This window comes from Vespula pensylvanica, chromosome 6 (assembly GCF_014466175.1).
Source record: "Vespula pensylvanica isolate Volc-1 chromosome 6, ASM1446617v1, whole genome shotgun sequence".
NCBI lineage: Eukaryota > Metazoa > Arthropoda > Insecta > Hymenoptera > Vespidae > Vespula > Vespula pensylvanica.
This window is the reverse complement of record NC_057690.1, coordinates 8,648,111-8,792,289: the sequence shown is the minus strand read 5'-3', so window position 1 is coordinate 8,792,289 and position 144,179 is coordinate 8,648,111. Positions and strand designations below refer to the sequence as shown.

At 28.2% G+C, this 144,179-nt stretch overlaps 16 protein-coding genes and 2 long non-coding RNA genes across 30 annotated transcripts in view; 8 read left to right on the top strand and 10 right to left on the bottom strand.

Annotated features, from left to right (window-relative positions):
- LOC122630118 (heterogeneous nuclear ribonucleoprotein K-like) overlaps positions 1-995 on the bottom strand; it is a 108,105-nt gene extending 107,110 nt beyond the window's left edge. Inside the window, exon 1 of the mRNA XM_043814254.1 lies at positions 971-995. Within this exon, the coding sequence (XP_043670189.1) occupies positions 971-980 (10 nt within the window). The 5' untranslated portion in view covers positions 981-995. The remainder of the gene's footprint in view (positions 1-970) is intronic.
- Positions 996-39,264: 38,269 nt separating this feature from the next.
- Positions 39,265-44,607, bottom strand: LOC122630115. 2 transcript variants are annotated; one of them, XM_043814250.1, is made up of 3 exons: positions 44,283-44,607; positions 40,235-40,450; positions 39,265-40,149 (listed from the first exon to the last, which is right to left on the bottom strand). In XM_043814250.1, the coding sequence occupies exons 1-3, from the start codon at positions 44,396-44,398 to the stop codon at positions 39,882-39,884; spliced, it is 600 nt and encodes a 199-aa protein (XP_043670185.1). In that variant the 5' UTR covers positions 44,399-44,607; the 3' UTR covers positions 39,265-39,881. The 2 variants fall into 2 exon arrangements, with proteins under 2 accessions (XP_043670185.1, XP_043670186.1); XM_043814251.1 differs by lacking the exon at positions 44,283-44,607 and adding an exon at positions 40,607-40,668.
- Positions 44,608-51,742: 7,135 nt separating this feature from the next.
- Positions 51,743-55,068, top strand: LOC122629989 (pupal cuticle protein 20-like). 2 transcript variants are annotated; one of them, XM_043813962.1, is made up of 5 exons: positions 51,743-51,959; positions 52,734-52,938; positions 53,435-53,617; positions 54,086-54,334; positions 54,682-55,068. In XM_043813962.1, the coding sequence occupies exons 1-5, from the start codon at positions 51,951-51,953 to the stop codon at positions 54,792-54,794; spliced, it is 759 nt and encodes a 252-aa protein (XP_043669897.1). In that variant the 5' UTR covers positions 51,743-51,950; the 3' UTR covers positions 54,795-55,068. The 2 variants fall into 2 exon arrangements, with proteins under 2 accessions (XP_043669897.1, XP_043669896.1); XM_043813961.1 differs by having other exon boundaries at positions 51,750-51,959; positions 52,731-52,938; positions 54,682-55,064.
- On the bottom strand, positions 53,655-54,140 carry LOC122629990. Its single transcript, XR_006327388.1, has 2 exons — positions 54,047-54,140; positions 53,655-53,875 (listed from the first exon to the last, which is right to left on the bottom strand). It is a non-coding gene; the product is annotated as an uncharacterized LOC122629990 (long non-coding RNA).
- A 420-nt stretch (positions 55,069-55,488) lies between the features above and the next one.
- Positions 55,489-63,863, bottom strand: LOC122630245 (ATP-binding cassette sub-family A member 2-like). Of its 4 annotated transcripts, none has more exons than XM_043814553.1 (26): positions 63,792-63,863; positions 62,785-62,925; positions 62,312-62,716; positions 61,948-62,231; positions 61,708-61,866; positions 61,388-61,628; positions 61,141-61,308; positions 60,880-61,070; positions 60,611-60,775; positions 60,420-60,528; positions 60,152-60,306; positions 59,853-60,014; positions 59,702-59,773; positions 59,491-59,629; positions 59,165-59,399; positions 58,890-59,046; positions 58,588-58,801; positions 57,995-58,510; positions 57,795-57,920; positions 57,452-57,673; positions 57,094-57,363; positions 56,727-57,019; positions 56,502-56,649; positions 56,197-56,407; positions 55,904-56,117; positions 55,489-55,818 (listed from the first exon to the last, which is right to left on the bottom strand). In XM_043814553.1, the coding sequence occupies exons 3-26, from the start codon at positions 62,619-62,621 to the stop codon at positions 55,603-55,605; spliced, it is 4,977 nt and encodes a 1,658-aa protein (XP_043670488.1). In that variant the 5' UTR covers positions 62,622-62,716; positions 62,785-62,925; positions 63,792-63,863; the 3' UTR covers positions 55,489-55,602. The 4 variants fall into 4 exon arrangements, with proteins under 4 accessions (XP_043670488.1, XP_043670489.1, XP_043670487.1 ...); XM_043814554.1 differs by lacking the exon at positions 63,792-63,863 and adding an exon at positions 63,566-63,697; XM_043814552.1 differs by lacking the exon at positions 63,792-63,863 and adding an exon at positions 63,531-63,686.
- A 180-nt stretch (positions 63,864-64,043) lies between these two features.
- LOC122630247 lies at positions 64,044-66,661 on the top strand. 2 transcript variants are annotated; one of them, XM_043814558.1, is made up of 6 exons: positions 64,044-64,272; positions 64,531-65,045; positions 65,179-65,273; positions 65,358-65,633; positions 65,716-66,238; positions 66,312-66,661. In XM_043814558.1, the coding sequence occupies exons 2-6, from the start codon at positions 64,539-64,541 to the stop codon at positions 66,534-66,536; spliced, it is 1,626 nt and encodes a 541-aa protein (XP_043670493.1). In that variant the 5' UTR covers positions 64,044-64,272; positions 64,531-64,538; the 3' UTR covers positions 66,537-66,661. The 2 variants fall into 2 exon arrangements, with proteins under 2 accessions (XP_043670493.1, XP_043670492.1); XM_043814557.1 differs by having other exon boundaries at positions 64,350-65,045.
- A 387-nt stretch (positions 66,662-67,048) lies between these two features.
- On the bottom strand, positions 67,049-77,820 carry LOC122630246 (putative uncharacterized protein DDB_G0282133). Its single transcript, XM_043814556.1, has 6 exons — positions 77,392-77,820; positions 68,974-70,657; positions 68,684-68,886; positions 68,351-68,580; positions 67,947-68,258; positions 67,049-67,842 (listed from the first exon to the last, which is right to left on the bottom strand). Exons 1-6 carry the CDS (start codon positions 77,536-77,538, stop codon positions 67,647-67,649), a joined length of 2,772 nt encoding a protein of 923 aa, XP_043670491.1. The 5' UTR covers positions 77,539-77,820; the 3' UTR covers positions 67,049-67,646.
- A 1,049-nt stretch (positions 77,821-78,869) lies between these two features.
- LOC122630248 (G1/S-specific cyclin-E1) lies at positions 78,870-82,991 on the bottom strand. Its single transcript, XM_043814559.1, has 3 exons — positions 81,813-82,991; positions 80,784-81,399; positions 78,870-80,693 (listed from the first exon to the last, which is right to left on the bottom strand). Exons 1-3 carry the CDS (start codon positions 81,824-81,826, stop codon positions 79,944-79,946), a joined length of 1,380 nt encoding a protein of 459 aa, XP_043670494.1. The 5' UTR covers positions 81,827-82,991; the 3' UTR covers positions 78,870-79,943.
- Positions 82,992-84,103: 1,112 nt separating this feature from the next.
- Positions 84,104-87,643, top strand: LOC122630250 (protein limb expression 1 homolog). Of its 2 annotated transcripts, XM_043814560.1 has the most exons (6): positions 84,104-84,256; positions 84,757-84,953; positions 85,027-85,152; positions 85,379-85,564; positions 85,691-86,037; positions 86,169-87,643. In XM_043814560.1, exons 4-6 carry the CDS (start codon positions 85,408-85,410, stop codon positions 86,571-86,573), a joined length of 909 nt encoding a protein of 302 aa, XP_043670495.1. In that variant the 5' UTR covers positions 84,104-84,256; positions 84,757-84,953; positions 85,027-85,152; positions 85,379-85,407; the 3' UTR covers positions 86,574-87,643. The 2 variants fall into 2 exon arrangements, with proteins under 2 accessions (XP_043670495.1, XP_043670496.1); XM_043814561.1 differs by lacking the exon at positions 85,027-85,152.
- On the bottom strand, positions 87,140-88,683 carry LOC122630252 (ATP-dependent Clp protease proteolytic subunit). Its single transcript, XM_043814564.1, has 6 exons — positions 88,567-88,683; positions 88,362-88,432; positions 88,141-88,275; positions 87,648-88,038; positions 87,399-87,580; positions 87,140-87,239 (listed from the first exon to the last, which is right to left on the bottom strand). Exons 2-5 carry the CDS (start codon positions 88,395-88,397, stop codon positions 87,423-87,425), a joined length of 720 nt encoding a protein of 239 aa, XP_043670499.1. The 5' UTR covers positions 88,398-88,432; positions 88,567-88,683; the 3' UTR covers positions 87,140-87,239; positions 87,399-87,422.
- Positions 88,684-89,039: 356 nt separating this feature from the next.
- Positions 89,040-90,205, top strand: LOC122630253 (transmembrane protein 223). Its single transcript, XM_043814565.1, has 4 exons — positions 89,040-89,312; positions 89,393-89,685; positions 89,780-89,922; positions 90,020-90,205. The coding sequence occupies exons 1-4, from the start codon at positions 89,179-89,181 to the stop codon at positions 90,164-90,166; spliced, it is 717 nt and encodes a 238-aa protein (XP_043670500.1). The 5' UTR covers positions 89,040-89,178; the 3' UTR covers positions 90,167-90,205.
- Positions 90,206-90,664: 459 nt separating this feature from the next.
- On the bottom strand, positions 90,665-92,365 carry LOC122630251. The gene is made up of 5 exons (XM_043814562.1): positions 92,342-92,365; positions 92,024-92,271; positions 91,747-91,961; positions 91,375-91,650; positions 90,665-91,303 (listed from the first exon to the last, which is right to left on the bottom strand). Exons 2-5 carry the CDS (start codon positions 92,159-92,161, stop codon positions 91,045-91,047), a joined length of 888 nt encoding a protein of 295 aa, XP_043670497.1. The 5' UTR covers positions 92,162-92,271; positions 92,342-92,365; the 3' UTR covers positions 90,665-91,044.
- A 2,223-nt stretch (positions 92,366-94,588) lies between these two features.
- On the top strand, positions 94,589-95,916 carry LOC122629769 (Sjoegren syndrome nuclear autoantigen 1 homolog). 2 transcript variants are annotated; one of them, XM_043813536.1, is made up of 4 exons: positions 94,589-94,760; positions 95,086-95,145; positions 95,327-95,526; positions 95,648-95,916. In XM_043813536.1, exons 2-4 carry the CDS (start codon positions 95,094-95,096, stop codon positions 95,753-95,755), a joined length of 360 nt encoding a protein of 119 aa, XP_043669471.1. In that variant the 5' UTR covers positions 94,589-94,760; positions 95,086-95,093; the 3' UTR covers positions 95,756-95,916. The 2 variants fall into 2 exon arrangements, with proteins under 2 accessions (XP_043669471.1, XP_043669472.1); XM_043813537.1 differs by having other exon boundaries at positions 94,919-95,145.
- Positions 95,917-96,417: 501 nt separating this feature from the next.
- Positions 96,418-99,133, bottom strand: LOC122629979 (beta-1,3-galactosyltransferase brn). 2 transcript variants are annotated; one of them, XM_043813942.1, is made up of 3 exons: positions 99,020-99,133; positions 98,213-98,313; positions 96,418-98,136 (listed from the first exon to the last, which is right to left on the bottom strand). In XM_043813942.1, the coding sequence occupies exon 3, from the start codon at positions 98,045-98,047 to the stop codon at positions 96,566-96,568; it is 1,482 nt and encodes a 493-aa protein (XP_043669877.1). In that variant the 5' UTR covers positions 98,048-98,136; positions 98,213-98,313; positions 99,020-99,133; the 3' UTR covers positions 96,418-96,565. The 2 variants fall into 2 exon arrangements, with proteins under 2 accessions (XP_043669877.1, XP_043669879.1); XM_043813944.1 differs by lacking the exon at positions 99,020-99,133 and adding an exon at positions 98,512-98,721.
- Positions 98,781-99,501, top strand: LOC122630168. Its single transcript, XM_043814353.1, has 2 exons — positions 98,781-99,361; positions 99,449-99,501. Exons 1-2 carry the CDS (start codon positions 98,956-98,958, stop codon positions 99,499-99,501), a joined length of 459 nt encoding a protein of 152 aa, XP_043670288.1. The 5' UTR covers positions 98,781-98,955.
- A 947-nt stretch (positions 99,502-100,448) lies between these two features.
- On the bottom strand, positions 100,449-110,890 carry LOC122629797 (maternal protein tudor). Of its 2 annotated transcripts, XM_043813584.1 has the most exons (11): positions 110,710-110,890; positions 109,707-110,327; positions 108,598-109,587; positions 108,108-108,521; positions 107,918-107,989; positions 105,887-107,420; positions 105,384-105,798; positions 105,129-105,310; positions 104,869-105,005; positions 101,291-104,794; positions 100,449-101,205 (listed from the first exon to the last, which is right to left on the bottom strand). In XM_043813584.1, the coding sequence occupies exons 2-10, from the start codon at positions 110,312-110,314 to the stop codon at positions 101,341-101,343; spliced, it is 7,806 nt and encodes a 2,601-aa protein (XP_043669519.1). In that variant the 5' UTR covers positions 110,315-110,327; positions 110,710-110,890; the 3' UTR covers positions 100,449-101,205; positions 101,291-101,340. The 2 variants fall into 2 exon arrangements, with proteins under 2 accessions (XP_043669519.1, XP_043669520.1); XM_043813585.1 differs by lacking the exon at positions 107,918-107,989 and having other exon boundaries at positions 100,450-101,205.
- Positions 110,891-111,321: 431 nt separating this feature from the next.
- Positions 111,322-114,407, top strand: LOC122629965 (E3 ubiquitin-protein ligase RNF146). 2 transcript variants are annotated; one of them, XM_043813920.1, is made up of 5 exons: positions 111,322-111,663; positions 111,778-112,029; positions 112,418-112,474; positions 113,122-113,409; positions 113,474-114,407. In XM_043813920.1, the coding sequence occupies exons 1-5, from the start codon at positions 111,579-111,581 to the stop codon at positions 113,755-113,757; spliced, it is 966 nt and encodes a 321-aa protein (XP_043669855.1). In that variant the 5' UTR covers positions 111,322-111,578; the 3' UTR covers positions 113,758-114,407. The 2 variants fall into 2 exon arrangements, with proteins under 2 accessions (XP_043669855.1, XP_043669853.1); XM_043813918.1 differs by lacking the exon at positions 112,418-112,474 and having other exon boundaries at positions 111,325-111,663.
- A 24,830-nt stretch (positions 114,408-139,237) lies between these two features.
- The window catches only part of LOC122629964, a 72,849-nt gene continuing 67,907 nt past the window's right edge, over positions 139,238-144,179 (top strand). The window contains exons 1-3 of one of the 2 annotated variants that reach the window (XR_006327381.1): positions 139,238-139,267; positions 140,018-140,123; positions 141,188-141,324. This is a non-coding gene — a long non-coding RNA (uncharacterized LOC122629964). The other variant, XR_006327380.1, reaches the window with a different exon arrangement.

The window sequence follows — 144,179 nt, the reverse complement described above, 5'->3', positions numbered from 1 at the left end:
ATAAGTAAAGCAAAATTTAATTGACGACAGATATTGAAAGATAAACGGTAGATAAATATTTAAAGGAAATAACTTTGAATTAAAAAAAAAAAGAAAAAAATGAAGAAAAGTAAAATATATATATTTTTATTTAAATATATATTTATATTATTTTATAAAAGTAAAATACATATAAATAAAAATCTATATAAATAAGAATAATAATAAACGTTGATCTTTCTCGCGATGCACTCGATAAATGCAACCGAAACTTTCATAATTCTCTCTCTCTTTCTCATCTCTTGCAACGACACCGCGAAATACCAACACAATTTCCTGTTGCCGGCAGCACTTTTTCTAACTCTTATCTTGCTTTATATCGTCATTCTTCTATGAGAAGCGACCAACGAGTTTTCAACAATTTATGTTTTCTAATACTCTTTCTAACACCTTTCTAAAATACTTCTTATGTTTTTTAATTCAGAAAAATTAAATAAACAAAAAATAAAAAAAGGAAAAGTCTAAATTATTCAAATTACAATATTGCTTATATTTAAATTTATTCTCTAATATTCTCTAATTATTAACATCGATATTTTCTAATTCTTTTTTTCTAATTATTATTCACATTTTCCATTAACTTTTCATAACTTATCGATATTTCAACGATTGATTTGCTCTCCTTTTCTAACAATTTCCTAACACCTTTTATTTTTCAATTTGGAAAAATTTTATTAGAAAAATTTATGTTAAAAGAGATTTAGAAAAAATGTACCCAAATATCCTCTAACTATTAATATCGATATCTTTATATATTTTCCCGAATTATTTTCCAAATCTGTCGTGTAAACATTTCATGATTTATATGATATAAAATAGAAAATATTAAAAGGAAAAAAAAGGGAAAAAAAAGAGATGAAAGAAGAAGAAATCGAAGAGATAATAAAATAATGAAATTTTGATCGTGCCAAAGACAATTGTGTCAACTTACACGTTATCATTTTCTACCACGAAATTATAAATTATTTTCCAGGAAGAAATTATTATTATTATTGCTACTACTACTACTATTATTATTACAAGTATTATTATTATGTCATAAAAACACGTCGCGTACGCACGTCGATTAATAATGTAACACCAAATTACATTCTATTATAAGAGATACGACTTGGTTACAAACTAACACAAACGCACGCAACAAACACACGCACACTTTACTACTCCTACTGCTGCTACGCATTAAACAATTCAATAAGGAAAATGATTCGTTCTAATTCGATTTCAGCGTATAACTATAACCGTAATGTTTCTAAACGTTTCTAATTACTAAACTCGATTTGTCGTTTGTTCGATTTGCTAACAATGCAGTATCTTCGACAAAATGATGATAAAGATTACGAAGAAATAATGGTTATCTAGAGATAAATAGATATCGTTGTTGGATTAGAAGAAAAAAAAGTTCTATTTCATTCAATTTTCTTTTGTTTTCCTTTTTTGTTTTATTTGAGATATCTCAAAAGAAAAAGTTCTTTTTTCTTTTTAATCTCACAATTTTACTATTTCCATTAATAATAATCGAAAACTCACGAATAATCCTATAAAATACCGATAAAATTCTCTGACCAATTTAACTTGAAACAAATGTGTAATATACAGAGTGTCTCTGAATATACTTAGATCACTGAAATAACTATATTCATTTACTAGGATGTTAGAAGAAAAAAAAGAATTCTATATCGCCATAAGGATATGTGTATGTGGCACATATTTATGTATTCAAAAAGAAATAATAATAAGAATCGATATTTTGAATTTTATACAATTTATAAATTTTCTATTTAAATATAAAAACTATATATCACTGACGATGAACGTAGTACGTCAATGAGAACGTACTTGAGATGTTAAAAATCATGATGAATAAGAGAAAATATTAAAAAACAAGTTTCGAATTAAAATTTCATAAAATTCCATTAAAAAGATTTCAACACGCGGACAAAGTTATTCGTAAATTATTATCAAAACGAAATATCTTGGAACTGAATATCTGTGCAAGATGACAATAGATAAATGGACGATCCAAGAAATTCTGGATGGGTTAAAGAAGAAGGAAAATAATCGAATTAATTCAAGAAACGTTTGAAAAGAAATTTGCAACCGAACATTTTCAAATAAATTAAAACGTTACTAATGATTGCAGTTAATGAAAATAATATTATCGCTTCGAACTCTTTAAAAACAGCTATGGTCACCATGTGAAGATATATATTTATTTATACACACACACAAATTCTATTAATTTTTTTGCTTTATTACCACTATCCTTCGAAATAAATATATCTTTATCACATATTTAAAATCTGATTTTTTTTTCATAATTCCTATTATTTTTCAAAACATACAGAGTTTTGAGACACCCTATATGTAAGCGTATAAGAAGACAATTCCACCTTCCCTCCCACCCAATGATTCATTGGCCAGTCCCAGAATAACTTTTACGTTATATTTTACAGTCTGCTACAGTCTACTAACAATGCTAGTGAATTTCGAATCATAGATTTGTCTCCTTAGAAAAATATTATTTCATAGATATCATCTTTATCCTACAAAAAACGATATATATATATATATATAAAGTGCAAAGTCTAATTATAAAGATTAGAAGAATAACATGGTGCTGATGGCAATGATGTGTTGCTGGTGCTGGTACTGATGCTGATGCCGCATATCGGTGCTCGCTCGTTTCCGATACGTGTGCAATAAAAATGATATTCGTGTGCTTTATAATAGTGGTGCTCGATTTAACAAGATATAAATATATAAATATATATATATATATATATATATATATATATGTATATATATGTATATATAAATCTTGTATTATTAAAAAAAATAAAAAGGCTTACGGTATAAACTCAGCGATCCTTGATTCCCCGTGGAGATGCATACGCGAAACCAGAGAACGGAATCCTAATCCAAAAGAAAGGTTGAAGTCAAAGGAGAAATAAAATGACGAGAGTTATAGGACGTTTTAGAAATAAGATATTAGAATGAGGAATAGAAGGATTAATAAGAAGTTCAATGTTAGGAATATTAGAAGAACTGACGATCAGATTTTACAATATGTGGATATGTTTTATATGATAAAGATGAAGATAGAGATAGATAGATAAATAGATAGATAGATAGATAAATAGATAGACAGATAGACAGATAGAGAGAAAATAAGAGAAAGAGAAAAGAGAGAAAAAGAGAAAGAGAAAATAGAGAGAGAGACCGTTCTCCACTTGATGTGTTCACGTCCGTTTGTGGGTTTCGGTGGCCTCGAACTGGTCTCTTATCCCTGATATCGCCCAATCAAAAAACCGGCAGCATACCATATACCCGATTGGTCGAGTATGGCCACCGCGAGGATCGCAATTGGTCGATCGGCTTGAGTTATCCATGGTTACCATTCGCATCAACAACATATCCAACGGTCGATATTTCTACGTTGCTACCTTGCAGTACACACCGATCTACCCCCACCCTCTTCTCTTTCTCTCTTTCTCTTCTGTATATATCTCACCCCCTCTCTTTCTCTATTTCTCTTACTCTCTCACTCTCTCATTTTTAGACTCTCCATGGGTGCTTTCTCTCACCACCATGCACGATTAACGACGATAACTTAAGGGGTACAATTCTAGAGGGCAAAAGCTCTACACCCCCCACCGTATTGTGTGGTACTACTTCTACCCCCACCCTACTCCTAAGTCCTCGCTCTTGCGATTGCTTTTTCTCTCTTTCTTCTCCTTTGTTACTCTCTCTCTCTCTCCCTCTCCCACTCTGTTTCCTTCTTTGTCTCTTTCTCTTTTTTGGTGGACCGGTCAAAGTCAAAGGTTATGCCGAATTATTTGAAAATACACTATTTTTTATACATACTACGTCGCAAAAATGTTTGAAGAAATTTCTTACGACAAATTTTATAATAATATTCTATATACAAGATACAAACGATCCTACGTTAATGTTGAGTTATTTATGATTCTATAGTTCTCCAACAAGTGTTAACGACGATTGTTTAAAATACTAATTAATCCCTTAAAAAATGTCCAATTACTCTCAATTTTAATGATTGTTTGTCTTTTTTTTCTGGGTAATTGTAATGATTAAAAATATCTTTCGCGATTTGTCGTTAGATTAAGATAACACAGTACTAAAAAATAAAAAATAAAATAAAATGGAAAGAAAAGAAGAGAAAAAGGAAAAAAGAAAAAGAAAAGAAAATTCGAGTTGTCGAAATCCTAACATGCAAAACAGGTTTGATATTAAAACCTATTTAGAAAACACATTAGTTTTGATTCAATTCTCTATTCACGAGTTTGGTAGGTTCGTGTCTCTTCATAGAAGAAAAGAGGGTCACGAACGTCCTTCGCTGTTCGATTGTTCAATACATCGACTATTTACGAGCTTGCTCTAAATCTTAACAAAAAAATTTACATATCGAAACACGAACAATGATTTCTAATTTAATCGATATAAATAAACTCGACATATTCAACAAAAAAATCACATATCGAGAAACACTAAAAAGAAAAGAGGAAAAATGATTTTTACTATTTTGTAATTTGCTATTTACGCAGTCACACACACACACACACACACACACACACATTTTCTTAACTCTTTTATTCAAAAAATTAGTTACCTCATAACTTCGTAAGAAGTAATTATTTCTTGTCTTTTATAACTTTTTATAACTTGTACTAGTTGATAATTATATCATATCAAGTATAGATAATGATACATTTATACTATAAGAAATAAAATAAATATAATATTGTAAAATAATAGTATAGTTATACTAATATACTTATATATTACTATAATAATTACTTATAATAGTATACTAAGTATAAATGATAATATAACTATATTATAATAAAGTAATAATATAAGTATAATATAGCAAAATAAAATAGTTTAATCCCTTTACTAAATACTTATAATATTATATATTTCATCTATTAAAAAAAAAAAAAATGGACGATCTCGAAAGCTATAATCATCACACAATCATAATATATGCATATACATAAACACTTTATTCATTATTTGATCGATTGGCCTTGATTCGAGTTAAACATCACACAACGCAAACTCGCGTGTTCACGATTAACCAAACGATTATTTTATCTGGCACCTTTAACGTACCAGAAGAACGTACCTCATGGTCACTAGGATGGATGATAAAAGAGAAAAGAAATCGTTAAAATCTTACAAAAATTACTGATCTTTTTCTAAACACGATAAAGTTATTGTAAACTTCGATATGTCTGAACGTAAAGAGCGAAGTATTTATATGACGAAATAATAGGAACACTTTATCTACATTATTTTGTCCAACTCGTGTATATGCGTTTGTTACGTTTGTAAATAACGTACATGGAATAATCACGGTTGACAGTCTTTTTCTTAAATTAAATTTTAATAGATGAAAATATAATCGTTTGGCAATAATCGGTTTCGTCTGCTTATGACGTAACTGTTTTATAATACGGTTTTCTCTGAACACGACAGATTTATAGGGGTTGGACAAAATAATGAAAACACTGTGTCTCCATTATTTTGTCTAACCCCTGTAGAAGGTAAAACAAATTCATCGTTAATGCATACCTCAAGAGTTTCAAATTTTGTGAATATAAATTATACTCTTTTATATACGGTTATAATATGATTATATTATGATATAAAAAATTATATAATTTCTGAAAATTATAGTACTATTTATATTGCAGTAATATATGTTTACGTTTATATATCTACTGCATTTAGTACTTATCATAATATTTGGATAAAATAATATAATATTTACACACACGCGCGCACGCACTCAAAACATAAATTAGTATAAACACATTGATTGTTCGTACTATAATAGAAATGGGCCAGAAATTTCTAGTTGATTTTAAACATGAATTATTCTTTTTCGTGACTGTTTAGACGAATTTATTTTCCAATTGTGAAACTATAAACCCAGAAAATTTTTGCCTAATCTGTATTAATTACACCATAATTTTAACATTATATATTTCTTATTAATTCATATTGTAACTAATTTTTGTATATATAATATATCGATATATACAGCAAACAGCAGTCGAAGAAAGATACTCCGATAAATAAATAATTCAGAAATTAGATAATATCGTGTATATACTACGCGAGTCGTTCCATGAAAACTAATTCGATTGGATCGGCTTCTTTTTAAATGGAAACCGTATTACTCGGCACGCTAACCTCCTTGTCGTTTAATATCACGAGAACGTGATCGCCAATTCCGTTGGCTGATTAAATCCGCGATCGGTCACCACTTCGATTTTTTTTCTCTTTTTCTTTTTTTTACCTTCTTTTTTATTGTTTTTTTTTGTTTATCAATTTTGAGGCACATTGTTCGATCAACTAATCAAACAATAGTACGATACTATCTCTTTTTTCTCTTCGTTTTTGTTTCTTTATTTTTTTCATTCTTTTTTTTTAAAAAAGATCTGAATATTCTTTTTTAATTGTAATAGAAACACACAAAAATTTCATCAATTTGTATTATCGATCATTTATTATAGTCGATATTTCTTATATTTACTGATTTTCTTTTTTATATATGTACATATATTATTGTTTATTCCGATTATCCTTTTCCGATTCTTGTTTTTTTTAATATTATACTTGGAGAAAATTTTGGAATAAATTTGTTACAAAATGTTCAAAACAAAGGATAAACAGAATTTGCTAATATTTTGTTTCTCTCTTAATTGTCTTGGTTGTTTTTTTCAAATGATTATTAATTATTAATTTTCTTTTTTTGAAAAACACAAATTTTCACAGAATCTATCAGAGAATTTGGAAAAAAGGGAAAAGAAAGAAAAGAAAGAAAGAAAATCTGAAATTACCTGATATTGCGTTTCTCTCTTAATTGTTAATACTCTTTATCAAATAATAAGAGAGAGAGAGAGGGGGGAGGTAAAAAGATTAATTTTTAAAGATCGATTTACACACACACACATTCCCACTACATTTGTCTTCAAAAAAGAAAAAAAATAATAATGAAAAAGAAAAAAAAAGAAACAGCAAGAACGAAAAATTGAATATCAAAACAAATCAAAATCAAAACAGAATTCTCTAATCACATCTTTCATATCTCCCCCCTATTTTTCATTCCCATGTTCTTCTTCCTTCGTTAACAAAATTCCAAGAAGCGTATAGTGGAGTAGTCGACAAAGATTAAAAAACCAGACCAAATCCAGACGACCAAACCTAGCAACCCAAAACGAATTCGAACGACTCCAATCTATCAGTATCATAATTAATATTTGATCCCAGTGACGTGTTTAAAGCAAAGATAATACGTAGTGTAAACGATAGTTGCGTGACTCCCTTGAAATTTTCATTCATCAATGTTTGATAATCTTCGAGAAAGTTACTTTTAATGCGAACAAAGCTTTATTTGATTAAATCTATTTCATTGGTTACATAAACCAGTGAATTTACATATTTTAGCTCGTATATTTTTTTATAATCGCCATAATACAATAAGTAAGTCTTTAAATATTAACTTAGGTACGGGTTTATATATTTCCTTGAATCTAATGATCACCGGTGACTGGTCAACAGAGATAACATATGTATAACCTAAGAGTTAAGAAGCTGGAGAGAAATATAAAGGCGTCTAAGATGAAGAAAAAGAATGAGTAGGGAGAGAGTCCCGGAAGTCGATCGGAAGGAAAACAATAATGCTCTCGTCGAACGGAGTGTTCGGTCGTCGTAGTCGTCGAAGAAAAGAGTAAGACGAAAGATGAGGCCAGGACGAGAGAAAGAGAGAGAGAAAGGGTGATGACCGGAAAGGGTGAACGTACGGAAATCACGAGTAACTTCGGAGAGAAAGAGAGAGTAAGTGAGAGAGGGAGAGAGAGAGAGAGAGACCAGGCCGGTAGATTGTATCTCCCCTCTTCTTCTGTATTAGAGATTGAAGAAGGAAGAATAAGAAGAGGAAAAGGAAGAAAGAGAGAGGGAATGGATAGAGGTAGAGGAAGGGAGAAAGGGAGATAGGGCTAGATCATAGAAAGAGAATTTATTGCAGTTACATAAAATGTTTTCTTTCGTAGGCGTTAAGAGTTCGTGGAAAAGGAAAAAGGACAAAGAAAAAAAGATGAAAAGAAACAATTAGTTGGACGCAAATTTGAAAGAAAATTAAGGTAAAAATGAAGAGGGACAATTCTCTTTAATTTTGCTCCCTAATCGAGATCATTGACATATTTTAGAGCAAGAAGAATAATTGCTTAAGATGATTTGCTTGAAATTTTGATTTTACTGATGAGTTAAAATTTTTAATAAATTTCAAGATATTCATAATAATAACAACAACAACAATAACTATAAGAATAACGGAAACAATAACGATAATAATAATAGTAATAGTAATAAACAAGCCTCATAATATAATAATAATAATACATGTAATATTTTTACATGTCACATGTTCTAATAAGAGAAACATTGTTTATCTGATCAATAATATGACATTATCAATATTTTTATTATACCATATGTTCAAATCAAATTCTATATATAAATTTAAATGTACATTGTACACATCACATAAATGTGTATAACGTATATATACATTCGTATACATATATTTAAAAAAAAGAAAAGATAAAAGATAAAAAGAAAGAAAGAAGGAAAGAAACGAAAACAGGAAAATATATTAAAACTTTATAGAAAGAAGTTAATGTTATGACTACCGATACAACTCGGATTAATCGGTCAATTGAATATTTAAATGACAAAGGAGAAAGAGAGAGAAAGAAATAAAGAGTCAAAGAGTTAAAGAGAGAGAATAAAAATAAGGAAGTACTGAGTTAGTAAATCCTTGCTCTCTCTCTCTCTCCCCCTCCCTCCTTCTCTCTCTCTTTCTCTCTCCCATCTATTTATTTATTTATTTATTTCTCGTTTTCTCAGTTAAAAGTCGTTTGCGGTTATAGAATAGCCTAAGGCCGTGAGAAAGATTCCTCGAACTGTTTTCATCTAACCACCAACAGCATAGGCCAGCTAGAGAAACGATAACCACTATACCCCCACTCTTTCTACCACTATCTCTATCTCTTTCTATATTATGGCTACCTCGTTTGCTACTCCACCCTTCTATCCTGTACCGCGATTTTTTTCGACTTTCCAAACCGGCTCGAGAAGCCACGAAGAGGACAATGGACTCTACTCTACACTACTCTATTCTTCTTCTTCTTTCTTCATCCGTACTACACTGTGGCAACTATATTTCGCGATACCTTGCAATAGTTAATTTTTTTATTTTTGGAAATGTTAAGTTTGTTGACGTATTTGAATTTTGAGAAGTAATAATATTTCATTTTCATGATCTATATATATATATATATATATATATATATATATATATTGAAATAATTATAATTATTAATGATTTCATCCTTTATTGCTTTATTTCTTTATTTTAATTCTTTATTGATTTATTTGCTTATTTTTGTATTATTAAGAATTTTTAAGAAAAAGATATTTTTATATTTCTTATAATTTTGTTGCATGATATGTTCGAATTTGAAGAATTAGATGGCGATTATTAATTTTTATAATCTTGAATATATAGTGTGTAATTTTTTTTCTTTACAAGATCAAAACTTTAACTTAATATAATGTACGATACATTTATCTTTTTTTGTTTATTACGAATTTTTAAACAGAAAATATTTGTATAGTATTTCTTATAATTTGTTGTTTCATGTGGTTGTTGTGTAATGTGATCTAATTTAGAGGATTAATGTTTATTAATATAATTGTAATAGTTTTAATATATAAAGCTTTTTTATGATAGCAAATTTTTAATCTTTTAATGCATGATTTATTTATATATTCATTTATTTATTGTTTCATTTGGAAATTTATCAGAAAAGGTATTTATATAATGTATATCTTCTTAATATCTTCTTTTTTTCTTTAAAAATTTATAAGAGAAAAATATAATAATATTTATAGTTTTTCAATATTAACGCGCGCGCACGTGTATGTACCTTTCATTTTTAATATCTTCTCCTTATTAACGAATGATTTATTTATTAACTTTCCTTAGAAATTTTTAAGAAAAAAATTATCACAAGAATATTTATATATTTCTAACATCATGCTTTTAATAATCGTTTACTACGAATAAACGAAATCAAAAATAATCCTTATTATTATATTTATTATTTATTCCAAAGGAACAAACAATCATTATTTTTATAAACAAGATATAGAACAAATAAATATTATTTAAATAAATGGCGATTTTACGAAAGAAACAGTTGACATCGATGTGTTAAAAAAAATGAAAACGTCACGTGATAAATACGAAGCAGTAGATTCACGTAGAATAAAAAAAACAATCTTAAGAACAAAAAAAAAGTTAACAGCTATATATGTGTGTGTGTCCGCAGATCCTTTCGAGTTCATGTCAGGAGTTTCTTGCTTTTCGGACGTCGTCGTAAAATAAATCATCACGAACCGAAAGAAAATGCTTGCTATCGTCCCAGACTAACGTAAATCAACGAAGAAATTCTACGAAGTTTTATATACACGAATACACACACAAAAAGTGTTTATAAATTTATACACGTGCGTACGCGCGTTTGTGTCAGTGTGTGTACAGAGTGGTATCAAAAGTTCCTTTTAAAAATCTATATATTTTAAATAGTATATATATTTTAAGAATCAATTATTCTTTTCTGAAACCATTTAGTTTATTTTTTCATAGTATAAAAGAAATCTTCTAGACTTTTAATGTTACAATTGAAAAAAAAAAAGAAAAAAGAAAAAAGAAACCATTCTAAAGTCTCGAAAAAAATAACTCGTTTTTTAAAAATCGTCTAATAACTTTTGGCCCTCGTAATAATGAAATTTTGACCCATCATGTATATGTATATGCGTATATATATGTATTACATATGTATATATACATTCGACACATGCGTTTAAATCGTTTTATCGCTTACGGCAAATAGATCACAGCGGATATTTCCAAGAGAAAAAGGAAACAATATATCGACGAATTGAATTTCGCTGACTTCTTCGACGTCCTCTAGCAAGCTCATATTTTTCCAACAAAGTGCACGCCTTCTCGGATATATCTTCGATTTCCTCTTATATGAATAATGTCTTTCCTTTCCTTTACTTTTATTTTATTTTGTTTTGTTTATTATTATTTTATCTCTTTCATAACTCTTCGATCAAATAAAATGATAAAATAAGAAGAAAAAATAAAATTATATACGTATGTATATACGTATGTAGAAGAAAGAATATTTGAAAAATATTTAAGATACATCATATATCATACCATATAACGTAATATAATGTAATAATAATATAATATAATATAATATAATAAATATATATGTATATATATTGATCTTATAATTTTGATTATTTTCTTAGTAATTTTATATAATTACTTTTTATAATAATATTTATTATTATTTAATTATACTATATTAAATATTTAATATATACTATATACATATATATGCATATATGTAGATACCTTCCTTTATATATATATATATAGGATAAAATTGAAAATGAACAGATTTAGCCTCGAATTCGTATAGAAAAGAAATCGTGAAGAATAAATAAAAAAAAAATAAATAAAAAGGAAGTATAAAATGATATGTTCTATTTATCAAAGTATTTGTGTTGCGACATTCTACGAACGTTTTCCATCCATAGGACGGCTCTTGTACGAGAGAATCGTGAAAGTGAAGGCACGGCTCGATATATCTGAGAAAATGCGGGAACCCATATAGTGTTTCGCTTTCCTCAAGAGTTTCTCCAACTTCAAAGAAGGAAAGTGTGAAAACACATAAAGTTAGATCTATCGAGCCGAATCTTACGTTTTCTTGGCCTCATTCTTATACGTATGTATGTATCTGTATGTCTATGTGCGTGTGTATATATATATATATAAAAAAGTGAATAAAAATCTAATATAAATATAAAAATCTAAATATAAATTCGAAAATTAAAAAGAAAAAGATATATCATATCATATAAAACTTGTTATACATAGAATATCATATAAATCATATAAACTTATTATATTCATTTCTTTTTTTCTTTAAATATATGTATATATACGTACACACACACACACACACACACACACACACACACACACACACACAAACGCGAATTAATATTAATAAAAATGGTATTGGTATCCAAGTCATATATTTTCTATGAAATATTATTTCTTTCTTTTTTAAATATATCTCAATTAAAAATACAAAATAAAAAAAAAATTCACAAACATACACACGTACACATTGTAACTAAACTAAATTTGTTCGTACACTATTTTCATAACTTACAACACACGCAAATGCATAAAAAGAAATCTAAAGAAAAAAGAAAAAATAATTCTCTTGAAAAACAGAAACCTTTTGAAACAAATGCATACACAATAACGTTATAAAATAATGAAATATTCAAGACGAATATCGTATGATACTACCATATGTTCAACGATCCACGAAGTACGAATATCGATAAAACTTATAACTTGGGAAAAAAAAAAGAAATATTCTAACTCCTACATAAGTTCGTGAAAAGAGGAAAAGAAAGAGAAAGAGAATATAGAATTTTTTCGTTAGAGTACCAGAAAAGAAAGGTAGCAATATGACGGAGTATTCGATCATGAACAATTTTAGTCAATTTTCCTACCATATTTTTTCTTTCTTTTTTTTTTTCTTCTTCTTTTTCTTTGTACTTTATCGAGTTCTATAGTTCCATACCGTAGGCTATGGCAATCAAAAGTATTCGAAACGTAGGTCTCTTGCTCACATATACATACAAACATACATACACATAGCACTCACATAATCGAAAAGTAGAGGGTGGATAACATAGAACGCTTTATGCTAGTGGAAACTGTTCTTGGTATCAATATTTTACGGGGGCACGTTCGTCCATCGATCGAAGCTTTTCTGCATAATTAATCGAACTTCTCTCTTTCTCGTTCTCTCTCTCTTTCTTACTTTCTATGTGTCTGTCTTCCTCTCCATTTCCCCTCCCCCCTTTCTCTCTCTCTTCCTGGTATTATCAACCTGAAGCAACGTTTCATTTTCTCTAACAAACATTAAGAAAATTTTATATATATGAAGATACGACGAATATGGAATTAATATAAGAGTAAAACCTTTTTTTTTGTCTTTATATTTTAATTAATTAATTAATTAATTAATTAATTAATTATATATAAATGTATATGTACTACTTTTTGTTTTGTTTTTTATTAACATACGTTGGGAAAATTCTGTATATAAATATACGACAAATATTGAATTTATGTAGACAGAAAACTGTTTCTGTTTTTATTATTTAATTGACTTAAAAAAAAATGTTAATCATGTCTATGATATCATATAACTGTAAAGTCACGTACTAATATTCTGTAAAGATATAAACAGATAGAAAAAATATTATTAATAGTGAATTTAGAAAGAGATTCTTTTACTATTTATATTTTTTAATCAATTATGTAATCAAAAAAAGAAAAGATCGTTAATCTTCTATGACTTTATGTAACTTTAAAGTCATACGCTCGTATATATCTTTATTTCGTAAATCTTATTTCATTTTCTTTTTGTCATAAAATTAATATTTCTCATTAAAATATACATATTCGAAATTTCTAATATTTTTTAAATATAAGTTATAGTTCGTTTCGAGGAGGAAAAGAAAGGGAGGAAATATACGTAGCTATAATTTTAGTGTTATATAAGTTTTGTTCAAACATAAAAAACGATAACAAGAAATAGGAGAAATTTTTGAACAGATATTAGATAATGTTTTGAATAGAAATCGAAGAATTTTTAGAATAAAAATTACAAAATTCATCGAATAAGAAACGTTTAAATATAAATTAGAAAACTTTTATAATAGAAATCAAAGAATTTCTAAATTAAGAAATTCTTTCAAAAAATATAATTTATAATAAACAACATATACATATGTATTTTTTAAATTTATTATAATAAATATAAATATAATAATTATAAAGTAGAAATTAAAGAATTCTTAAAATCGAAATTAGAAAAATTGTATTTTACATTCGTACGATCGATTCGTTATTTGTTTCTATCTTAGAAACGATCAACATTATATTCTTTCCAAAAACGATTAAATATCATATTAAATTTATATTTATGAGAGGGATCATATGAAAGCACGTTTCACTTGCTCGAAAATGATATAAACGAAGATGATTGCGAGACGACACGTCTGAAGAATATAATAACGAGACGGTAAACAGTTTAAACGGCACGCACAGTATTTATTTATGTTCATTAAACATGTGCCACGTATACTCTGAACATAATCTTGTGTGTGTGTGTACACACATATACATACATTATTTAAAAAATATTTTAAAATAAATATAAAAAACGAGATAAAAGAGTAAAGTGACAAAAGGCTCAAAAAATTCACATGATTGATAATTATATCAAATTTTAGAAATGAGCATACAAAAAAAAAAGAAAAAAAGAAGAAAGGCAATAGATAACGAATAAACTGGCATTCAAAGGTAAGAAGAAGAGGAAGAAGAAGAAGAAATTGAATAATAAAATTCGAAAAATAAACGAGAGAGAGAGAGAGAGAGAGAGAGAGAGAGAGAGAGAGAGAGAGAGAGAGAGAGAGAGAGAGAAGAGAGGAAAAATCATGAAAGAAAGAAAGAAAGATAGAGGGAAAGGGAGAGAATATGTAGAAGTTCAGAGGAAGTTGAATAAAAGAGGGGTTGAGAGGAGAACAGCAAAAGAGAGAGAGAAAGAAACCGAGAGAGAAACCGTCCGAGTAAGAATGGCAAACTACTGTGGGACGACGCATCTGTCCAAGCATATTTGATATCCACCGACTTTCCCCAGCCACCCTCAACCACCCTCAACCACCCTCAACCGCCTCCGCATGCAGTCACCAAGAAAAGTACAACCGTTATGTATTTCTCTTTTTCTTCATTCCTCTCTCTCTCTCTCTCCTCTCTCTCGTTCGCTCTCTTGCAAAACTGCTATTAGAATAGCAGCAGCACACCTTCAACTACGAGTTGGCCGTTGCAAACTTGTCTTCTCCACCTACTCGAGCGTTCTCTGCCCTTCGAAACTGTGCCCCTTACTCCTTTACCCCCTTTACCCACAATATACTGTCGCCCCCTCTTCACCCTTTATAGTATACCTCACAAGCCCCTTCACCATCTTTCTACCACGTCCACGATTTCCACGACGCGGCGGTGGCTTTAATTTCGTGTCGCGGCACGAACGATCGGTCACCTTCCCCTCTCGTGCTTCATACCCCCCTCAGTCTACCCATTTTTTCCCAACCCCTTTCGTCTTTTCACGACAAAAGGAGGATACAGTCTTTCGTACGTCGTTCAACTGTAATTTCCATCGACGTGGGTTTAACGTAAAGAGATTGTGTGTGTGTGTGTGTGGAAAAGAGCAAGGTAGATTGGAAGGTGTGTGTGTGTGTGTGTGTGTGTGTGTGTGTAAAGTGGTATGTGTTAGAGTTGTGTGTGTATGTGTGATACAAGCTGCGTCACGACGACAACGATGACGATGACGAACGAACGCGAAGGGAAAAGACAAGGGACATATGGAACGTAGCTATAATACAAAGAGGGAGGAAGGGGAGAGCGGAGGAGAAATGATATAATTGGCATTCGCGAAGGGATGGGTAATATCGAGGCGCGGGTAAATGCTTTTCTGACTGACTATTACCGGCTATCAGTCGCGTGTCCGTACTTATATATATGTACGTATATATATATATATATACACACGCGCGCGCGCGCGCGCCTGCATATGTAAATAATACATAATTTATTTATATTCATTATGAGTAAAAAGTTCCTAAATGATTTTAAAAATCATGTACTCCTCTCCGAGATTTTGTAGCATTATAATTGTTTGTAATTTTACGATCAGATAAAAGAAAAATGAATAAATAAATATCTAAAAGTCTTGACAAAGAGCAATTGTTTTTAAAATCATCTAATAGGAACTTTTGGTGCCTATCTTGTATACAGGTATATAATATGTATATGTATATATAATTGGATACATGTTACGACTATATCGATTCATTTCAAATAGTATTATTTCTACTTGATTGTAATCTGTTTTGTGAGAATATAAAAAAACTATGATTCATTGAAAAACGTTATATCTGATTATACATATATATCTGAAAAAACATAAATCTGATTATAATACTGTGACTATTCTCAATAGAAAATATAACTCAAGAATCTTATCCAATGAAACATACTTATTTCTGGAAATTGTGCGCGTGCGTATACTTGTACACACACGCACAGAAAAAAAGAGAGAAATAGAAAATGAATATAAATTCAATGTTACATATGTAAATATATATAAAACTAAAGTAAATTAATTGGACAAAAAAGAATTATCTAATTTATACTTATGCATATATTATATATATTAATACTTATATTACTCACACACTCATTTACTCGTTAAAAAATAATATGTGTGTGTGTGTGTATATATATATATATAGGTATTATTTTTATATATAAATTTCATATATAAATTGTGTATGTGTATTTGATGCACACATACATTGATCTTTGAAGTACATAAATTAATTTTATAAAAAGAATGATTTAACTAATTTATACTTATATATATTATATACACGCGTGCGCATATACCAACTTAAGTATACTAAAAATAATTTTGAATTCATTTTTTAGTTTAGTTTTATTGGATATACTTAAAACACGTATATATCTACTAGTATCCTATACAAAAAATATCGAAAGTAATGGTAAAAGACCTTGCGTTTTCTTCACATTTAATAATCCAAATGTAAATGAGAAACAAAAAGAAAGAGAGGAGAGAGACGGAAAAATCTGTTTACGTATGAGTAACCTTGGAAGTAATTTACTTACAACTAAAGGACGAAGCAATGGCAAGTGTATAAGTTGTTGGTGATGATAGTGGTAGTGGTGATAATAGTATATAAGATAACAAGGATCCAGGCCGTTTTTAAAAATGTACGAACCGAGATTTCACGTAAGCGTGGGTAAGTTACCGACTGGAGAAAGAAAAAAAAAAGAAAGAAAAAAAAACAAATGAGTAAAACAAAGATAGAAAGAAAGAAAGAAAGAAAAAATGGGATCGTCGATCTAGTTAATGTTCGACGTGTCCGCGTAGAAATGGACGCCTACCGTGACCTCGCAAACTATTTTATACTATTCGCATAGACAATTCATAAAAGAAAACTAACTTGTAACGTCATATTCTATGCGAGTCGTGCTGAGAGAGAGAAAGAGAGAGAGGGGGGGGAGAGAGAAAGAGAGAACAAATCAAATTAGCACAACTTTGAACTTGTCTTAATTAAATTCGGGAGATAAAGAAAATTAATTGAAATTATACGAAAAAAATAATAATTAAATCCAAATCTCTGAAGAAAATTTCTAAATAAACGAAAATTATTTGGTGGATATTTATAATTAAATAAATAGATACATACATACACATACGCATACATCGATTTATAATTCATCAATTTTTTAGAAAATCGCTTAGAAAATTATATAGAATTTTTTTGTTATTACCGAATCTAATTATTACCGAAAATATTCTCTCCTAAACTATAAATGCTCCTTACATTAATTATAAATACTCCTTAAACTTGCAAAATATATAAAAAGAAATAAATGAAAAAATAAAAATTTATACAAGTGAAAAATAGTATACTATGCTAGAGGATATAATGCTCCAATATATACACATTACAAATATTATATATATTAATATGATGAAATATAATTTATATACATGACACACACACACACCAAATTTTCTTACTAACAAAAATTATATTATATATAATATTATATATACATATATACGTATTATATCAAGAATTTTAGTTAATGCTTTATGCCTGAAGTGTAAGCGAATCGCGTGTATAAGAATATCATTTCTCGTATTGGTCCACTTAGGAATTTTCCGAGACTATTTCAGTATGGATGATTGTATATGCGCGTATAAGTATGCACAAGAGTGAACCTTGGATCCTCGAAAGAAAAAAAACAAGAATGAAGGCGAACGTGACGATCGACACAAGAAAGTTCCAAAACAGATGCGACTTACGACTCTATATTTTTCTGTATTATTTTGATAATTTTCTTCAATAAATCTTTAATAAAATAGATTTATATATATATATATATATATATATATAAAAGATACGAGTATAATATATAAAATTTACTACTCTACATTGATGCATAATTTTGTATTGTATGATATTATTATATTAGTAATATTATATATAGAAAAATGTATGTCAAATTACCAACCAAGAATTTAAAAAAAAAAATAGAGAAAAAAAGAAAGAAAGAAGAAAGTACCATTAAAGTGAGTATTCAATCCCCTCTCGACTTGTCGAGTATTTAACCTATTTAGAGAGTTCAACGATGATCCCGATTACTGACCCTATGACTGCCCTGTTAACCCTTCGTGTCCGTATTTCGCACATTCGCCACAAAAAGTACCCGCATTCCGCAACTCCTCTTCTACCACCCACTTCAACCACATACTAATACATAGATATACATACATATGTGACGCGAACATTGAAACCCCTTGTGTATATGTATATATATATATATATATGTACGTATATATGAGGCCAACCGATCGATCGATATGCCAAAGAGATACGCTAGAGTAGCCTAATTACTCGCAAGCGTGAACGTAAAGGGCATCGAGCATAATGTATGATCCATTATGATATAAAGATATGTTCGGTGAGATAGAAAAAAAGAAAGGAAAAAAAAGAAGGGAAAGGGATGAAAAAAATTATAGTCAATATGATGTATAGGTATAGTGATGGTCCTTAAAGCTGACAATAATAGAGAAAAAGAGGGAAAAATAAATAAATGATAAATATGTCGCGTGACTGAATCGATTTGTATCATCGATCGATATATTTATGTGTTTTTATACTTGTTTTTAATCGCATTTGTATAATTAAGAAATTTTAATAATAAAAATTATAATAAATAAGTAAATAAGTAATAGGGAAATATATAAAATTATTTTTTTAAAAGAAGATAAAAGGTTTATATAACGAAAATTGTAAAAATAAAAAATTATATATAATTGTTAATATTTTGGAAAATTATTTTTCACTGAAGTAAATAAATGGAACATCAAGTATGTATATAATATATATTTTTTTTTAATACATAATAGTACGTAGGTATAAATGTATTTATGTACTCGTAACTTATGTATAAAAATAACTAATAATATTTTGAATCTACTCGATTATGAATATATGTTCTTTACGTTATATTGTATTATTTGTAATTTATATTTAATTTAAACAGCAAATGATCAATTACTAGTTCGTCGAAGTTTCCTTCTTTATTTTAATCTTTATTTTAATCATATTTAATATATATTAATAATATAATCAATTATTATGATAATATAAATATATATTAGGTTTTAAATACCTAAGATATATTTACATTACCACAACACTATACAAACTCGTATTTAATAATAAAAATATCAAATTCTCGAATGTCCTGCCATTATTTGCTCTATCTATTTTAAGGTATCTCCATATAAAAATCGTAATGACAAGTACGATATTTCTTTTCGTAATTCATTTTTTAGCTGTAATTGTGAAAATAACAAATTACAACTGAAATTAATAAGCATATTTAAATTTCGATGAAATCAAATATAAATGATGAACAAATTTTATTGAAAATATTTTCATAATTCACGGTATTTCGTTAAAAAAAGAACAAGAAAAAAGGAAAGAAAAAAAAAACAAGTTACACAATGAAAAAGATTTTAACAAATGTTCACAATAAATAATTATTAATAATTGAAGGATATTTTCGACGTCATAAAAAGTCGAGAGTCATCGTCGAGGGCAGATCGATTGCTACTAAAAAGAGAATTCGCTGAGTAAGGACATCGTATGCAGAATACGTACATAACATACGTATGCGTATATATCTATATATCTATATATGTGTATATGTACGCAAACACATACACACAAAATGTATGTACACCGGAATGCGGGTCACAAACCTAGCGATTTGTAACGATAACGATCGATCGACCATTCGCTAGTCTGCTCGTACCTCGATGAACAGTAAAAATGATCGTGCGAAAATGTGCATGACGTGTATAAATTCGTTGTTAAATTTATTTTAGAATAACATGCCATACGTATAAATATGTATAAAAATATATACATATATATACACACATATATACATATATAATATATATAATGTATTATATATATATAATGTGTATATATATATACATATATAAAAAAATTATTTAAATCTTAAAAATGATAGTGTATTTAATGTTTGTTCTAAATCTTTGTATCCAATTAATAAGTCGAATAAAAACAAAAAAATTGTTTAATTTAAACAGGTAGAAATTTATTTATTTTATTAAGATTTGTCTATCTATTTCATAAAATACTCATAATAACTTATTAGTTAAAATAAAAAACTTAAATTAGTGGAAAATTTTAATTAGACAAATTTATGCACGTAAGGTAATATATAATAATATTATTATAAAGCGACTAACTAATTAATTTCCCGTCTAAAATAGGACACTAATTGAATTATCATGCAACTCGATCAAGATCCATTCACCGTTGGATATCTTCGAAACGAAATTTCGTCATAATGATAATTCGATTACTTCGTCATTTTTTTTCATAATATATTATAAATATTTAACAAGTTAACAAATGCTCGTTTAATTATTCAAATATGACATTAACATGATACAAAAATGATTTAAAAATGGAACAATTTATCAAAAAACAAAAAAAAATAGATCCTAAAAATTACTTTTATCCAGAAGAATTAATACTATTTATCCAGAAGAAAATAAGTATAATTTAAAAATTGCATAATTCTTCAAGAAAATAAATCCTTGAAACAATTGCTTAATTTTTGCTGAATAACATAATCTAAACATTACATAATTTTTTTTAAAAAGAAAATTGATTCTTGAAAGTGCATAATTTTTCGGAAAAAAAAATCTAATTTAGAAATCACATAACTTTTGAAAAAAATATTACAACCTGAAAATTGTAATAATTTTTCAAGAAGAAGATATAACCTTAAAAAAATTGCCTATATTCTACAAAAAAAAAGAATATAACCTAAAAATTACATAATTTTTCGAGAAGAAAATCTAATCTAAAAATCGCATAATTTTTCAAGATAAGAATAGATTCTAAAATTTACAGTTTTTGAAAAAAGAACAACGATAAAAGAAAGAATAGATCTTAAAAAGAGCAAAATATTTCGAAAAGAAAATATGATTTAAAACAGGCATAATTTTTTCAAAAGAATAAAATGACGAAATCGTTAATAATTTTCCGAGATAAATTATATTCATCTTTTTATTTTTCTTTCAATATTTTTCCTTACTTCTAAGTACTTTTAACGTTTCTCTCGAAGGAGATTTCATGACAGTCTGCCTGAAATCCACTTGAGTAGCGAGGTCAACGTCTTTTGCTGAGACAAAAAAGAAAAAAGAAAAAAGAAAAAAGAGAGAGAGAGAGAGAGAGAGAGAGAGAGAGAGAGAGACTAATCTCCGTTAATGTCGTCGAAAATATGCAAATCACGAGTGCCATCCCGAATACTTGCTGGTTGGCTTTTAGAAACGTAGTCTAAAGATTCTCATCGTGCATTTCTCCGTTAACTCAATGTGACTTCATCCGCTTTAAGAAGTTAAAGACAAACTTTGAAAGTGATCTTCAAACTTATTCTTCTCTAAAATTTTAATTACACGTAGGCAAGTAATTATTATCATATACACAGGATGGAAGCCAAAAGTTCCTAGATGATTTTCAAAATCAATTACTTTCCTTTTCTTTTTTTCCGAGACTTTCTAGACTTCCAGTTGGATTTACAATACGATAAAAGAAAATGAGCCTAAAAAGTCTCGAAAAGAATTAATTGATTTTTAAGATCGCTTTTAAACTTTTCGACTACACCCTATATAATACAGTTAGATAATCTTTTTTTGAATATACGTATTATTAAAAGAAATGCAAAAAAAAATCGAAAAAAATATCAATAACAAAACGAAAATATTTTTGTTTTTAAATTTAATTAGTAAAATCAAAAAAAGTTAAAATATGGAAGATTAATATTTGCATTTGGATTATTCTTAGAAGAGAGAAAAGAAAATATTAATACGTTCATTGGCAGTCATTTCAATAAAAATTGCTTATATTTTTTGCGACATGAAAATAAACAATAAATAACAAAATTAAGATTAGTTATATCAACAGAAAAAAATAATAAAAAATTAAAAATAAAATACTAATGATATTACATAACCCTCGTTATAGCAATCGTGAGAACATTTCAATTGCTGTTATAAAGGACAAGATTCGCGTGCTAAGCTCTAAGACTATCGTTACGCACGCGTCGATAAGTTACCCACGCTTTCTCTCTATTTTTCAATTCTTCTTCTGCCTATTTTCCAAAAAAAAAAAAAAAAAGAAAGAAAAGGAAAGGAAAAAAGATTGACGCATTAAGAAACGGGACAATAGAAAATAAAATAAAAAAAAAATTACAATAATTACCCGTAATTACCGACAGGTCAGGTCAAATAGCTATGAAAGGGCAAACAAAATTAATTTACAAGCTATGAATTATTTCTGCTTAGAAGGAAAATTAGAATGACCTCATTCTCATCGATCAGAATGTTCTAGAATTAGAGTATATACAGGTGTGTGTGTGTGTATGTGTGTAAAAAGTATATTATATTAGCCGAGTCATTTAAATTTGAAAATAGATGAAAATTTGTCGTCAAAATAGTCGGATAATCTTTATGAATAAAAACGATTTAAAAAACACACACACTTACGTGCGCACATACACACATATACGATTCAATAATTTTTAGATAGGCCAAAAATCCTTAAATAATTTTAGAAATAAATTACTCATTTTTGAGACTTTTCAGCCTCTATATTTAGGCTCGTAGTTTTACAAGCATGCTTTGTAATTTTACAATCCGGAAAAAAAAGAAAGAAAATAAAACTAAAATATCTCGAAAAACAGAAATTGATTTTTAAAAACCTCTAATAACTTTTAGCCCACTTAACGTGAATTCGAAGTTACATGATTATTAAATTATATATTTATTACAACATATAATTATATACAACATATAATTATTATAATTAATACACACTTAGGCAACCATTAGATGTCCTTTCAATACGATTAAAATTACGAATGAAAGAGATAATGTGACTAAATGATTCCAATGGTCTCCCCCCCCCTCTCTCTCTTGCTCTCACACTTTCACTATCGCGATCTCGTGCGTGGATTAAGCACGACACGTGGGCAGAAATGCGACGCAAAGTGAAAGCAAAAGTTTCGTACTCGTAAAAGAGAGAAAGGTGGAGAAGGAAGAGGAGGGGTGAGGGTGGGGTTAGAGAGGGTGGGTGAAGGAGGATGCGCCCCTGGCAAGGTCGAGCAATGCCAGGTTCAAGGCCATCTCTAACGCGTCCACTCCTTACACTCTCCTAAGTATTTCTAATCTCTCACGTAAATGTACCTGTAAATATTTTCAATATTTTTCAAGAACCTATCTTTTTAAAATTTTCTATAGTCTATTAATAAAAAATAAATAAATAAATAAATAGATTAAAATTAAAGATTAATTATTATTAAAAAATTTATATAAAGTAATTAAAAGATTAAATTTGATTCAACGATAAATTAAATAAATTAATAAATAGTCCAAATGTGTGAATACATATATATATATAAAACTTTTTCAAATTATTGATTTGATATAATATTGAATAGTTCGTAAATATGTAATCATTTGTACGTGTCTGTGTGTGCGCGCGCACATATCTTTTTTCATTCATTGAACAAGTTCAATCTTCTATTTATGTAAATTTATTTACATAAGATTTTCGTAAATCCTAAAAAAAAATCTATGAAATCAAATAAAACAAAATGACAATTAAATAAATAAGTAAATAAAAAACTATTCAATCTGAAAATATATTACAAAAATACAGGGATGGACCAAAAGTTCTTCAACTGTTTTAAAAAATCAATTTGATACTTTTTAGATTAATCATTTTCTCAAATCGTAAAACTACAAGTTTAACTGTAAAGGTAAAACTGCAAACGTAATTACAAGCCTAAAAAGTCTCGAAATAAAGTGAACGATTTTGAAATAAAATAAAAGCATCTAAAAACTTTTGGCCAGTCCTGTATCTATGATAAACCAAAACAAAAAGAAAAAATATATGCAAAACTTGCACGCGTCCAATCGATATAAAAATTTCTTATGAAAAATCGATGAAAATCAATTTACGTAATATTCTTCATGAATTCTTTCAAATTATGAGATCATATATATTTCGATCATCACCGATGACGAATACGAGAAGAACACGGGAAATTTAAAAAAAGAATAAATGTCCATATCTATATATCGTGCATCATTTGTCTTAAGTATTGAAAAATGAAGAGAGAGAGAGAGAGAGAGAGAGAGAGAGAGAGAGAGAGAGAGAGAGAGAGAGAGAGAGAACGCATTTGGCCCCAATTATTCAAGGTTGATCTCTCAGTATGATACATTAATCCAGCATCATGTGTGCTTCATAGCGATTACGAATATGGCTCTCTTGACTCGAATCTTGTGGGAATTCATTGCGAAGATTTTAATTGGAGTACAATGAGATAAGAAAGAAGAAATTTTTTCGATTCGATTCGAAATGCTCATTCCATTATCCTTGACACGAAGAAAAACTATTGGTATTAACCTCTTCAAATTGGCATGATCGAAATGGTCAGATTTAAAATGTGAATTACGTCCAGTCCAATGCAATGCAATGCAATGCAATGCAATGCAATGCAATGCAATGCAATTATAACACACGCATAAACATAAATTAATTAATTAATTAATTGTTTCTGATACTATTTTTTATTTAATAGAAATATTAAAAATAGGATTAAGTATATAAAAAAGGATTAAGAAAAATATAATCTTAAAAACAATTCTCTAAAATTTTGTTCAATGTTGTAACTTTATTACACTGTTGTAAACAATTTATTGTATCAACAAAGTTTGATTAAAATCCACTGAAAATTATCGAAAATTTTAATGATTAATTTTATATAAATTCCATTTTGCAAATGTTAAATTAAAAAATTCTTACTGAAATGAAAAATATTGTGTGTGTGTGTGTGTGTGTTCATCCATAGAAAATTATAAAAAATTGAAATTAACGCACAATTATGTATAAATTTTTTTTGTAAATATAAGATTAACATTTTTTTCTGAAATAAAAAATTGTATTCCAAAAAGGAAACATTTATTCATTAATTTTATTAATACAAATATCAGAATAAGAATTTCTCATAAATGAATATGAAAATATAGTGGTCGTAGTCTATGCATCGTCGACAATCCCATAAACGTTTTACGTAAGAATACCACGAGTAAAACACCGACACGCATCAAGTATATACCGTTCACCAAACGAAAAGTCTACCTCCTGTCATCGTCAGCTGTGTAATACATACGTACATACATACATACATACACGGAATCGTGGTCCTTTGCTTTTATGCACATTTATCGCACTCTTGAATACCTAACAGGACTTCTAAGGTAAACATTTGACTTATATGACTAGCAGGTGGACAACTTCTATGGTAAAAGAAATCGTTATGTAAGTTTAAAGAGATGAAAACGTTGCTTTGTTGCTGATGCAGGACATGATTTCTCAATCTTTCGATTCACTCGTCTCTTTTTTTTTCAAATAAATAACAATAAATTGATAAATAATGATAAATAAAAATTGTTGAAATAAAAGGGCATTAAAAATTAGATAAAATTAAAATACAACAATTCAAGGACTTCTTTCTGATGATGACGTTGATGATAATGACGGATAAAAATTTGTAAAGAAAAAGAAGAAGAACATAATAAAAATTAAACGTGAAATATAAAAATACAGAAGTGGGCCAAAAGTCGTTAGACAAGTTTAAAAACCAATTACTCTTTTCTGAAACATTTTTTGAATTTTATTTACAGATTGTAAAACTACAAATTCAGCTTGGAAAATTTCTTTGCTTAATTATGAGTCTAGAAGGTCTTGGAAGAGAGTAACTGATTTTTAATATAACGAAAGAACTTTTGGATAAGAACCTTTAGCCATCCTATAGAAAAAAAAAAGATAAGTAAAAGAATTAAAATACATAAAATTAAAACCGAAAATCGATACTCAAAATTCTAAAAAGAGAATTATGTCTAAATTTGAAGACAAATTATGACGAAGAGATAAACGAAAAAAAAAAAAAAAGAGAGAGAAAGAGAAAAAGAAGAAAGGGAAAAAATGCAATTTGTTATCATGTTCCACAAAATGACGGCTCCGAAAACAAAAACGATAAGATAAAATGAAAAGCGTAGGCATAGCGACAGGTGTATTTATAAGTCTATACATACGTATTTACATACGTACGTATACGTATACAGGATAGACCAAAAGTTCTTAAATGAGCTTAAAAGTCAATTACTCCTTTTCGAAACTTTGTAAACACGTAATTCATAGTTTTACAATCTAAAGAAAAAATAAAACAAACAACAAAATAATCTAAAATAATATCAAAACGAAATAAACGAATTTTTAATACCACTTAGATACTTTTAGTACTTTTAGCTTAAGGACTTTTGGTATATCCTGTAGATACATATACAGGTAACAAGTGTTGAAATGACAGATTAGTAATGGCAATAAAAGATATTATCATGTGAACGTACGAAGATCGAATGGCTATCTATTGAATAATGCAGGCATGCACGATCAAACGAACGAACGAACGAACGAACGAACGAACGAACGTATTTCTCACTTTGAGAGCAAAGATAGGCAACGATCCGCAAGCTTTACGCATTTCACAACGTATTTAATGGAGTCAGTCCGTCGGTGACACGAATCGCGATGTCTTTTGAAACGAATGATTGTGAAATAATGTAGTAAAAAAAAAAAAAGAGAGAAAAAAAGAGAAATAATTTATTACTATGGATTTTTTTTACAAAAAACTATTACTTCAGAGATAAAAAAAAAGATAAACAGAAAAATAAATTATACATGATAGTATGAAAATAATTATTAAAAAAAAAAGAAAGAAAGAAGATAAATGAATGAAAAATAAAAATATAGAGTACTACTGTGTGATTATAGAATTAACGGCAATAAAAATGGATTAGAATAAAGGATATACATGTATATAATTGTAATTACGTAGATAATTTTTACTTATGCATGTATGTATCTATGTACGTATGTATGTATAGAATAGACGATTCCATAGATGAAAATTATTATATACAAAAAAAAGTGACTACATATAATAATATATAAAATATTATAATTATAAAATAATTATATTAAAGGAAATAAACATATATTTAGTCACTTTTTTAAAATAATTATATATTTATAAATAATTATATCAACAAAATAATTATATATCAAAATGTTTATACATAAAAATAAATATAACGAAACAAATATAGCTAAAAAAAAAATGAGGGATTTTTCTCGTTCGTTCTTTTATGTATGCAACTTTTAAATCTTACAAACAAAAATTTGTTGAAATCCTTTTTTGATTTCGAGAAAGCCTAATTTAAAATCCAGCAATAGGGAATAGTTCAGCATAAGAAGTTTGAAAAAATTTACATTTCTATTCGAAAAAATAAACGAATCCTTTTTCTCTCGTATATCGTTGCTCTAGCCGTTCTAAATATACACATCGATAACTAACGAGTTTCAGGATACATACTTCTCTTTTTTTTTTCCTCGTGGCCTTCCAAAAATACATACCTTATAAACATTACTACTACGAACTTCGTATTTTTCGAGAGTTCTCAAGAGGAAATCGGACCAGCTAGGAAAATATCGTGCTAACGAGCATTGCGCGTAAATACGAACCGCCACGAAATACGAATTGGTAAAAAAGTTCCAAAAAAATTTCTCTCGTTTTAAGTCAATTCGGTTAAAAAACGAATTTTACGTAACTTTCCAATCGATTACCAACGATTCGTTTAATAAAAAATGAAAAATAAAAAATAAAAAGAAAGAAAGAAAGAAAGAAGAGAAAGAAAAGGAATAAGGCAGATTTCTATAGAAAGCATATCTATAGGAGTAATTCTTTTTTTTTTCAGAATTAATAATAATTGAGAGTTCATCAATCGCGTATTAAGAATCCGTTACGTAATAAAAATAAAAAGAAAGATAAGAAAGATTGACGCAAAAAAAAAACAAATTAAATCATTTTCAGATTTCTTTTTTTCTTCAGAAATAAAAATAATTGGATGATTATTATAAATTAGAGTGCAGAATATTCTTTAAAAAAGTAAGAAAGGAAAAAATATCAACGAATTTCCTTGCATTTCTGTTTAAAAATTTTTCACTAATTTTTTCATTTCTTTTTTTTTTCAGCGACATTTTTTTTCTCCTTTTTCCCCCTAAATTTATCCAAATTTGCGGCCAAATTAAGGCGTAAGATCGTAAAATAAATAAAATTCAGGCAAAAAAATTCAAGATTTGTACATTCGTACTAGTGAGTTATTGTATGTATGCGATCATATGCAATTTTTGCTGCGACGGTATAGGTATACCACCTCCTCTCCATACTAATCACAAGAGACCTAGATCAAGCAACCGACGACTCTGCGATCGCTGCATTCCATCGACGTAAAAGTACTCCTCGAGTTCCAAGGCCTACGAGTCGACAACGAGGACGACGGAAGGAGGAATAGAAGGAAGCAAAAGAAGAAAGAGGAAGGAGAAAAAGGAAAGAGGAGGAGGAGGAGGTGGTGAAATTCAAAAAAGGGAAACTCCTTAGCCAGAGGGACTCGAGGAATGTCTAACACTGTCGCAATTTTCTTAAGCAATCTACGAACATGGTCGATCAAATTCACGGTCTCTCTCTCTCTCTCTTTTGTATATGTATACATGTATGTGTGTGTATACACGAGGCAGATATATTCATATTTAATATATAAAAAGTGTCCCAATAAAAAAAAATGTCCATCAGGATTATTATAAAATCCGGTGATTTTTTTCCGGAAAGCGCAAAGAGACAGATCAATTTTGTTTTTTAGGGTGACGGAGCCACCTCATAAATTCACTCACTTTCATTTATACTCTTTACGAGGAGTAACAACCCTATTCAAAAATCTTGGCAACAGGGATCAAGTGGTAAAACTGAATTTCCATTTTATTATATCTTAAAATTCGAAACGTATTTTCTCGGAAATTATTAACTCGAAATTGAAACAAATAATATCAGAATTAAAAGACTTTAATAACGATATGATCCCACTTGATCCTACTTGCCGTTTAAACTTACCTTCCAATAGTTGGAAGATTACTCTACAGTGTGTGAATTTAAGACAAGGAGGAATGTTTCTTTCAAAAATAAAATTGATTTTTCTCGAAAAAAATTGATCTTTTTCGGTAAAAAAGAAAAACAAGAAAAACACTAGATATCATAGTAATCCTGATTGATACTTTTCGTTGGGACGCTATATTAATGTTAATATATCATATTACACACACGCGCGCGCGTGTTTATCGATATTTTGTTAAACCTAAATCATTGACCTTTCGAACAACTTCTTTTATAATACATAAACCGGTTATTCGTGGTCGTAAAGACGTAACTTTGTCTTTCTCTTTTTCTTTTTTATTGTGTCATTGATTTAGGAAGATCCTGTTAAATCCTATAATTGTTTTTTATTATCATTGAAAATGTTAGCAATCTGAGATAAGATTAAGAATTAATTGAAAAAAATAAAGTTAAGTCATTGAATACGTAAAATTATTGGTTCAGCATTTTTTTCCTTAATCAAGTACTTTCAAGGACATCGACAAATAATTATGGTGAAATAAAAAAAATATATATACTCAAAGATATATAAATATGTATACATAATATCTATGTACACTTTTACATGTTTATTTCGAAACTAAAAAATAAAATAAATAAATAAAAAATAGTAACGTGAAGGATACGTTATAATCAAACTATCTTTATATTCCATATTTGTAAAAAAAAAAAAAAGAAAAATAAGTAAAATTTTTAATAATTTAAAATATTTAATTATAAAACATTTTAATGTAAGAATAAAAAATCTTAAAACAATTAAATCAATTATAAAGCTAATGTGTTACTGTATGTGTAAATTTATAATTTAATACCCAAATAATAAATTTCTCAACAAAATTTTCATATAAAAAAAAACTAATTAATACTGATTGAATTAATAATATAAAAAACGTAAGATGATACATGTTGTATATACGTTAAACATTGCGTGCGTGCGTGCGTGCGTGCGTGCGTGCGTGCGTGCGTGCGTGTGTGTGTGTGTGTGTGTGCACGCGCATATCTATAAAAAGAGATTACTGTGTCCGCATTTTGTACGAAGCAAATTTAACGGTCCGCTTTTTCGTTACACTTAGTAAAGATGTTTACTGCCAGGTTAGGCGGCAAACTAGAACGCATGAGAAGCAGCGAATCGATGAGATGCCGTGTGTGTGTGTGTGTGTGTGTGTGTGTGTGTGTGTGTGTGTGTGTGTGTGTGTGTGTGTGTGTGTGTGTGTGTGTGTGTGTGTGTGTGTGTGTGTGTGTGTGTGTGTGTGTGTGTGTACGTAGTATGTATGTATTTTTCTCTTCGTGTCAGGCGTTTACCGACTTCCTAAAACGGTGCTTTAAAATCTACCGAATGGTTACAATTTCAACGTGCAAATTTTCTCGCGATCTCTCTTACGCATACACATGTGCATACGCATGCACAAATATACACACACGCACCACAGATACATCTTTCTACTATCCTTTTTATTTTTTCAAATTAGACTATACATCTCAAAGAATTACTCCGTTTTCGTTTTCCATTTCTTTTGTTTTTCTTTTTACTTCCATATTTTGCATATATGATAAAATAAATGTGATATTAATTTGCATATTTGTTTGAAAATTTCTCGTGGTTACAATCTCAACGTAAAAGTTTTCTCACAATATCTACCTTTCCATATACGCTTCTCCTTTTGTATTTTTTTCAAATAGAAAATTGAGAAGTTACTCCGCTTTCTTTTCTATTTTTTTTTTATTTATTTATTTATTTATTTATTTATTTCATATTGTGTATATAGGAAAATGAATGAGATGTTAATTTATATATTTGTTTGAAAATTTTGTTCGTACGGTTATTATCTTTTTCTTAATTCGATATAAAAAACACATACATATATATTGCATACTTTTAAAGTACTTCCAATGAAAAACATTTTAAAAAAAAATATCGATAACTTCTACAATTTGAAAAATGTAATTTATCTTCAAATAAAAATCATTCCTTTTCTGATTCATTAGGACCATTAAATACAAAATACACTTCCTATATTAAAATTATTCTTAACATTTTAAAAAGGTTTAATAATAGTATAATATATGCTGTTAAATATACAAAATGAACATAAGTAGAAAGTCACATTAGTATAGCTGTATAAATGTTCTAATAACGAACATTCTTCAAATAACAGGTTCAACTTCTTTTCTTTTTTCTTTTAACTAATTGCAACAGCTAAAAAAATGTTTTGTTCTTTCTTTTACATTTTCGCACGATGACGAGATTAAAAAGAAAATCCATAATATATTTCTTCGAGGAAGAGTTTATGTTAGAGAAAAGAAACTCGTGCAACTCTAGTACTATTCAACGTAAAAGTACGATATCAAGCGAGGTCGCATAGTAACCTATATTTCATGCAAATTAAGAAACCGGTGAGCAGGTGTAAACACGCGCCTAGCGTAGTCACTTTTATGTAAGTCTGTGTATGTATATATGTGGTTGAAATTTGCATGTTAAAAGACTACGTCTTTTTCTATTAATCACGTATTTTACGTTATCAAATGATCTTGCTGATTTTCTACACAATACACACACACACACACACACACACACACACACACGTTATTGTTGATATATATACTATTGATAAATATGTTGTAATATAAAATACATAGTGTATAGATAGTACTGTAATCATACACGAAATATGCTAATATTTTCTAATTTATATTACATTATATAGCGATAAAATATGAGGTGAGAAATTATATTTAAAAAAAAAAAGAAAATACGGAAACTATAGATGTGTGTTTTACAAAGTAATATTATATATATATATATTTATTTATATATATTATCAGCTAATTTCATTCGACTTTTTTGATATCACTTAACAATATTTCATAATTTAAAAATAAAGAAATAAAAAAAAAGAAATAAAATAAAACTAACACCAAAAAGGAAATAAATAGACTAATAGTTAAATAGGCTAAAGTTCTTTAATAACGACCAATCAAAAAGTTAACGCAAGGCAACATAAACCGTGACATTGTCTGTAATTACATCAGTCTTGGACTGTGTGTGCTTATATGATGTAACTTAGTATACTGTCAAGGTCAGTAACGAGATCATGCACAGTAATGTTATTATAAAAATATAATAAAATCTGTATGAGTAGTATAATACATTATAGTTAAAAGTTAAGAAAAGATTACTTTTATAAATCTGTTTTATAAATTGTCTTTTATAAATCTGTGAAATATATATTATTCTCTCGTTTAATTTTTATTTCTATTACCACCATTTTACTTTTGAAATTGAAACGAACTCATTAGAAACATTCAATTACTTTGTCTAGAGAATAACGATATTGTGATTTATTCTCAGGAGAAGAAAAAAGGAATAATAATAATAATTCTTGTTTACACATTAACATGAAACTTACATGTATTCATAACTCTTCAACCCCCCCCCGTCTCTGACACATTTTCTATATATATATATATATATATATATATAAAAACTATCATCTTCAATGTTCACACGAGATATATATCTCTTCTTTTTGTCTCCCACATATACACAAAGAAAATATTACGACAAAGAGAACAAAGTAAATAAAAAATAAATAAATTAAAAAAAGAAAGAAAGAAAAAGAGAAAAGAAGGGAAAAAAAGATGTGCGTGGCACATAGGGAACGCCTAGACGAGAGGACAAAGTAGAGAGGAGAACACGCGTGTTCGCGTGTCAATGGGCGTGTGAGTTCTCCCTCTGTCTTTCTTCTTCTCTCATATTTGCGTGCACGCGGTGAGCCCTTGCCCCCACCCCTTTCGAATATGCGCGCGCTCACCGCGGAACCCCTACATTAATGTTTTCAGTCACAAGCTGGAAAGTTTTGTGATGGCAACCTCGAGCTAACAGTTACCCTGGAAACGCTTTGTTGTGCCACGAGGGATGAAGAGGACAGAGAGAGAGAGAGACAGAGAGAGAGAGAGAACTATCCCCACCCTTAAAACCCACCCCCAACTTACGAGAAACTCTCTGTCCCACGACGACTCACATCAGACTATCCTCTAATCCGACTTAACTTGACCTAGCCCAAAACTTATCTCTCGCAAAACACTGTATAATATATGGGTATGTATCTACGTATCTGTCTCTGTCTATCTGTCTGTCTGTCTATCTTTCTGTCTTTCTTTCTGTAAATGTATGCGTGTACTATTGAGTTAGCTAATAAGTATAGTAAAATTTATTAAATCTACATAAATAACATTGTATCAGGTATCGCATACTAAAGATTTTGACATTACTTATTGGTCGATTAAATACTATACTATACTACTTTTAAATACTATGCTATACTATACTGTATTATAATACAATGGAAACTTAGTAATGTCGACAATTTGCAATATTTTACATCTAAATAAATGACTGTATTCAATATGTTTTTTTTTTTTTAAATATAAATTTCTACGTTACTATATATATTATAATATTGATTTGGTCACTAAGTATATCGTCGAAATTAGCAGTATTTTGTATTTAAAAATACAATGTTGTAAATACACACGTATAATGTAGCTGTATTTAGGATGTTTTATTAAAAATTTTGACGTTAAACACTTATTAGTCAATTTGATAGTGTACTATAGTATAATAACGTCGAAATATTTGCAGGATTTTTATTTACGTTAATAACACTGCATTCAAAAATTTTTTATAGAAAATTTCGACACTCTTTCTTGATCAACTCAATATTACTATATAATGTATAATATACTATAATAATGTCGAAAAATTTTTTAAATTTTATATTTAGATAAATGCTGTATTTTTAGTATTTTTTACAACAAATTCCGATATTACTGTAATATAGTATAGTTTTGAATATTTCAATAAATAATATCAATATTTTACAAAAATATCAAAATTGCTATTGTTTAGTATATTAAATTCAATATTGTTTGTTGACATAATAAAATACTGAGAATGTATATTACTTATTAGACATATTTATCTGGAAACATATTTATGTATGTAAATGGTATTCTGTATGTAAATAAGTATATATGTATATATATAAAGTCCATTAAATCTAATGGACGTTATAGAACAAGTTAGAGAAACAGTACCACGCATATACAAATACATAGGCATATCTAAGAAAGACACAAGAAATAGGAATAAGGAGACTGACGCCTATTCTTGTTCTAAATTCCAAACAATTAACTAGACTGTGACTGAATGTTACGTAAAACCGTTGAAGAAATTCAAGAGAGAACAAAAGACGACAGAGAAAACGATTCACCAAAACGAGAAGCATTGTTATCGTTATTCGAACGTTTGTAATAACTTGAAAGAACATAACCTCAAAATAAGTTCTCACGAAATAAAATAAAATCGAAAAACCGACTGAATATAAACGTCTGGTCTTTAACGATTTTATGTAACTACTTTTTCTCTTTATTTTACTTGTTTTTATTTTCCTTTCTTTCTACATAAGCTATCGTCCATGTCACATGACTTAATTTCTTCTAAAAATGAAACAAAAAAAATTAAAAAAATAAAAAAAAGGTGAGATACAACTCGAAGATCGCAAGATATATATATCATGTATCTAACGGTCATGCGACTTCCGTTCATCTCAATACAGTTCATGAAGTAACATGAAATACTACAGAAAGTAGACGCGCTCGTTCGCGGGCACGAATTTCCACAATGAAAACTGGTCACGTAAAATCGTAACACCGTAATACCCGCGTTCCAAGGATACACGTTTTGTATTCAAAATACTTGTTTACTCTCGACTGGTTTGTCTACGCGTTGGTCGGACACAGTAACAGCGCCACACCAAAGCAATAGAAAAGCTTTTTCGACGAATAAATGAACGGGAAAAAAACATTACATGGATTCTAAAATCAACTTTTCTTTTCTACTTTTCTTAAATGTGATTTACAAAATATAAAAAAAAAAAACTCGTTTTTATCATAACAGAAAAAAAAAAGAAAAAGTAAAACGTCTGTAAAAGATTATTAATAAAAATTGAATCTAACAAAATATTATTCAACAAAAAAGAAAAAAAAATTAATTAATATGAATTAATCAAAGTATATTTTAATAAGGAACGATATGATATGGGATATTGGTGATCCTAACTATGTTCCGAAAAAACCGAATATAAAAATACGAAAAAAAGAAAGTAACGAATATTTTTCTAACAAGTTCTTTAGATATCTGTATCTTTCGTGGAGTTATTATTATCCAAATACCTCCTACGAAAACTCATGATCGTGCTCGAAAGCATTCCAGTGTAATACCTTACACGTATAGGTGTTGTCGATGGTAAGTGAAGGAAGAAGATGGCGAACGTTGATCGATCCCACGCCATTACTTAACGTACCTACATATATATACTTATATATATTGTATATATATACTTATGTGTATATATATGCTTATATATATATCGTGTATATATATATATATATATATATATATATACTTACATACACTCGTTATGTGTGCGCGCGCACGCGTTGTACTCTGTACGCATATAAAAAAAAAATAATTAAATTTTTAATGAAAATAAATAAATGAAAAGAAGAGAAAAACGAAAATAGAGAGGGAAGAATAAGAACCTGGTCACAAAATTTGTCGAAAACATTTCAAATTCGTTGAAACGATTTCTTACGGATAAGTGTTTATTGGCAAGTCACGTGACTTGTTACCAAAGAAGCTACATGTATACGGCCGAGAGCTAACCTACGCGAGAGTATAAACGCAAGAAATGCTATAGCGCAGATGGTTGCATGCATTCGCAAAGTCTCTCTTTCGAGGTCATCGAGATTCTCCGACGTGCGTTTCGTCGGTTACGCTCGAGTTTCTTAAGACTAACGAGTCTAAGAGAGAGGAATAAAAATAATGCTGATAACGATACATTAATTATTTTAATAAAACCTTGGATCTTGAAAGAGAATATTTTCTGAAAAATATAACATACGCATATAATGTTAATATCAGCATATTATTGTATCAACATATTAGTATATCAACGGATTAGTATATTCACATTTATATATAATGTAGCTGTAATATATATGTAATGTGAAATATCAACATATTATATCAATATACATACACATATATGTTGCTGTATACCCAATGTTGATATCAATTATATTCTATGTAAACGTGTGTGTGTGTAAAATATCCATATATCAAACGAAACAAGCACTTATTATTCGTTCAGAATAATTTAAATTTTCTCCCATCTTGTTACTACGCGCATGTGTTCTATAAATACCTAACCTCAAATTTCGTTCCATCAAAATTTATCCATAACAAATCGCCAAATAGGAAAAAAAGACAAAAGAAATCTTTAAGGTATATAGACAGAAAATAAATTGGACGCACCTAAAAAGAAAAAATAACATTACGTTCGTTGCGATTGAAACATTACAGTCGAGCATAAATAGATAATAAAATAGTGATCCATCGTGTTATCTTGCACGATAACGCGACGGACATACGCAAAGAGGAGGAAGGAGAAACGACTATGATGACTACACGACGACGACGACGACAAGAGAAATCCTCGTGAAGTAGCTCTGATCACGCTGTCTCTTTCTAATGTGTGTAATTCTTCCCTCTATGCCCCACCCACCTCTTTTTTAATCCTAGTCCAATAAAACAAGAGCAGAAAAATTTGTAATCGAAAGAATAACAATGAAAGACAATCATCACGACGACGATAACGATGATTATGATGAGATGACGACGATACGACGACGACGATACGACGACGACGACGACGACGACGACGACAACGACGAGGAGGAGGAGGAGGAAGAGAAGGAGGAGGACTCGGCTATTGACGAGATTTTCCGAGACACGTTGTAATGTTCCGATAAACGCACGAAAGAATTCGAACGAATTCCGACGGAAGAAGCCGAAGCGAACTGCCGGAATTATCGACTTTGGCTGTCGACCCTCGTCGTCGTCGTCGTCGTCGTCGTCGTCGTCGTCGTCGTCGACGACGTCGCCGTCATTGTTGTTATCGTATAATACGGTGCGACGCCTCCTGGAAAAACAACGTGCAACGTCTAGTCTATAAATTTCAAACTCGCTTATTTGTCTTCCTCCCTCTCTCTCCTTCACTCTCTGTTTCTTTTATCTTATATGAAATATTGTATTCGAAAAACAAGGAAATAAGGAAAAGGAAGGAAATAAAATTAAAAAAAAAAAAAAAAATAACAAACGACGAAAAAAAGACAATCGAAAACTTGTATACAAGTTTACGTGTTCCATCCTACAACACTGCATCGAATTGAAGAAGAACGAAACGATCGTAAGGACAGGAAGGAAGGAGGCAAAAAGACGACGAACGAACGACGAACGACGAACGACGAACGACGAACGACGAACGAACGAACGAACGGACGCGCGCGCGCGCGCGAACGCGAGCGTGCCCGCCAGTGGCACAAAACTAACCCCCAAAAAGTCGAGTAACGTCGGCACGCCGTTACTCCATTAGCGAAGTAAAAAAACGAACGTGCTACGTGTACAAAATCGTTTACCGTTTTAACTTTTAACTCGACGGAATATGCCGGGAACGATGAAAGAGAGAAAAAGATAGAACGAAAGACAGAAGAGAAAAAAAAGAAGAAAAAAGACGAGAAACGGGCGAACAGGACGCTTTTTCACTCAACACTTGAAAATTATTTAACGAATAACGTACAACGTCAATCTTCGACGGCACAATGATTTTTGACTTACCCGTTATAGCGGCACAGTTAGTAGGCACGCAGAAGACTGCTAAAAACCGGATCAATTCTCCTTCACAAACACGAAAACTTCGGCAGGCAATCACGGGGCACAATGGCGAGCCGCCTTGTGCGATGCGCCGGACGGACCTAATGCTACCGCCATCTGCCGACTTACTAGCTGTACTTAACCAAGCTACACGATTCGACGAAATGGACCAATCAACGTCGAGCTTGCCTTTACGCGGGAACTCGCTTGGCGCGAATCATTCGCCACGTTGTCGCTGCTGCACCATCGCTATGTGTAACCACGATCGCCATTTTTTATCTACTTTATCGTTCTTTTACTTTTCAATATTTTTCATAAAAATTAACATCGAACGTTTTTAACTCGAATGAATCCAACGATATTTTTGTATATTAATTATTCGAATTGTTATTTTGTTTCTGTTTTTTTTTTTCTTTTTTTTAACTAAATTTTAACTAAATTTCACATAAAAAAAAATATCGACCGTGACAAATCGTATCACGCAAAGTTTTTTTTTTGTTTTAAATTGTCTTATGATGCAAGACGATCAAGATAAGATAAATATTACAAAAGATATGCAATCATACGGAAAGAAGTTACAAACGAACAGTAAAAAATATGAAGAAATCGAGAGGAAAATTTTTCATGCTAATCTATCGAAAGAAAGGATTTTGTTTGAAATAGAAGAAATGAAAATGAGAAACGAGATGCTCAAGGTTCGATTAAGAAATATTCATGATAATTATTTGTCCTGCGTAATATTTAATAATCAACAAAAATACGAGGAAGAAACTCGCGGGAAATTTGAAAAGTTAACGATCGAACAAGATAATTTGAAGGAACGTTTGATCGAATACGAACGATCAAAGGAAGAAAATGATGAAAAGATCAAAGAATTATCTATAACAATAGAGATAGAAAAGGTAATTAATATAAAATACCCTTTTATGAGATTAATTATAATTATGATAATCATTTTATGTTCTTGTGTAAATACACTCTATAAACGAGATGTTACAATTAATTTAATAATATTTCGTAGAAAAGAAATATAGCTTTACGTCGTAAATTAGAGAGAGCATCGAGAATGAAAAATATCTCGCAAGAGTTACGAGATAAAATTAACGTTGTCCTAACCAACAAGTCATCAAATGAAATCTAACAAAATTGACGAATTAAGTAACATTTATGAATATAAAATCATTTTCTTTTACTACGGCATAAAAATGGACGATTTACTATGGCAATAAACATGGTCAATTTAATATGACATAAAAATTGACTATGATACACGACCTATAAATCGGTATGACCTATAAATCATACAAATAAAGAAATAAAATTTTTAAATGGAAATTGAAATACTTCCACCAATCCCTTTTCAACATATTTTGAATTCTTTCGTTGATCGTCACACCATAAACGGTCTTTTTTCTTGATCATTCATGATCATTCCATGAATAGAGATTCTACCTCTTTGTCTTCATACTTCTTCTCTAACAATTCGATTGAAATCCTCTTATCTCGTATTTGCAAACAAAACGACAAGAGAGTCTCAATTTAATCTCCTTCCAATACTTGGAGCAAATGTTGCAACTGCTCGACTTGATTTTCCAAATGTTCTTGAATCATAGGAGCACGGTGTAAATTCTTTGCTATTCTGTTACCGGTAGTGCACACCTTAGCTCTATCATTAGCCAGTTTCTTCATTAACGTAGCATTTTCATTCTCTATTTCAGTCAACCATTCCTCTAGTTTTTCACTTTCCATCTTAATCTTTTCTGCGTCTAGAGATCTCAAATGTAATTTAACATCCCCAGGTGGTCTCCTACATATGTATATGTATATATACACAATAAATATTACTACAGTAATAAATTATTTATAAAATGAACTAGAAATTCTTAGCATACCAAACAGTTTCATTAGTAACTGTATTTCCTGCTTCTTCGGACAGTTTGGAAAGTTTCGTCAATCCAGCTTCCAATGAACCCTCTTGATATATTTCATTCAATTGATCGTTCATTTTCTCCAACAATTCATCGACCATAGCTTTATACAATTTGCGACCAAGCGAAGAAGATGGCTGTTTCTTAATGATAGTCAATAATTCGAGAAACTCTTCCTTACTGAAACAATAAACGAAATTGTTTTGCTCTCTTTGAATTCTTTCTATTTCATATAATTATATACAGAACAGAATAATTTTTATTCGCAAGTTATAAGTAATATTAAGTAATAATATATGTTCCTATCTCTTGTATATAAATGTATATACTACATATCTAAAGAGAACAAATACAGTATTAATATTAACGATATATGTAGACATAACCTTATTCAAGCTTTCAAATATGCCGGCATTCTTTTCAACGTACTTATATACATATATACGATCGCATATTATATGCAGTGTGTAACTTTATGTGACGTAACACACTTCTACATATAGACAATGTTTTCAAAATAGACCGTATTCCAAACCAATTAAATTATCTTCTTACACACAAGTCGTGCACAATCGATACAGGATTTACATGAAGTCTGGTAATACTTTAAATAATTTAAATGGTAAAAGTGTTATCGGAGTTTATGTGAACTCTGTAAAAATGGAAATATATGCGCATGAATCGTATCATAATGATCAAATTTTGTTTCTTTTTAACCTAACTCGAAACAAACTTTCCTAAGTTCCCCACTTCTACTGAGGCTTTCAATCCACGAAGCAACGCTGATATATATCGGATCCTTCTATCGGATTACGACAGCAGACAAACAATGGATACTAACCGATTGCGCAATCAATGGAATTTCTAAAAGGATTAAACCTGAGAATGATTTTATCATGAAAGTTAACCTGTAAAGTAAACTTATCTATGGTATAAGAATATTTAATGATAATAAAAGTTGATACAAATGAAACTGTTAATTAAGCCAATAATGAAGATAATTGAATCTTTTTAATTTTCTAATTTCTAATCAAACAATAATAATCTTATCATAAAAATATTGATCTATAAAGTAAACTGCTGTAAGGATGTACTTATTGATAATAAATTGATACTAATGAAGTTGTCAATTAAATCAAAAGTAATGATAATTTTCGAATCTAATCTCCTAATTTCTAATACATACATTTTAAGAATATATCTTAAGAACAATTTTATTGCGAAAGTTAATCGGAAAGGTACTCATAATATATGGTAAAAACACGCATTAATAATAAATCGATATATTAAAATTATTTAATTGAAACAGTAATTAAAATTAAAAATTAAAAAATAAAAATTAAGATAACTATTGAGTATAATTATCTAAAAATGATATATATATATATATACATAAATAAAATATATAAATATAATATATATAAAGAAATTTTATATATATACATATATAAGGAATAAAAAAAATTACAAATAAGAATTTCAATTTCATAAAATCTTACCAATTCTAACTAATAAAAGAAACAATTTCTTCAACGTCGATATAGTATGCTCGATCAGGCCGGGACTGGTGCAATTTGATATCAATGCTACATATTTGCATTAGTCCAGACCTAACTGAGTACACTAATCATTTCTTTTCAACTTTCAACTTCAATAATGACGGTGACGATGATGACGACCCTTTTTTCACAGTGTCTATCATATGTACCATGACAAATGACTATTCTTTTTCTTTTTTTGAATTTAATTTTAAGACTTGAAAACACTGTATAAGAAAAAAATGAAACAAGAAATTGTCTTCGTTCTACGATCTCGATCGATCGACAACCGGCACGATATTCACAATGCGAGGGTCGCTCCAACAACTGCGGCTTCCGTTGACGATATCTCTCTCTCTCTCTCTCACACACACACAGACACACATTCTCTCTCTCTCTCTCTCTCTCTCTCTCTCTCTTCCTTTCGTAGTAGTGTAGTAATACACGCTTAGGGTCCTTTGTTTCCTCGAACATTTCATGGAATTCCTCGAAGGTCAACCGGTATACCAGCGTTGCTGAGTTTCTCGGAAGAGGAAATAGAAGGAGGACGATTAGTAAAGAAGTTTAAGAGAAGGAGATGAGAGGATAAAATCTCTTTAACGGTTGTGATTCTTAGAATGAGAAATGTATAGAGAAAGAGAAAGAAAGAAAGAGAGAGAGAGAGAGAGAGAGAGAGAGAGAGAGAGAGAGAGAGAGAAAGACGCGTAATCCTTTCGATGGTGACCGAAGAACTCGATGGCCACGTCAGAGAACGAAAGAACGAAAGAACGAACGACGAATTAACATGCGAGTCGCGAAGGCCAATGACATCGAGTGACACCATCGTCCCAGCGACCTCAACATTTTCTTCCCCTCCACACGATATTCTTTTGCTTGAGATCATATCGTTTGTAACTAGGTAGATATAACGTACTTTCGAATAAATACCCGACATTGTGAGAAATTAATTATTTCGTCAAAATTTTTGTTCCACGATAAAATAAATATAATCAGGATTTATACGTTTCGCGACATTTTAAATAAGTGATTTTGTAAATTTTTCTTTTTTTTTATTTTTTTCCACGGGGAAAAAAAAACAAATATGTACACGAAGATTATACGATTTTTACATTTCAAATTTATAAATAGTAACATTTTTACAATTTTCACATTTGAAATTTGGCGCCTTATAAATGCAACATTTATACGATTCTTACATCATCAATTTCGCGTCTTAGAAATTTATGATCTTATTTTTCCAACGATCTACTTTATTGCCGTCATTTTAAATATTTTTCGAAAACCGCGAAATGTCAAATATATTTCTTTTATAACATTCTTTTTCGGATCATTCTGATTAATTTTTCAGGAAATACTGCTTACAAATGATTCGATGGAACGACCAACGTGTACACTCATGATCGAACGATGCTAATGCAAAACTGTGACCGCCTTTTTTCGTTCCTTTCACTTGAGAGTCGAACGCGGAAACATCGTTGTAATCGACCATCATTTTGCTGAGGTTATGATCCATTCGATACGTAATACTAAGGCGAGAGTTAATAAACTTTGTCGAAGTATCTTGCTGGTTGATTAATTTTATGTTGATTAGAAGGGGAAAGCATTTATCACTATATTGTAATTAAATATATATGAGTAAGTGCATTTCCATTGAAGAAAAGTCAAAAAATAAAATACTTTAGATTAGAAGGAAACTACACATAGTATTTGATATGATACGTTCCAGTACAGATTACTTCTTCCTGGAAGCAATCATGAAGCAAGAAACTTCCGGTCATGCTTATATAGCTATAATTATAAGCCTTGGGAGAGAGAATATCTTTGAATCCTTCCAAAAATTATTTTTAATATTGTCATTACTTAATATATGTAACATTTCCATAAGTATTATTCATCTTTGAATACATAACTCGGATTATTTAATTCACGTTACAATAAATAGAGATAAAAATATATATTTTTTTATATAATAACTTTATACAATTTTCTACTTATATCTACTTCTTATAATAATCCACGTAATGTCAAACAAACTTATATCTTCAACTAAAAACTATAGAAGTAATATAGTAAAGAGGTCATGTAATAACACAGAGCATAGAATAATTGTTTGTCTTTATGTAAGAATAGATTCTAGTTTAAAATTCACCTCTATTCAACTATGCTGTCGTCACTGATGAATCATCTTTGTTATAACAACTGTGATTTGCATTCTAGATATATATTTGACAAAGCGAACATTTTCTTGTGAATTCATAAAGGCTATTATGGGTAACATTTCAATAGGAACAAAGCGGATATCATGGTAATAATTAAATAAGTTAATTAAGAGTAGTACAGTATAAATCTGTTCTATTTTCTTTATGAGAAAAAGAGTGTCAAAATTTGAATAAAGTTTGTAAGAAACTTTTATTACATAAAAGAGACTTCGATTATATGAATCTAACTTATAGACTATTATATTTATAACTCACCTAACAGATTCAGAGATGTTTTCAAAACTCTTGGTGATAGCAAGCCGAAAAAGAAGCGCGTTGTTTGCGTGAGGCACTTCGTTTTTCTCACCCAAAACTTCTTCCTCTTGCGACATGTTTGACTCTTTCTAACCTATAAAATTCCTTTCTCGATTTCCACTTCGCCGTAACCCAAATGGAATCTTAATGTTGAAGATTCAACGTTGCATTCCTACTTCTTTCGAACGTATGTGAATTCCTCGAAAACGTGGAGATACGTCACAACCAGCCGCAATGAAACAAACCAAATCTCCATTGACGCCGTTGACTGTGTAACGAACAAAATTTTTCAAATATTGCAAGCAAAATAGTGGAGATGGCACTGCTGTCAAGAACCATTACGAGATCTACCTTATCGATCATAATGTTTCAAATATTTCTTCATGAATGTAAGCTTGGTGACGTTCTCTATTAAAATGTAAATATGTTTTATTATATTTGGAAAATAAAGATAGTTTTTTAATGAAAATAACAAAAATTGTGATATTTAAAAATAAAATCTTTCATAAAAATAAGTATATTTATGTAGAGATTAGAGTTGTACAAATATAAATAATTAAATTTAGATTATAATAATACATAAATTTATACTTATGTAGGGTGTCCAACTCAATCGAAACAGACTATATCTCCTAAACAATTAAAAATAGAAAAATTGTTATACGTTAAAGTTAAATGGTATGCGTAATATGTAAATAAGTTTATGTATTTTTATGCATCGGTTCATCAGAAAAATGCAACTGCATATTTGTTTTTAATGGAAACATATATTTTTTACCACATCATTTGATGCAGTTTGTAATGTTCAATATAAAAGTATAAATATACTTATATCCTAAACTTATACGTATTAATTAACGTAACTAATCTTTCCTGAATTATTTAGGTCTGTCGTCAAGTATTAAGAACGAGTAATACCACGAGTAATGAATACTTACTAATAAAAAACAATTTTACATTAATATTAGTAGCTATTTTATATTTACCGATTTTTTTTTCTTTTCAACCATTTAGAAGATACAGACTTTTTCAGTTGCGTGAGATATCATGTATATATAAGCGTATATAAAGTTGTGTACATACGCATATACGCGCGTACATATATATGTAATGTAAACGGTATATAATTATACATACAAGTCTTAAAAATTTGTTTTCTTTTTGTCTTTTTTATCTTTAAAGACACTCAATCTATCAATCATGTTACAATGACTGAAATTCATAAACAGCTGTCGTGATCTATATTTTTGGTTTCACATTCTCAGTGAAATTTCTCGTTGGTAATGACGATTATGCATTCAACAGTGTTACGTGTGCTTAGACAATCACGTTAGATCAAAGCCATTGATGCTATGCTACATCTCCATCCTCCAACGGAATGTCGAAGAAAGTGACTTCGTGGAAATTTAATGGTTGATGATCCCCGATCGATCTTTCACAAGACAAACTCGTTACTGAAAGTATCGTGAGTTACATTAGCGATCTTACATAATTGTATGTATCACTTCTACGAAAATTTATTTATCTTGAAATTAGTAGTATCAATCGATCTCATTATTTTATTATACATGTAATATTAAATATATAACAAAAATCGGACGAAACTTAAAAGAAAAAAACAGAAAAAAGAAAAACAAATAAAATAGTGAAAGGAGAAAAAATTAGATGGCGTAACAAAAATTTTGAAGGAAAATGATCTACACGAGTTCAGAAAAATATTGGGTCAGAAGTTCCAAAGTAATTTTAAAAATCAATTACTCTTTTTCGAGACTTTTTAGACTAATTTTTTTTCAAAATACAAATACAAACTACAAATCCAACTTTTATAACTATAAGGTTAATTGCAAGCCTAAAAAGTCTTGAAAAAAATTAATTGATCTTTAAAAACATCAAGAACTTCTGTATCTTGTAAAAAGGAAAAAAAAAAAAAAAGAGAAAAATAATTCTCAATACAAATTACAGGAAGACAAGAAAAATACGAAAATATGTTCGATCGAATGTGTTATAATTCCACGTCAAACTTTAGAAACTTTTCACTCGACCTTTCGTAAATTGGACTTGTCTTCTCACATCATAAATACGTACGTATGTATGTATGTGTAAAGTAGAAATGGTATCCGGTAGGTATATTCGTATATACATAGTTCGATGAAATATCTCGGTGAACACATTGAATATGAGAGCTATTCAAAAAGATGTCGTAATTCCTTTGGTACCAGCAGGTACATTTGGTAACCGGACGTAAAGAATCAAATCCGTGTTCATTTCTACGTAAGATTAGATACACGAAGAAGAAAGAAGAAGAGCATATAAGCGGAACAAGTATAGATATATTTCCGTATATCTATCTCGTATCCGCATTTAAAAAGACTCTATACGTCAATTGGTAGGTAAACAACATTTATCAATCGAGTCATTCAGCGTTGCCAAAAAAATTTATATACGAAGATCATCGTTAAGTCTAAAGTAAATACTGAGATAGATGCGACCGGAATCAGTAACATTTGATAGCAAATGAGATATAGCATTACCAATCGCATCTTGGGACATTCTTTCTCTCTTTCTCTCTGGTTCTTGAGAGTTCACCGGATCTTCCCCCGTTCGCTCTTATGGTAGACATCCAAGGCGAACCAGGTACATATCAGCATCGTATGTTCACTCTCAAATTGGATCATCTTTTGAAAGGGACGCATTCGTGTCGAGATCGACTGCACCCCTAAATCAAAGGTCACACCGATCCAATTCAACTAATAAGAAATGAAGGATCGAATAAAAAAAAAGATATAAGAATAAAAAGGAACGATGGCATCGGTAACGACCGGTCTCTCTTACTCTTACTAATCGTCAACATCGGGCGAGAGATGTTCCAACGCCATTTTGAAATTATGCAATTCGTACAGCCTGAACTATATTTTTTTTTCTCTATTACACGGAACGCGCGCGTGAAAAGGCTTCGGGGCTACCGATGAGCATCCATTCACTTCATCGCTTCTTGTCTATCTTAATGCTTCTTTTTACCGAGATATTACTTTTCAAGAATTAAATCCCATACGGGACCTTATGCGCCATGATCTTTACCATTATACTTTCGCGATATTTCGATATTTTCTTTCTAATGAACTAAGTTTGATCGTTTTTTGTAGATGTTAGAATCGTTATTATAATTATATCTCTCTTTTTTTTTTTTTGAGACTTAAACTTGAGATGGTTGTATACAAGTAGCTCTTACGAGTAATTCATATTTATTATCTTTTTAAGCGTTTGTGGCAGATTTTGATTTTCAGAATAATCAAGAATCAAATGAATTTAACAATCCAGATAGACAAATTTGTACGACTTATTTATTACGTTATACAGGGTGCACCAAAACTTCCTATGCTCGTACTTTTAATGAATCTGAAAAGGGAAATTAGCTTAAAAAGTCTCGAAAAAGGATAATTAATCTTTAATATCAGCTAAGAACTTTTGGTCCAATGTACATATAATATAAAATAGAGACATTATTTCATAAAATATAATATTATCGTACAGCTCGTATTTTACAACTTGCGATAAAAAAATTTGTTCAACTCGTTGCATTGTCCTAATAGATCAATCTAATAGATCAATAACAATTCCTTCCCCTTTATTTTTTATAATATCTCTCTATGGTCTCTCATCTTGTACTCTCATCCAGCATGTAATCCTTGTTGTCGGAGAATCGTTGCGTCAATACCAAAGCGTAAGAAATCATCCAGACCGCAGCTTTTTTCTTTTCTCTCTCTCTCTCTCTCTCTCTCTCTCTCTCTCTATCTCGACCTCCGGCCGTCTGTTCGCGCTCTTTCGAAACGATTTGACTCAAGCGAGTGCAAGAACACAGGCGAAAAAAGGGTTACGGAGTGGCAGGTTACAAGAATTGGCATTGAGTTCAATCTAAATTTCGCAAGAAGAAGAAAAAAGAGAACAAAAAATAAAATAAAATAAAATTTAATTGATCGATAAGTTGATCAAATTAAAAATTGGAAAAAAAATCCATTATTATTTCTTCATTTTCGAGCGCCATCTTTCAACGTCATCGTCGTTGTTAACACCTGCCATTACAGTTTCTCGTTCGATCGATCTTTATCATTAAAAATTATTCCTTTTTTGATTAGAAACATGAACCATCTTATTTCCTATCACGATATTCGATTCTCGCTTAAGAAGAAGAACAACTAGTTCAAAGAATTCCCGGCAAACGAGAACCTAACCTCTGGCATAACACGAGCAGCAAGATAGATGAATGCGAGGATAGGAGCGCGCCAAAAGGGCTGGGTCTTCTCAAAGAATATATATCCGTGCTAGGTGACTCGATGATCCTTTTAGAAAGCAGCTCACTTGCTTTGTGAACCCCGTCTGAAGAGCTACAATACTATATACCTACATACACATTGTTTCAAACGATCTTCTAGCATCCTATTATCGAGAACGAGACTCACGATTGGCCCGATTTTTAATCGAGCCGCACCCCCTTTACCATCCGTTAAATCAAATATCTCTTGATTCTTCCTTTCTAGATGTGTATTGAAAGATACGTACGTGTTTGTGTGTATGCACATATATATATATATATATATATATATATATGTATATGTATATATATTGTAGGAAATCATCTTTCTATTTGATCCTCTTTGATCCTCTTTGATCCTCTTTAATTTTGATTACTCGAATCAATCCTTCTGACGATTTCATTTCGTTTTGTAATTGACTGGAATGGTTTCCTTTTCATAATAAATTTTAGGCTTATCAAAAAGTTTTATTAGTTTAACAGATAATTACTTATATAAGGATTTATACAATCGACAACGTACTTGATACGATGTAATTTGTTTGTCTCTGAGATATTAAAATTTTTTTTATGTTTATTGTTATTGTATAAGTAACAAATATTTGATCTACATCGAAAAATTTTGTTTCAGTTTAATATTTAATTATTTATATGTATAAGAACTCAGATGAATTTATAAAAGTTTCTATAAAGAAAGAAATTATGTACATTGTTGATTTAAAGTAATCATGAACAGTATAATAATCTTATTTTTATTTCAAAAATGGTCAGAATTTTTGTCTAATTCTGTTCTAATATTATATTCTGCTATATGCGCCTACATATTTGAAAATCATAATATTTTTAAATATTTATTTAAAATAAAAAATACTGGTATTAAAGGTTTATTTAAATTAAAAAATACTGATATTAAAACTGAAAATTATCTAAAAACATAAATTTCAGACCAATAAGTTTAGTAAATCGTAACTTCTGAATTGGATTTCAAAATGATGATTATTACTATATCGCAAAGAAAAAAAAGTAAAAAAAAAAAAAAATAATCATGTTTCGAAAGTTTTAATTTGCTATATTCTTTATAAAAAAAAAAAAAAAAAAAAAGATAAGAAAGATCGAGAAAGTAAATCCTCAAACAAAAGAAAATCATAAGTATGCGCGCGATTTCTATATACGTATATATATATATACGTAGTATAAAGACTGAGAATCGAAAATTTCACTTTGGAATTAAGATCAAGTAGAAATCTTGAAGTTAAAATGCAGACCGTTTACTAGTTGTTATATCATCCAGCGTGATGCTTTCAATCGCTGTCTAAAGATGATCCTGTCAGATGAAATGACTGACTTCGGTCACCTCATATGATTATATGAATGTATACATATATTATCCATCATATTATATGCATATGTAAAATAAAATAAAAATGTATATATATATATATTTATTATATATATATTCATTATATGTATATATGTATAAACAGTGGAGAGTTAAAATAAAATGTAAATCTCTTATATGTCAATGACATATTAAATAACATCACCATATTACAATAAAAAGTTTATCTTAATGAATAAATGAATATCTCAATAGATCTAAACTAAATAAAAAAGTAAATAATTTATCCGAATACCAAATGAAATGTATATAAAGTCAAGGTTTCATTTCCCCTCTTTGTCCCTTATAACCTCCGCCATCTTGGTACCGATCTACGGTACACAACTTCCGTGAGAAATAATAACGAGGTAATGGGATAATGATTGCTCAATGAGAAAGAAGAAACGATTTTTCATTTCTAGAGTTGAAACTCAGGGATACTTCGATAAAATATGAAATTCTCCATAAGAAAATCTATGAAGCCCGAATAGATATGACGTTGACGATGATCTAGCAGCGCGTTAAAATCGTCGACGGACCAAATAAGGGAAAATGGTGTTGTACCAGTAACAGTAAAAGAATCATCATCATCAGCAGCAGCAGAAGAAGAAGAAGAAGCCAAAGCAGAAGAGAAATATTCGTTCCTTCTACACATTTACAAAGAGAAAGATTTCTAAAAGTAAGTTTAACGAGCTAAAGACGGAATAGGTTTGATCTAAAGACAGAAAGTCGATTATTGGAGGGAAGAAGCGATCGAGAGTAGCGTGGGTACCGTGACCTGAGAGATCAGAGGAAGAAAAAAGAGAAAAAAGAAAATGAAAGAAAGAGAGAGAGAGGGCAAGAGAAAGATAAATAGAAAAAGACAGAAAGGTAGAGAGGTTTGATCATTAAAAGAAGAAGAAGAAGAAGAAGAAGAAGAAGAAGAGGAGAAGTTACGTCCCGATCAGTAATATACTAGACGATTTGGAGCGCGTTCTCTTCTAATACGTAGACGACGCATTACACGCACCATCTTTCTCTTTTTCTCTTTCCCTCCCCCTTCTCTCTTTCTCTCTTTCTAGAAACAGAAAGATGTGCAACGCATCTCTTACGTAATAAGCAAGATATCTCAACAGAGAGTCGGTTGCAGGAATCGACGTGCGTTGGTTGCTTGGTTGCTTACTTGCTCTCTATAAGCTGCGGATGATGATGATGCGACCCCGGTCGTAATATCTAACGAAGAAAGGCCGATATAATTACAAGGAGGAACGCGACTGCATAATATAGGTATGATGTCTCTCGTACTTCTTCAATACCGCATCGTGATCCTTTCTTCTTTCTTAGCTGCTACTACCATTTTTTTTCTTTTTCCATTTTTTTACGCGGTTATTGTCTCTCTCTCTCTCTCTCTTTCTCTCTCTATAATGATATAGAGTCAGTCAGTCACATTTATAGCGGGTTACTTGATACATTCTCATGACGATCGCTCGACCTTCAGATTTGTCGGGAGATGCCCGCCGATCTGTATCATCCGACTTGCGCAACTACCCTCTCATCTATTTCTCTCTCTCTCTCTCTCTCTCTCTCTCTTATACACAGGACGTTCATCTCTCCTACTCTTCTTCTCTCTGTTCACGAAAGACATATTCATCTTCCATCTCTCTCTTACTCGAGAACGCACGCGAGGACTCCTGCTGGCGAACTTCATCAGGGTGTTCTTCTTCTTCTTGTTCATCGGGCTACAATCACAAGCCCTCCCCTTCGACCTGGTGGGAGGAAGACGATCCAAGGATGGATCGAGTATATAAGAACGCTTGATTCGACCTGGATCTGTACAGAGCAATTATCGCCATCGTTTCGCGATACATCATCTCTCGTCGTCTAGTGTTCAAAAACGTTGCTCCTGCAGGACTCGATTTCGCGAGAACCCTAAAGGATTAGCGAGGATCCAACTGGCAGCGACATGAGACCGGTAGGAATATACTCTCATCACCATCATCGTCGTCGCTGTTGTTGTTGCTGTTTTTGTCTTATTTCCGAAATTCTATTTAGTGTTCTGTTACGCGAAATCAGTGTCATCATTCGCTTCACTTTCTCTTTGTCTTCATTTATTATTCTCTATCTTTGATTTTGTTTTTCATCAATTGAAACTTGCAAGTGATCTTAAGAATCTTTTAGTGTATCTTGATTCAAAATTTCTACCTGTGACAAACTTTATTCAATGATATTGATCATTAAATGTCTCCATTTTGTTTCTTATATAGATCAGACTTTTCTATAAACTCTAAATAACAATGTTAAGAATTTATAAATTATTTGAAGATAAAATTTGTATTGCAAAATATAAAAATATTAAAAATTTCATCATTGGAATTTTTCATTTTATTTGTTTTATGTACATCAGGATTTTGTATAAATTCTAATAATAATGCTAATAATTTATAAATTATTTATGAATTATTTGAAGATGAAATTTTCATTGCAGTATACAAATATTTAATTTTTGATCATCAGAATTCACTATTTTGTTTTTATACATCAAGATTTTCTAAAAACTTTAATAACAATGTTAACGGTTTCTAAATTATTTGAAGATCAAAATTTACATTGAAATATGGAAATGTTTCAATTTTTCTATTTAATAATGAATCTAATATTGTGTGTGTGTGTGTGTGTGTGTGTGTGTGTAATACTTCAAATATAAAAATAATATGCACAGATGTGAGAAAACTTTGTTTTTCAGCAGCTTGCCGTGACGTTGCTTGCCTTAGCAAGTGCGTGTTACGCAGCACGTTTGGAGAACACGTATCTTCCACCTGGTAGTGCAGGAACTGCAGGTGGAGCAGGATTTATCCAGGCGCCAAACAGGGGTGGTGGTGGTCCTGGTAGACCAGGTGGTTTTCCTGGCGGAGGTGGTGGTGGTGGTGGAGGTGGTGGTAGTTATCCTGGAGGTAAGTTATTCTAAAAATATCCTAATTTTCTAACCGAAGTAATAAAAACTAGAAGTATTGTGTCATAAAATATTTCAAAAGTTTAACACTAAGATACAAACATCTCAATTTCTTTCTCTAAAAATAATATTTGACGTACTCGATCTATAGAGTAAGTTCGAAATTAAAATTTTTAAGTAAATATTTATAAAAGCTCTAATAGATATGTTTTGATACCTAAGTTTGAAATATTTAAAAAAGATCTAAAATTTAGTATCTTCTTGTAAAATATTTAAGAAACTCAAAACTTAGGTACAAACATATTTCAGTTATTAATAAAAAATCTGTAGAATCCAGATTTTTAAATAAATATTAAAAAAAAATAATCTAATAGATATATATATATATATATATATATCTAAGAGCGAAGAATCTCAGAAAATTCATATAAAACTTTAGAACATAGAGAATTATTTTTGATTCTTTTGCAAAACATCTAAAACATCTAATATTTCAGGTGGTGGTGGAGGTGGTGGAGTCAGACCAGGTGGTGGTCGAGGAGGTGGCGGAGGAGGACCTGGAGGTGGTGCAGATATACCGATCATCTCGTTCAATAACGAAAACAGCGGGGATGGTAATTATCAGTTCAGCTATGAAACAGGAAATGGTATTAGTGCACAGGAAACGGGTCAGTTGCAAGGTAAGCTATCGTCTATAGAAATCCAAATATACATACACGCGGGCACACACATTTTTCATTTCCCAATCCTCTCCTTTCGTATTACTGTTGTTTTCAAAGTGTTGCGTTACATCTTTGCCATTGGCCTCGAACACCATTGTTTCGTTTCGATTCGTAAATAGCCGTGATCGGTAAAAGATAGTCTTGGAATAATAATGAAGATAGTAGGTAACGTATTCTTAAGAAGAGAATCCAGGATATATATGATGGTATAGGTAACTATGGAAGCAATTTGAACATAATCAAAACTGACATTTTTATAATAATCATTAAAAAATTCTTTTAATTAAAATATCTAAGTTTCTGAAATCATTCCTAATCATTATTACAAGAATTTATTTAATATGAGCAAGTTAAAACATATCTGACTCTAGCAAATTGTGTAATTACCAGCAATTATGACACCATTCAATTCTTTTTCTTTCTTAGGAGAATCTGAAGCGGTGAGTGGCTCGTTCTCTTACACTGGGCCTGATGGTGTTCAATATTCGATCACTTACACTGCCGACGAAGAAGGCTTTCATCCACAAGGTGCTCATCTTCCAACACCTCCTCCTATCCCACCGGAAATTCAACGAGGTGTTGAACTTTCTCTTGCTGCTGAAGCAAGAGGAGAAAATCAAGATGGTGGTGCTGGTGGAGGTGGAGGTGGATACCAAGGAGGTGGTGGCTACAATGGTATGTTTACTTTTTTTTTTATATATAATTAATTCATGTTACACACACAGACACACTTTATTTTTACTATTTTAAATAAATTTTATTTTAATTAAAAAAAAATATATATATTTTTAAATATATAACTATATATAAGAGTAATATATATAGCAGAATACTATATATAGTGTATTATAATAAATATATATAAGTTATATAAACTCTATTATACACACACAGATATTTATAATTTTTAAATATAAATATAATACTTAAATAACTTATTCTCAAGACAATTTGATTTATTTTTATAAGACGATAGGTATTTTCAAAAATATTTACAAAGTTTGTACTTCGTGATTCAATAGGTGGAGGCCGTGGAGGAGGAGGAGGAGGAGGAGGTGGTAATCGTGGAGGCTCCTATCAAGGTCCGAATTCTTATCAAACGAGCTCAGGTGGTGGTGGTGGGTATCAGTACTGAACATTACATTCGTGAAAATGATAACGACGAAGTGATGTCCGCTAGTAAACTCGTTTTATTGCAACGATTGCATTTTTAAGCAGATTTATGTATATAACAATTTATCGTTCATGGTAGTAGACATACAATCCTTAATTTTTTTTTTTTTTTTTTTTATTTATACAGAGGATTCTCTCTATTTTTCTATAACATTTTTAGTATTATACGATGGCTTCACTCAAAAACTATAGTGAATCAAATACACTATATAGTTTGTATTTCTTTTTTATTTTAACGAATTCGTGAATTTTACTATAATAATTGTAAACTGTTTTATAAAGATATACATATATATTAATATACATATACATAATATATATATATACACACACATATATATATATATATATATATATATATATATATCTTAATATTATACTTCCTTGAATGTGAATCATTATAGCTACATCTATATTATTGAAAAATCATTATTGTGAAACATTATATCATACTGGTATATAAGTTTTCTGATCAAATATCAATAAATCTTTAAGATTAAACACAAATACACGCGCGCATACACACACACACGCACACACACATATATTTATTATGTACACTTATTTTGTATACATAAACAGAATGTCTGTCTCTGTTCACATTAATAAATGTGCCGTAATTGTAAGTGTATACGTGTTCGTAATTAATTTCTTCATGCTTTTAAACGTATTCTCACAATGAATATGAAACAACATGAGCAATAGATAAACATTTATGATATATAATTTATTTATAATACCTATATAAACGTATAATAATTAAGCCACAATTATTCGTTATTTGGTTGACTAGCGCTATGTCTTGGTGAATTATCATAATTAGGCATACTTATGCCTCTTGCAAATTGAATAAACAATTGTTCGAGTGTCGCCGATAGTACAGAATAATCTTGTATGCATTTGAATCTATTCTTTAAATTGTTTACAGTACTATACATTTTTGTCCAAGTCGTTTTAGGATCTGTCACATGGTAGGCAATCAGTCCCTAAAAAAAAGAACACAAAATTTAATATGGAAGTCGTTTAAAAATCATAAAAATGAATCAACACTTCTTTTGTTAATATAATTACCAAATTTTCATCCCTAATTTCACAAGTTAGAGAAGATTCAATAGTATTCTTTATAATCGCAACATCTTCCTCTGATCGGCTTGGATCTAATTTAATATGAATGTCGTAACCAGCACCAAATCTTTGTTTAAGTTCTTGACTTGCTCCAATACAAACCAATTTTCCTTGTACCATTATAACCAATCGATTACACAAAGCTTCACATTCTTCCATACTAACGTAATAAATATTTATTTATATCGGAAAAATGTTTATGTTATGAAATGATTTTATAATTGAAGATGAAGAAATACCTATGAGAAGTAAGTATGAAAGCTTGTCCTCCAGCTTGACAAGATTGTAATACAGACCACAATGATCTTCTAGCTGCTGGATCGACTCCTGTTGTTGGTTCGTCTAACAAAACAAGTGTAGGATTGCCAATTAAAGCTATCGCTATGTTCAAACGTCTTTTATTACCACCACTATATGTTTCACTTGGCTGCGACATACATGCTTTTAAATCTGAAAGCATTATACAAATTCAAGGTTATAATGATGGATATAATATAACAAAAATGAAAGATAAAAAATAAAAAAAAGCATATTTTTATCTTACTCAATCTATTTATCCATTTATTAACTTCCAAATCTACTTTTTCTGGTGGTATACCTCGAAGTTTTGCGAATAATCTTAAATGATCAAACGCATTTAGGGAATTGATCAATGCATCCGTTTGTGGACAATATCCCATTTCTGCTAAGTACTAAAAGTGACATTTTTTTTTAGGAACGTAAGAGAAAAGATGAATCATAATCATAAGTATAACGAATGTCTAATTACAGCTCTGCGATTGGAATAGATTTCCGCCGATTTTAAGTACATGGTGCCACTATTAGGTGTTTCTTCTCCAGTCAACATTCTAAACGTAGTACTCTTTCCAGCTCCATTTACTCCAAGCAATCCAAAACACTCGCGCTCCTTCACTCGAAAATTGACTTCCTTTACGGCCATTAGTTTTCCATAATACTTACTTAATTCATAAACTAAGAATAAACTGTTTTCTGCTTTAGAAGTTTGCGTATCATTAGTTGAATTTCCATTAATATTATTATGATCTATGCTATTCCTTTTATCTGTGTAATATATATACTTTTTAATAAATATATTTCTCTAATTAAATATTAACATAATTGAAGTAATATCTTACTCTGACTAGTAATTTTGCTAATCTCTAATGCTACAGCATGTTTTTCCCTCTTCACTTCTTCGTCCATCTTATCACTTGGTTGTAATGAAGAGCTACGTATTTTGGTAAACAATCTTGTAAAAATCTTCTCCTCCAGCATAATAAGAATAGCAAAATATATCACAGGTGTTAAAGATAAATATAGAATATTTTCCTCTAAATTAATGTCCCTTTTAAAATTCTCAAAATATGACATAGGCTTACTACAAACTCCATTTACACAATCCATTGCTATAATAAACAGAAAAATTTGGTAAAATTCATTACAATTTATAACTAGTATTTACTCGATATTTTTTTATAAATGATGTATTCTTACAGCAACACGGATCCATATACCCCATATCACATAAAGTGTTTAAAATTTTACTTGGGAAACGGCGGCATTTTGCATTCGTTACAGCCACAGTAAAGAAGGAAAATTGTCCGTGGAAGAAACTTACATAAGGAATAAAACGGAATAATCGTTTTTGAAACGAATGCAATACTTCTAAATTTTGAAAACTTCGTATTACTACATGTAATAAATACTGTATGAAAACTGAAATTTAAAATGATTTTAATATTATCAAACTTGTAATTGTGTTACTTGTAATTGCGTAATGATGTTAAAATAATTTTGATATTATCAAACTTGTGTGTACTAGTTTCTTTTTTCTTACCAATTCCAATGGGTGTAATACTTAAAATTGTTATTACAGTACTTCTCGATTTGTTTATAAAACTAAATATATATGTTATCAATAGACAATTTATACCAAAGAGTAATAATATTAACATCGTTATTACTGTAAATTATAAAATATTATATTAGTTCTATAATATGATTTTCTTACATAGAAATTTAGAAAATTATACTTACGTATTTCTGTTACATGATATAAGCGTATGTCTAATATAATATCCATTACATAAAAGCCCAATGTAATGATACATGTAGACAGTACGCAAATTAGAAAATCAATAGAAAATATAGTGAGCCAATATGATACAGATGAAATTCCAGTCATTCGTTGTAACTGTTTAACTTTAGTAGAAGTTTCTTGTAATGGATGAATAACAAAAAGTGCAAGAGTAGGAAAGAAGAAGGAGCAAAATATTAACACTCGTGAAAGTGCTTCCATTTCAGGAACCACTTGGTCAGAATAAGAAAATATGTTAGGTAATTGTTGCCTGGACACTTCAATGGAATATTTTTTATCAGTTAGACTTCGAATAATGGTATTTGACAAAATATTCATAGTTAGAGGTAAACTGTGCATCATTGTCCCGGAATAAAAACCATTTGCAAAAATTTTTTGCGTGTTATTAAATTCAGCAGAAACAATCACATAATTATGATATTCTGCTAAATTCTTTTTACCAAATGCTAATAACTCTGCAAAAAAAAAAAAACAAGAAGATGATCTCATATAAATTAATACATTTTTATCTCAATACCAATATCGCGTTTACCTTCTATAACATTCCTGCCTGTAACATTAGTTGCAATCCCATTGAAGCTCTCTATTTCTTCATTATACATTTTACCATATTTGGGAATATCAGAAGAATAAAATACCTTGGGATTTCTGTACATGTTAAGCGTTAGAGGTATTATGTCTAATGATTCAGCAGGGGTTTTGTAGCTTAGAGCCATAAATAAAATAGAAATCAAAGGTAGAAATAGCTAAAAAAAAAAAACGTATCATTCAATAAAATAATATTTTTATAAAATGATTTAGTTTATTGTATAATAAAATCAATGAAATCCTTACGATCATTAATAAGATGCGTGCATTTTTTTTAGTATATGTTACTTTTTTATTAAACAATCCCAACATTGCATGTATAGTTAGTTGCCATCCTTGCAGTTTCTGTGTAGGTGTACAAAGATCTGTGGGATGTATACCTTTATCCTCTCCTTTTATAATCCTAAATAAAATAAAAGATAAGGAATTAGACAAATACAGATGCATATCCCAATACACACACACACATTAAATTTATTTGATATTATATCATAAAATAATATATTTGAAAAGAAATTTACTTTAAAAATACTTGTTCTAATGTAATCAAAGATACATTAATTCCAGTTACGCCTAATCTTCTTTTCTGATTTTCAATTTCATCTAACGAATGTGGTAAATTCTCTGTATATGGTACACTTAGAACTATTTTTTCCTTTTCTAGGGTAACTTGTGACCTTGTATCAAATTTGTCTACTACTTTCTCTGGATCACACCATGGTTTAGTGGATAACACAACTTCTATATGTCCATGGCCTATAAAAATAATAACAATGTTTTGGTTTACAATGCAAATATTTACCATTAAAAATAAAATCAAAAATTATAAACGAAAATGAACAATTACCATATTGTTTCTTCAAAAACATTGCTGTGCCATAACTCCTTAAAAGACCACCATGTATTATCGCAATTCTATCACCAAGTATATCTGCTTCTTCCATGTTATGCGTACTAATTATTATTGTCTTTTGACCTCTCATTTTCTATAGGAAGGTAGGTGATAAATAATAATAATAATGATACAATAAAAAAAATATTTATATATATGTACTTACTAATATTATATCCCATGTATCTCTTCTGGTCTCAGGATCCATACCTGACGTTGGTTCATCCAAAATTAAAATCTGTATAAATAATTGAAATTATAATATAAAGAGGAAAACCTTAAATATTTTATATAAAAAAAGAAAAAAAAATACATACACTGGAATCACTAATGAGTGCCATTCCAAGACAAACGCGTCTTTTCTGACCACCAGATAATTTGTTGGGAAGATAATTTCGTTTCTCTGTTATTTGTAATTTTACAAGCAAATTCTCAACATCACGTTTGGTTTGTTGTCGTGTTTTGGCTTTATTTTTTAACTATAATAATACATTTATATTATAAATATTTTTATATGCAATATTGTTTTTGTTATATACACACACACACATATACGCGTGCGCGTATACATACATATATATATATATATATATATATATATATATAAAGTACTTACCAAACCAAAGAACTCAATCTGCTCATATACATTTAAATCTGGAAAAACCATATTTTCTTGTGGACAGAGACCTAAATCGTATCTAATCTCATCTAAATTATTTTTCAAATTTTTCCCATTTATAAAAACTTTTCCTTCTGTCTCGCTTGTCATGCCTATTAATTACATAAAAAAATTGCAAAATTATATTTTATTTATATTATTAAAATATATTAGATTGTAATAATAATTATTTATATATCTTATTGAACAAGTATCACCAATTAACCTGTTATTATAGACATAAGAGTAGTTTTTCCAGCACCATTGTGTCCTAATAATGCAGTTATTTGTCCTTTGTAAAAATCCAAAGATATTCCTTTCAATGCATGTACCATCTGATATAATTCAATATTATAATGAGTCATTGTATGCGTGTAATTCTATATGTAATTTAAAGAAAAAAATAAAAAAACTTACAGATTTTTGTAATAAACCGGTTCTATAACTTTTTTTGAGACCTCGAATTTGAATACCAGGGATAAATGCACCTTTAGAAACTGCTTCAAAATCTTCACTTTCTAATTGATCATAATCATAATCTTCTGCTTCTTCGTCTAAAGACACTTTATTTTTTCTCATACACTAGAAAATCATTTTACATTTAATATATTTTCATAATTTGATTACATATTAAATATACTATTATTTTTGTTTCAAAAATAAGTTTTTGTTCTCTATCACTTTACCTGTAGAAAATATAACGGATGTTTCTTTATGCCATATTTCCCTGGTCGTACGTTATTAATATAAATTGCCATAATAAAGTGGATTATAATTCCCAAAATTGAAAATATAAATATAAATCCTGTACTTCCTACAATATTGTATCGAGAAGATTCGCTTGGTATAAAGATGTTACTCCATCGAATTCCAATTACTAAAAAATATAAAAATATATACTTGATATACTTTCTCCATTATGCTATGTTATTAAATTTTATACATACATTGTGTTTCATATGTATTTACTTCCTCAAATAGTCTGGATAACAACAGGTTTGGTAAAATTATACCAACATATGGTATAATGCAGAACAAATTTTCTCGCGTCAAATTTCCGTAAAGAGAAGATGAAGCAGTATATATAATTGACAAAAAAATAATCACAAAGACAGCTGCAAAAATTATCATCATTGTAAAACATATATATCCTGTACAATGTCATTTCACATATAATAAAATATAAGGACTTACATTTCGAAAAGTACGCAGCAATATGCATACCAAATGATATAAGATGAACAATATGTACAGTCATTAATATCCAAAATAAGAATGCATTACTATAATACAGATATGGATCTACACGGGTAGAGAATGTGTTTTTAAATAATATTATTAATGGTATCACATACAAAATACTGAATATACAGCCAGTGGTAAGCCAGCTTAATAAATTTTGATATAATTTCACTCCATTCATTGTCATTAAAGTCTGAAAGTAAAAGGACAACTTTTGTTTACAATAAGAGAATATAAATGAGAAGATTATATAATTGAAAATGGGTACTAACATTAACGCCAATAAACTTTTCTTTGGCTGCATAATTAGTTTCTATGCACAGTGGTATCAGAAATATTGCTACAGCAAATACAGAAATTAATTCTCGCAACGATGTATCTGCCAAATTTGTTTTAATATATGGTGGATATGGCATTCTTTGTATGGAAATCTATTAAAAAATAATTATTATAAACCACATAGTTCAAATTAGGTTATACTAATATCAAAAATAAATAAAATATCTGATTACCTCTGGCCTACTTTCATCATTTATAACATGTTTTATAAAAGAATCATCAAGACACATTTGTAGCTGCACAAATGGAACGGATTCAAGGTATTTGTGCTCTGATATAAAATAAGTCATGTCTGTATATAATTCAGAAGAGATTTCAGTAGAATGTCTTATTTTATACTTAAAATGTTCTCCTTTTTGTTCAATAACAATTGCTAGAAATTCTTGTAACGGATCTTGAATTCGTTTAATCATATAAGTTTCAAGCATTTCTTCTTCGGTTGCAAATCCAATAAACTCTAAAAAATGAATATTTATTAGCATACTATTTAAAATAATATCATAACAGTAAACAAAATATATAATAATATATGCTTACCTCTAAAATGTAAACAGTTTTCTGTTGAATCCATAAGTTCTATTGTAAATTTATCATTTGGCACAAAATATATTGTAGTTAAACTTCTCCTAATCAAATTTAATAAGTTACTTTTATTTTGTAAGGGATAATAAGTATCTGTTGTAACAACTTTTGGTGGTGTTGAATTAAAATCTCTTACAGCTTGAGTTAACGCAAAAAGTAATACAGGTAACAGAATTTGAAGGAATAAGGTTAATTTCCAATGCCTTATTCGTACTAAAAAATTTTTACGTAATAATAAACCAAATACTCTGCACCATTCTTTCATTTTTTTAGCAGTAATATAAACACACGATAAAGATAATTTTTGGTTCTTGTACGAATTAGTTACTATAGGTATAGATAGATAAAGTTATAGACTATCTGCAATATAAAGTTTATGAAGGTAAACAGAATAATTTATATGTATTGACCTATAAATCCATACTAACTTTTTTTCAAGCATGTAATGTGAATCAACAATATGCCTTTATACCAACAATAAATCAAGGTAATATGACAATGACAATTTGTAGTTTTTGTCTTCTTTCATTTTATGTTAGATCTTATTTATAAAATATCCAAATATTCACCTAAAAGAATTATCGTATTTCTTATATATGTGACAATATATAGTTGTTGATATATAATAGATTTCTAAATTTAAATCATAAATCTTTCTACAAATTATATACATTTAATTTTAATAAATAAAAAATACAGGTAAAATATATAAATATAATAAGAAAAAGAAAACGTTTAATCTTATTTGATGTATAATATTTATCTGATTTATAAATTAATATTATCAGCAATTAATCTAAAAGCCAATACTACATCATTCTTTGTAAAAAATATTTGTATGAAATAAGTATGCTTTAAATCACACATTAAATTTGTTACTATGCTTGATATCAAAATATAATATTGCATCTCTGTTCAATATATATACATAAATATTTAAACTATAATATAAAAATACATTTATTAAGTATGACATTTCCTGTTTTTTAACATATTTTTGATGCAAAAATTGTTAAATTACAAGCATAATTATGCTTTGAATTTAATAATATAGTAAACATATAAATTATATATTTACAATAGTATAAATAAAATGATACGAACTGATAACAAATTGATTAATATTGATATGAATTTAATTATAAATGTTAATATGATATTATTCAGTACGTACACAAACTGATATTGATTAATACTGGAAAATATTACCATGGATGCGTATGCAGGACTAAATAGAATCAAAAACACACACGATGAACACTTATCAAAGCACGATAAAAATGCAGCTTTTATAATAAAAAACAATAATATATAAAAAAGTTCAGAAGTGATACGTGATAGCTTAATAGATTATCTTGCATATCGGACATCGTTAATCGAAAGATTGTCATCTAGACACGTAACATACACACAATAAAAACCATAGATAACAAACCGTTGTCAAAATAACGCATCATTCGTTACCGCGCGTTACATTATGTTAAGATAAGTTTTGTTTGATATTATTCACAATAGTCACGTATTTCAAAACGTCATCTACAAAATTAACCAATCATGATAAAGTATTAGAGTATCAACCAATGAAACGAGTAGTACAAGTGAAATAGATAACCTCAAAGAGATGATTGGTTCAGATCTGGTAAATAAGTTTCATATGATATAACCTTAAAGTTTATACCTGGGGTTTATATTAACCACCGAAATTTTACAATTGCTGACAACTTCGTGACGCATAGGCTATTGAATTATATTGTCCTAACGGTGTTGTATTTAATGGCGGTAGTAGGTAAAAATGACTCTAGTTCTGGCCATTCCTCAATAAATTATTGAACCGATCGGACTTGGAAACACCAACGAACTTCAATAATCTTCGTCCATTAAGAATAATCTATTGTAGCGTTAATAAGGACATGAAGGTATGTTTGTATGTATATATAGAAATGTTTTCTACGTATATACATGGACGAGATTATAGTTATTTTTATTATAATAGACGATAATTCTACAATAAAAATCTGATATGATATTTTAAAAATAAACACGTGAAAAGTGTAATTGTGTTCAGTTATTCTTTTTAATTTGAAGATATTAAGAAAAAGATTATTAAGTGCAATATGTATGCATTATTGTTGATTCGATATTAGAATTTTGTGTGTATATGTTAAATATGTTAGAGGATGCCATGGATTGTTGTTACATTGAACAAAACGAAGCTACAGGAATGGACAAGGTATTTCCAAATGTATCTAGTCCAGAAATGTTTGATAGCGATGTGGAAAACAAACACAATGAACAACAAGAAGTAACATCCGTAATTGAAGAAACATTGGTCAAAACTAGTCCACAAAAACCTTCCCAGGCTACTCTTATCACTAAGTCCGACAATTATCTGCTGGCCAGAATCAATAAATATTTAACCGGAGTACCTCCACCGCCAAGTCATACTATTTGTCAAAGCGATTGTAATGACTTGTTGCGTTATATTCAACAAAACCAACAATATTTTTGGACAACCTCTCCTATGTCAGAAGAGAAAAATGTTAGACAAGAAGAAATAGATAAATCTTTTAATCAAGGAACATTAGAAAACAATGAGATGTTTTCTTTTTATAATACCAATAATACTCAAAGAAATTTAGCTAATGCTTTTGATGAATGCAAGTCACATACAAACAATGTTTCTGGAGAGGTATGCATACAAAATTTTGATAATGATACAAATAATTTACAAAAAAAATCAGGATTTAAATAAAGATATAATTACAAAAACATAGATACTTGATATTTTAGAACAACAAGTAAATAATTCAAATAATTTGCAGAATAAATCGCTTATTCTTTATAATACTGTCGGAGAGAAAGAAATTGAAAATTTGCCATGGTCAGAAGCATATTTTCATAAATTTCATGGTATCCAGTAAGTATAAATAATATATTACTTATACTAATAGTAATATCTGGAAATTGATATGGTTAGTACCATTTAATTTTTTTGTTTCAGTTATAATAGAAATAAATCAATAGAAGAATTCGAAAATTTAACAATGAAACTATGCGAAAGATATATAGGAGCAGAAACACAATCTACGTGTAATGTATTTTTTTCTAAGCAAGGACCTGGAAGTGCTAGAAAAAGAAGCGTTCTAGCTAAACGTAATTATGGTCAAAGTCCAGGAAAGAGATTGAGTCATTTAGCTCGAAGAAGGAGAACATTTTCTAGTGCAAATTTACAAGGCTTAAATCTCAATGATAAGAGACAATTAGTATTGAGTGTCAAGTATGATTTCTTTTGTCTTCATAATATACATTTTTTTTTATTTATTTATTATTTACTATTTGTAATTATATTTTAATTATAGAAAACCTACAACTAGAAAAGGTAAAAGTCCAAGAGGCAAAAGTCCAAGATATAAAAGTCCAAGAGGTAAAAGTCCTAGAGGATCGGCTAAGAAAAAAGTAGTTCGAAGGCTTACATTAGAAAATATAAGTCCATACAAAACAAAATTGGACACATCAAGACGAGCTCTTTTCCAAAGTCCACCCTTAGATAAAGCAGGCCCTAGTAAATTATTTAATTGTAGTAGTACCAATCCCCAAACAATTAAACGTGCTTTATTTCCCACTCCTAAGAAGGAAGATATTTTAATGGAAGGTGTTAAAACAATTGCTACTGAAGAATCTAAAAAGAGAAAGAGTGAAGATGATTTACAAGGACCTCGTTTCAAGTGGGCAAAGAGTTTATCGTTTGATTGCCCTCTTGAATTACAAAATACTACTTTACGTTCCTGGGATCGCGAGAGACATTCTTCTGGAAATGTCTTATCACAACATGAAATGTCTGTCACGCAAGGAAAAGGTGAACTTAGTGATACGCATAGAAAGGTAAGATATTTCATTCTTGTGCCATTGTTTAAGATATTATATTTGATATTTAATTATATTTATTATTGCATAGAAATTATTATGGGCTGTAGCAGAAGCACTACGAGGCAGAGGAATTGGTATGGGCCATCCGCAGTTTAAACAGTACGCTTCAAATCTAGCACGTACTGTTAAAAAATTAATGCCTGATCTTGAAAATAAAAATATACCAAGAAAACCTGGCAGTACAAGTGATCGTATGTTAAAATTGGCTAAACATCATGCTCTTCTCATAACAGATACAAGGACTATGGAATGACTGTACTTGTTAGTACGAAAAAATATATTATTGTATCTTTTATACAAAAAAAATTCGTACAATTTTAAAAGAAAAAAGAAATAGAAAAAAGTACGAGTGTTATTACTTCGATACTTTCAAGATAATGAAGGACTTTTAATTAATTTAATGTGATAAATGTGATTAAATGCATTAATAAGATTTACATAATTTTTCACGAAAAATTATTATATTTTACTGTATAAATGTAAAAGAAAGGTTCTCCTAAAGTCACAGTGTATATATTAGAATAATTGTAGCCTGGACGGGATATTTACATATTTTATATATATATATATATATATATATATATATATATATATATATATATATACACATATATATATAAAGTTCTGTAAATCAATTATATTTAATATGTGATTGTGATCAAAGTACGTAGCTAAATCATTAGAAGCAAGTAAATACAAATTTAAATCTTATTGTCTTTGAAGAACCAATATCAATTTTTTCTTATTGCAAAGATAAACTTTTTCTTCTTGGTATTTCAAAGTTTGATATTGTTTTATATTATTAAGAATTATAAATCATAGAAAATTACCTTGCATAATAAACATCAAATTCAATATTTCCAAAGAAACTTGATATCTGGATTTATTATAAACTACTATCTAAATTTAATTCTATTCGAGCCTCTTATTTTCATTAAATAAGGACTTTGGTAAGAGGCAAGTAAAAAGTTAGAAGACTATGTTACACGTACGTCACAAATTGTTGCAAATTCTGTTTTGTTCTATTTCAAAGTGATACCTTTGCTTTATTATTTATAAATTATGAAATATACAATTTTTTTATTGCTAATATATATCAATTTTATCTGCGCCGTACGAATACTTTTGCTTGATACAATTGATATGTATTAGCAGTCATATATATATATATCAGTAAATAGATTAATATATATTTTAGCGACATATCTAGCATAAGATTTTTTTATATATATATATTTAATATAATTAAGGCGAGTAAAAAAATAAAGACTAATAAAGAGGGAAGAAATAAAGACTAATACAGACTAATTGCGATAGGGATTCAGGAGATATTAAATTAATTCTATAAAACTTTTAGTTCTCCTTATTCTGCATTTTGTCTACCGACCCTGGCAATCAGTTCATCTAATATTTGTGTAAGTTCTTTGTTCTCCTTTGTTTTTTGCTCTACTATTTCAGCGAGCGAATTACTTTTCAATTCAGCTTTCCTCACCATCGCATGCAACTTTACCGTCTCGGCTTCGTGTTGTTTTCGTATATCCACTAATTCTAGGTTGGCCCTATAACAAATTTTTTTTAATTAAAAATAATGTCCTTTCTTTTCTATTATAATATTTACCTCATATTTTTAGATATTACAGTATTTTCAATTTATTAAACTTACTTTCTTAATTGCGACATGGCATGAGTTTTTAATTGATCATAACGATTTTCTAAAGACTTTATTGTTTCCAAATTTTCTTGGATACTTTCTTTCAAAACTCCTTCGTTATTTTTATATGCGGAAACGACTCCCTTGAGCCTTTCATATTTTAAATGAACATCATTAAATGCAGCTTCCGTGTTACTAAGATGAAGATTTGTAGCTTGAAGTTCTTCTTGTACTTTAGACTTTTCTTGCTCAAAATTAGCACGATCCCTTTCTTTTTCCGTGAGTAATCGACTTATCGATTTTTCATATTCATCTACGACAACTCTATATAACAAAAATTACAATATTTTTTTTTATATAAGACAACTTTTATAACAAATAATAAAATAATTATAAAAATTTGAAAAGTAAATTACGTCAATTGATTTTTATTCTCAATTTCTTGATTTATTTGCGCTTGCAATTTTGTTAATTTTTCTTGAGAAGTTGCCTTTTGTTTTTCCAACTTTGATTCATATTCTTTTTTCTGTTTCTCCAATTCTTTTTCCAATTGCGACACAGTCGCACGTAGTAACTCTAATTTCTCCGTTCCGTCTATATCGTCGACTTCCTTTGTATCAGATTTAGTTACTTGTATAGGTTCATCCTTGAAAAATACATAAGAAAATATTTGTAAAGAAAATATGAAATCAAATGTAATTGTTATTACTAACTAATTAATAAAAAAGAATACTTTAAACATTGCTTACATTTTTGTCTTGAATTTCTTCTAATTTGTGAATCGTACCACTGGGAGGGGTACTAAAAACTTGACTGTTTCCTTGAGGTAACATACTGACATTGGCTAACAGAGGATCAAATTTGATATACAAGGATTCATTCCTAAGGCGAGTTGCGCTTTCTGAATTTCCTCTTGCCGAAAGAAAATCAAAAGACGTTGGGTCTTGGAATACTAAAAATGATAAATTGTTAAATACTTAAGGACGTTTATAGAACAATTTAAGTACATACGATACGGGAAGATCAAATTTCAACTTACTTTCTAACACAGGATTAACAAAAACATCATCTTCAAATTCTAAAGGAGATTTGAAAATGTCATCTGCAATTTCTCCTGCTGCTAATTCTAATTTTTTTAAAGAACAACAAGTAGCATCATCATTAGACAATGTAGTACTCTGTCTCTGTGGCTTAAATTCTTCGTATTGCTCGACTTCATTTAAAGAATCAAGATTTAAATAAGTATCATCTGACAAAGTGAGCGTCTCATCCAATACCTCATCTGTGCCTGTATTACTTGTACTTTTTTTGTTACTATCTATATTATCCTCATCAGTTTTCTTTTCAACTATATCTTCTTTATTTATTTTATTTCCATTTATATTATTCGTATCTATTCTATTTTCATCTAAATTATTTTTGTCCGTTTTATTTTCATCTATATCAAATGTTGTATCAGTTTTATGTTCATCTATATTATTTTTATCTGTTTCATTTTCATTTAAATAATTTATATCTGTTTTATTATCATCTATATTAAATGTTGTATCAGTTTTAATATATTCGTCTATATGAATTGTATCAGTTTTATGTTCATTTATATTAATTGTTGTATCAATTTTATGTTCATTTATATTAATTGTCGTATCAATTTTATGTTCATCTATATTAATTGCCGTATCAATTTTATATTCATCTATATTAATTGTCGTATCAATTTTATATTCATCTATATTATTTTCTGTATCTCTTTTATTTTCATTGATGTTACGAGCATCTGCTATATTATTATTTAAATTATTTCTATCTGGTTTCTTTTCATCTGTACTAATATTTATATTTTCACTTACAATATCTGTAATTGCTTGAATAGTACAAGTATTATTTGTATCTGTTTTGCTTGTATTATCTACATCAGCTTTTTTCTCATCTACATTACATGAATCTGTTTCCCTATCATTTGTATCAATACATATATCTTCTATTCTGCCACTCTCAGCTTCGTTATAATCAACAGGAGAAACTGATCTTGGCGTAGATGTCTCTAAAGTAAGTTTTACACTTTCAACTTTGGATTCTTTCAAATCCTGTTCACTTCCTTGTTCGTTGACAGCAATATCTTCCTCCGTAGATACATTCACTTCCAAGTGCAAAGATGTTTGAGGTATATCATCACGAATAAAATGTTTCTGTAATTCTTCTTGAGTCTGAGAAGAATTTACAAGGGAATGCGTGACATTCAACGGTGTTGCTAAACCGTTTTCGACCGCACGTGTCTCATTTAAGTTACACTTGACGGGTGACTTATTGTCAAGGGTAACATTGGTATCGTCAATGGCCGAGTTGAAGGTTTGAATCAAAGTGTTATCAGGAGATTCATAAATAGAATTAGACAAAGTGACTTCCTCTACATTGGAACCGATTTTAATATCAGCACAACCACGAATTAGTTCATTAAGACCTGGTATATTACTATCCACATAAGAAGAGTCTGCAACCTTGAATGATTGAGAGTTGTTGAGATCATCGGTATCGGAACTGATACCGCTGTTCTTAATGCTCTGCGTACTACCGATGCTGTAATAGCTGCTCTCTGAGGAGAAGCTCTCGGGTGTTGAATACGTCACCAAATCTGCGTCCGCGAATTCACGCGCGAAACGCACCTTCACCTCGTGCTCGGCTGCTACTTTGGAGAAAGTGCTATTGGTTGTGTCGTTGCCACTCTGAAATCAATGAGACAAAACAAAAGAATAAAACTTTCAAATCAAATAAAAGGATTTTACGAAAAAATAAACACAATAAACGCAAAAAAATATAAATGAAGAGAACTCAAAAAAATCTCTATCTTCGCATCTATATTTTTAACAATGCAATATCCTTCAAAATTGTTGTGGAACGCTTTGAAACGAAAATCAGAATTTTTACAAAAGGATCATTTTGATACCTTAGATGTAGGCGATGAGGAGGATGCTGACGAATTTATAGGAGAACGATGTAAGAATCTGTTAATGTATTCCATAACGTGTTTATCAGCGAATACAACACTGTGCTAACATCCAAAGGAGAGAGAGAGAGAGAGAGAGAGAGAGAGAGAGAGAGAGAGAGAGAGAGAGAGAGAGAGAGAGAAGGGGAAGAAAAAACGAGAAAGAGAGAAAGACGAAGTTCGCGCCGTGGCCTACCTCAGTTCACTGGGCCGATAATAACGGTGCATCAGAAAGAGAATCAGCTGACTTTGACTCGGTAGGGTAACAAGCCTCGGAGAGATTTCGTTAAAAGAATTGCGCAACCACCAGTAGCGGCGTGTGCGTTTCGCTCGTTCTAATAATAAATATATCTCAGGGAGAAAGCTTTTGCCACGATAGAAATCGAATCAGTCTCGTTTATTCCGAGATCTCTTACGCACGTGTAGTAACATACTTTTTTTGCAAACGTTATTATATACCTCGACTTATCCTTACGTAAGAAAGACGGAAGAGAAATATTTTTTTTCTTTTTATTTTCGGCGCGAACGTTTTAAAAGTGACGTCTATGGAAATTTAAAGGTAAATAGCATTCGTCTCTATTTATACATGATACTGATATATAAAATATCAGTATAATAGATATATTATAATACTAATAGTAAGAGATTAGTAATATATTAGTATATCAGTATTATATATAATATATATAGTATTATTTCTTATATATAATAAATTATAAAATAATAATAAAAAAATAATATTATATATGTACATTGCAAATACAATGAAAAAAAGGAAAACACAAACATAAAATAAAACTCTTATCACAGAAACATCTTGTTGAACTTTACTTTCATGATATTTAAAAGAAACATTATACAACAGGAGATACGCTATTCCGTTCGAATGTTTTTTTTCTTCGCGACGATTACCTTTTGAAAAAGATTGCCCATCTTTCCACTTTTAAGAAAACTTCTCTTTTGAGTAAAGTATTCAAGTTTTTCCGTATTTATCACGTTCCTTTCTTTTTTTACTCGAGGAACCACCCCACGGACCGAAAAAGAGAAGTCATTCCCCTTTCTCTATATATTTCTTTTACGACACTTAACACACCGTTGTCCCTGACAAAATAAGAAGCACTCAACGGTGCTTCCAAACTGACAGCTTCGTCTTCGAAACTGGCATACAAATTTTTCAAACGTGTTCTCGCGCCTTTCCGGTATTATTTATTTGGTTTGCTTGGTTGGCTCATAGGTCGGCGCCGATGACACCATTTCCGTTGTCGCCATTTTTCTACTTAATCAATGCAGACTAATTAAATATGCGATTGTTATTTTAAAAGGACATTCCAAGGTCACGAAAAGAAACTATACTAAACTTTAACATATTTGACTGGACAGTAACACTGTCTTTGTCGTTGTTCCCGCGTTAAAATTTGAATTTCGCGCCAAATTATTGGAATCCCACGCCGATTGCTGTCACTAATTCGATAAATGTTTTTTTCTTTTTTCTCCTCGTAAATATTAGTAACATATTGTATTATAATGAATGAATCATAAATGATGAATGTTCGACGAATAAACGTATATTTGTAAATGATTAAACGATCGAAAAGTTCGAAATAATCATTGAAAACAACTTGAAAATCTTTAAGTGTTTCAATAACTGCGGAATATAAGAATGACATGATAGATGGCGTTAGTATTCTTACAGAAAAAAGTGGGACACTACAGTTGTTTATACATAAAGATTTTATAGAATGACGATGAGAAGAATACATGTTTTCTCGTTAACCTCTCTTGTATGTTTAATATCGATTTGGTATAAATACATATTTTTTATTCGACTAAAACGTTAAAGGAACGATCATCATTCGAAAGAAAGTGGAAATTTGTACATACACGAAAAAAGCAATTGACTTTTTTTGGTAGATGACGTAAACTCGTTGATAAGATATATAATTATGTAAAAAAATAATAAGATATTATATTAACCAGTCGTTTAAGAATAATTCGAATACTTTGCTTATTCGTTAACAGGAAAAAGTTAAGTGAAATCGTAAAACAATGGTCTTAATCCTTTAACTTATATATTTCAGTCCTAGGTCAATATAATTGAAAGATCAATAAAATCTCTTGAATGATCTCTTGAAAATATTTCGGCGAGACAAAAGAATCATTTACATTAACAAAATTATTGACTGTACGTGGAAATCTCTCGATGTGATGACATCAGGAAAAGCCGAGTCATACCATCCTACTCAAATGATACTTTGAATTCATTGTCGTCAAATAAAAAAACAAAAACAAAATTCAGAAATGATAACGATAGCCAAACGAAAAAAAAGAAAGAACGAACCAATGCGACAAATTATAATTTATTCTATACACTTATCGATAATGACAATGATAACAATGATTATGTAAAAAAAAAAAGAAAGAAAGAAAGAGAAAGAGCAGAGCTATTCGATGACAATTTACCTCAGCTTTTTGATCGTTCTAAAACACGAATGTCGACGATCTCAGAGCGTGACACACAGTAAAGGAAGATAGGACATACGTAGACAGAAGAGAGACGAAGAAGAAAGTATATAATACGTAGAGTGTATGTATGTGACTGACTTGCAGTGCGCACGGCGACGTGAACGTGCGTGAAAATACGAAGATCTGTTCGGGTCTTTTCGGCTCCGGGGGAATCGATTCCCCGAGCCCTCGAAGTTCGAGAGACTCGCGCTCCTTATTCGGAGCGTTCTTGACATCGAATCGCGAATACGACCAATGACATACAGAACGGTAAGCAAGCAGTAGTGAATAGTACGAAGAGACGTTGCGTGAGTCATTCCCTATTTGCACCAAAAGGAAGAAGTCCACCACCTCCATCTCATCATACTCCTCTTTCTTCTCCTTAACCTCCTACTCGCCATCGAGACATGATGCAGCAACATGAAGGGAGAGGGAAAGAGAGAGAGAAAGAGAGAAGAGAGTAATAGGTGGATGAAGATAGACCGTCTGAGGGGGTGTGTCGAGGCACCGACGAGACATTTAATTCGACCGAAGAATTAAAAGATTCCAAAGAATTCTAGGATTTGCAAAAAGACGAGATATATTGTGCAACTCGCTTCTAATCTTTTTTTTTTTCCCATGAGATTTGTCTATTTTCCTATTACTTTTTCTTTATTTTTATTAAGCATGTAGGAAAGTATGTATATATGCAGATATATGTACAATATCAGGTATATTAAATGTGCTCCTCCATCGCAATAAATTTTGATCAAGAGTATTCTAAAATTCGTATCGAAAAAAACAAAATTTCAATTAATTCGAAATAGATTAGAACGAGAGAGGAGGGAGGTAGCGAGCGAGAGAGCGAGAGAGAGAGAATGAAGATGTTGATATAACTGAAGGGTAAAAAACAGTCGAGAGACAGTCTTCGATCAGATCTGCACACCTGTGCACATCTTCGATCCATGCGTACAATTCTCTTCCTGATTCGTCTTCTAATATTAGAATTCGCATAACGTATCGGCGGATGATGTATACAAGTGCGAGAGCGAGAGAGAGGGGGGAGAGAGAGAGAGAGGCAGGCAGACAGACAGACAGACAGACAGACAGACAGACAGAGACAGAGAAGACAAACCATCAGCCGCAAAAAAGAGAGAGAGAGAGAGAGAGAGAGAATAGAATGATAAAAAGGATAAGAAAGGTAGATGGTAATGGTGGTGGGAGGAAAACGAGAAGGGGCGGGGCGCGATTCGATCGCTCACCTTTCGTTCCTCGTGTTATCGAAAATTTGTCCCTCTCCGTACATAAATATGCGTGCGTGTCGTGTGCATATCACGTATGATCACGATGTGATCGCGTACAAAAGCCGCCGACGATCGCGCGGCGGCGCGCGCGCCAATTTTCTTGTTATCTTCCTTTTCGTCTTCCTTTCTTCGTCGTCTTCTTGTTCATTCAATTGTCGTTAGTAAACGGTAATGCGTTCTATATTATATTTTACTAGTATATTAAGTCGTCGTCTAACCTCGTGAATATTTCTCGCGCAAAGCCCCTCCTTTTACTCGTCGCTTCAGCGACGTTCTTTACAGCACGCAGCTCGAAGCGCGCACACGCCGCAAAGTCACCGAATATGAAGATAAAAGGTAGTAGAGAGGATACACTGAACGGAACTTGGCGAATTAGACGCCATCTTCAAATGCATACGCTGATAATATTTGTTGCGTGCAGAGATTTATCTTCAGTCGATAATTTCTAAGGGCAATTATTCACAAATGAATTTTAAAACATTTCTTCATTTATATAAACGTTTTAATTATTGATTCATCTTCAGGAAAGAATTTGATAAACGTTCAGTTTGTTTTGAGTACATGGTTTTTGAGTTTTACATTTTTTTTTTTTTTTTTTTTTTTTGCAATATTTATTGAGATAAATATATCTTGTTTGTCTTCGTTAACGAACATAAGTTGTTTAAGAAAATTTTGTATAAATAGAAGAAAAAGAATAGAATCGTAAAACAATTTAGCAAGAGATATTTTTTCAATTGAATTTATTCGAATACAAGAGAGATTTTCTTTGAAAAGTTTTAACCTCGATTGTTTCTTGTCACATATCAAGCAAATGAGCTTTTACTTGCAGAGGCACGTTGATCGTGTGACATTTCAGTTCGTACCGAAGGGTAAATCCGAATTAGCACAAAACACATTCTATTACCCCCACTTCTATCCTCATTCTATATATTTTAACACATTTACCTAGATTGATCTCTTATTGGCGAAGTTATATAAATAAAAAAAAAAAGAATCATTTTTTTTCGACGTACTATACATATAATTAAATCCAATAACTTAACCATAAATTTAAAAAAGAAAAGAAAGAAGATATTAACATTCTTAGCATTTTTAATTAAATTTAATTTTTAATTAAATTAAAACACTACACAAGACTCTAATGCTATTATTTTATAATCCTGCTAATTTAAACTAAAAATAATTTAATAACTTTTTTAAATTAAATAATGATTTAAGGTAATAAAATTAAAATTTTTTGAATAAACTTATTACCCAACACATGCGTAAAAAACACGTAACGTATAGTAATTAGATAGCAGGGCTAGTACGGCTTCGCCTAAAAATGTCTTGTTAAATAATACACCACGTTTCCTTTTTTTCTTGTTATAAAAAATCTTCAATTACAATATTTTAATGTGTATCATAATATGTATATAATAACATGCACGCGAAATGAATCGGGTATAACAATTACTAAAGATGCAAAGAAAAAAGAGAAAGAAAGAGAGAATAATTGTTTTTCTAAGATTAAGTTTAAGTGCTTAAAGTAAAAACTTATAAATAATTATAATAAAAAGAAAGAAAACAAAAAACAATATAATTTAAAAATAAAATTAAATTTATAATTCTCGATTCTCGTATTCGTAGAGAATGCATGTCTTCCAAAAACATAAAAATAGTCTACATTATTTTACCCTCTTTTTTTATTTCCACGTGCGTTAGCATTTCTCTTTATATTCCATGCATAGTAAAACAAAGAACTAACAACCTTATCGAATATTTCTATTTATTTACTCGAGCCTATTGTTTTGCCAACTTAGCTCGTGCTCGAATAACTCTACAAACCCGTCGCGTGGTTTCGTTGCCCTACATATGGGAGAGTATTTTATTTTATTTATAAGACAACTTGTTACTTAGATTTTTCGATTATATGATTGTTAATATTTTCGATGCCAAACAAAGCAAGCATGCTCTTGAATTCTTTGTACGTACACACGCACAACTCTATAGGTATGATTCGTGAGTAGCACGTGACACATTCACAATTTCACACACCACACACACTGTTGCATTCGTGTGCCATAAATGCACACAAGCCTTTTATACAGTAATAACACGGATAAAATTTCTACCTTATCGACCTAGCTTTTACAAATGACTATTGTACAATATAATTGAATAGAAAGATTATTATTATTCGAATAAACTAATATTAAAAAATGTAAATAATGTAGATAATGAAAGAACGACGATCTCTTACTGGCCTAAAACTTTGACTTTGAAAACGAACGGGAGAAGAGCAAGGAACTTATTTTTGTTTCAAGGTACTCCTGGAGATACAGAGTTTATTTATAGGAATTCGTCCTCCTGTCGACTATCAGCAAACGCCCATGGAAGACAAGAAGAAGAAGAAAAGTAGAAGTAGGAATAAAAGAAAATAAGAAGAAAATGAAAAAAGTGAAGAAAACGAAAGGAACAAAAAGAAAACATTTTTATTTCTTTTATCTCTACCACCTCTCTCCCCCCTCTCCTTCTGTATTGTATTATTCTTTGCGAAACAATAGCTTTGCATCGTTCAAACTTGTATAAAAAAAAAAAAAAAAAAAAAAAAAAAAAAAAAAATAAATAAAAATAAAAATAAAAAGAAAAAGAAAAAAAAAGAAAAAAGAAATGAAAAAGGAAATTAAAAAGAAAATAAAGGAGATACCTTACGACGAGGAGAAGTTTGGCTTGGTGGTGAATTGTGAAGCATTGCTGTGATTTCCCGAAGAACAACTCTTGTCCCTTCACGAACTTGTCCTCCAACGCCGACACTTTTTGGACTCGACATTTCTCCTGAACGTCGAATTTCCATATTTTGTAAAAAATATTCGATGCTTCTTCGTTTTTTCTCCTTCTTCTTCTTCTTCTTCTTCTCTGTACGTTATGAAGATGAATTTTGTCTTAGATTGATGAAAAGAGTTTCGTCTTCTTTCCTCCAAATCAAAGCGCACTTTTTCTTCGTCGTATTACATTACTAAACACATTTAAATCTTTTTGTACATTTACGAACATGTAACGATCACGTATTGACACAAATTAATTAACACGATTCGTTTATTCCCTCGTTCCTTCTGACTTTGTAACCTAACACACATTCAATTCTACAACGCAACGACGACGGCTTTTAACGGCTGCTTTAGCATTCACAAACTTGAATGCGAACGCAACGACCAATCAGAAACGCCGATTTATTTGACTCGTTGCGCTACCATAGCGCTACATCACTTCATTACACTATCGATAATATAGATTTCTTTCATCACATCGAAAATGAGCGGTAACGTAAATATACATATATACACACACGATCATGTTGTTATTATTATTCTTATTTTACAAAAGATATACTGTCAACATAGTTAACTAAATATATGATTGTTATCATATATTATAATAATTTACTTAAATTCTTATTTAATGCTTCCTTTCTTTAGAATAATGCCATGCAAAATAGAATGGAGACAGGCACGAAAAAAAAAAGAGAAAACTAATTTATGACTTTTGATAAAAAATAAACATGGATATGATTTCTCGTTGTTCTTCAATAACGTTTTTTTATTTATTTTGGATAACTCTTTTTTAAATATCTAATTCAAATACTATGCGAATACTCAACAGATTTTTGTTGATTAGAAAAATTATTTCTATTTAACGAAAATCTTTTTTGTAAATCTAATAAATCGAGATACAATTTTTTTTTAATATTGTATTTATCTGACTTTACTAGATTTATGTATTTCTCCTTCCTTCGTAATATTAAATTATACGACTGTAAGCATATTATTCTTTTCTAACGTATATTTCACTGCTTGAAGGTAATTACAATGACCAATCAAAACGGCTGATTTATGTACTAACTTAACTGCAGTAACGCTTCTTTCTTTATCAATGGGTAATAGAGATTTCTTTTTAACTTTATGAAAATGAGCGGTAATCTTTCATGAGTGTGTTTTATTGTATTTTTATTATTATTTATATAAGAAGAGATATGTGATGTGAACTAAAAATATAATATTATTCTTTCAGGTTTCTATTTCGAAATGTTTATTTAAAATTCATGCAATACCGTTGTATATAATAACTTGTTTAAATCAATAATAATAAGGTAATTAATATAATTGTTATAAAAACTTTTCCTCCGAATACCATAGATTAACAAATTTATTGTCAAGCTTCATACAAATGTGTATAAACCACCATGTTGTTATATGAACGGCAGTGTGAAAATATCACCAAATATATGGTGGTTACAAGTCTTATTTGTCACATTTATACATGCTGATTTGTCGCAACATTCTCGCACGCACCCATTCTCTCACACGATTTCTTTTTTCATAATATACATATACATAAAAATACACACGCGTACAACACATTAATGTATTACCGCACCACATAGTACGTTAATATAAAGCAAACTATATATATATAAATATATATATATATGTATATATATATATATAAAAGAATACTATTCACAATGTTCTTTTTATTTTTGTGCTAATAAAAAGAACTACGAGCGCAGAAACATTTCTCGTAGGCACTAGAATTATTTTTTTGTATTTTAATAATAATAATAATAATAATAATAATAATAATAATAATAATAATAATAATATCTATATTTATAGGAATAAGAACGACATTAATTAAATCCGATTCGTAAAGTATATGTTGCATGAAGCTTCACTGTTGGGTATAATCACAGAGATTAGTCACCATTTAATACATGGCTCTTATTTAAGTTCAAGTTGCTTTGACACAAGGCACTTTTTTATATGTAAATGTTTATATATACTAAAACATATATTAAATTAAATTTGTGCTTACAATGCACATCTTCTAATACGCTTAATGTCTTGTACTGAGTCTTTTTGCTACGACAGATTCACCACCACGTGCCGAACGATCGCTGGATATGGTCGATCGATGCACACAAGGGAATTAACATTATGTATATTATATACGAAATAAAGTATAACAATTACTATAACGTTATTACGCTTATGTGTAAATTCAGTTACTCGTAAGCGACAACATTTGCGTCAGCAATTTTTTTGTTTTTTTCCCCTTTCTTGCTTTTGTTGTTTTTTTTTCCTTTTTTCTTTTTTTTTTACAACGAATCGCTCTAATTATAATAATTCTAAAATTTAAAAAAATATTCGTGACGAGATGAGTAATAGTAATATAATAACATCGAGCATTTGCAAATAAGTATTATGTATACGGATGTAGCTGTGGCGGGAGACTCGGTGTTGTCGGAGAAGTTTTTTGGCTACTAGAAGGAGGAGTTAAAAGACCACTTTCATTTGGACTACTATGTCTGTCAGATTCAGTTTTCACATCTGTTTCCTCTACGTCGACTAGTAAAATTTCTTCTGCCAATCGTTGTTGCGCTTTCTCTAACATATTCAGATCTACTACATGAGTTTGTATACGATGCGATTCATCCATCACTATGTTAGGTACTGTTGCTTTGAGTCCAGATCCTGAATTAGATTCCACAGGAGGAATAGTAGATCTTAACAAAAATTGTGAACCATCTTCCAACACTGTCGAGGCGAATGCGGTCAGCCATTTAACACAAGGAGCTAATTGTTCCCAGGAAAGATGCGATGCCCTTAAAGCACGTTCTCTTCCTTGTGTATGATAAATAGCTCCTGCAGCTATATGGCTATAAGGAAATTTTAAACTTCCTTCATCCAAGGTTGCTAAATCCAAAAGCTGAGCAGCTTGCGAATACTGCAATCCACTATACTGTGGATATATAAATACATTGGGTTTAGACCAATCACCAGATTCTATTTGCATGTAGATATTAAGCCATCCGGGAGCAGTCATCGGTGAGAGATTCCATCCTAGTCCTTTCAAAATGATTAACTCTTTCCCTAAAATCTCTTCCTCTGTGCAAGCCCCATCAGTAACATATGCGAACTCAGCTATTTTAGGTGGATAGATTTCTTCAACCTGAAGATAAATTACAAGTTTTATTAGACTGTTATATTTATAAAAATGGTATTGCAAAAAAGGAAAAGGAAAAGAAAAAACAATACAAACCTTGGCTGCAATAAATAGGCACGTAATACCTATAAGTTGTAATTGACTTTTTGGTACATTTTGATGAGTAGACAAGTATCTGTCTATATAGTCCATAGCAAGATAATAAGTTTCTCTGTGTAGTTTGTATACTTCACAAACTTCAATTAACCAATCCAACAAAATAGCACGCATTCGTGGTTGTAATGTTGGATGCCTTTGAAACATTTGCGGATCTCTTTGACTAAGAGTCTTTTGATCTCCTAGACACATAAGGGCCCATACTTGTGAACCATCTGCCCAAGGAAACGATGGCAGAGGACTCGGCCTATTTGATGCATTATTAGAACCTGAAGGTGTTAAGAAACAAGTTGCATTTCTTAATTCCGACCAAGTTGCTGGTTCCTGTTGTTCTTTTAAAGGAGATGTTTGATGTTGAGGTGTACATGGATTTTCTATAGAATGTGCACCATTACAAGATTCGGTATATGACACATGAGATAATGCTGGTACTTTGCTAGGAGGATAGATATTTTCTGAATCTTCAGAAAGTTCAGCTGTACGTCTTTTACGCTTTAATGATTGTCTCTCTTTACCACCTTGCAAATACGTTTGGGAAGATTTCTTTTCTTGTAAACTGTCGATAGAAAGGAAAGAAAAAAATTATAATCCTTCTTAAAGTTACTACTTTACTATCGTGAAGATATAAAAGAAGAAACTTATAAAAAACCACTGATCTAAGCAGGATGATTAAAAACCTAATATAGGACGCAATAAGTAGTAGTTATATTACAACTTGTCATTTATTAGGTCTCTAACAACGCTATAATTTTGCAGCTAGTGCATTTCTTCTTTTAGTAGTCTCAATATATGAATTGTAATAAGAGAAGGTTATATAAATAAAATTTAAGCTATAACTAAAGCAAAAAAATGACTTAATGTTTCCTGAGACTGTCCCAAGGTCGCTATAATATATATCAATTTCTTAGACGTGAAAACCAATGAAATAATGGAAAAATTTCATGATCGAATAGAAGGTCGAACACTCACCTGGTCTGTGGCATCTTGCTGAGAAATCCTCGCAAAGTTCGGAATATTAATAAGAGTTAAGATTTTTTTTTATTAATCCCCGGTACCGGGTGATATCAGACTAAGTATTGACGAAAAGTAAGTAAGATTTCGTGCTACAATATTGCCGAGAAAATACCAAAAAGTATGAGAGCGCGCGAAGCTCAGACACACTCGATCGCCATAATGCACGTCTCCTTCCCCGATACCGATCCAATATTTAACGATGAAACTTAAACGCACTTGTTCAATTTAATCGAAAAAAAATCTCCGATAGTCTTCAATGATGTACCATCAAAGTGTAAATGGCTTTGGAATAAAATTTTCATGGAAAAATCCGAGGACGTGGATCTCGAAGCGCGGGAGACCAGCGCGCGAAACGATGACCAACCCCTGCTTGCAATCTGGCGCTGTGACGCCCTCTATATGAATACCATAACCTCAAAAGGGGAAAATTTTCCAATTTTTACAAATACTTTCCAGAGGACTTCCCTTGACCTTTCTCAACGGACAAACACCGATGTCATCCTCAGGAAACAAGGATTTCGATGATCAAAGAATGGTCTCTCGAGCTGTTGGTTCACTCGACGACGTTTCACGGTCCGCGTGATTTTTCCAATAAATATACACTCTAATGACACTCAACAAACAAATTCTTGAATAGAACGTATACATTCGTCTTTATATTGCTCTTTTCTTTTCACATATATACGAAATTACAGCGTCGTAGCGTTTTCGAAATCGGGTGAACCGAGATGCATCCACGCTCTTCCGCGTCCATTGGGGAACGCTTCCCGCCTTGATCTAATCGCACTATATTTTCGAAGGAACCATGGAATATCTTTTTAGTCACTCGCGTTAAATACGTAAAAATGAAGAACGTCAGATGGCCGTATTTAAACGATAATTATGAAGATAATATCTATTTAAAAATCATTAAAGAAACAGCTTGCCAATACGAAGTTTTGCGGGAACGCCAAAGAAGTGATAGGCGCCGGGCAGGCGTGCTTATAGGTGGCGCTAGTAGCCTTTCGGGCATACGGCTATCCGATTGGTCGAGCCGCGTGACACAGCTGGCGCTCAGCTGATCCATTTGTAGCACACACTCGCATTTACCTTCACTGATAAGGGACGCGCGCGTGAATACGATGCAATACCATGCAACTCGCGCCCCTGACCCACGCGGGAAAATACGCGCGCGCGCCTAAATCCTTTTCCCTCTCCCTCTCTATTCCGCAACCCCCACCCGCTCATTCTCTCTCTTTCTCTAAACGACGCGTCATCCAACCGACATAACAGAAGACGACCGACGACGACCCACGACCGTCGTCTTTCGTAAAGATACGCTCTTTGCCACGTGTCGAGTATGGTGACCCCTTTTGAGTTACGCGCGAAGGCCAATTTTATATTTCTTTTAGATTTAGAAATTCTTTGGGTGTTTAATATAACGACTGAGGGAGATAAATTTTAGCGTATGTCTTAAGTTCTAGTATTCATTAAGAATTCGTCTTTGCTTCCATATTTTACGTAAATTATATTATTAATAAATTGAATTAAAATTTTGTCAATTCTTAACATTTGGGAACATTCTTAAATTTAAGAAACAATCAAAAGAATGCTTATGGCTGACATCCATTTATAATAGAAATAAGAATTGCTGTGGCAGTATTAATATATCTGATAAATTTCAGTATGTTATTATGACTCTTTATTTTATTTATATGAATGAAATATGTTGAAAAAAATCAAATTTTTCATATACTCTAAAAAACATTTGCGTCAGCATTTGGAATATATTCATAAAATAGTATTCTCTGACGAAAGTAAATAAAAGTATAGCGTTTTCTGATTGTTTGGTATAATTTCTGATTAAATATAATGTTGATAAAATAAAATAATTTTTAAATTAGTTTAATCAATTAACAAATTATTTGTAAATTATAAAATAAAAATTTATAAAAATAAAATTAAGAACTATCCCTTTTTTCTGTTAATACACACTAAGCTAACTATAAAAAACCGAAAAAAAATATCAGATGATAAAATCGATAATTTTGATAATCGATCATATTGATAATCCAAACGTTTTTATCGATCAATATCGTAAATGTAAAAACTTAGAAAATCATCTACTACGTGGCGCTTTGATCAATATTAAAGCTATAACTGATTTTGTCATCTATCTTGTATACTATAAATGAACGTCATTTTACAACTCGACATACACATACGTACATGTATGTATTTGACGATTTCGTACACATATGCCAAGTTCGATGCAAGTATGTACGGAAATTCGGTGTGATGGGGGCGATGGTGAGGGGTAAAGGATTCTAGGGGGAAAGACGAAGTGCAAGAATGCGATGTGCAACGTTGAACGGCAAACACGAGGGACACACTATCGTGCCATTGATTGTACAGTAAAGGTGCGCTCTTCCATTTATCGTAATTTTAATAAGATGATGTATAATTATCTACAGATAATTATACTTTGCATTCTACTAATATTTTGCACATGATAACATAATCATGTATTAAATACGAATACATAAATATTTTTGCTAAGATCGAATAATTTTTTTTATGGATAAAAATAGAATGTCTGTACTTACAAATCATTTCAGAATTATATATTGCGATATTATAATATATATATATATATATATATATATATATATATATAATCGATTAATCAATTGTTATAAGGATTGTAGTTAGTTCAGTTTTAATGATATGTTATTGTTAATAAATTGAAATTACCAGATAATAAATTCTTTCTTTACAATATCTATCTTTTATGAAGCATTTTTTATTCAGTAAAAAAGAAACGATAAGATAGATAAATGACACTCTAAAATCTTTATTTCTTCTTTTATTATCTCTCTTTGTTAAAATAAAAAATGAACAAGATAACTGATTTAAATAGAACGATCGATACTACCGATATTCGAAGGGCACACGATTGAAACATACGGTCCTGGTTTTCTGGAAATCGTCAGCGGTCCGGGGCCATTAAACGCGTTATATGTGTCTTGCAATTTGATCCCACGGCGCAAAGAGTACATCCAATCGGAGAAGTAATTTACGCAAATTCCTGAATATTTCTGGAAGAGATATCTGCAGGTGGGCCTCCTGGTTTTTTCTCGATCTTCGATGCCTCGGTATTATACATAGTGACAGTTATTTTATCGTGTAGTCTACATCCAGAAGACTAGTTTAGGAATTGATCAGATAAAAGAGAAAGAATCCAGGACGGCAAGATTTCGCATAATCTAGGAGCCAATTTTGCTTCCGTTAATTCGCCTGTGACGAAGATTTATCGGTAATGAATTTTTGTCGGTGTTGTTAAAATGTTTATTACTAATATCGAAATATTATGATGATTTAATGTGATTAAATAGCATTTGATTTTCAATTCGATTTTGGATTTTATAAAAAAGTATTCTAAGAAATTGTTTGATTTGTCTTTTTTTTTTTCCCCATAAAGATTTTACACATTTAGGTACATATTATATAATTATGGTATTCAAGTATAATCATATTTACAGTGTAAATGAACGTGTAATTTTGAGAAGTAATGCAAGGCATGATGCCAGTTAAGACAAAATCTCGTATTCCTGAGACAATGGGAGTAACAAATGGATTAGTGGATGCCAGAGCAAAGCAAGTTTTGAGAGAGGCAGTGGACGCAGTTGTCAACAGTTTTGCTAAACATACACAAGGTTATGGAAGAGGTGTGTTATTTTTCTTATTAATTTTACATTCTATATATACGAGAAATATAATTTAAATTATATAAAATAATTATTTATGTTATAAAATATATATGATATATACTTATAATATTATAATATATTTAGTGAATGTGGTAGAGGCACTGCAAGAATTTTGGCAAATGAAACAAAGCAGAGGTACAGAATTGAGAAATGGAGCGTTAGTAATTTACGAATCCGTCCCAGGTGCTAGTCCACCATATGTTTGCTATGTGACCCTTCCTGGAGGATCTTGTTTTGGAAGTTTTCAAAATTGTCCTACAAAAGCTGAAGCACGTAGATCAGCTGCAAAAATAGCATTGATGAATTCAGTGTTCAATGAACATCCATCACGAAAAATTACAGATGATTTTATAGAAAAAGCTGTAGCTGAAGCAAGAGCAAGTTTTGCAAAACCTTCAACTACGCCTAATGGTGTCAGCAATCAAACTCAAGTAATTTCTTATGTGTGAAATATTAAAAAGTATTAAATATATATATATTTATGTATATATATATATATATATATATATATATAAAATAATAATATAGATAAAAATATATTTAACATTGAATGTTTTTTTAGGGAAATGGCGATGATAAGGAAGATCCAAATACTGGAATTGGTGCATTCCGTTTTATGTTAGAATGTAATCGTGGCAGAACAATGTTAGAATTCCAAGAACTTATGACAGTTTTCCAGTTACTTCATTGGAATGGTTCATTGAAAGCTATGCGAGAAAGACAGTGTAGTAGACAAGAAGTAGTAGCACATTATAGTCACCGCGCATTAGATGATGACATGCGTAGTCAAATGGCACTTGATTGGGTAGCCAGAGAACATGAAAGTGGTGGTGGAGTTGTTGCAATGGAATTAGCTTTAGCGGAAAGAGAACTTGAAACGGCACGTTTAGCAGGACGCGAGCTTAGATTTCCAAAGGAAAAAAAAGATATACTAATGTTGGCTCATGCTCAAGTTTGTCCTCAATGAATTATTATTTGAGATAATTTTTTGAGATTTTGAGACTGGTTTTTTGAAAATTGGATCATTTAAAAAGATAAGCAATTCCTGTGCCTTGTAAAGATCGAATTTTCAAAAATAGTGATTCACTCTTCGTTTGTTATTCACTTTTCATCATTAGACAATTTTGTTTTATCAATATTTTTTTTTTTTTTTTTTTTTTTCTTATAAGAAATATATTACATAGAATTTTGTGATAATACACTTTCAAAGGAATTAAAAAATTCAGTGAAATGTGTGCCCAGGGTATTCTAAGTACTTAATCTATGTAGAAATCAATTGAAGCAGAAATACTGTAAATGTTTAACGCACTACATATGTAAACGTTTTAAACACATAAATTTGTCTTCCATTTTTTTGTATTATTTTTTTTATAAATGATATGAAGCGTATTTTTTATATGTGTATATATATACATTCTAGCTATATATGCTTGAATACATATTGTGCTTATCTTGCATGCCGTGTATGATAATGTAAAAAAACATACACGTGTAAGGGATATATATATATATTAAAATTCAAAGAGATAGAAGTATCTTTTTAAATATTTTTATATAACATAGCTACCATGCGAGATCAGATACGTTCATAAATACATGAAACTCGTATAAAATGAAGACATTTTCTTTGTGCCTGAAAATAAGTGATTACAACATAGTAAATCTATAATTGTTTCAATGATATTTTATTATTATTATTATTATTATTATTATTATTATTATTATTATTATTATTATTATTAATAGTTGATAAACACATTTTAAAAAATATAAAGTTACAGTGTTCACTTACGCCTTCAATTTAATTAAAATAACATTAAGTTGATATAGTAGCATTTACAGTTTGCTCTGATAATGTTGTCGCAGATGGATTTTCTTCTTCCTCTTGTAAAGGATGTGCAAGTACCTTATCTATTATTCCAAATTCCTTAGCTTGAGAAGGACTCATGAAATTATCTCTTTCCATGCTGCGTTCTAATATAAATAATGACATTAATTATAAAAACCAAAAATATAAATGAAATTGTTATATTTGAACTACCTATTTTTTCTAAATCCAATCCAGTATGTTTGACATATAATTTATTAATTTGTTTTTTAAGTTTTAATATCTCTTGGGCTTGAATTTGAATATCTGTAGCTTGACCAGATACTCCACCAGATGGTTGATGAGTCATAATTCTAGCATTAGGTAATGAATGTCTCATGCCTTTTGCTCCAGCAGCTAAAAGTAAGCTCGCCATTGAACAAGCTTGTCCTACGCACCATGTTGCAACAGGTGGTAGGACATATTGCATAGTATCATAAATACCCAGTCCTGCTGTCACACTTCCGCCAGGTGAATTAATATACATATGAATAGGATTTTTACTACTCTCTGATTGAAGAAAAAGTAATTGAGCTATAACTACTGAGGAAACATTATCTGTAATCTATTAAAAAAAGATAGATTAGTTTTTATTAGATTACAAATAGAAATTATGATTTTAATCATATGTTTATATATATATTCCATAATGAGAAATAAATATTACCGGACCCATAAGACATATTATTCGTTCTTTTAAAAGACGAGAATAAATATCATATGCACGTTCTCCTCTTCCGCTTTGTTCAACTACGACAGGTACAAAATTTAAATAACGCATGCTTAGTTGTTGACCATAACCCTATTTTAAAAATACATATCAATTAAATCTATTCTATTTTTTTGTTTTTTATTATTATTTTAAAGAGCATTACAATATATACGTACAGTAATCCGTAATAAGTTATTTATTTTTTGCAACATTTCCACAAGTTTATTTATTAATTATATTTTTTTATCTATAATCGTTGATTAAGTTCATTAGTTATTTTTTATTAATATTGAATACATTAACACCTAAAAAATAAATGTTAAATACCTACATTTTAATAACTCATAATATCAAGCTACAAATTTAATTAAAGAATATTACCTTTGGTAACGAAACGTATCCACAACGTTAAGTTGAAATTATTTGACAAACAATAATAAAATAAACAATATAGAAAAATGACATAGAAATGAATGACCTGATTCTTTTAGGTTATGTTTTGGATGGTCCATATTATTATAAAAATATTATTAGAAGAGTGGTCGGTAAGAGATGTATTACCAGTTGTAGATCATGAAGAAGTAATATGTTGTATTATTATAACTGACAGAACTGAATTATGTGTATTATATTAAACATCTTTTTTCAAAAGTATTTTATATTCCTGCTATAAATTACAATTTAGTAATATTTAAATATTTCATTTTTAAAAGAGATAAAACAGTTTTACTACATAAGTAATATAGACTATACAATTTAATAGTAGATGGCAATATTGTCAAATGTTATGCAATTTATAAATTGATTGAGAAGATTTTTATAACAAATTAATATAAATTTACAATATAATTAAAATGAAATAATATTGACTCATGTTTTTTAATTACTTTTACTTATATATGTGTATGTGTGTGTGTGTCTATATATATAATAATAATTATTATTATACAAATATATGAAGTTATACATCGATACGTGTATCTACCTAGAATAATGTTATTATTTATCAAAAGTAATTCAATTACTAAATTATTGGTAAATTCATTAAAATCATCTCATATACTTTCACAAAAACGCACTGTGTATAAACCTAGTTTATTAGTACGTAAAATATTTGAGAAATCAAGGTATTTTAAAGTTTCTTGTTTAGGTTAATTATTATTGACTTATAACTTATTACATTATTGGAAATTATATTTACTTATAGAATAAATAATGTAAAAAGACAATTATGGACATCACGTTTAATAATACGACATAACCAAACACTATCATGGGATATAAAGACTAATCTAGCAAATAATGTTATTTTGTATAAGTACGAAAGTGGCAAATACATGTTTGTTCACATATTTGGTCTATGTAACATTGTTGCTTGGTTATATTTATTTTGCTATTGGTATGAAGATTTATATCGTAATTTAAGGACCATATCATTTAAACAATTTTTAGAGGATAATTATCCTATTCTTTCAGTCTTTCTTTTAACAACATTTTCAGGTATATATAACAGTTATTAAATATAAAAGATGCAACAAATTTATACATATATAATCTATTATTAAAAATACTAAATTATATTTATTTATTTCAGGACCACTTTTCTATGGATTAGCTTGGATTTTTACTTCACGTATGGTTAAGTGTATAATTTTACATAAAGGAGGCAAACATATTAGTTTTATTACTAATCATCTACTAAAAAGCAGAAATACTATAACTGTTCCTATAGAAAAGGTAGGAATAAATCTTATAAAAAATAATTAATAATGATCTATATTCTATACATATATTTATATATAAAAAAATATCAATAACATTCAATATTTTTAAGGTATATGCAATACAATCGAGGACTGATAAAAGAGGTGTATATACATCAATTAAAATAGAATCCTATAAGATGTATTTTTTAATTGATAAACGTGGCAGGTATATAAATGGGGATCTGTTTGATCGTGTGGTTGTATATCAAAAATAGTATGGTAGAATAATGACAATAAAATTTTTATAAAAATTATAATGCATTGGAAAAAAAGTTTCTTCGTATTTTAAAGCAAAAGTAAAACAAGTTTTTTTATATATCAAATGAAGTTTATCACACCAAATATATGCTGTTTTAATCTATCACTTTTTGCTATTTTTGAGGTAAAATCATAATCTCGTCCTTGTAGAATTTCTGTTTTTTGAACAAAAAACTCTGACAAGTGATTTTCATAAACCTCTTTTAAAGCTAGTTTTATACTCTTAAAAGAATTTTGCAAGGACAGAAATAAATGGTAATCTGATGGTACAAGGTCAGGACTATACAGTGAATATATCAAAATTTCCCAGCCAAGCTCTCTCAATTTTTGATGGATCACCAATATGTGGAGTCTGGCGTTGTCATAATGGAATTAACACATGCAATTATTATCAAATGTAATTAATATTACCAGAGTTATATGATCATAATGTTATCTGCTGGGAGAATACGAAGAAACTTTTTCGCCTAATAACAATACATTAATCAGTAACCTTTGATGTAGTAGTTATATTTCTATCAGTATATTTTTGGAAATACAAATACAAAATAAATAAAATCTTTTAAATATAAGAAATGTATAAAAATCTCTGATGCATCTATACCTTATTATTAACAATGTCAGTATATGCAAATATATATAGAGAGTATCATGTTTTATTGCACCAGTATTAACATATTTTAATTGATTAATTGTTGTTTATGAAATTATACTTAATAGTTAATAATTTAATTAATAATTATTTGGTTTTTCTTTCAATATATATGCATTATATACATTGAATTGCATTATTGTTATATATATGCATGTTGTTATTTAATAGCTTTTCAAATTTTCAATATCTCTGTCTATCATAGTATTTGCCTGAATATTTACTGTAGCGGTCACTATATCCATCTTCTTGATATTTGTCTTCAGCCTTATAAAAGACTTCAGGTGCTGATCCAACTTGTTTTTGCCAATAACGTGTCCAATAGAGATCTTCTGGATTTATATCATGTGGGTGTTTAGCATTTCTGAATACATGTACACAATATACAAGGCTTCCTATCAATGTTAAGAATCCAAAAACAAGAAAAACTATACCTAAAATCCTAGAAAACAGTACATTATATTATTATATAGACTCATAATTAGAAGCATATACATACAATGATTTGCTTACCATACAACCAGTGGTTGAAAGAATTGTATTACTATAACAAAACCCAAAGTTACAAGGATTAAACCAAGATTCAAAAGTAACATGAGACAACAGATTCCTTTTGTATTTGGACAAAAAGGATTAGGTGTTGACATGGTTTCTATAATAATACCATCTTTTCTTGAAGTTTGTGTCTTAACTGTTGATATTCCTGATCTTCCGGAACCATAACTATAGTGACTAGGAGCTCGATGATCCATTCTAGAACTTGGTGCAAGGCTATGGTGGGATCCACGGCTATTGATAAAGAATGATTTTTTATCCAGAATATAATTATCTTTATTTTGCTATTCATTATAATTAATATAGTTATAATGTGCATTGATATAAAACCTTATTTCTGAAGTTGTTCTATAAGCAGCACTTGTAACATATATATCTGAACCATTGTCACAGATACTACCATGTGATGCACTTTTATTAAACGGATGTCGAGATGGACCAGAAAATATAGATCCATGACCATTTTGTGCACTTTGCGATCTTCTCTCCTCACCTTGATCATACTTCTCTTTACGATTTTTTCTTGTTGGTATAACTGGTTTTACCTAGAAAAATGTATATAATCTTTTTATTTTAACCCAAAGATTATAGTTACATATAAAATTACCATTGTAGTGTGATCATTGGCCACAATGTATTCCGACATAGTGCGATCCGAAGGAGCACGCTGACTTTCTTCTCCATCTGTCAAATAATCACGATTCATACTGCCATGGTAACCTAAATATCTTGATGTATGAGTCATATTGATCTTTTTTATAGTTTTTTAATAACTTATATTTTTATAAATTGGTTTATCAATTTTTTCTTCCCTTTTACCAACGGCCAAAATCATAATAAAAAGTATGACCGATCCTAATGTAAAAGAGAATTTAAACAAATTTTGATATTTAAATATTCTTTTGAGTAAATAAAAAATACTTACTGTTAACATTAACGCAGAGTATATAAATTATTTTTATAACATTGTAAGCCTTGAGATAAGTTGATTTAATTTATTAGACAGTATCTTTTTTATTATTCTAGAAGAAAAGAAATTTATATAAAGAATTATATCAGAATAATTTATTATATATAATAGTGGATTATATATATTTATTATTATTATTAATTTCTAGAAAGTAACATTTCTGTTTTATATTTCAATACGTGAATACATAATGTCTTCATCATTGTTCCGTTTCATAATAACAGATAATTTAAAAAAGTAATCACGAAAACAGTCATATTTTCAAACGTAGGTGTATGTATTGTATTTTATTCACGCATCAAATACTAATTTGGTATGATGATGTCATTTAAAAACGTTGCGTACGACATCCTCGACAGGTAATAGCGATCACAAAAATCTTCTATCGATGATTGTTATTATTTATTATATGTTAAAATCATATATAATTTCGCAATATTTTATCGTCGTAATACAAAATTTCATTACTATTGAAATAAAATTTTGTTGCGAAAAATACAATGAAATCTTTGATTATCAATATTTCAATATTAAATAATGTTTATTAATATTCAAATATTTTCAATTTTCATTCTAAAAAAATTGGTTTTTATCTTAATTAATTTTTGTAAAAATATGTTAATTTTTGGTAAGAGTCAAAATCCTTTGCGCATGCGCAATACATCATATTGCCATACTACTGGATCGTAATTTTGATGAAACTACTTGTTGCTTTATCGAAAACAAATTTTATGTGGAAAGAATATTTATAGTTGGATATTAATCACGGATATGTGTAATTCTAAATATAAAAATATAGAAAAATACAAAAAATATGTAGTATTAATAGATGTCTCATGTAAAGCAGGTGTTTATTACTTATTGCACTTTCTATTTGTAGTAGTCGATAGTATCAATTATTAACAAGTTCTATAAGTATTTTATATAATTTAAAAAAAATATATATATATATAATATTTTTTTTATGTTATATTCTCAAAATATTTTATTTTGAAATGTATTCATCAACTTACTTTTGATCTAATATACGTTTTATCCCCTTATTTTCATAGGAATGCACTAGATAAAATGTTTCCCAAGTAGTCAAAAGTCCTTGATTTCACAAATATTAATAATATTTTCATGCAGTTTGATATCTTATAGACTCGAGAAACGTATATTGTGAGTATGCTAAGAAACGTCTTTTTATCCTCAACATTTTCTTATTCGACATGAAACAATTAGTTCACATCGAGTTAACTACGCTGTAACGCGAATGAAGGTGTACAAACGCTTCACTGACTCTCGTACTACTACTACTAGTGGAGAGAATGGTGTGTCAAAGCGAAAGGTGCATTCATCGCGGTTTAGTCTTCAAAGATACTTCTGCAGCGCCTTTAAAAGGTAAGGTAAGGCCAACTGCTTTCGCGCATTTATAATATTCAATAAGTATCTACGTGATGAACAATCCTTTTTTAAGAAAGAATAACTATAGAATACTGTAATTTCTAAGAAAAATCAAAAAGGAAAGATATTTATTTTGTTTCTTTGTTTAATTAAAAAAAACTTTTAAGTAAAAGAATTTTTTAATTAAATACGTTATTTTTAAGAAATATCTACATTCCTTATTATTTTATTATTATTTATTTCCTTATTATTTTATATTTCTTATTGTAATAAATATAAAATTTGTTTATACCTACATACATTTAGATAACAATATATCTTTATATATTTAATAAATATTTTTATAAATTGCACGTTCAAATTGTTCGTTTTTAATGTAAGAATCATTCTGCAATTAATTTTAATAATATATTTATTCTTATATATGTTAATTTTTTTATTGTGTATAGTTTAATAAAACTTTTATTATATTAAATTTGAAATAAAGGAAACAATATCAAGCCATATTTATAGATAAACCTTATTATAAAATAAATAATTTGATAGTAAAGTTAAAAACTATATAAATTCTACAATTTTTCAATTGTTTATACAATTTATCATAAATTTATACAATTTATACGATTATTATACATTTTCTTATTTTTTTTTTTTTAATATTTTACATTATTATAATTTGAAATTTATTTTCGAAGTAAATTACCAATAATAATAAGAAATTATTTTTATTAACCAATCAAGCAAATTTATGTGAACATAGACGTATTTCTATTGGTGGGAACTTAAATTCAAGAAAGGATCGCGTTTTGTAGACTATATACGCTTGAGACGCTGATATCTTTCGTTTGTGGCATTTAATGTTTTTTTTATTAAGTAATTTAGTTAAATATATATATTTTTTAATAATATTATAATTCTGTTAAATGTATTTGTTAAAGGATTCTGTTATTTGAATTCTTTGATAGCTATTACAGTATAAATATATCACGTAAGTCATTTACAAAATTGATTATAATAATATGACATTTATTATTAAAATATAGAATGTTTTATTAAAAAAAAAACCTTGTATGTATAATAAATTTTATTGGAATTATTTCTTATAGAACGTTCAATTAAAAAATGATCATTTTTTATTTACGGAAGTTTTAGGTTATTTACTTCTGACTTCGCGCCAAAATTAAACATCAAATTTGCTAACCTTAGGGATATTGTTAACGTGAACAAATCTAGATAAATATCTTTTTGATTTAACAGAAAAATTTTTTGTTGTACCTCCTATATACATTAATTAGATTTTTATGTAAATGAAGGATGTAAGATGTCCCAGCACGGTGCTGCATTGCAAACATATAATCAAGAATTAGTAAAATGTAAGTTATTTTTTATTGGAATTGGATATATATCATTTATTTTTCTTTCATGATTAGGTTTGTTTAGATATGTTAATGCATCCTTTTAAAGGAGTAAATTTTTATGTAATATTATTAATATATGGGTATATATAACGTATCTGTCACATTTTTTCAATAGTTTTTTTGAAACTTTTTCAAGGTTTGGAAGAAATGAAGTTGAGGCGAGCGGAACTGCAAACACAAATTGAATCGCAAGAAGAAGAGAAAAATAATCTACAGAGGGAAATAGAAAAAATGTCTCATAAACTTACACGATTAAATGATAGCCTTGCTAAAAGAGTAGCTGTTAGAAATGAATATGACAGAACTATTGCAGATACTGAAACAGCATATATGAAAGTAAGTTATATTTATTTATAACATTCTATATTGATTATTTTGTATATATGTGTAATAATGTGTGCATTATTGTGTAATAATGCATACTATATGCATTATTACAAATAATGCATTATTTTAGATTTTAGAAAGTTCTCAATTGTTACTTAATATGATAAAAAGAGAAGCTACAAATTTAGATCAATCTTTAGTGAAGGCCAGTATGGATAAGCAACAATTTAGACAATGATGAAATAAAAATATCAATAAATTTTTTAGAATGTATTTATTAAAACGTTCACATTATATTATCTATTAAAGAAATTGATCTACCAGTTTGTAACAAGTACAAAATTGTAAATATTTTCTATAAGATAATAGATTATTTTGTAATTATACATTATACTGAAATATTGATAATTGTACAAATTTTTCATAATCTATTTATAAATACAATAATGTACATTATTATATATATCTTGTCATATGGTGTATGGTCATTTAAATAGGCATCATTTTCATAGGGATATTTTTTCATTACTAAAAATTGCAAATAAATGTACTTAGGAATATAATGATGATGTAATAGTTTGTAAGAATTTTAATTTATATCTAATATTAGTCAATTATCGAAATTAATTCGTATTACTTTAATTTTCCTATTATAAACTATTGTTCTGTATTACATAAAGATTGACCAAAGATTGTGGATTCGTTTATAAGTATATTTTATATTTGTAGAAATTTCTGTAATAATACTATTTATATCATATTTAATATTTCATTTTTTGTAATTATATTGAGTGCAATCTACAATATAATAATAGCAAAACATAATTTGTTTGAAAGTTAATAATATTCTTATATGTTTCTATCAAGGTCTTTTTTTTTTTTTTTTTTTTTTTTTTTTTTTTTTTTTGTATCGACAAGTACAGGAATATACCATTAATGCAGATTAATATTTGCAAATAATAATAAGAAATGTCTTTTTTAATGAAAATGATAATATTAAATTGAATTAAGTTTTCATGTACCCTGTAAAAATTATTTTACATATAGTTTATGCATTTCCAAGAGCTTTTTGTTCATTCCAAATTTGCAATAATTCATTAGGATCTCCATATCCATGAGAAGTGATTACATATTTGTAATTGAATTTTGTATAATCTTTTTTATAAAAATGAAATTCTTCACAATGAAATGGTTCTATATCAGCTTTTTTAGCTACTAGACCCAAAAAAATGTCATCGAATTTAAAGTGTTTTGTATAAAAACTTGTATAATACATATCCAAAAGAGCTTCTCGTGAAATTATATATGCACCAGCAGTAACATATGGTGGCCACAAATGATAAGGATATTCTTCCAATGAAACATACCACTTCGATGATTTATGACGATGCGGAGAAGAAACAAATACAAAACCTGCAAATAATCTAACATCTTCTGGAAGTTCAAAATCAAATACTTGTCTTTTCTTACGAATTGGTGATTCTATTTCATCATAAATATATAATGATGATATATTTTCAAAAATTCTTTTCTCCTTCACATTGTTATTTACTTTTGTAAGTACATCTTGAGCATCTTTGCTATTATTTAAAATTGTAGTTAGTTGGTTTTCTATACTATAGTTTTGATTATTAATATTTTCCTGAGTAGAAGAGGAAACTTCAGATAACTGTATTAATTCTGCATTGGAAGACAACTCTTCTTTAATATAGGTATTTGTATCAGATATATATTCTGTATTCAAATAATTCATTTCATTTTCTTCGTTTAACAAATTTGATATATGTGAGAAATTTATTTTTGATACGTATGGATATCTTATTTCTCTTTTTTGAGAAATCTTTTTTGGTTCTTTTAAATAATCTGGATAATTAGTGGGATTCCTTATAAATCTTAAAACATTTTTAACTGAAACATACATATCGTCGTCAACAAACATATAAAATTTGGAATTAGAGCAATACTTTACTGCCCATTTAAAACCCATCATTGTTTTTATAGTATTGTTATAATATGTATCTATAAAATTTGCTTGTACAATGTCTTTGTATTTCATTGCTTCGAGTTTTATTTTAGCTTGTAGTTCTTCATTGTCTTGATGAATACCTAATAGGAATACTGTTCTCGATGGAACATCGAAAAACCTTTTTTCAAATCCCCATGAATTTCGTATTGCTATCCTTCTATCAAAATTCTGTACAGCTGATTTAATTATATATACTACACGAAACTTACTATGCTCGGTTTCTACACATTTTTCTTCATTATTATATATAAAAGAATAATTATATACATTAATTGGATCAACAGTAGGTTTTTGATTATATCTTAATGCATTTACAAAATCATGTATGTCGCCATTATAAGGATAAACAAAATGTTTATCATAGGTAACTTCAAACATATGAGTAAATGCTCCAAAATAATTTAAGAGCATAATAAAACTAATAGAAAGAATAATGTATTTAAAGTTGAACTTTGATATGAGCTTAAAGCTCACGCGATAACAAGGACGTAATAAATAATACATTTTAATACAATTCTGATTTTAAAAGAATGCTCTTACATATTACAATATATAAGATACTATAAGTCTTTGTTGTTTGTAAAATAACATATCTATAAAAAAAATTAAAATGATTCTATTAATATATTTGTTTCTTTTATAAGTTGTAAAAGAATAGTAAATACTTACAATTCTGATTTTACAAAGCAATGATCTATAAGTTAAAATCAAATAACAAGCAATAACATAGTGATGGTTTATTTGATTATTGCATTTTTGATGTTTGCCTGCTGAAATATATTTTTATTAATACTGGGTGTTTTTAATTGGCACTATAGTAATATATGTAGGAATTCTATATCTTCTATCTATAAATGGCACCAATGTGTTGATATTCCACGTGAGTCGATCACAACATTTGAAAACAATAAATTCGTTGACATCCATTAATACCGATTAAGAATGACAATATAACCTTTTTCACGTACACAATTTTTCATTAATTTTTTAAATCGATCACATCACAAAATAAATTCTTTATTGTGTGTTATTTTCAATTTTTTCGAACAGATATCAATCGAATTATAAATTAATTGAATTACAATCGAAACAGTATCGATATTGAATATTGAAATTTATGTATATATCTTATTTTGATATGTGATTTCGATTCTCGAATTTAAATTTATTTATAAATTTAACAAAAAATTTATTTATAAATTGAACATTTCTATTTATTTAAGTTCATGTTAAATCAATATTTTTTTAGACTACAATATTGGAAAAGAAAACAGTTATTACAAATTAAAAAAAATTTCTTAAAAGCAGTGAAATTCAACTGAAGTTGTTAAGAAATTCGTAATGTCTTTTTGTACAATGAATTTTAATGATAATTACTAAAAGTAATTTCCATTAAAAAAAAGAAAAAGAAAATGAAGAAATCTTTTCAAAAAAGGACACCGACGGTATCAAAAGATAACATTATCGAGAAGAAACCTTTCGGGTTTTGTTGCAATAAGAAAAATTTAGATCCTCGAACTCTTTATGATAAACGACCACCACCTTTTAAAGGCTCTTTGACTGACGTAGTTGTCGGAAGTGGTGGTCCAAGTTTAAAATTTCGTATTCAAGATGTCTCTCGATTACCTTTTCCGATTCAACGTATTATGTCTAGAACAAGGGGTATACCTTTTCTTGGTAATTGCAAACGTTGTCGTAAACCATTGCGTTGGTATTTAGAAGATGAAATCGCACTTGCTCGAGATATTTTTGCTCGTGAAAGACAAAACCAATATAACTTCGAAATAGATAAAAATGTCGAAATAGCGAAACGTAAAGGTAACATATTTATTTGTCATTGAGATTTTTATTTTAACAAATAATAATTTAGAGGATAGATTTGATCAATTTTAATTATTAATTTAGAAAAATGGCGTAAAGATCGTAAGGCAAAACGTAAAATGATGGGAAAAATATAAAAAAACGTATTTTAAAATTGACTCTTAAAGAAATTGTATATTCAAGATTTTAATTTCTAACTTATTTTCCTAACTCATTTTTATACTTATTATTGTAAAAACACATCCTTTATTTTTTATTTCGATAAACAAAATTTATATTTGAAATATAAATGTAAATTTTAATACAAAAGATAAAGAATATTTCGGAAATATTTTATTAAAAAATATATTTAAGCAGAATACAAAAATTCGTATAATTTTAGGTTTAATTACAAGTTATTAATTTTAGTAGTTTATAGATTTTATAGTTTTAGTTAATAGTTTATATTTATATATAGGAACAAAAACGAAACTAAAATATTGATATATGAAATTAGTCTAAAATAATAATATCAACAATTATTTTAGAAATTATTAACTAAATTTATAACATTGATAAAAATTAATAAGCATTATTCTTATTATATACTTTTTATCTGTCCACAGTATTATTAAAAAAATATAAGATATACTTTATAGAATATATATCGCATGATGTGTATTACATGTTTTAAATTAATAATTATCAAAGTATAGATCAATAAATTTTTGAAATATTTACTAATAAAATCTGGAAAACATTGTATTTAAAATGTATCTAACAAATTATAAAAAGTAGAAATATTTCTTCTGTCAATTAGTTCTTTTTTATTACTTCAGTAATACTGATATATATATTTTTAATTGTTTGTTCTATCTTCGATATCATTTAGTAACAAAATTAAAAATTGAGTAATATATATATATATATATATATATATATATATATATATATATATATATTAGATAACATAACTTCAAACTTGTAAAAAAAATCAAAGTAAAGAAAGTATTTGTAATGGTTATAAAATTGAAAAAATTCATAGAAGTAAATGTATATAAATAATTCTTTTTAATATCAATTGAAATAATAAATAACAAAGTTATAGTTTTTATTTGAACTTACACATTTGTCGTGTGTCAATATCGAAAAAGAATAATTTATAAATATTTAATCATTATGTCCCATAATATGTCATATCATAAATGTGCAAATTATATACTGTGGAGAGAAAATGTCTTTATAATAAACATGCACAACCTTAGTACTGATGTAACGAATTAAACTGAATTAATCTTTGGTGAAATATTTGTTTAAATGGTGGCACATGAAAGTTTTTATTAAATAATTACAAATAAAAATATTGAACTTTGCTTAAAATGAATGATAAACTTAAACAGTGATATAAACGTATCTTAATAGAATTATGTATGTGTAGTATGTATATATGCGTACACCACATATATATCACTATAAAAAAAAACTTAATAAACAAAAATTTTAACCAAAACGAAAGCAAAAATAAACAAATTAACTTTTATATCATTTTAATGCCTTCCTGGATCTATTATAACTTTATACTTGAGTTAATTAATCCTGTTATAATGATACCATACACATGGGAATGTCATCTTTTATGGCCACGGTAAGTACTTCCCTTTTCCTACTTTTATGGATTTACCGTATGAACCTTGTTTTTCTTAAAGATATTGCCTCTCGCCGCAATAAGCAATTCATTTTTGTTCAATTCATTTTCTCATCATAGTTCTTCATGATAAAATTGTTTTGTTTGTATTTTCTTTTCATAAGTTTACATGCATTTACAAAATCAGTCTTACTTATAAGTAATAGTTTTGGTGATTCTGTAATATTTTTATTTTCAAGTAAGATCTATCATTATTACTATTAATACATTAAAATACGATTCTCTACATTGTAAATACTTACTGTTGCTTTCCAATAGAGGTCTATATACTTGACTCTTCTGTATTTTTTTTTTAAATATCTTCAATTGCCATATTTGTTCCTGGTTTTTCTGTTTCAGAAATGTCTAATGAACAAGTAATTTTTTCCTGTTTTACAGAATTTTGACTAACATCAACATTTGATAAGAATGTATTGGGTGAACATGTTATTTTTTGTTTATCTAGAGATTTCTCAATGGCTTCAGTATTTTCAGTTACTTTGAGGTCAGTTTCTTCTGAGATTAACATATTGGGGGAACATTTTGTTTCTTCTTTGTCTGGAAATTTTTCACCGATTTCAATATTTTCAACTACTTTGAGGTCAGTTTCTTTTGAGACTAACATATCAGGGAAATATTTTGTTTCTTCTTTGTCCGGAAATTTTTCATTGGTTTTAATATTTTCAACTGCTTTGAGGTCAGTTTCTTCCGAGACTAATATATCGAGGGAACATTTTGTTTCTTCTTTATCCGAAAATTTTTCATCAGTTTCAATATTTTCAATTACTTTGAGATCAGCTTTTTCTGAGACTAACATATTGAAAGAATATTTTATTTCTTCTTTATTTAGTATTTCTTCATCAGTTTCAGTGTTTTTAACGACTTTGAGTTCAGATTTTTCTGAAGTTGGTATTTCTAACGAACATTTAGTTTGTTGCTGTTCAGATAATTTTTCATCAACATCACTAGTATCGACAACTATAACATTAGTTGACCTCTTCTCATTTTTATCATCTTCTCTTTTATTATCTTCATTATTTATAATTAGATCATAATTAATGTCAAAGTTATTATCTGCTTTTGATATTTCTTGTGTTATCAAATTTTCTGAACTAGATTGCATAGTAATTTCAATATTCTCTATATTGATAGAGTCTTCATTTTCACTATCTCTGTGAGTATCTTCGATCATATTTTTTATTATATCATCAATACTAAGTTCTGTTATATTAGTAATAGAATTTGTTTCCTCTATTGATGCAGTGACAGATTCATGAATATGTTCTTGTTCTAATAATTCTGTTGAACTCTTTTCGTTAACAGAACATATAATCGTATTGGTTGATTTTTGTGTTAGCTCATTCAATTTTTCAGGATTTTCTTTCGTATTTGTTAGTTTATTATATAACTCTATATTGCTATTAGTTATCTGTTCCACTACTATACATTTTTCTGATTTGGTATTAGTATCTTTGCACAAAGGTAAAAGAATTTCTGTAATATCTTTTCCATCTATGCTTAATTTGACATGCATAGGATCTTCATTGTCAAGAATTTCGAATTGAAACATTGTTGCTCCATCAGCAGCAAGATCTTTAAAAGTTTTACAAGCTTCTTCAGACCAAAATGAAATATAATGTGGTATTTGTAGAGCACATCTTTTGGACAATGTAGGAATATTTACAATATCTTCAGGTAGTATTCTTAATTCTATATTAATGGCAGTACTGCCATAGTCTATATATAAGACATTCACGCCACTTTCATTCTGTGATAATATTTTTGCTCTGTACCATTGTTCATCATCTGGATATTTAGCTGCACAAATCGTTCCATTTTCTAAATTAGTTAATGGAAGAAAGCTGGGTGCAGCTTGTAGACGATCCGACATTACTTCTAATTCAGCAATACTGGCCTCTGCTTGTACCCAAAATTCAGCTGGTGTATTAACATGACTTACTACAACATTAGGTGAATTTTCTTCTCCAAGAGGTGGTAATCTTTCTTCTATATCCGTTATTTGTTTTTCACAAAAAACAGCTAATAAATCTGTTACATTCTTCTCATTTAAAGTGAGTCTTACTAATGATATTTCTTGTTCCTTCAGAACATCCAAAAGAAATATTGTAGCGCCATCAGCTGCTAATTTTGTAAATTCTCGACATGCTTCATTAGACCATTTTGTTAAACCTTCAGGAAGAACCAAGCTGCATCTTCGAGATAAAGGTGCTATTTTTACTAAGTCCTCTGGAATAGCACGAATTTCAGTAGATATAGCTGAATTTCCATAATCAATGTATATAACTTTTGTTTCACCATTATAGTGAGATATAACACGTGCTCTATACCATTGTTCATCTTCTGGAAATTTAGCAACACACAATAAATTTTCTTTTATCTCATCTACTTTAGGGAACATATCTGCAACCATAAATCTATCAGACATTACTTCTAAGTCAGCAATGGATTTTTCTTCTTGAACCCAAAATTCACTTGGTGAATTAATATGACTCACAAATGCAGAATGTGGATCTAATTCTAACTCTACTATTTCATCTATTAGATCTTGCTCTGCATATATTCTTACAGCATGGTGTTCTTCAACTAATATTTCACTGATACTTTTATCATTTACGAATAGTTCAACTCGTTTTGGTACACTGTCAGCAATTATTAAAGCTTCTAAAGAATCTGCTGTCGTTACTAAATTACTAAAACGATCACAAGTTGCTTCACTCCAATCTTCAGAATCTACAGGAATAATGTCTAATCTAGATTTGGTTGCATATCTTTTCATTGATTTTAAATTATCTGTCAGTGCTCGAATATTTTCTGATTTGTTATCAATTACGTCTGTATTTCCATAATCAATAAATCGTACTGTAGTAATATCTTCATCTGCATCAAGAACTTCTGCTCTGTACCACATATTATCAATAGAATAAACTGCTACACAAAGAGAACTTTCTTCTAAGATGCCATCTATTAATGGACATGTAGAAATATCAGCTTGTAATTCTACATATTTTCGTTTAAGAATTTCAGCTTCATTTGTTAATTGGATCCAAAACTGACTTGGAGAATCAATGTGAGACACACAGACATTATACCTTTTACCAGTTATTAACTGATAATTTTCTGACTCATTTTCAGCTAAAGATTTTACTAAATTCATTGAACGGAATTTATCACTAATCTTTTCTTCGTTATCAAATAATTCAACTATCCACTTTTTGTTTACATTAGAAAAATTTGCAGTAAGGTTTCTGTTAGATAATTGCTCTTGCAATATATTTATCTGTTCAGATAATGTACCATTTAAAGTAACCGTCAATGAAGCATTAATTGCTAATTGATACGGTACAAAAAATTTTGGATCTAATTCCATTAGCGATTCGATACTAACTTCTTGTGTGTTTCCATAATCAATAAAATTTACATAAACACTCTTATCAGTGAATTTAATGATTTTCGCTCTATTCCAGTAACCATCTGCAACTTTTACAGCACACAACATATCTATCTCTGGTTTCAATGTTTTCCCACAGTTAGCGTAATGTTCTTCCAATGCTTGACTTAAGTGTATATTTTTATCATAATCTACACTACGTTGTAGCCAAATACTTCCAGAATGATCTGCATATGATACTATTATTTTATAAGTTTGATTTAAAATAGGCATTGGACAAATTGGATATATTTTTTCATCTAAATCTTCTTGGCTTTTTATTTTATTACCCATCAGATCATATAATTTAATGATAAGCCTATAATGAAAAAAATATTTATATTAGTTTATTTATAATTACTATTCATAAATAAAAGCTATCATTTTCATTACCTGTTATTATTGACTTCTTCTACATACATAATCAATTCCTTATTCTCAATTATTTCTTTCCAATTTTTATTCGTTTCAAAAGAAGATGCATTAAGAAGACAGCACTCTATTGGTTGATTCTGTGTATCAGTTAACATCTATATTGATAAATATAATAACAATGAAAAATTATATATACATATACAAGAAAGTAATTAAAAACATTTTATTTCTAATTTATATTATATTATTTTATACAAGTACATGATAAGATATAATACCTTGAAATTCTTGTTAATTATACATTTATCATTGTTACTCTCCATAATTGAAGAAAGTTCAATATGAAATTTGCTTGCGCTTTGCACGTTACAAACTCTTACTTTTAATGTTTGACCATTCAAAAGATTGATATCTATCTTTTGTATATCAAGAGATTTATCTAATTCGTTAGTTGAATTTTCTATTAATAAAAGTCTCTTTTAGTTTTAAAGATGTCCATACAATTTAATTTAAACTTTAATGGATGTACTTACCATCAGTAGGCATAATAGTATTTACTATAGCATAAGATGCTAAATTTTTATTGACTAATATGTTAGCAACATCTTGTCCACAATTATTCAATGAAACGATATACTTGTCATTTTCTATATTATGAAATAAACATCCATATTTATCAGCATTAAAACAATCATCAATTGCTTGTGTATTAACTTCGGACCATTTTGAACCTATGAAAGGTTTAATATTTTGCAAAGAACAATGGTATGCTTGCTTCGGAAGCTGCATTAATTTCTTTTCAACTTGGTAAATATCACTTTTATTTACCAAAGCACGATTTCCAAAATCAATATATTGCACAATATATTCATCACTTTTATTTTCAATAATTTCAGCACGATATAATGCTTTATCTTCAGAAAATATAGCTATTACAGCTGCACCTACCTGTTCATAAATAAAATATTAATATTATTAGTTTTATTATATCTGATTACACTATGTAAAAGATATAGTAAATAAAAAATATTAATACCTGCAATGTATATGTAACAGGCTTTCTATTAACATACATTCTTTGTATTTCATTCATCATGTTTCGAAATTCAACCTCTTTATCAAGTATTTGACAATAAAAATTATTAGGATTTATAAACCATGTGATAATTATATCCTTATGAGATCCAAGCTCAAATTGTTCCTTTGCCCACTTTGAATTAGATGATACATAATCATATTCACTAGACTGTTCTACTATGTCTATTTGCTTTATTTGATTTAACGCTGTCTCTCTAACTTTCATTATATCAGTACCATCAAAAAAATCCTCATTTATGTATATAGGTTCTGGCACATTATTAATAATTTCACGTAGCATAACTTCGTATATATTATTATCTTTTGTTAAAAATTCAATTTCTAAAACTTTTCCATCTGTTCTATTTGAAAAGCTTTCAATCGCATCTAAATCCCATATTTGATTTTTTGCTGCAAATAGTTTGCAATGAATTGTCTGTATTGGTAGTTTCAAAAATTGATCTTGGATTGTTTTGATTTTATCCAAATGAACTATTTCTATATTTCCATAATCTATAAACTGTACGATTACTTGTTGTTTTTCTACAGATTTGATTACAGCTCTGTACCATTTAAGATCTTCGCTATATTGAGCAATACAATATTTTTCAGGCTTTATTTCCGATTGTTTTAAAAGATCTCCACCATTTTCATACGTCGATGCAATATTTTCCATAAGAGTATCTAATTCTAGATAATCAGGATTCAACTGAATATAAAAATCAGTTGGACTGCTTATGAAAACTGTCATACACGTTTTAATAGCTCCAAGTATAATATTTAATGAAGGTATTTCAATATTTTCTGAACTTAATTTTGATAGTTGAAGTTTTTCATTATTTTGCATGCTATTGTTTATTGTTCCTAAATTCTTTGACATATCCCTAGATTCGGAAGAACTTTCTTTGTTAGATGTGACATTATTCTTATAGTTTGCTCTATCTTTTGAATGATGCACTTTTTGATTATATTGACTGTTTGTTTTTCCACTTTTGTTAACTTCTTTGTCATTATCATTATCGTTCCATCTGCTATTGTGTAATCTTGCTGATACTCCTTCTGTACGAGGCCTTCCACGACTATGACGATTAGGGCCACTACCTCTACCTCGTTTACCACTACTTCTGGATGATGTATCAGAATCTTTATCGCTCCAATTTTTATCAAAACCACTACTGCGGTTGAATCTAGAATCATTGCCAAAAGATCTACCTCTGCTGCGAGAATCTCTTCCAACTTTGTAAGATGAATTTGAATCATTATAATTTCGTTTATTGTATGGCTCGTCCTTTTTTGTATTGTTATTTTTAAGTCTATCTTTACTAGATCGATCATTTCTTGAATTGTCATGAAAGGAATTCGATTTTTCATATCTATTATCTTGTCTTTCTCCATTTAAGTCATTTTTCCAAGGTTTTGATTTAGTATGTTCAATTGCCATGTTTTTTGTAGGATCTTCCTGATTTGCTTTATTCCCTTTATTTACATTATCACTAGAAATAAAAATTAATTCATATTTTTTCCATAATAGAAGTACATAGCAACAAACATAACTATGATTATAATAATACACAAAAAGCTGTTTAAATAATAGTACAATAAAAAAATAAACAAAACATATAAACAATTTATATTTATACAAATTTTTACTGTTACTTTCACATGCATTCTTAATTATAATAATAATTAAAGTATATTAAAACACAGTATAGTTGAAGATATTAAAATTGAATAGCATTGATGTACACAGTATAATAGAAATGAAATAATTGTTAAGGAAAAGAAAAGAAAAGATAAGAAAAGATAAGAAAAGAAAAAAGAAAGATTTATTTTATGCAAAATTAAGTTTAAAGATGATTATACAAGCAAAACATAAGCAGTATATGTAGAATTTAAAAAAATAATTTTTGTTTTCTGTTTTATTAAGTTTAAAGTAAAAAAGAAGAAAAGAAAAATTATGTAAAAATATTTGTTTTAGTGTTTATTTTACCGTATTTCTTTTATATTCTTCGATTTACTTTTTACTTGAGTTTCTATATTTAATGGTATCTTTGTATAGTACCTAATATACACAACAAATTATATTGTAGTTAATTAGATAATGTAAATATAATTTTAAAACTAGGCTATTAGAGAGAAAATTTGTTACTGTGCAGTTTAAAAGAAATATATTGTTTTACCTTTGTATCTTTTTAGGGACTTTTATAGAACTTTGATGTTCACATTCATGGGAATTTGATTTAATATTTAAATTTTTCTCCGAAGGAAAAAGTCGATGTAATATATTTTTTATATCATCCCTAATCTCAGGATCATATAAATCAACCAATAAACCACCAGGGAGTACGTCGATAACTGCCATGTATAGACTTTTTTCCAAGATTAACATTTCAAATTGATTGTAACATTCTTCACCAGTCGGTAATGTGTTATAATCCCTTAATATACATTTTATTGCTTGTGCTGGTAGCTTCGTCACTAAATCATTATGAATTACACGCAAAGATTCTGCAGTTACAGTTACTTCATTGCCATAATCTACATATAAAATTCTTATTTTGTCTCCATCAACATTAAGAATTTTTGCACGATACCTACAAATGAATTATTAATTATGTATGTGTGTCATTATTAGTCATATTATAATATATTGATATGTTTTCAATTTACCATTGAGATTCGTAAAGAGCAGCACAAGGTGTTCCTACTGATACCTGATTTGGATGTAAAGTAGGTGCAGTTTTAACATAATCAGCCAAATAAATCATTATAGATTCGAGAGATTTATCAGAATTATCGAGTTGAATAAAAAATTTCATGTAACTTTCTACAAAAGAAACATGTACAGTTCTTTCTGCACCTTTTGATAATTGTTGTGGTTCTTGATATACAACCATATTTGATACTGTTACTGGAACTGTAAATGCTTGTCTAAGAATATCTTTTATATTTTTCTCATTGTCATACAAATCTCCATATTGTATAAGTGGTGGACCTTCTGGTGGACGGACATGTAACACAAGTGATCTTCCTGATACTATCTTTTTAAAATATTCTGTCATTTCTGGTGTAACATTTAGTTCCTTCACTCCACTTAATGTAAATCTGATTGAAAGTACTCTAGGATTAATATATTGTGGTGGTAATTGAAAGATATCTGTATATGGTAATACTTCAGAATGACCAAAATCGACATAATATAATTTACACTTATTTTCCATTACAGCCATTACTACTGCTCTGCATAAGACTTTATCTATTGTGTAACGACCTAAACATACTGATCCAGGTAATGGAGGTTCTTGTAAAGGTTCCATTGGATGAGAATTGATATCTCTCATAAGTTTAGTCAATATTTCTGATGTACTTTGAACTTGTACAGAAAACTTTTGTGGTCCATCTTCAACAAAAGATACATATACATGATATTTAGAACCAACATCTAAAACTCTTGATTTAAATACTAATGCTTCCTGAACTGGTGCATGGGGTACAAGCTTTTGTGGTTGTACATAAGGTGTGGAAACATTCTGCCATGCACCCTGACCTTGCATTGTATTAAAAGCAGGGTTTGCGTTAGATTGTGTGCCTATACGAGCCTCATTTATCATTCTTCTATCTTGCATATGATATGGTGACATTTGTTGTATACGTCGTGGTCTAAAAAACACATTAAAATTTTATTATAATCATACATGAAAAATAAAATTGAATAAATAATTTGTATGTTACTTTTACTTTAACATTTTATAATTTAAAATTCTTCATATAATTTCTACCTGAATAAATCTTGCATTGTAGCATCCATTGCCATATGTCTTTTTACTAAGAGTTCTCCAAAGTCTTCATTATTATAATATAGTTTAATAAAAGTGTGGTTTCTAACAGTAGAAAGGCAACAAGCTTTGTATTCATTATATCGTAATATTTTTTTAATAGTTTCTATCGTTTTATTATCCCAAACATTATTAATAGGTATAATGTTTGCTAACGTAAATTCATATGCTACTGGTGGAAATGATTGTAATGTTTCTGATCCAGGTATGTTTCTCAATAAATATACTTCATGTTGTGGTAAGATTTCAATATTACCATAATCAATAAATTGTAATACCACTTTACCATCTGGACATATATTACATACTCTAGCACGATAATAACCATCATTTTGAAATCTTGCACAACATAAAGCATTAATGGATAGTCCTTCTTGTAATTCTGGATATCCAGATCCTATTGCAAATTTTTCAAAAAGAGGTAAGATCATTCGTTCAACATAAGTTGCAGAATTTTTATCGATCTGACCCCATATTCTTAAAAACTGATGTTCTGCTTCCACATGTGTTACGAAAATAATAAATTCCGAATTTTGTTGTATTGTCGCCATTTTAAAGCTTTCTCTGTAATAATATTAAATCAAAAATGAATTATTAATCAAACACATGCTTTAAACATATTTGTAAATGACATTACACTTTCAATTTATAAGAATTTTTTGCACTACTATATACCATTAACGAAACTAGAAACATATAAATGTATATTTAATTATGGTTATAATTTTTAAGAGGGAAAAGACAGGCTTTCTTGTAAATTATGGCTATTATATGCAAATTCATTTAACAAAAAAGTAAACAACTCTTTTAACATTAAATTATTTACTTTTGTAATTGTATGTCTTTTGTGTCATTGGCTCGTTTTTTACATACCGATCTGTTACCATTTGAAAGAGAAATATTACGTAGCAAAATATCTATAAGATTATGATAAATAGCAACGAACCTTATGAATATCCTACTTTACATATCCTATTTTGTGTTTTCTCGTCCGTTGCAATAGTTCCTTTATATATTAGACACTATCTTAAATATTCTTAGAACATTTCACCATAATATTCCATTATCTTGATTATTACGGTACTCAGTCTAATTCTTCCATCTAGACTTCTTTTGACATATTGACCATGCCGCCAACTTTAAATTGCTTCTGCATAGTTTCACCATGCGCAAATTACTATATATTCCTTTATCTAATAAATTCAATTAAATTTAATGAAAAAGTATTAGAAATCTAATACTTTTTCCAATAATACCTCAATTTATTTTTTTTTCATCCATCAATAAAAATATATTTATTCTAAGTGATTCTAGTTGTAGTTTTTGCAAAAATCATACAAATAAAGAATGCGTATATATAAGTTCATCGGAAGTAAAGTAGAAAAAAGATGACACTATACGATAGTTATTTCCTTTATTTGATATTTCCGTCTTTTTTATTGGTAATTATTGGACAATTATAAAAAAAATAAATGAAAAATTGTATTATTAAAATTGATATATTATCACACATGTTAATAATATCTCTTCTCTTTTTAGGTTAAAGTAATATAATTATTCAATTTAATTATGTGTGTCAATTAATTGAATTGAAAAAAATACGATCTAAAAGATTCGAAATCAGAATTTGATAATTTTTCATGGAAACACATGTTATTGCTATATAATTAGTAGTCAATGTTTATAGATGGCGGGATAGGAAGATGAGGAAAGTAAGGAAGGCTTAGCCGTGAGATACGTGTTGATGTTTACAAACTAAAAGTTTCATGGAATTGCAGTTCCAGTATTGGTGGGTTTTAGATTATAAATTTTGCGATGGCTCAAGCTAAACATAATTTGCCAGAAACATCTAATGGTACCTTGAAGGAAAAAGAAAAAGACAATAACGAAGATAAAGAAGGTACATAGATTTATATTACAATAATTATGAAGAAATTACAAATTAGGATATTAAGTGATAAATTCATTGTTCATAGTAAATTTACGAAAAATTATAAAGTGCGATATTCAACAGGTTCTGTTACGATACCAGAATGTGCAGTTTGTCTTCAACCTTGTATACATCCGGCTAGATTACCTTGCAATCATATATACTGCTATTTATGTGTAAAGGGTGTTGCTAATCATAATAAAAGGTGTCCTATGTGTCGTCAAGAAATGCCATCTGATTTTGTTGAAAGACCGCAATTAGTAGAAATTGATGAAGTACAAAAAGAATTAGAACGACCCGAGGAAGAATATCAATGGTTTTATGAAGGCAGAAATGGTAATATTTGTTTCTAATATATTTGTATATATTAATCTTTTATATATATATATATATATATATATATATATATATATCATACACACACACACACAGGCAAACGTATCTATTAAGATAAATGTACCTACTTAAAAAATAATATAAATAACATAATCATTAATGAAGTTAATTAGTTTAAGAAAATCTAATGAAGAAGATACAATATAAATATGAAAAGGATACAATCGTATCTTTTATTTATTTTGAAAAAGAAAAAAAAGTATTAGTAGTTTCTATATATTTACAAATTAAACAGAATTTAGTTTAATTTTTGTTTTGAGATTCAGGCATGCTCAGGTAAATTTTTAAAAATAGCATATAGAAAAGTTGATATTCTACCACTTCTTAGGTTGGTGGAAATATGATTCAAGGATCAACAAGGATTTGGAGACAGTGTATAAACTAGGTGATACTCAGTGTGAAATGTTGATCTGTGGCATGCTTTATGTGATTGACTTTGAAAACAAATGTCAATACAGAAAATATCAACCACGTTACAAAAGAAATATCAAACGTGATAGAAAAGATGCACAATGTAAAGGAGTTTCAGGCGTACGATAGTTTATTTCTTAAAGTAAAGTACCTGTTTATGTTGCATATATAAGCACATGTTGATAATATATATGAAATTTTAATATTGAATGGTTTGGATTAAAATAGATATTTGTAAAAAAGAAAGACAAGAATTAACAAAAATCATTAATAGTTTTATATGTAGCCATAAGCAAATTCTATTTACTTCATATTATTTTATATAACCTATTTAATGAGATAGATATAAATTTAAAATGTCAGTTAATAAAATTTGTATGCTTTATAAAATATAATTATCATTAATAATTATTTGTAATAGATAAATTATATGCTAGTGACTTGACTTTATTAAATAAAAAATTCTATATTTTTTCTAAAGTTATATTTATTTCCTAAGTTTCCCAATTGAAATATGATTATATAGAACAATTACTGATAAATAGTTAAGCATGACAATGTTTTTATATGATTTTATTAAAAAGTGCTACTAAGTTCTACCTATAAAATAAATTGTTACAGGATGGTGGCAATATGATCAACGTACAAGTCTTGAATTAGAAACTGCTTACAAACAAGGAAAGAGGACTTGTGAATTATTAATTGCAGGGTTTTTATATATTGCGGATTTTGGTTCTATGCACCAATTACGTAGGAATGATCCTTCTAGGAGAAGAAGAATTAAACGGGATTTGTATAATGTTCCAAAGAAAGGAGTTGCTGGTTTAAGACTGAATGCTCAAGAAGAAGAAATGATTAGAGAAATAAGAGGCGCAGAAAGGCCAGCAAGTCCTGAGAGTGATACAATAAGTACGTATTATTGAAAAATTAAAAGCATAGAATTATAAAACTATACATGTGTTTTACGATTTAGGTGGAGATGGTACTAGTACTCCTATACCTCCAAGTAATACGCCGCAAACACCGGCTGGTGGAACTGCAAGTGGAGATGCTACACCATTAAATGATAGAATAGATCAAAGATCAGATTCTTTACATCAGGTTCTAGAACAAATGCGTTCATTAGTATTAAGAGAACATTTATCATTTAATAGTAATAATGATCTTGAAGAAACAGCAGAGGATGAATCAATATCTGAACATTCTATACTTTTTTGCTTACCAACATCACATGAATCAGATGAAGGTCATTTGTAGAAAATAGAGATATGAATTTGACCCTCTTACTTATTTATAATGTATCAAATTATTGAGAAATGCAACCAAAGAAACATGTTATGGTTGAAAATCACAAATATAATATCAAGAAATAAATATTATTCTGTGATATGTTACAATGTGCAGAGGGTCCTTTAATATCAGCTTGGGATTGATAAAAAAAAGTTCTTAAAATTTAATTCCAGAAAATATTCAAATTATTCATTATGTATAATATCGAGACATAGATCAGCACTTGTAAAACAGTATTGATGAAATCAACTAATATAATATGTAACTTAAGTGTTCCTAGTATTCTTTTAATTAGATATAAATGAAATATAAAAAATAATTTTGGATTATATAATGAAATAAATTAGGTACTTAAAGTTTCTCTGGAAATAAAACATTTATTATATTTATTATCGAATATGTCATTCATTCCAGGAGAAATATTCAAATGTAATGAACTACTTGAAATACCAAGATTACTTTCAAGTTTGATATAATATATTCTAAAATAAAGTGTTCATCTGTGCAACGAAAATTATAGTAGTATGAATCTCACTTATTTTTACAGAAAATGTTATTGTATCTAATTATGTACATAGATTTATTGTGAGAAATACATTATGATATTTTGCAGAACATAAACGTATATTTCAAGTTTTATATTTTTAAATAATCTGATACCTTATATTTTTTATAAATAAAATATTAATTAATTTTTCAAATGTTTATATAATCTTTTTTAAATATATATTTAATATTTAAGTTTGGAAAATGAGATAAATATGTGTTTTGATATTTGAAATTAGTATCAACTTTGACCACAAGGCTGTGCATATATCAAGAACGATAAGACTGTTTACAACCTTTCATTCAAAGCATGTATAATTCCAATGATAGATATGAATAAAAGATGGGAACAGAGGTACAATATTCACTATGTGCCTATCAGATTGATGTATAAGCTAATTAAGTTACATTCTTTTCGTGTATAACTGTCAGTAATAATTGACTTAATGTAGAAATTAGTTTAATAGGCTGAACTTATACTTTTCGATCTCTTGTACTTATATCCTTTGATGGTATCGTTTGGTGAATGCCTTGACATCGGATACATTTGTTTTTATGTGTGTGTGCGTGTGTGTATATATATATATATATATATTTACAGTGTGTATGTGTGTATTTATATGATGTATGTATAGATAATATGTAGTAACTAATATATACATTTGCGACAAAAAAATAAGATTTTGTCGATTATTTTATCAACAAATAATACTTAGTGAATATATACATTTATTATATAGTATTTTTATAAAAATCATAATATAAATTCGTTCCACACCATTTATAAAGTAGAACTCTTAGTGCTATTTTTTTTGTAGTTTGTCCTGTAGAGTTAGTTCTGCTTTGTATTATTACTATTATTACTATTACTGTAATAATAATATAGAATATAATAATATAATAGAAAATATAATTATAAATATGCTAATAATAATAAAGATATAATTAAATATTATCTAAGTACATTTTACATTATAATAGCGAAGTCAATAGTGGTATATTACTATTTGGAAACCTTAGATTGATGGTCATATAGATAACTTATTCGCGATCGTTTTCATGTATGAATGAAAAATGTAGAATCTTTTATTTGGATATTTCTTTACTTTGGGGAAATCTAGTAGACATTAGAACAATAGATATTTACTAAGATCCTTTTGCTGATTCTTAATCTGGTCCTTTTTAAGTTTTTGAAATAAAATGAGTCCGCAAATGGACTTATAATGGCTTCTTCTTTGGAATTGCTTGGAAAATGATAAATTTTTATTACATTTATTTGTTTCAAAAATGGCATATATATAAATGACTAATTAATGAAACTAATTAATGAATTTTTTTTATATCAATCTCAACAGAATTTTATACAAATTAATAGTTTTGAGAATCAATACGAATCAAACTAAAATGATATAGGCAAAACTGCAAAAAAACAAACATGAGTATTATAAATTGGTAATACGATCATAAAGTAAAAAGACAAGCAGAAAGGATAACAGTGGAAGCAAAAAAAAGCAATTTGTATTTATCATCGTATTTTATTATTATCATGTATAGCTGTTGATGGTTGGTTAAATGTCCGAATTATCAAAGAAATGATTCGTTGAAAATTTACACGATTAACTACTTGAGATGACATAAGGAATGCACTTAAAAGAAAAGACAGAGATCTTTGTGAGATATTAGTGAGTGTACATTGGCTATATTAGTTCTTGCTCTTTAAAATATATTGTTTCTTTTTCTGTTATTATAAATCACCATGAACCTACATTAATTCCTTATGTTTAAAATATATCAGATAGTCCAAGATGAGAGTATGCACGCAACAAGCAGGAAATTGACTGATTCATGGAAATAAAATACTTATCTCGCTTGTATAATACTTGTTTTAAATTATTTAAAAATGTTCTAAATTTATGAATATTTGTTAGTTTTTATTACAATTTAAATTTAAATAATAGAAGATAATTTCTTTTTTTGCATGATGAATATTCATCATAACACAAAAAATTGATATCTTTTTATGATAAGTATACTTGTCCAATACAGTTAACAAGTTAAGATGCTTATAAAATAATGAATCAATTTTTTTATTGCAAATACTACATTTTTATTTCATATTTAAAATTTATATTTTCTTTTTTCTTTTCAGTAAACAAATATTTATTTAACGATTAATATATGGTACAAAATATTAATTATTTTATAAAAAAGATTTTATATATCTTTTGAAATCGGAATAGATTTCACAAACAATTTTACAGAAATCATCAATGATAAAAAATTACGAAATATTAATTTCAATCTTAAAAAAAAGAAGCTTGTAATAATTCTTGTTTCTTAAAAATGAGAAAAAGTATCAAAATCGATGATGATAAGAATAAAGATAAGGATGTTACTGATTACGATAAATAGTTATAAAATGATTCTTTTATATTATTTATAATATTCACGTATACTTTCTAGATGATATTACTGTTCCAATGGTGAACATACGAAAAAAAAGAATCTAATATTTATTTAGCAGAATTAGGAATTTGTAATTTATATTTGTTTAAGAAACAGATTATAAATATTTATGAATTTTTATTAAATAAATGTCGAAAGTGAATGTCGTTTGGAAAATTGTACAAAAGAATATAAATTTTAATATGATCTATTTTAAAAAAAATAATTCAATAATCATTTTTATAAATATAATTATATATATAATATGACCCTATGAAAATATTTCAAAGATATTTGGTATTATAAAATGTTTATTATTGAAAAAATTAAAAGTAACTTTTTTCTATCTTAGTAAATAAACTTCGTGTTAAACAAATTTTGTGTAGATATATCTTCCGACTGATAACGCAGATAGTCACTTTAATTTTACTCTTAATCTTATGAATTCAAACAATTTTCTCATTATTTTCATTTTCCATTAGATCTAGAATTTTTTTATTAATATACAGTAGATTATATATATTTCAAAATAGTTATTCATATTAAATTATGATGTATCATTATTTGTTATTGTATACATATCTTTGCATATAGTATTATATATTAAATTGTCGGTATCTATATATAATAACTTACATAATATTATATAAAAACTTAACAATTATTCTTAAATAGTCTTCATGTAATCGTAATGAAATTCATATAAATAAATTTTTTAAATATCTAAAATATACGTATTGATATAGATGAGTTTATTAAATTTTATTGCTAATTGATGCAATTCGATGACTATGAGATTCTCATAAAAAATAATATGATTGTGAAAATTAATATATTATATTAATGTTGCAGCATCATAATGTCCATAACGTATTTATAAATTTTACATTTATATGATTTCAATCGTTTGCTTTGTTTTTCTAAAAACAGCGTTATTCATTAGCTTAAAGACATTTTTTCAAAATCAGTTGTACATATTTTTATATTTAACTCGACACAATTATGCAATCAACATAATTGATCAAATTGAATACGACAATATATACGTTTAATAATAATATTACATGTTTTAAACATTGTTTTAAAGCAAGATAATATATTAGATAAAGTTCTTTATCATAAAGAATAGCTAATAATTTCTTAATTTCATAATTTGTTTTAAATTTGGTGGTTTATCACGTATCATACAAAATGTTTTTTGTGTAATTCTTGTAATAAATATAATAATTCTCTTAATAAGCAATATCGATATAAAAAATATAAACTAATTCTGAATTATTTGATTATTTTCTAATTTTTAAAGATTGGCTACCCACTGAAAACTATATATTAAATATTCCGATAATTGATTTGCATCATATGTTTTCATATATTTATTATTAGCTGATAAACAATGGTGTGAATATTGACTAATTATAAAACTGTCATGTATACTGTATTCGACCATGAATAACATATTAACATCAGTCAATAATTTTAATTAAATGTTTGAGTATAGCTTTCCATGTAAATTTTGATAAAGTATAAAAATAATATAAAAAGTAATATAAAAATAATATAAAAAATGAAATATTATTTTTCACACATTCTATTCAAAAATTTTTAAATATATCTGTTAATAATAATAAATTATTTTTCGAATAAAGATTACTTATATTCAGCAAGATTTTGTATATCGAACATATGTCAAATTTGTTTTGCGTATTCATAATTTTCCGAATCGATTTTATATTAGTTTAACATATTATAAAATGCTTCGTACAAAGAAAATGTGGTTTCGTCTATACGTTCAGAAGAAGTAATAAAGTCGTATAGAAAGATTCTTTTATATATATATATATATTATTTGTCATCTAAGTGTTTCAACTTCGACTTGAGAATCTTCAAATATTTTTTCTTCAAATAAGATATTAATTCATCAAGACACGCAGAGGCATGAATTTAAAAGAAAATCTAAAAAATTAAAGAAGAAACATTAAAAGAATCGATGAAACGATATTCTATATTATATTCATTTATATGTTTCGATAATGAAATGTATCTTTCTTTATTGATCGTAAGAATTGTAATTCTTCCAGGAATAAAAAAGTTACCAAAATCTTTAATAATAAAATTAGCATCGTATTTTAAATAATTCTGAAAAATTATTAATATTATTTGTATTTTTTGATATACGGAAATGTTAAAACATATCATTGAATGGTGTGTGCTCGTTTTCGTAGACGGTTGTCTGCTTATTTATATGCGTAAACTGATAATGTTTAAATTTTGTGATCCATTCCAAGTACAAAGAAATACGTTTCGCGATGCTCACATGGAAAAACTACGATACATTTTCATGAGATTTAGACAGATGATTTTATGGCAAAATTAAGAAAATACATCTTTCCGTGATATTATTAAATTTTACTAAAAATTTATATTTTTCTTTATATTTTATATATTAGAAACGGAAAAATCTTGTAAGTAACTAAAGTTTAGTTCAATGGCAAATATCTAGATTCGTAATTCAAAAATCATAAATTCAAGGTTGAATGATAACGTCAGTTCTCTTTTCATTGTATCGATGTAAACAAATATAATCAACTAATTTATTCTTTTTGTAATTATACTTAAATTTTAATTAAAATACGAGTTCAATAAACTAATTGCTTAGTTTGGAATACATATTATCAATTTTATGTTTATTTTTATATATCGTGATTCTATATATATACATATAAGTAATAAATCGATGAAAGTAAATTTGCAGTAGAAATAATGAATCTGTATTAATTTTTTAAAAGATAAGAGCAATGACAATTTTAAATCTTTAATTAATAATTATATATCTAATAATTTTATAATTATATTACTTATAATTTTGTAGGTAGAAAATTATCCAGTAATAGAAAAATGATAGACAAATAAAAAACAAACTTAAAAAGAAGTAATCCCAAAAGAAAAATAATGACGTTGAAAAGTAATAACTAGTGAAGGACCAAAAAAAAAAAAACCAGAGACAAATATTATATATAAATTGAAATCTTTCTCGATAAATGATTTTATTTCCTTTGCTCGTGCCTTTGTTCCATAAATTTCAAAGTACTGAAATATTACACTTTTATGAAATAGAACCTCGGAATCGTGTTTTCTACTTTTCCAATCTATCTCCTTTTATGTTTCTCTTTATATACATATCTCCTTGTAAATGCTACATTATACGAAACTTCGAACGTTCTTAGCAAAGCAATTTTCTTAAAAAAAGAGAAACGGTAAAAAAACAGAAATGAAACACAAGATAGATATTAGGTAAAGCATAGAAACAGTTGTGCGTATAGAGAGAAGGTAAGAAAATATATTTATATATATAAATATAATATATACACCTTTAACGTTAACCAACATCATAAAGATGAAAAATTATGAGCATACTTTCGTCATTGTCATTATAATTTGTGAAATTTATTAATATTCTTGCTTGACTTTCTATTTTTTTTTCTCTTCGTAGCGTAACAAAGTTTTTATCTTGATTGTTGTGTAAAGTTTCTTTATTATTTCGAATGAGTCGTGAATTAACTGTGAGGTAGGTATACGAGAAATGTCATTTTTCTTTTTATAATTTTTGGATAGAAAAAAAGCAATTTCATCGAATATTTGATATTTGATCATTCACTGACTACTCTTTAAAAAAATTTGTCCTTGATTAACAAAATCCCGATTCCAACCTTACTGACCATTTATTCTTATATCAATTGTATAGAAAATTCTATTCGGAATGATTCGATGATGCTCGTAAATTGAACGTTTCTGTTATATTTAATATAATTTGAGAATATAAAAAAGTGGGTGCTTAATCGCCATACTTGTTAGAAATGAAACTCGTGGAATCGATTATACATTCATTTTTTCATAAAAATATTCCAATTTAATCTAATATTATTTATTTATATATACTATTTTTACATTTTTTTAAATATATTTCTTTATATATTTCTTTACATATACTATTATTTTCCGGACATGTCTATTTTATTATGATCCAACAAAAAGACTACTGGCTTATGATAACTGAAATATGATATTTAAACTGCAAATTTTTGATTGTATTGTTTACATTGATAGTAATTCTGGATTTTATAGTTTCTTATTCATATACAAGTTGAATTTCAAATAGATTGCCCTTCTTCGATTGCAGCAGTTATCAGTATGTAAGTTCATAAATTTATTAAAATATATCGCACAGGTAACTGCGACTTTATTTTCTGAATATAACTCAATCGAGACATCATTTTTTTTTTAAATCTCATTGCCGTTATTTTTTTATTTATATAAGATTTGAAGTAAATGGACTAAATCGATTTCATAAGCTTTTATTGTTAGTGTCAAGAATATCATAAATTTTCCCAATTATCTTATCATGGTGAATAAGTCACGCTTTTGTTGAGTCTAGTACTAACATAAATTTAGTATTTATCTAAGGCAGAATTACTAAGCAATGATTGATGTATTCTTTTATCACGTTTCATATCATATTAGAATTTTTATCGATATATTTGAAAATGATTGTAAGAGAATCATGGACTCTTAGTCTCTTTATTTTCATTGTCACATGAAGCAAATGATATGGGGTTACTCCACAAAGGTTTGATTATTTCAGTTCACTTGTAGCCATCAAATGTGTAACACATAGCCATTTTTTATATACTTTAGATTGGCAATATACTTTAGAAATACTAGAAAAAAATAGTTCTGCTAGTTCATCGATTAGGATGCTATATGTTCCTGCTGCTATCCGAAAATATTTTTCATCATTTCATAGTATGTTTGTTGTTATCCAATAAGACTCTCTTTTATAGAGATATCTTGACTTGCTTCATTTTTTCGTATTTCTCTCTCATTTATATTATCAAAGAAAGATTGATCAATTGTAATGTTATAAAAAGAGTGAAGTTGTAAAGAGAAACGAGGGAGCAGAGGATGGGAGAAAATAAGAAAAGAGTAAAAGGGAAAACAGAAGAAGAAGAAAGAGAGAGACAGAGAGGAGAAGATAGATAGAGAGTGTGATAGAAATATTTATATTATTTAATATATTTTTGTCTAATAAATGATAATAATGTATAATCAATTTAAATTTATCTGAAGTATTTGATTGTACGTTAAAAATAATTAAATGATGTATCATGTATTTAATAATTAATAATTATTACGGACTATCAATAATTATTAGTGATTATTGTTACTTCGTATTGTTATCTTTGTATTCCATTTCGTATACATTTCATTAATAAAATGTTAATTATATTTAATAATCTTTTTGAAACAGGAAAGTAATATATTCAGTATAATACTCGAATAGATTGTGTAAAGAAGATCGGGATTCTTAATGTAAAGAAAGAAACTCATTGAATTAATTACAAACTTTTTGTCTAACAAAGTATTAATTAATTTTATTATTGTTACTTATCATTATTACTTATTATTTTATTATTTCTTATTATTATTATTTTATTATTTTATTATTATTAACTAAAATTTGTTGTCGTTTTCTCATAGTTTTTCCGAAGATACAGACACTTGGATTATAAGTCTATTGAATGCAAACAAAGACTTCCAGAAGACAAGTTCCGATAGTGTGTTCGCATCACGATTGACTTCTATGAGGTGCAAAGGGACAGACACAGTTTATTTTTAATGACACAATGAACTTACTACTTTACTCATTATTTTTATTTTTTCTTTCTTTTTATATCTATAATTAATGTGTGCGTAACATTTTTTTTTAAGAAATATAATTCTATAGTTTCATTTTTATTTTTAATTTTATTTTCTGTGAATATTACTTACCTAGTCTTATTAAATTACTTTACTATTATTACTATTACTTATTATTAACAAACCATCTTCAAGACTTACTTTCTTTTTTAATATATTTATTGATCATAGAAAAACATTTATACATGAGTACAACTTATAATTTTATTTATGTTATATTCTACTTTTATGTTTGTATAATTCAGATTGTATAATTTAATTTTATATTAATCCTTAGTTTGTATTCTGCTGTCGTAGCGTTTGACATGTGTAATTGTGTTCTGCAAATTTTACAAATACAGTGAATATACATCTTTCTGCTAACAAGGTAAACGAACCAAGATATAAATGAAATACACGTGAAGAGTTATGTTACTGAATTACAATCAACTTTAAAGGTTTTCGATAGTTTCGAAATTGTAAAAAGTTAGTTCGAAGATGGCTCATGAAAATCAGTCAAGTATTCTTGATTAAAATTTACATTATAATAATCTACTATGTATTTGTGGTAGAAAAATAGCACGATCCAACAGACAAATCACGCAATAATAACAAGAGAGAAACATAAACACAATTATGAACAAGCCATTGAAAAACTCTATTACTAGTTCAAATAGATTCATATTACTAAATTTTAACTAAAATTTTATGAAAAGCTAAGATTATTGAAAGATTATTAAGATAAAGATTATTTAAGATTATTGAAAAGCTAACGAGTCAACATCCACAGAAAATGCTCTTCTACCAATCTTTTTCAGCAATGTTATCAATATACAAATAATAATAAATGATAAATTCAATAAACTCAATGCTATCTTTCATACATTTTAACAATAATAATAATAAATTCAATAAATTCAATGCTATCTTTCATATATTTTAACTAAAACAGGAAATATCCTTTTGTATTGTTCCTCGTAAAATCCATCATTCAGCAAACTTAAAACTAAAACTTAAATTTTTTGAGTATGGTCATGAAGTAATTAATATTAGCAACATAAAGCATAGTATCACAAAAAGTCCATTATTTTTATTTATTTAACAAAGCACTATACATAAACCAATTAATAAATTCCATAATTAACATTGAACTATCTCATAAAAAAAGAGAGATTGTTCAATGCAAAGATAAAAGTCACAGAAATATTACAATCGTAATTATTACTGTAAATTAATATTTAGACCTATAACATAGAAATAAACGCGAAAAAATGGTAAAAGCTTTTATAAAATGGATTCTTTGAAAAGCAAATCATCCCTTGATTTCCTCCATTGGTTCATGAAAATAAAATTAAAGTAAAGGTATATAATAATAATAATAATAATATAATAGCTCTGCCAGTTTATATATCCAACTCAAAAACTTCTACAAACTGGGAAAATTAATTGAAAAACAGACAGAACAAATTATTCATATGCTGTCATTACTAACAATTGTCATAAACAAATTAACATGTAATATATCAAACTGAAACCCTTCTGGATAGTTCTTTGGAATACCAATGGATTAGTACAGCATAAAAACGAACTAGAATTCTTTTTAAATAATCAAGGAATAAATATACTGCTCATTTTTGAAACTCATTTTACCAATACAAATTTTTTGAAAATAAATAGGTACAAAATATATTGCAAACAATATCCTAGTGGCAGGATTCATGAAAGCACTATAATTATTATCAAATCGAATATGAAGTACTATAAATTTCTTTAATTTTGTATAAAATTGACTAACTCTACACAGCGAATGAGGTAATAGAAAATCGGCATATTCTAATTATTAATATTATACTGTCCACCCAGACATAGTATCTCCAACGAGGACTTTGAGAACTTTTTAGAAAGCTTGAATAATAAATTCATCGTAAGAGGAGACTTTAACGTTTTAAAGCTTAATTGTATCCTCAATGAGTCCGTCAACAGAATTATCATAACAGAAGGTGGTAATCTTTTGAAAAGTATGAACTCAAACATATTGAATCAAATTGTATCATAACAAATAAACCTGCATATTGGTCAATTAATACAAATAAATTGCCAAATCTTTTTATAATCAATAACATTTCTTTAAGATATACTAAAATCAGATCTTTTTTAAACTTTCTTCAAACTAATCATGTGTTACTGCAACAATTAATTTAACTTTTATGAAAAATTGAGTAAATGTAACCATTTACAACAAAGTCATAAACTGGCATCATTTTTATGCACTGCAGCTTTTAATGACTCAACTTTTGCCTTAGTTCTATTAAAAACAAACAAAGAAATTGATGCAGTAGTGGAATACTTGAGTAACAACATGATAAATGCAATCCGATTTTTCTTATTTAATATAATAACTAAATAAGATTTTTCTGATTTCATAAGGAAAATATGTGGAAAATATGTGAAAAGGTCAGAAGAATATAGCAAAGCAATAGACAATCTGATGGTACAACAAAACAACAAACAAATAGATACAAATTGTTTGATCTATTTCAAAAGAGATTGTTTCCAAAAGTATTTAAGGAATTTATTTCCCATAGTAGATTCTAACTATTTCTTTTAAAAGGCTCGCTTGTCCATCACTCGCTCATCCACCATAAACAATTCTTCTTATCCACTTCCCACAAGAAGAATAGGCACAAAGTGTCCAAATAAGGCTAACAAATCTACAAATTACATAATCGAACTTTTTTTCTACTTAGAAAGTAGAAATACTTGAATATTTTCTTTCCCAAAAACTTCTCTCTACTCTATTGCTCTTCCCAAAAACTTATTTACAATTTTAGAATTCAAAGAAATGATCCAGCAGCATCTGAATTTCTAAAATTAAATGTGATAAAACAATTAAAAAGTTTCCCAAAAAAGGGATTGTATTTACCACATCTTTTTCCAAAATATAGTTCTTCCTAGAGAAATTATTAAATTATTAAAAATTATTAAATTACTAAAGTTTTGGAAATTCTTACTCATTACTCTCATCCATAAATTAGGAAAGCTAATCCGAAGCAAACTTATATCACCCAATTAATCTTTTTTCAAATATATTCGAATTCTTGCAGAAGATTAAGACTTCACCCTTTTTTGGAAGATTTAAAAATTAAGCAAAATTATCAATTTGGTTACTGGAAGCGACATTTGACAATAGAACGAACCTATAGAATAATATATAAAGTCAAAAAGTTCTATTGGTTTACTGGTAGACATTTGAATTTATGCTTAAAGAGCAAAATATTACTGTACAAATTTATATTAAATCTCATTAAGATCTATATGGGATGTAACTGTGAAGAATAGCAAATAATTCCAACATAGAAATTCTCAAACTCAAATCCAATTCAAAAGCTTAGTATGTAATAATGAAATAGTATCAATGAAATAATTTATGGTAACCTCAAGATATTTACAATAAAAGGAAAAATAATAAACAATAGATATAATTCACGTGTGAGCAGTCATTCGAATCACTTAACTGTTGGACAGTGCAGAACATATTTGCAAATTAAAAAGATACTACTGTCTAGATCTACATAATAGATTCAATTAAAACACAACATTCACTTACAGAAAACTATCTGTAAGTAATTTAGAATTACTCCCTATGCTATTGTACCACATCAACCTAATTATTTATGATTCAATTACCACATCAACCTTATTTATGATTCTCAACGAAAATTGATTGTAATGTATTCAATAATTAAAAAAAAATAGTAGTAGTATTATATATTAAAAAAAAATAGTTTAGTAGTATTACATATATAGTTTATTGTTATTACAGTTGCTGGAAGAATTTTCCCAAGAGGAAACACATGACATCACATCATCTCTCATTACTATTCTATAATACATCTACGGGACTTACATCATGTGATATGAATTATATCTTATAATAAGTCATCGCATTTTTAATCTAATCTAATTACAATTACTACTACTTTCCTCCATTAGTATCTGATTTTTTTCCTTTGTTTCCTCGATATGACAATGAAGAGTGTTATTGTTATTTTACGTGGAATTCATTGAAGCGTATACCATGAGAAAAAGTAGGATGCACCATAAAAATCACTAAAGACTTTTCTATTATAATTGTTTTTATTATCTTATTTTATAATGGTAATAAAGTTTATGTAAAATATAACATCTGCACTGATATAAGTAGATCTTCAAATATTTTTTTGCAAGATAAAGTTCGCCAATGACCAAAGACAAGGGACATAGAAAAACGATCAATGAATTTAGCTCACAACATAAATCAAAAACTTTTTGCAAGATAAAAAATGCTGGTATATCCATTAGCTAAACAATCCTGTCAATGTTATAGAAAATAGAAAGAACAATGTTAAGAAAATAGAAGTGAAGAAAAATTAAAATTAATCAGATCTAATTATTAATTAATAAAAATCTCCTTTTGGATCCTTACAGGACTTCACAGAGTATACAAATTTTCTTATCGAAACCAATCAAGTGCATTCGTTCGTATAACGTCGATTTCATTATTCTGCTTAATAATGATTACTCATTTATCATTAACTCAAGTCTCTGAAAATTATTATTTCATTATAAATTAAATTTTCTATTTATTTTTCACACATCTTTCATGTACAAGGCTCTAAATATTTGTAAATGATTTTGTACCTAAATTGTATGATGGAATATATATTCTGCTTTAATAAGTGTATAATCTTTCTGATTCTCTATCTTTTTCATTCTTAGTTGTGTCGAGTAAATGTTATGAACTAAAAACAAAAACTTGGGCAAAATTTTATCCTGTCACACATTAAATTTATTTAACATAAAATTATCTTTTTTTTTCTGGTGCATCCTACTTTTTCGGTCATTTCCTCGGTCACTGTTAGAATCAATGGCTGGTTGGTATGTATCAAAAAATAAAAAACTTGGATTATCAAGCATCCATAACTATTAATCAAGAAACTAAAACGTGATATTTCTGAGTTATGACTTGTAATTTTTGTTTAATTATTTTGGTTATCTTTTCATTCGGAAAATAAAGATTTTCTATACGATATTATCGTTTTTGATTTTTGATAAATATTTTTTTTTTCAAAAATCATGTCTAAAAATAGATAATTCTCAAGAATAATTTTTACATGTTTTTCACAAAAGCCAATTTCGAATATTAGAAATGATAATCTCTTGTTAAAAATCTTTATCTTTTAAATGAGCTAAGGAATAAAAATGAAACAAAAATTGCGATTAGGAGAACTTACGGCATAAGCTTTTGCATGGATTTTATACATGTGATTTCAGAATCCCGTAACAGTCTTGCTAGTATTATAAAATTAAAAGGCTATATATGCGGTAATAGTATCTAGAATATATCCAGAATAATATCTACAGCTGGCGAATATTTACAATTAGAAGAAATTTAGGCAATGATAAATATGCCATGTTTGACAAGTAATATATTGGACAAATACCATGTTATTGTATCTGGTTTTTTATGATACGACAGATTAATGTTTAAAGTTGCAGAAAAGAAGGCGAGGATTGCTCGTCTAAACGGAAAAGTTAACTACAATTGTATTTCTTGTATCACCATTACCGCAGATGGATCATGGTCCAGAAGGTCATATAAACATCACTATAGTTCACTATTGCCGTGATTGTTGGTATATTGGAGTTTAAAACAAATATTGTTTTCTTTTTTTGTCATTGGGTAAATCCTATACAAGTAGTTACTTGCGATTACAAATGTTTCAAAAATTTGTATGGACTGAGACAACGCAGATGAAATCAAACATAATAGTAGAAAGTTTCCATTGTAGCATTGAAATGCTCTGTATAAAATAAACTAAGTTGATCAAGGATGGGGATAGCAGTTAATCGGAAGTTTATAAATGCATTGTCGTATAGTTCACAATTATTAGTTGAAAGAACAGAATGCTGCAATCATATATTGTGTAATTATAGTAGCTATTTGGAAACTCTTTGTCTAAATAACAATTACGGTATTATTATACAGCGAAATATTTTACAGCAAAATTTAAAATGTTTGCGAATTATTGTTATTGCGACAATTAAATATTGTAAGGACCAAAAAATCAGCCTCTACCTGGAGGAATTGTGAAAAAATATTTGTAACGAGGCAAATCATGTTTTTTGAGGCGAGCACAATCATGTACAATGATATAAACCATTGGTATTTTCCACGAAATTGAATCAGCAATGAATGCATCGTGTTGCAGTTAGTGTATCAGGTATGTAACGAGTATGGCACCAATGGAGGGAACTGAATATAAAAATGTTACATTCACGCACCTCCAAAATAGCGTGTAGAGATTAAAAGATCTTGACAGGTATATGTTCCAAGTGCAGGATTTTTTACATGTCATTCAAAGACAATAGTGTTATATTATTGTCTGGAATGGTTATCTATAAGATCAAAAGAAATGATAGCTTTTGATCAGAAAAAATGAAAAAGCTTACAATTTTTTATCAGCATGAATTGTTGATTTCCATAAAGTTCATAATTTTTCGATTCGAGAATTGACATATTTTAGAAACACGATGTGTTTATAATCTTCTATCCTAAGTTTTTGAATAGTAATATGTCACCATTGACTTTACTATTATAATATAGAATATATATAACGTACATAATATTTATGTTATTATTATTATATTTTTTCTCAGACATGTATCTGGTTAACAATGGAAAATCATGAAAATCGTGCATGTTTTCTTGATAACTGTTCACTTATGGTATATTAAGGAATTTTCTAGTGATTGAGTGACGTTGATCGTTCGGGTAATTTTTTCGTGTGTGATTATGAATTCGAATATTTGCTGTGATCTATTGTTTTTGTTTTTGTTTGTATTTATTGTGCATATATTGGTTTTGACCATATACTGCTTCAATAATATTCAACGTCTGTTACATTTGGTGGTTTATCTATTCTAATTTCTGTTTGTAAAAATTGTTTGAAAAAACATTTTTTGTTTTGTACTGAATGCCTGTTTTCTTCTTATATTGTCTCAATCATTTAGCTAGTGCTTGTAATTTCTGTTTTATTTTATCTAAATTATTCTATTGTTTTTTATTTCAATAATTCTCCCATCATTTTTCGTTTCTTGTGTGATATTTTATTGGGTATAAATTGACATATATATAAGCGTGTGTGTGTGTGCATATAATTTTTCGTTAGTCATTGAATATCTTTTTTTAGTATTTCTATTTTTTTTTGTAGTTTGTCTTGTGATTTTCTTCCATACGTTAGTTGATTCTGATTCTTTATATCTAGTATGTATTCAAATTATAATAGTAAATGCTTTTTCATAGATGAGTAGTTGTGGTTCTTTCATGATTGTGATAGTGTTTATTTTGTTATGTATGATTTTGTTAATGTGTACTAGTAGTTTGTATGTATTGTATATGGTCTAACGTCTGTGTTTGTGTTTTTGTATTCTATGTATGTTAGTCTAAACTTTTCTTCTATATTTGTATTGCGTATGTTAATTCGTATTGTGGTTGTATTTTTGTCTATTGTCATTCTATTATTGTACAATTATTCTATGATTGATCGATTCAGTTTCTTTTTCTCCGCTTGTGTTTTTTTGTGCATGTTCTTTTTTTTTCTTTTGTTGTATTTGTTGCTTGATGTAATCTGATCCTGAGATATTCTGTTATGTTTAGTTGTTATTCGTACTTGATCTGCTAATCTTTGTTCTAACATTGTGTGTAATCATATCCGATATCTGGTTGTGTTTATTCCAAGGTTTGTCACTTGGTAACAGAACATGAGGTTTCGGTTAATTTCATCCGATCATGACTCTATCTTTCTTTTTCTCCTACAAAGATGCTTCTATTCCTAATATAATTTTTTCTGCATTTCTTGTTGTATGTTAATGCGTAATTGAAGTTATTGTATGTGCTGTCCTAGGGTTTTTGGTTAATGCCTATTGCTGATATTACGAATGATATTATTAATACTTTATTTTGTTTCTATATTCTTTTTTATTGATGCATATACATACCTCAGCAAATTCACAATATCATATATCATTATAGAAAATATCTGCCCTTGGAAACTCATTAGATACTTGCTAAGAAAACGCTTAGATATATAACACATTTGTCCGAGTTTAGGCATCTTTAATCAAGCATGTAGTCTTCGATGATATATTGAGCAGGCAATAAATAAACAGTGAAAGTAGATTCCTAGACAAAACGAGCCATTGATTTGTCTGATGCCTACTTTTCAAATATCAATGTAACATTTATAAGGTCACCAGGACAAAAGACCACATATCAGATTGTTTAAATATTTCGAACGAACTGCTTTGACACGCCTACGACCAAAGAATATTGTTTTCTCTTTTCACACACTTTTTATTTAAACTCTATTTCCCTTTCCTAATCTATTATTACCTTCACAGATAGTACGAGAGAAATCAAAAGTTAGTCGGTTCAAGTCATCTGTATTTACCAATAAGACAATCGAGTCTTATCAACATTATTGATCCAAAATTCAATTAACTACACTGTGATTAATTTATATTTATGTGCAATTGCTTGGTGGATTATTTTTTTACCTGGTCATGTCTTTTTGCATATTGGCGTTTTAATCTTTTTATCGTGTAATGATATTATTTATTCAATGCTTGATTATTATTTCAATGCTTTTTAGGTCTGTTTGTATCAATTTGATAATACCGAAGAAGTATGTGAGAATTGGTATAGCATAAATGTTTATTGCTTTAAACAAGGTATTAAGCTGGTTTTCATCAATTTTCTATATGCTTTGTGTAGTTTTTTGTTTTATTTCCATATATTTGTGTATTCTGTCAGAAACCAAGGTATTTATATTTTTCAGTCATATCATAATTATATTCTTTGTTTCTTTTCTTGTTTATTTTTTCTTCATACCATATTCTTCTTTCCATATGTAGTGTTTTGCATTTGTTTATCCCCAATTCTATTTTTGTATTTTCTGTGGCTTTAGCAACTTTATGAATTGTGTTTTTACTTCTACGTATACTTTTATGTCATCCATCTATATCATCATTATTTTATATTATATTATAGTATATTATATTATTTTATATTTTATTATATTATTAGTAATAATCATAATAATAATAATAGTAGAAATAGTTGCAGCAGTATAAAGTGGACTAGTTCTACAGAAATTAGAAAGAAGCTCTGGCAATTCTACTTAGATAGTGTAGAAATGAACTTATATTTTAATTTATATTAAAATAATATATAATATATAATCACTAATTAGTAATTAGTAATTATTTTGACAAAATATTTAATAAAATTTATATACCAGTTATTATATGAATTAATTATATTTATTATTCTTTATATATTTGCATGAAATAAATAAATATCAATATATCTGCGTCATATCTCACACGGATCACTGCATGACGCATACACCATCAAAGAAGAATATAAATATCAATGACTAAAAATGTGACTTCAGTTTACGACCCTATTCTAACTCATATTAACCCGATTGTTATGTACGCATGAGAGAATAACTTAACAAGCTTGAAACTCATACGATAGACGCATGATGGGAACAATGTTCTCCTATTGTCTTGTAGTTGATATATTTTTCGTATCTGTCGCTGAAGTCACATACGTTTAGTAAAAAAGATAGATCTTTTGTTACTATAAAAAAAGAAAAGAAATGCGCGAAACTGTAGGAGAAAATAAAAGATGGAGCAAATAGAAAAAGAAAGAGTGCGAAAAAAAAAGAATGAAAAAAAAAGACAGAGAAAAGTAGTCAATTGTGTAGTAATTGCAACGAATACAATTTTTCAGTTATGTATATAGTGTTCTGAAGCAATTTCCCGAAATTTATTCGAAATGATATACCGTGGAAAGTTCAAGAAGTAGAATCCAGATAAAAAATATCAATTAAGGCTGTTCATCATCTTTCATTCGAAGCCTGTGTGATTTCAGCGACAGGTATAGATAAAATATGAACTACGAATACGAGCGGGGAATGTTGTCCCCCTCATGCGTTTATCATATCAGTACATAAGCTTGATTAGTTATTCCTCTCTCATACGTCATAATAATTGGTTTCGTGTAGGTTAAAAAAGTAGTTTAGTAGACTGTGAACTCGTGTTTCTCAGTTTCTCATATGTATATCCTTTTTTGATAGTATCCGCCATGCGTCTCACAGTGATCCATGTTAGATACAATGCATTTGTTTCATGGTAAATATAAGAAATATTTCATAGAAAATAATAAAAATAATTGATACATATTAGAACTAATATATAAATTCGCGATAAAAAATAAGATTTTGTTGAATGTTTTCTTAAAAATGATTACTGGATACTTATTTATTATATTATTTTAATACAAATTAAAACATAAGTTCATTTCCACTCTATCTATGAGATAATTCCCCTGTACGACTAGTCTATTTTATATTACTTTACTACTATTGAGAATAATAATAATATAATATAATATAATAATAATATATTTAAATATAATTTATATATATTAAACAATATGAAAACAAATGCATTACGATTATAAGTTGTATGAAGATCAGTAATGGAGAAATAAGCTTCTTTTCCTTTGCTAAAAATTTCAAAGGGCGCCACAGTACTAAACGCGAAAAATTTCGAATACAATATTTGTGCCATCAAGCAGAACAAGCATAATTTTTGATTTTGATGAACAAGATCTTTTTTAAAGACGAAGGTTTAATCTATTAATTCTATTTTTCGAATTTTTGAAAAAGCTTTAAATTTATGAATATCTCGAAATAAATATTCTTAAAAAAAATAACATTTTTTAACACTATATTTTTCAAAGAAAATAAAGTTTTTTCCAAAATAAATTAAACCTTCGTCTTTAAAATGTGATTTTGTACATCAAAAATCGGTCAAAAATTATGAAATAGTTTACTTGATGGCGTAAACCATTATAAAACTGTAGGTGATGAACAATCTTAATGAAAAAGGATAAAATTCCCAAACTATCAATGAGCGTGTTATCAACATTAAAAATATAGCATTGTAGTAGGTGTAGTAGAATTATTCGAGTGAGGAAAGATCGAAATTATTTATCTTGAATAATTTTTTTATAAATGGATCTTGTTCAGAAAAATTATACCCTCAGAGGTGTAATGCCCACTAATGTCACAATGTAGATATTGATTATATAAATGGTCTATAAGAATACACTGCAATAATATTATATCATAAAGATTAATTTTTTTTAGTTTGATACTGTGGGGTATTTTGATATACAATTAGGTTTTTCTTATGTAGTTTTTCTGTTAAGATTATTTCAATTAAGTAAGCAATAAATCCAAAAACTATTAATCAAAAAATACAATGATTGTAGATAGTAGGAGAAAAGACTAACTAATGTTAGTCATAATTTTATACTTTTCGTAGTTTTTAATATGCAGCAATTCTATTGGCTATTTTTTTGATTTTTGTTGAAATGCATTTTACCATATTATTTCATACTTATCAACATGTTTGTATTTTTGCATAAATTTATAATTAAAATAGAAAATGATATTATTTTTGGAATTAGTTCTTTGATATAAATAATATTAGTACCAGTTTTAAAGATGAAAATAAAATAATTGAAAGAATTATAATAATACATGGATATTTTACAACATTTTTGTAAAATAATTTTTGGTGTACTTTCATTTTATTTCCAAAATTAAAATTAGCACTATTATAGTATAGTAAATATTGTTATTGAGATTCTGAAATTTTTTTAGAAGATTGCACTAAATGAACAGTAACATTAAATGAGTGTAACATACATCATGAAATTGGAATGTATAATAAATGTGGAATAACAGATTTGTAAATAATTTTTTTTTTATTACAATAGCTTGATATAAAACATACAACCCAGACGCCACCATGAGTACATAAGAACTAAGAATGTACTCAAATGAAATTTTGAATAGACAAGGATTAGAACAGTTTTTAACACTAAAAGATGAAAAGTTCTCTTGAATCACACAGTTTTCAAAGTTAGTGAAATGGTGATATCTGAGATTTCTTGATAGTAAAAAATAATTAAACAATGAATGTATTTACAATCATAATCAATATTTTTAAAGACAAAAATATTCTGTATATTATAATAACATATTTTCAATGATAAAGTAATCTAATAACAATTAAATAGTAACAATAAGAAGTTAACTAAAATTAAGTGAATAACATAATTTAGTAAATTAATCTTTAATTAACATTTTGTTCTGAAATAATAGTTGCAGCAAAATTACATATTTTCTGAACTTAATGCAAAATTACGTTTTTAAAATTGCAACATTTGATATTTTTCTATTAATAATGTTTCAAATTTAATTATAACATATATAAAAAAATTATGTTCAAGAAAAACCAAAATAAACTTTAAATTAAATATTAAAAAGATTGTTTACTCTGATATTAAAGATCTTTTTTATTTAATGTCTTTACGCATTTTATTTGTGATAAAATAATTTTTATTATGATATTTACAAAATTTATGTAATAATTTTGATTTTGTTTTATAAAATTGTAACTATTTGTTTAATCTTATTTTTCTGTTTCTATAAGAAATACATAATATAAATTAAACAATCAAGTAGTATTGAAATAGACATTATCACTAGTGGATTATATTATTTAAAAGATAAGTAGAATCATTACCTGTATGTTGTTTACAAAGACTATTATTCATTGTTTTCACTGAAGGATAAGCTAAAATGACTAAATATTACATTAAATTAAAAATAAATGAATAAATTAATTAATTAAAACAAATAAAAGATATAGTATTTGGCTTATATTAAGATAAGGATTTAAAGGTTTCTTTAAACTAAAAAAAATGTTTATTTTATTGAAAATAGTTCTTGTAATGAAAAAGGAAGTATTTTTTATATACAGTATCAGTTAATGATAATCAAAATTTTTAAATCGAACTCAAGCAATTAACAGTAAATGCAAATCACTATGATATATATAACAAATGAGAATGAACACTGCTATTTACAGCATATATAAAAATAGACTAAATTATAGAGATCATACTTATAGTATTGATTTAGTCTCTAATAAATCAATATACATATCTATCTTAAGAAAAAATAAAAAATTGAAAATTGAAATTGAAAAAAATCGTACATTATTATATACATTTTATATTAAAAGTTATATTTTTTGTAGATAAAGATAATGGTGACATCCTTATAGATATTGGTAAATATAGATTTATAAACGCTTTAAATGAAATTGAAAAGTTTGAACACAAATATCAGGGATTCTGATTGTAATAAAAATATTAAGTACATTTTATAACATAAAAAAAAGAAAAAATTATTAGTGTTTTTAATTTTATTACATATTAGCACAAATATAATTGTAAAGTTAAGCTACTAGGAAAATCTCAGTTGCATGAAAGTCATAAATAACTCTATTTTATCGCTCATTTATAAGACAGAAAATTTTATTTGAATTTAAAGGATTACATCTTGAATTGCAGAGCTTATATATTAAAGACTAGTGTTTTCTATTCTATTCCATATGTATATTTTGGGATTTTAAACCATTATTTTTTATAAAAATAAGATTATAAACGAAAATTTGATAAAATATAAATATGAAATATAATTCTTAAATTTACTTTCATTATCACCAATAAACAAGTGAATATTCCTAACAATTGAATATGTTTTTGAGTCAAATAATGTAATTCTTTTATGAATACGTAAATGCTTTAAATAAAGTTGTTTTTAGATATTATTATGAACTTCACTAGAAAATAAATGTAATATTTGTTACTTTTAGTACTGACACTATTGTTTTCTCCAAGGTTTGAACTTTCTATAAGGAATTGTGAAAAAAAAGAAATAATTTTTCTATCATTGTTTAAAAAAAGAAGAATAAATAAGAAGATATAAAAAAGAAGAATAATTTCTTCAATATCTTTATATTTTCTTATTAACTCAAATGTTTCAATATATACATTCTTTTCTTTTTTAATTTCATATTACCTTCAGCGTCATAAATTTTTCCATTTCAATGATGAATTTTTTATAAAATCGGTTTTATACATCAATGAGCTACAAATTCTTATTTGATTGTACTAATTATATTAGTCTGACATTTTCTGATTGATTTGTAATAAACTTGTGCAATTTATAACAAGCAATAAGAAATTAGTCTTGTTAGCACTTCTTGTAAATTTAAAAAATGCGGTAGTTATAAAGGATTTACTATAAATCTGTAATTTCTAATTATAGATATTTTTAATTTAAAATTTCAATTATCATTTCCATTTACCAAATAATTTTAATTTTATATAGTATGGATTTCTGCAAGTATTATATATTATAAGAATTGGCTAACTACATCTGCAGTTGACTGTACCAATATCTTTGTATTTTGTGAACATGTATCAAATACATAATAATAAGTCTTTGATAATAAACAATTTTTCTCAATCTTTCATTTACAAAATTATATAGGAAATTTAAGACAAACATATTATCTATAAGATTAAAATTCAAAGATTAGGAAATGAAATATCTAGTAATGTATAATATTTTATCTGATTTAAATTTCTTTATCTTGAACTACTTGAATCATAGAAATATGTCCATCTAGAGAAGATTTATGACCATCATCTCTTCCCTCTAAACAAGGTGTTTTATTTGAAATGTTTTTGGAACGAGCTATAGTTTGTGAAATAATTAGGTACAAAATCTCAAATGAGACATCCTGTGTATATCGTATGTATTATTAAATATATGTATGTATGTTCAATAATACGTATGTATAAATTCGATTGATTGAGTCAGATTCTGTTTAACAAAATTTTGCATCTTTTAAATTTTCTTAAGAAAAGTTTATCTTAAATATCTGGTAAATATTCATAAAATACTTTTTAATTTATTTTGTAAGATAAATTTTGTTGAGATACAATATTTGTTTAAGAATTTAAATAAGATGCAAGATTTTGTTTTTTACTAAATGATTTTTATTTGTTCTTGATTATATTCAATCTCGAGTGGTTGAATCGTTTCTTGCTGAAAAGACGAGATTTTCGCTCTCTCTTTTCTACTCTTTTTTCCTCCCCCTTATATAACACGAGCATAAACAGTACACATTGAATATATATAATTTGATTAACGGAGTCAGATTTCTTTCAACCAAATTTTGCATCATTGCAAAATTTTATATTATACTTTTTATAGTAGTTTATACTTTTTTTTATTCTTCTTTTCTTTTTTTTTATTTTTCCTTTTTTAGACATAGCTATAGCGAATGTTTTATGTGATGAATACTGTGAGAAAATTTTTGGAACTATAAGCAAAGATTGATGTTTTTTATTTTTAAGATTTTTTATCTAAAATTAATGTTTTGTATTTATATGATTTTTTTCTAAAATAAGTTCTAAAAGTAATTTTTTCTAAAAATAATAATTTTCTAACTTAGAAGAAGATGGAAGATGGTATTTTCCAATTTGATCATTAGCGTAATAGTACAAATATTTTTTGTGATATATATGGGTATAAAAATATTCAGAAGTGTATTATTATATGTATATATGATGACAGTCGATATTTTTATATGCTTTAAGTGTACATCTATGCATCATTTTTTGATGATGCATGCTACCGATAGATCGTGCTTTATTTTTTTTCATGCCTATTTATGCTTAGCTATGATTGTGAGTGCCGAAAATAACTGTTGGTTACGCAATTATCAGTTGCTATTAGTTGTTCTAAATATAGGGTTGAAAATAGATGGTAGAAATTCTTTAACAAAATTTGGAACAAAAGAATAAGGATAATTTGGAATTGAAGATAGTTTTATTTTTCTTACTTTTCGTACGTAGTAGAAGTAAATATAGTTCTTGAAAACTTTAAATAAATTCTGGTATAAAAGCATTGGTTTAGTTTCTTTTTTTATTAGGACCTTATAATTTGCTAATCCTTTTTTTGTGTTTTTGATTATTAATTCTTTATTATCGTTGCATAACTTTGATATTACACATTTATGTAACTATATATTTTGTAAATTTCATTTTATTAGCAAAAAGTTAATTGTTATTTCATATGTAAAGTTTTTTAAGCGTAAATCATACTTAGTGTTGTATAATTATATTAATAGAAGTAATATTATAATTTATAATTTTTACATTATATAATTTTGTTTGTAGATACGAAAATAGAATTGCTTTGTAGAAGGTTAACTCTATTTCTAAACTAAAAAAAGAAAATTAAAGATCGAGACAAATACATATATATAATGAAGGTTTTGCATAAAAGCCTTCATTACCGGTTATTTTTTCACCCCCTTATGTATTAAAAATTATTATTATTTCGTTGTAAATTTATCGCTGCACTTTTTTCTTTCTAAAAACCCATCGAATATTCCCAATGATTTTTGGCTTTTACTGAAAATTGTGCTATTTCATTTCAATTATAAATTTTATATTAATAGACACTAATATAAATTTATATTATAGATTAAAATGAATAGAGATAAATATTTTCTCTTCCAAATATTTATAAGTGAAATTTTAATTTATTATATAGATAAATTTATTTTTTATTTTATTCATTTATTCGTTGAAAAATCCACGAGGTGGCACTCTATATGTAGATCCTGGTCTTTCGTTGCCGGTATTACTATGATCAGTTTGGATTCATGTGTGCTAACAAAGGATCGTTGTTCGCGACTACAAGTAATTAACAATCTTTTTTAAGTTACAGATTCGTTCAATATATTAATTGATTATTAATTGAGATTTCAATAGTGTTCGCAAGTTGAGTAAACAAAGTTGTATTTGAGAGATATTTGCGAAAATAAAATTATTGTCTAAACGTGTACCGCCGTGTTATCTTGAATTTTCGACTCTTATTTTTGTGATGTCCGTACATCTCGTATGTTTTAAGAAAATTCAATGTAAGTTTATTAATGATTAATCATATTATGTGTTATATTCGATTTTCGTATGAATCGTATTTATCGGGTAATATACATATGAACACGTACGCATACATCTCATACACACATATGAAACATATATCACACTTTATGTCGGATATCGTCACACACACACACGCGCGCGCGTTTAACACTCAACACGCATGCATATATGTGTAGAATTCTTAAATTCAAGTTACGTTTTGTTTCACATTGCAAGCGACTGTCCGGGATTGTTATTGCTAGGCGCGCGATATAGTCATGTAAGTAAATACAGATGAGTGTCATGAGTAAGTCGGAAAAAACAATATGATTTGAAAGACAAAAGAGGACGTTCTGTAAGAGCTTGTTGACATCGAATCGTTAATAGCCTGATTATATATTATCGTTCAAAATTATTTTGCGAGAAAAACTGCCAAACATTCCTTAAAAACCTCGATCGTACATATACATATGTGTATAGACGTAATCTTATTTTATATTAATAAAGATCTGTCACATTTTGCAGATTATAATGTATAAGAAGCTACGAATTGATGAAATTCAATACAGTATAGTGAAGATCGTATCTTCTTATCTTGTATCGTTTCTTGTAAGTAACGAGCAAGTAAAAAGTAAGTAAACAAGTGTGTTAAAAAATTTCTAATAAATTCTGGTGTAAGAACGTACATTAAGCATAGAAGAACTTTCTATTATTCTATTTTGGTTGGCATGTTGTAAGAAATTTGTCTTTGTACAAGAATTCAAAGACTGTGTTGGAAAGTGGGGATAGGTGATCTCTTTTTCAAAATAATACGATACCCATGACAACTGATTCATTTATATTAGCTTACATGTATAACACACTGTTTTGTGGTATAAGTAAATAACATTATTTTCTTATTTATTTATTTATTCTTATCCAATGAAAATATGTAATTCTATTTTATTTTAGAATAATTAATAATTATCATAATTATTAATTATGTTATATACTTTTATTATAGAATAATTAGCACTACAAATGTTTTTAATAGTTTGTAGATAATAGTTGATATGTTGTTAATCGTGTTTTCATTTTATAATATTTTTATTTATTTCATTATTACTTCTTATTAATAAAAATTTAAGTAATTTCTTTTCAGTTTTTGATTATATACTTTTAATGATTTTTCTTTATTATAACAATGATACTAATATTGTATTAGTGTTTCATTTCAGATCATTATTGTAGCTGTTTGTATAATCATGGATGAATCTATCTTTGTTTCAATAAAATAGAAAAAAAATCATAAAGTATATTTAGTGTTTTTTGGTTAACTTAAATTTATTTGCGTTTTGTAATTTTAATTAACTTTTGAAAGAGCATGTATATTAAAATAGAGTGTATGCAAAATAGTCATAAAGTCAGTGTTTATTCCTATAAGAGTTTATTTATCTTTTATTTTTTATAGTCAAATAGATTATATATAAAACAAATAATAGATATTCACAAATTAAATTCATTGTCCCTCTCTTAATTATTAAATAATTATCGCATATTAGAATCAGTGCATCATAGAAGATAATCAAAAATTTAATATACTTCTTCTATAAAAGAATATTGATAACTAAATGTTTAAATTTTATAACTAATATAGTCTTATAATCTTTTTTATTATAATAAATTTAATAACAATTTCTTTTAATTCTTTTTCAGATCATCATTGCATTATCATTAAGTTAATCTACTACAACTTCAACCTATTGCATTTTCAATCTACATCAATCTCTTTCATTTCTGATCTATTGCAACGCAGAGGAGTGGTTTGAAATCATCGTGAAACTTCTTAAGTAGTGAGTGAACAATATAACTTCTTTCAGTATTTATCATGTCGAAGACGAAAGGTTCAAATTGATATGAATTAATGGTTGTAATTTTTTCAATAAATTATTAATGGATATGAGCGTGACCATTAATAATTTCTTTTTTGAATAAGTCGGTAATTATGTAGTGTGTAATAATAATTTTGCCATATTTATTCTATATTTAGCGTAATTGTGTTCTTTTCTTTATATATATATATATATATATATATATATATATATATATAAAGTTTCATATGAAATCTATAAAAAAACATTTTTTGATATTTTTTTTATATACTTTTTATAATTGGGAAACAATCTAATATTTGATATTGGATTAATTTTAATTATGTTTTTATTATACTTAATGGTACATTCTGCTTTCAAAATACAATTGAATTGAGTTTCTTTTTGCTTATTATCAGTCATTTCTTCAGTTTCTAGCTTCATTGAAATTGTATAAATCTCACATTTTATGCTTTCATCGTAAGGTCAATATATTATTGCTGTTTCTTGTTATATAATCCCGCTTTTTAATTTTACAATTTTAAAATTAACAAAATTTTTCAGTATATTGCTTCTATTAGAACGCACCAATATTTAAAGGCATCCAATATTTAAAGCAGAAATTCTCAAAGTTTTATCTAAGTGGACCAAATTGTAAATTCCAGAACATTTAGCATGCCAAAAAAAGTGTTATGGAAAAATACATTCAAATCGATAAAAAGTAAGATATAAGGGAAAATATTGTATTAATTTTATAACATAATCGTTCTTTATTTATGATAATAATTCTTTTTTATTACAAACTCTGTATTAACATATTTAAAAAATAATTAAACAAAAATAACTAAATAATTTAAAAAAAAAAAAAAAATAAATAAATTCCTCGATCTGAAGGGTGGGTTTGTGCAATTGTCGTTTCTTCTTAATAATAAAATGGATCTTGGTTCCAAATCGATTGTATGTATTCTTAACATCACTTGTAAATGTTCTTCAGTTAATTTTGGTCTCAATTCAGACTTATTAATATTCATGATTGAAAAAATTGTGTTGCATATGTAAGTGCTTCCAAATAATGACAATATTTGTGGAGCATGTTTGCGCAATTTTGGAAAATTCTATGAAAACAATTTTTCATAACAATCAGTTAAGGAATTGTTGCGATAAGAATTCTTAGTTTTAACATTTTTCTGTAATTCGATCAGTTCATCATCTTTATAAATTCAAGGTCGTGGATGATCTGACATTGCGGGCTACATTCCTAGAGTTTGCAGACCATAGTTGACCCGTGGCTCGCATGTTGGGAACCCCTGATATAAAGTTGCTTTTTATTTAAAATGACTGTGACAATTTCATCATTATATTTTCAGATACGTTTTCATTAGAATTTACCTCGAAAATAATCGAAATTAAGAAAAAAAGTATTTCTTTGTTTTTGCTACATTTATTATTAGGCGTAATAAAATGCTACATTCATGATATAAAAATATATTTTTTTATAGTTTCTACCAAATTTTCTTATTATTCAAAAAAGAAGATAAGTAATTGTTTTGTAAATTTACTCTACCAATGTCATCATTATAATCCAAAATGACTACGGTTTTTGTAATAGCATTATATGGATTATTCTTATTTTTCCATTTTTTTTCTGTTTCAGTCATTTCAATTTTGTTGTATTTTGTAGACAACAAATATATATCTTTATTATCTCTTTATTCTGTAACTAATATGCCATCCCATGATCTTGAAAGAATTTGAAATCTTTTCAATTTTGTCTCAGTTTTGATGAGGATATCTTGATCTATATCTTAAATTTGATACAATATCCTGATTTATATTCGCACAACTTGTAACACTTCACACTTAAGCGAGATTGAATTATTTGTATTATAAGCGACCCTTATATTTCATCAGTAATTCGTTTAATGATATACATTCTTCAGGAATGTAAATATGTTCGAATTTTTCATTTACATTATCGATTATGCTTCTTAGTTTAAATAAGCGATCATTTTTATCTGCCATTTCATTATTTATGAAATGTAAAAAACGAATCAGTTGCGCAAATCGCCAAAAAGAAATGTTTTTGTAAAGATTGGAGTTTCAATGATACTTCTTGACTAATAAGATCGATCTTGATTACTCGGTTGATTTCTTGACTTGTGCCATTAAAATACATAAAATAAAATATGCTTTTATTTTATCTATGCTGCTATCCTTCTATTTGTCTTCAAATTTTTGTAATTTACGAGTTCTATCTCATATTGTGCACGATTTGACAATGTAGATCCCTGAGACTGATAGTTAACTTTTCGTTTAAGCGGTGTCGCTCCGTGAGATCAACAATATGAAGCTTGGAAAATAAATGTTGTAATTAATCTAATATAAAAAGACATGTGTAAACTTCATTAATGGACTTTATTAAAATATTCTAAACAAAGATATGGTTTGGCTTTATGTGTATTACAAAAGTGACAATCTTTTTGGTTACATTTCTGACTACATTGCACCCGAATGTTTTTGCATTTGTGTTATAACATTCAGAACAATATCTTCATACTTTTATTTGCAATTGATGAACATTTCTTTTATCAACCTGGGTTGCAATTTTTTCATTTGAATGCTGTGTGAGTAGATTGCCTAATTGTTTACGAAATGTCGCGATTGTTATTTTTCTTATTATTGTATCTTGGAACATAAACAAGACATTCGCAACAATGATATTTAAAAAAAATTTGAAAACTAACTTTCTGTATCACTTTCCTGTTTTCATGGATTGTTATAAGCACTCATTTGATTTGAAAGATCAATAATGTTTTTTCTTGCATTGTATTCAGTAA

Bases quoted from the DNA above. Each gene is read 5' to 3' on its own strand.
- LOC122630115 (XM_043814250.1), bottom strand. From the start codon at position 44,398: ATGTCGCAAGAGGAAGAAGTTTTGGGTGAGAAAAACGAAGTGCCTCAC. The intron at 40,451-44,282 runs GTGAGTTATAAA...TTATTGTTTCAG, and splicing joins AACATCTCTGAATCTGTTAG to TAAGGAAGAGTTTCTCGAAT. The intron at 40,150-40,234 runs GTATGCTAAGAA...ATACATATGTAG, and splicing joins GTTACTAATGAAACTGTTTG to GAGACCACCTGGGGATGTTA.
- LOC122629989 (XM_043813961.1), top strand. The intron at 52,939-53,434 runs GTAAGTTATTCT...CTAATATTTCAG, and splicing joins TGGTGGTAGTTATCCTGGAG to GTGGTGGTGGAGGTGGTGGA. The intron at 54,335-54,681 runs GTATGTTTACTT...GTGATTCAATAG, and splicing joins AGGAGGTGGTGGCTACAATG to GTGGAGGCCGTGGAGGAGGA.
- LOC122630245 (XM_043814553.1), bottom strand. From the start codon at position 62,621: ATGAAAGAATGGTGCAGAGTATTTGGTTTATTATTACGTAAAAATTTT. The intron at 58,511-58,587 runs GTAAACGCGATA...TTTTTTTTGCAG, and splicing joins AGGCAGGAATGTTATAGAAG to AGTTATTAGCATTTGGTAAA. The intron at 57,364-57,451 runs GTAAGAATACAT...TGTTTATTATAG, and splicing joins GTATATGGATCCGTGTTGCT to CAATGGATTGTGTAAATGGA.
- LOC122630247 (XM_043814557.1), top strand. From the start codon at position 64,515: ATGTTAAATATGTTAGAGGATGCCATGGATTGTTGTTACATTGAACAA. The intron at 65,046-65,178 runs GTATGCATACAA...AATAATTTGCAG, and splicing joins CAAACAATGTTTCTGGAGAG to AATAAATCGCTTATTCTTTA. The intron at 65,634-65,715 runs GTATGATTTCTT...TTTTAATTATAG, and splicing joins CAATTAGTATTGAGTGTCAA to AAAACCTACAACTAGAAAAG.
- LOC122630246 (XM_043814556.1), bottom strand. From the start codon at position 77,538: ATGGAAATTCGACGTTCAGGAGAAATGTCGAGTCCAAAAAGTGTCGGC. The intron at 70,658-77,391 runs GTATCTCCTTTA...CATTGATTTCAG, and splicing joins AAACTTCTCCTCGTCGTAAG to AGTGGCAACGACACAACCAA. The intron at 67,843-67,946 runs GTAAGTTTAATA...AATTTGTTATAG, and splicing joins GCCATGTCGCAATTAAGAAA to GGCCAACCTAGAATTAGTGG.
- LOC122630248 (XM_043814559.1), bottom strand. The intron at 80,694-80,783 runs GTTTGTATTGTT...ATTTATCTTCAG, and splicing joins GCCTATTTATTGCAGCCAAG to GTTGAAGAAATCTATCCACC.
- LOC122630250 (XM_043814561.1), top strand. From the start codon at position 85,408: ATGCAAGGCATGATGCCAGTTAAGACAAAATCTCGTATTCCTGAGACA. The intron at 85,565-85,690 runs GTGTGTTATTTT...TAATATATTTAG, and splicing joins TACACAAGGTTATGGAAGAG to TGAATGTGGTAGAGGCACTG. The intron at 86,038-86,168 runs GTAATTTCTTAT...ATGTTTTTTTAG, and splicing joins GTGTCAGCAATCAAACTCAA to GGAAATGGCGATGATAAGGA.
- LOC122630252 (XM_043814564.1), bottom strand. From the start codon at position 88,397: ATGTTGCAAAAAATAAATAACTTATTACGGATTACT. The intron at 88,276-88,361 runs GTACGTATATAT...TTTTTAAAATAG, and splicing joins ATAACTTATTACGGATTACT to GGTTATGGTCAACAACTAAG. The intron at 87,581-87,647 runs GTAGTTCAAATA...TATTTATATTAG, and splicing joins ATTGGATTTAGAAAAAATAG to AACGCAGCATGGAAAGAGAT.
- LOC122630253 (XM_043814565.1), top strand. From the start codon at position 89,179: ATGTTATTATTTATCAAAAGTAATTCAATTACTAAATTATTGGTAAAT. The intron at 89,313-89,392 runs GTATTTTAAAGT...ATTTACTTATAG, and splicing joins AAAATATTTGAGAAATCAAG to AATAAATAATGTAAAAAGAC. The intron at 89,686-89,779 runs GTATATATAACA...TATTTATTTCAG, and splicing joins TCTTTTAACAACATTTTCAG to GACCACTTTTCTATGGATTA.
- LOC122630251 (XM_043814562.1), bottom strand. From the start codon at position 92,161: ATGACTCATACATCAAGATATTTAGGTTACCATGGCAGTATGAATCGT. The intron at 91,962-92,023 runs GTAATTTTATAT...ACATTTTTCTAG, and splicing joins CCAATGATCACACTACAATG to GTAAAACCAGTTATACCAAC. The intron at 91,651-91,746 runs GTTTTATATCAA...CTTTATCAATAG, and splicing joins AGAACAACTTCAGAAATAAG to CCGTGGATCCCACCATAGCC.
- LOC122629769 (XM_043813536.1), top strand. From the start codon at position 95,094: ATGTCCCAGCACGGTGCTGCATTGCAAACATATAATCAAGAATTAGTA. The intron at 95,146-95,326 runs GTAAGTTATTTT...AACTTTTTCAAG, and splicing joins TAATCAAGAATTAGTAAAAT to GTTTGGAAGAAATGAAGTTG. The intron at 95,527-95,647 runs GTAAGTTATATT...GCATTATTTTAG, and splicing joins CTGAAACAGCATATATGAAA to ATTTTAGAAAGTTCTCAATT.
- LOC122629979 (XM_043813942.1), bottom strand. From the start codon at position 98,047: ATGTATTATTTATTACGTCCTTGTTATCGCGTGAGCTTTAAGCTCATA.
- LOC122630168 (XM_043814353.1), top strand. From the start codon at position 98,956: ATGAAGAAATCTTTTCAAAAAAGGACACCGACGGTATCAAAAGATAAC. The intron at 99,362-99,448 runs GTAACATATTTA...TTATTAATTTAG, and splicing joins CGAAATAGCGAAACGTAAAG to AAAAATGGCGTAAAGATCGT.
- LOC122629797 (XM_043813584.1), bottom strand. From the start codon at position 110,314: ATGGCGACAATACAACAAAATTCGGAATTTATTATTTTCGTAACACAT. The intron at 107,421-107,917 runs GTAAAATAAACA...TTTTATTTCTAG, and splicing joins AAGAATATAAAAGAAATACG to TGATAATGTAAATAAAGGGA. The intron at 105,311-105,383 runs GTAAGTACATCC...TTTTATTAATAG, and splicing joins TACTATTATGCCTACTGATG to AAAATTCAACTAACGAATTA.
- LOC122629965 (XM_043813920.1), top strand. From the start codon at position 111,579: ATGGCTCAAGCTAAACATAATTTGCCAGAAACATCTAATGGTACCTTG. The intron at 111,664-111,777 runs GTACATAGATTT...GATATTCAACAG, and splicing joins CAATAACGAAGATAAAGAAG to GTTCTGTTACGATACCAGAA. The intron at 113,410-113,473 runs GTACGTATTATT...TTTACGATTTAG, and splicing joins TCCTGAGAGTGATACAATAA to GTGGAGATGGTACTAGTACT.